Below are 144179 nucleotides of genomic sequence, written 5' to 3'. Positions count from 1 at the left end.
TTGATAGTTTTACCATGCACAGCTCAGATAAACTTGATGGTTTTACCACGCACAGCTCAGATAAACTTGATGGTTTTATCATGCACAGGTCAGATAAACTTGATAGTTTTACCATGCACAGCTCAGATAAACTTGATGGTTTTATCATGCACAGCTCAGATAAACTTGATGGTTTTACCACACACAGCTCAGATAAACTTGATGGTGTTACCATGCACAGCTCAGATAAACTTGATAGTTTTACCATGCACAGGTCAGATAAACTTGATAGTTTTACCACGCACAGGTCAGATAAACTTGATAGTTTTATCATGCACAGGTCAGATAAACTTGATAGTTTTACCATGCACAGCTCAGATAAACTTGATGGTGTTACCATGCACAGCTCAGATAAACTTGATGGTTTTACCATGCACAGCTCAGATAAACTTGATGGTGTTACCATGCACAGCTCAGATAAACTTGATGGTGTTACCATGCACAGCTCAGATAAACTTGATGGTTTTACCACACACAGCTCAGATAAACTTGATGGTGTTACCATGCACAGCTCAGATAAACTTGATAGTTTTACCATGCACAGCTCAGATAAACTTGATGGTTTTACCACACACAGCTCAGATAAACTTGATGGTGTTACCATGCACAGCTCAGATAAACTTGATAGTTTTACCATGCACAGCTCAGATAAACTTGATGGTTTTACCACGCACAGCTCAGATAAACTTGATGGTTTTATCATGCACAGGTCAGATAAACTTGATAGTTTTACCATGCACAGCTCAGATAAACTTGATGGTTTTATCATGCACAGCTCAGATAAACTTGATGGTTTTACCACACACAGCTCAGATAAACTTGATGGTGTTACCATGCACAGCTCAGATAAACTTGATAGTTTTACCATGCACAGGTCAGATAAACTTGATAGTTTTACCACGCACAGGTCAGATAAACTTGATAGTTTTATCATGCACAGGTCAGATAAACTTGATAGTTTTACCATGCACAGCTCAGATAAACTTGATGGTTTTATCATGCACAGCTCAGATAAACTTGATAGTTTTATCATGCACAGGTCAGATAAACTTGATAGTTTTACCACGCACAGGTCAGATAAACTTGATAGTTTTACCATGCACAGGTCAGATAAACTTGATAGTTTTACCATGCACAGGTCAGATAAACTTGATAGTTTTATCACACACAGGTCAGATAAACTTGATAGTTTTACCACGCACAGGTCAGATAAACTTGATAGTTTTACCACGCACAGGTCAGATAAACTTGATAGTTTTACCACGCACAGGTCAGATAAACTTGATAGTTTTACCACGCACAGGTCAGATAAACTTGATAGTTTTACCACGCACAGGTCAGATAAACTTGATAGTTTTACCACGCACAGCTCAGATAAACTTGATGGTTTTATCACACACATCTCAGATAAACTTGATGGTTTTACCATGCACAGGTCAGATAAACTTGATGGTGTTACCATGCACAGCTCAGATAAACTTGATGGTTTTACCATGCACAGCTCAGATAAACTTGATAGTTTTACCACGCACAGCTCAGATAAACTTGATGGTTTTATCACACACAGCTCAGATAAACTTGGCATCTCAGATAAACTTGATGGTTTTATCACACACAGCTCAGATAAACTTGGCATCTCAGATAAACTTGATGGTTTTATCACACACAGCTCAGATAAACTTGATGGTTTTATCACACACAGCTCAGATAAACTTGGCATCTCAGATAAACTTCGCACGACACGGCATCTTTCTGATGCTTCCGGAGGTGAACAGTGTAATCTGTAGCCATGGTTAACACCTCCGTTCTTGTGTAGCCAAACCCTACTCACCTACTGCAGCAACATCTTGAACATGTGTTACCTTCTCAGACTCTTCAAGGTGTGATAGAATATGTTCAGGACCACATCTGATACAATCAACAGAAACTCTGCAATCAACGCTAAGGGTAGTCACTGGTACTTCATCCTGTCTGGATGCTCTCCATAAACAGCTATACCATCTTTCTTCACTGCCTGGTGTGCGTGCTCTTCTAAGCGCAGAAGGTGAGTATGAGCGTCTTGGTGCCTGTTTCGAGGATGGGCTAAACTGAAAATACAAATAAAAACAAACGACGGTTACATTAAACTCAGGTTCATATACAGTATGTGGCACTTTTTGGCTTCCATAGATGTAAAACTTTGACAGAATCATGTCCCTTTGTCATCGATGGCAAGTGACCAGGAATTCTAGTGCTTTGACCCGTTTTGTTTCACAAGGAATAACAAGGAAATCCAACACAGGTGGAGGTCATTCAGCCCATCATGCCTGCGCGAACACCACACCAACCCATCCACACAAGATCCAAGGAAGAAAATGCAAAAAAAGTTTTTCATTAATGAAATAATTTTTTTGGTTTTTTTTTGTACTTTTTTCCCTCTCATGGAGGGAGCATGGCCTTGGTTGAAACACACACAACATCAACCACACAACCCCCCTTGACAAGACCCCCACCAACAGCATTCTGTCCACAATCAGCCATCAATGCTCAGATTTTACGTTTCTGAAAACCCGCAGACCCATTTCTTTGGGGTCAAAATCCACATCGAATGGAAAGTACGATCAATTTTTAAAAAACGCAACAGTTTCACTTCCATTCCACTTGTAAGGAATGATACACAGACTGATGGACCTGGGATGCGTTCAATTACCAAGTTTCTTTTTGAGCGCTCGCCAAGTGGCTTAAGCACTCAAGCAAGAATTCAATTGGATACTGTTGATACGGAACGGCTGGCTTGGCAAACGATATCAAGCTTATTGATAATTGAACACACCCCTGGAGTTACCAAGCAGCTGGAGGTTTGTTGGGGTGCTTGCTTGAGTGCTTAAGCCACTTGGCAAGCACTCGACAAACTGATTGGTCATGGAACACATACACCCCTGGAGTGACCTGCAGCCAACATGCAATGTATCCCTCTGGTGTAGTCAATTGGCTGCGTGACGTCATGAGTTTTCTCTCACCGAAGGCCACGTCACCATCCTTCAGGATTCCGCACGCAGTATTGTTGTGGGCCTGGGGTCGGTGGCGAAGAACGGTCACCCGGTGGACCAGTAGAGCCGCCTCCCACCGAACACCCGGAATTTAGGTCGTGACTCTCGGACAACTCCGAAAGTCACGGGTCCCTTAGCGGACCGTGGACGCCAATATTTAGACCGCGTGGGGTAGGGTTAATTGCCTCGATCTCCAATATACCTAAATAACAACGCAGTCTAGCGACCGGGGAAACCACACCCTCGACGGGCTCTGTCGGACCGGGTCACTCTAGCGACCTCGATCCAGTGTAACCGAGCGGAATTACCAGAGTCCATCGGACCCAATGACAACTTACCGGGCCAAACAGCCTCACTAATTCTCAATACGCACCGTGCTGGGTCAATGGGAGAAAGCACAGAAAAACGAACTGGAACATTTAACACGGGGGTTTATTTATAAACAATAATCGGGAAGGGAGACACAGAGCAGAGTTTTCACAAATAAGAAATGTAATTTACAATGTATAAGGCACTTAACAGTTCTACTTACAGATGGGGCCCACGGACACACACACACACACACACACACACACACACACACACACACACACACACACACACACACACGAAAATGGACCCCGTGGGTCTTTATTCGGTAGAGCCTAGCCGGGTGTACCTTCCCACCTCGTGCGGTCACACCGACTCCAAACCACCATGGGGGGCCTCGAACCCATGACCCGAAGGCCACGGCCCACGATCGAGACCGAGCCACCATGACCGCAGACCGCTCGAACCACAAGCACCAATGTTCGGTCACCACCACCACGGTGAGCCACCGCAAAGGACCACAGACCGCTCGAACCACGACCACCACCGTCTGCCGTCCTCTCGTTTTTACCACCACTCTCTTGAGGTCCGAGCGATTTCTTCTTTCGCCACTCTCCTCCCGATTGGACGGTGCGTCTCGGGGGGTGTGTCGAGGCGTCTCGGAGGCCCGCCCCCTGAAGAGGCTCCATAGTAGCTTTCGGCACGCTGGCCTCCCATTGGCTGGAGCACGCGTGCGATGCTCACCCTTGGCTCATTGGGCAGAGGAAACACTCCATGCCCTTTTTTGGAGCGAGGCTCCGATCTGAGGCGATGGAAGCCCCGCCCACGTCTGTGCTCGGCACGCATGCGCGTGTGGAAGGCCGATGGTGGCAGCAGCGAAGGAGGGATGTTGTTGTTGTAGTTGATGTATAGAAACCTAACTATAAAATAACTCGTGTAGCGCACACACGAAATTCCCCATTAGACAGAAGGAAGGATTCGAACTATAAACACATACCTATCGAAATAACTAAGCTTAGGGACTGCTGTCTGTTTGTGTGCAAATGGCTTCCAGATTCGTAACAGTATTACATCTAATAAATAAGTAAATAACCCGGTTTTGATTCCTCCCAACCCGTTTTTTGTCATCTCCAACTTGCCATGTATGCTTTGTTATGTTAATTTCAGTAAGGGATGCTCACTCTCGATACACAAATGGGCGTCCTTGGTAATACATGAAATGTCAGATGGAGTTTTCAAGTTTTATAGGCAAGAGTAAAAAAAGATTGCATTTATATTATTTATTTAAAAATCAACATATTATACCTTTACTTGAAGCATGGTTCTCAAAATGGCGGTGCAAAATGGAGAGCAACATGTCGGCTTGCTGCTCGCTTCCATGTTTGTAAGTGACATCACATCAAAGGAAACATCTTGCGCTGGAGCGGAAGCTATCGGAAACACGTGACTATCGGAAACACTTGATTATCGAAAACTCATGACTATCGGAAACACATGACGATCGAAAACACGTGACGATCGGAAACACTTGATTATCGGAAACACGTGACTATCGGAAACACGTGACTATCGGAAACACGTGACTATCGGAAACACGTGACTATCGGAAACACATGACTATCGGAAACACATGACTATCGGAAACACATGACTATCGGAAACACTTGATTATCGGAAACTCGTGACTATCGGAAACACGTGACGATCGGAAACACTTGATTATCGGAAACACTTGATTATCGGAAACACGTGACTATCGGAAACACGTGACTATCGGAAACACTTGATTATCGGAAACTCGTGACGATCGGAAACACGTGACTATCGGAAACATGTGACTATCGGAAACACGTGACTATCGGAAACACTTGATTATCGGAAACTCGTGACTCTCGGAAACACGTGATGATCGGAAACACTTGATTATCGGAAACACATGACTATTGGAAACACTTGACTATCGGAAACACTTGATTATCGGAAACTCATGACTATCGGAAACACTTGACTATCGGAAACACGTGACTATCGGAAACACGTGACTATCGGAAACACTTGACTATCGGAAACACTTGACTATCGGAAACACTTGACTATCGGAAACACGTGACTATCGGAAACACTTGACTATCGGAAACACTTGACTATCGGAAACACTTGACTATCGGAAACACGTGACTATCGGAAACACGTGACTATCGGAAACACTTGACTATCGGAAACACTTGACTATCGGAAACACTTGACTATCGGAAACACGTGACTATCGGAAACACTTGACTATCGGAAACACGTGACTATCGGAAACACTTGACTATCGGAAACACTTGACTATCGGAAACACTTGACTATCGGAAACACGTGACTATCGGAAACACTTGACTATCGGAAACACGTGACTATCGGAAACACTTGATTATCGGAAACACTTGATTATCGGAAACACGTGACTATCGGAAACACGTGACTATCGGAAACACTTGATTATCGGAAACTCGTGACGATCGGAAACACGTGACTATCGGAAACACGTGACTCGGAAACACGTGATGATCGGAAACACGTGACTATCGGAAACACTTGATTATCGGAAACACGTGACTATCGGAAACACTTGATTATCGGAAACACTTGATTATCGGAAACACGTGACTATCGGAAACACGTGACTATCGGAAACACTTGATTATCGGAAACACGTGACTATCGGAAACACGTGACCATCGGAAACACGTGACTATCAGAAACACTTGACTATCGGAAACACTTGATCATCAGAAACTCATGACTATCGGAAACACTTGATTATCGGAAACACTTGATTATCGGAAACTCGTGACTATCGGAAACACGTGACGATCGGAAACACTTGATTATCGGAAACACTTGATTATCGGAAACACGTGACTATCGGAAACACGTGACTATCGGAAACACTTGATTATCGGAAACTCGTGACGATCGGAAACACGTGACTATCGGAAACACGTGACTATCGGAAACACGTGACTATCGGAAACACTTGATTATCGGAAACTCGTGACTCTCGGAAACACGTGATGATCGGAAACACTTGATTATCGGAAACACGTGACTATCGGAAACACGTGACCATCGGAAACACGTGACTATCGGAAACACGTGACTATCGGAAACACGTGACTATCGGAAACACGTGACTATCGGAAACACTTGACTATCGGAAACACTTGACTATCGGAAACACTTGACTATCGGAAACACGTGACTATCGGAAACACTTGACTATCGGAAACACGTGACGATCGGAAACACTTGACTATCGGAAACACTTGACTATCGGAAACACGTGACTATCGGAAACACTTGATTATCGGAAACTCGTGACGATCGGAAACACGTGACTATCGGAAACACGTGACTATCGGAAACACGTGACTATCGGAAACACTTGATTATCGGAAACTCGTGACTCTCGGAAACACGTGATGATCGGAAACACTTGATTATCGGAAACACGTGACTATCGGAAACACGTGACCATCGGAAACACGTGACTATCGGAAACACATGACTATTGGAAACACTTGACTATCGGAAACACTTGATTATCGGAAACTCATGACTATCGGAAACACTTGACTATCGGAAACACGTGACTATCGGAAACACGTGACTATCGGAAACACGTGACGATCGGAAACACTTGATTATCGGAAACACGTGACTATCGGAAACACGTGACTATCGGAAACACGTGACTATCGGAAACACGTGACTATCGGAAACACATGACTATCGGAAACACATGACTATCGGAAACACATGACTATCGGAAACACTTGATTATCGGAAACTCGTGACTATCGGAAACACGTGACGATCGGAAACACTTGATTATCGGAAACACTTGATTATCGGAAACACGTGACTATCGGAAACACGTGACTATCGGAAACACTTGATTATCGGAAACTCGTGACGATCGGAAACACGTGACTATCGGAAACATGTGACTATCGGAAACACGTGACTATCGGAAACACTTGATTATCGGAAACTCGTGACTCTCGGAAACACGTGATGATCGGAAACACTTGATTATCGGAAACACATGACTATTGGAAACACTTGACTATCGGAAACACTTGATTATCGGAAACTCATGACTATCGGAAACACTTGACTATCGGAAACACGTGACTATCGGAAACACGTGACTATCGGAAACACTTGACTATCGGAAACACTTGACTATCGGAAACACTTGACTATCGGAAACACGTGACTATCGGAAACACTTGACTATCGGAAACACTTGACTATCGGAAACACTTGACTATCGGAAACACGTGACTATCGGAAACACGTGACTATCGGAAACACTTGACTATCGGAAACACTTGACTATCGGAAACACTTGACTATCGGAAACACGTGACTATCGGAAACACTTGACTATCGGAAACACGTGACTATCGGAAACACTTGACTATCGGAAACACTTGACTATCGGAAACACTTGACTATCGGAAACACGTGACTATCGGAAACACTTGACTATCGGAAACACGTGACTATCGGAAACACTTGATTATCGGAAACACTTGATTATCGGAAACACGTGACTATCGGAAACACGTGACTATCGGAAACACTTGATTATCGGAAACTCGTGACGATCGGAAACACGTGACTATCGGAAACACGTGACTCTCGGAAACACGTGATGATCGGAAACACGTGACTATCGGAAACACTTGATTATCGGAAACACGTGACTATCGGAAACACTTGATTATCGGAAACACTTGATTATCGGAAACACGTGACTATCGGAAACACGTGACTATCGGAAACACTTGATTATCGGAAACACGTGACTATCGGAAACACGTGACCATCGGAAACACGTGACTATCAGAAACACTTGACTATCGGAAACACTTGATCATCAGAAACTCATGACTATCGGAAACACTTGATTATCGGAAACACTTGATTATCGGAAACTCGTGACTATCGGAAACACGTGACGATCGGAAACACTTGATTATCGGAAACACTTGATTATCGGAAACACGTGACTATCGGAAACACGTGACTATCGGAAACACTTGATTATCGGAAACTCGTGGACGATCGGAAACACGTGACTATCGGAAACACGTGACTATCGGAAACACGTGACTATCGGAAACACTTGATTATCGGAAACTCGTGACTCTCGGAAACACGTGATGATCGGAAACACTTGATTATCGGAAACACGTGACTATCGGAAACACGTGACCATCGGAAACACGTGACTATCGGAAACACATGACTATTGGAAACACTTGACTATCGGAAACACTTGATTATCGGAAACTCATGACTATCGGAAACACTTGACTATCGGAAACACGTGACTATCGGAAACACGTGACTATCGGAAACACTTGACTATCGGAAACACTTGACTATCGGAAACACTTGACTATCGGAAACACGTGACTATCGGAAACACTTGACTATCGGAAACACGTGACGATCGGAAACACTTGACTATCGGAAACACTTGACTATCGGAAACACGTGACTATCGGAAACACTTGATTATCGGAAACTCGTGACGATCGGAAACACGTGACTATCGGAAACACGTGACTATCGGAAACACGTGACTATCGGAAACACTTGATTATCGGAAACTCGTGACTCTCGGAAACACGTGATGATCGGAAACACTTGATTATCGGAAACACGTGACTATCGGAAACACGTGACCATCGGAAACACGTGACTATCGGAAACACATGACTATTGGAAACACTTGACTATCGGAAACACTTGATTATCGGAAACTCATGACTATCGGAAACACTTGACTATCGGAAACACGTGACTATCGGAAACACGTGACTATCGGAAACACTTGACTATCGGAAACACTTGACTATCGGAAACACTTGACTATCGGAAACACTTGACTATCGGAAACACGTGACTATCGGAAACACGTGACTATCGGAAACACTTGACTATCGGAAACACTTGACTATCGGAAACACTTGACTATCAGAAACACTTGACTATCGGAAACACGTGACTATCGGAAACACTTGACTATCGGAAACACGTGACTATCGGAAACACTTGACTATCGGAAACACGTGACTATCGGAAACACTTGATTATCGGAAACTCGTGACTATCGGAAACACATGACTATCGGAAACATATGACTATCGGAAACACTTGACTATCGGAAACACGTGACTATCGGAAACACTTGACTATCGGAAACACGTGACTATCAGAAACACTTGATTATCGGAAACTCGTGACTATCGGAAACACGTGATGATCGGAAACACTTGATTATCGGAAATTCATGACTATCGGAAACACGTGACGATCGGAAACACGTGACTATCGGAAACACTTGATTATCGGAAACACGTGACGATCGGAAACACGTGACTATCGGAAACACTTGATTATCGGAAACACTTGACTATCAGAAACACTTGACTATCGGAAACACGTGACTATCGGAAACACTTGACTATCGGAAACACGTGACTATCGGAAACACTTGACTATCGGAAACACGTGACTATCGGAAACACTTGACTATCGGAAACACGTGACTATCGGAAACACTTGATTATCGGAAACTCGTGACTATCGGAAACACGTGATGATCGGAAACACTTGATTATCGGAAATTCATGACTATCGGAAACACGTGACGATCGGAAACACGTGACTATCGGAAACACTTGATTATCGGAAACACGTGACGATCGGAAACACGTGACTATCGGAAACACTTGATTATCGGAAACACGTGATGCCATAATTCTGGAATGGTGTGTCGCTTTGACAGACGAAAACAAGTCGGTAATCTTCCTCTTTTTCGGACCTTCCATGACACTCACTCGTTTTGTATTCAAGCAAAGTTAGTGATGTGATGATGAAATCGATACGATTGATTCCTGCAGACAGCACTGACCAAGTACGTAGGCTCTCCACACTATCGCGTGGACCACTCCACTAACACGATCGACGAGGGGTGATTATAATGGCGGTGTATCCTGTACAGTGTACCAGGATATGCGTGTCAGCGTGTGCCATTGTCAACACAACACCCTTCGCTGATCGCCTTGGTGGACTCGCCCACCCGATAGTGTGGAGAGCCAGATAGTACTTCCAGATTACTCACGACAACCTGACACACAGTGCACTGTGCACATCCCTGCATCACTGCTGACAGCAATATGGTGGGCCCCTACATCGATTGAGGTGCTGCATATGCTGGAAAAATGGAAATAACAGCTGATTTTTTTTTTTCCATAACTTGGAGATCAAAATTAGGGTGACAATATCAGTTTGTGTAAAAGTGAAACCGAAACGTGCAACATGGGGGGGGTGCTCCCCCTGCACCACCCCTCTCACCCTGAATCCGCTCTTGAGCGGAGCAGGTGAGCAATGGCGCAGGCATACAGGTGACAGAAAAACAGAAGTAGAACACAACAGAAGATAGGTATGTGAGGACAAGCCAAACAAATCCTCCCCCATCTAATATCAAAACAATCCTCATGAAGAAGTCCTTTGATTCAAGCTTCTGGGTTTTACTATTTGCCATGATCTTTCCTGGGAAAGCCACATTTCCAACCGGGCGTCAAAAGTGAGTCATCGACTGGGAATCCTCCGTCGTGCGAAATCTTTCCTCGGCCCACCTGAGCTCCTGACCCCATACAAAGCTTTCGTCTACAGCCTGATAGAGTACTGCTCTCCCCTTGGGCTGGTGCTCCTGCCTCTCACCTTTCTCAGCTTGACACTGTGGAAACCAAGGCATTTAGGATCATTGGTAAGTCCCGTGATGAGGCTGAGTCTTTGGGTCTGTCACTCTCTCACCGCAGGCAGGTTGGTGGTTTTTCTGTCTTCTACCATCTCCTCTCTGGCCTCCCCCCCCCTGCTCTGTCTGAGATATGTCCCCCCCCCATATTTCTGCATGGCACTCAAGGTCTACCAGCAACCCCCTTCAGGTAAACCTCCCAATATCAAGTAACACTGCTCACCTTCACTCTCATTCCTCTTTTGCCCACCTTTGGAACAAACTCCCACACTCTCTTCAATCCCACTCCTACCTCCAGGTCTCAAAACAGCTGTTCACCACCAACTGTCATCTTTCCCCATCCAAAACCATGATATTTTCTACCCCCGCTAAACCACCCCAAACCCACCTCCTTCAAATTCCCCTGCTTTCCTTCCGAGAAGTCCCTGTCGAGTCAGGATCTGAAAGTCCCTGTCGTGTCCATCATGTTTACCTTTTGTATCCCGCCCCATCCTTCTCTCTTCCACAAGATCTCCCAATGTCACTGTTACGCACTGGTTTTTTTTTTTCTTCCCTCTCCCACCCCTCTTGCCTCCTCCTCCCCTTGTTGTACGTTCTGTGTGTCATGTCTCATATGAGCCTCGACAGTGCACACACAAAAAAAGATGAGACAGCATGTTGGTCTTTTGTCGTATTTGGGTTCCTCTCATTTTCCTACCTTTTTTCAGATGGGGGGGGGCACCCAAAGCAAACAGGATAAATACACATGTAAACTGTTTACATGCAGCTGGACAGAAAAGATCAGGGGTTGACAATGGAGACGTAAAAATGGCAATGGGGCTTTACTAACCTAAGGGAGTGAAGACAAGAGCAATTATGTTCCAAGCCAGCTAAGGGACTTTGGAGAAGAGGTGGCATAAAGAGCTGAAAGAGAAGAGTGTAGAACAGTGAAACAGTGCAGGATCACACAACAACCAAGCTGTCAGCAGTGGGTTATATCTTCATGAGGCATTCTCATGAAACAGTGTCTGTGCTTTATCATTTGGCTGAGGGATACCAATGATTGTCTCTTAGATACCACTCCATTTAGAAGTGAAAGATGAGAAGGCAGCATCACTGATACACAGAGGTTAATTATTCTCCATGGAACTGCGGATGAAGGCTTTTAACAACGCCATGAGCTGATGGACGACAAAGAAGAACTTAGCTCTGCAAATAATTACTCAGTATGTGCAGAGCCTTGGATGACAGCTTGAAAATGTGACCGGTCCAAGACCAGTCATGGCTGATTGCAAGACCAAGAAGGGTTATACTTGGTGGTTTGCCATGGCCTTCCCAGCAGTAGTTAAGGCAGGAATTTGGAATTTGTCCATGGTGTCGGTGATAGCTCGCCTACTCTTCGCGAAGGACAATGCGGGGACTTTGATGTCCACCACCTAATTCCGGCAGATGGGGTTCCCGTTTATCGTCCATCCGAGGGAAGGTCCACGCCTTGATGAATCGCCCTGCGTGTGAAACAAAGAATGTGTTTACAATGCGGAGAAGGATGACAGTTCATAGCTGGGCCGAGATTCATTGAGCTTTTGGATTCATATCCCACAATGTAATTCACTTGCAATTTTGAGGAATAATGTTCATATTCCTTGGGAAAAACTAGAACACCACTCAGTGGAGCACATACCTCCTCCACCAGGCTGAACAGTTTTACGTTTTGTATCTCCCTGATAGACTACGTCTGGATTCGGACCTGAAGCAAAATCGAATCGGCTTGTTCTTATCACCGACCCAACTCCTCCACCAAGTGTCGTCAGAAGGCGTCCACAACTTTTTAAATATCGTGATACGAGTGAGTTACCCATGCTCGGCATGGGTGGGAGCCCAACATCTCAACAACAACAAAAAACACATGTGGTAAATGGAGAAACTGCGAATGGCGAATCACACAAGGAATACAAGGATACAAGGAACGCATGGATACAAGGATACAAGATACAAGGATGCAAGGATACAAGGAATACAAGGATACAAGGACACAAGGAATACAAGGAATACAAGGATACAAGGACACAAGGAATACAAGGATACAAGGAACGCATGGATACAAGGATACAAGATACAAGGATGCAAGGATACAAGGAATACAAGGATACAAGGACACAAGGAATACAAGGAATACAAGGATACAAGGACACAAGGAATACAAGGATACAAGGAACGCATGGATACAAGGATACAAGATACAAGGATGCAAGGATACAAGGATACAAGGATACAAGGATACAAGATACAAGGATACAAGGAATACAAGGAATACAAGGATACAAGGACACAAGGAATACAAGGAATACAAGGATACAAGGACACAAGGAATACAAGGATACAAGGAACGCATGGATACAAGGATACAAGATACAAGGATGCAAGGATACAAGGATACAAGGATACAAGATACAAGGATACAAGGAATACAAGGAATACAAGGATACAAGGACACAAGGAATACAAGGATACAAGGACACAAGGAATACAAGGAATACAAGGATACAAGGACACAAGGAATACAAGGAACACAAGGAATACAAGGATACAAGGAACACAAGGAATACAAGTATACAAGGATACAAGGATACAAGGAATACAAGGATACAAGGATACAAGGAATACAAGGATACAAGGAATACAAGGAATACAAGGATACAAGGAATACAAGGATACAAGGAATACAAGGAATACAAGGGTACAAGGAACACAAGGAATACAAGGATACAAGGAACACAAGGAATACAAGGATACAAGGAACGCATGGATACAAGGATACAAGGATACAAGATACAAGGATACAAGGATACAAGGAATACAAGGATACAAGGAACACAAGGAATACAAGGAATACAAGAATACAAAGAATACAAGGATACAAGGATACAAGGAATACAAGGAACACAAGGAATACAAGGATACAAGGAACGCATGGATACAAGGATACAACGATACAAGATACAAGGATACAAGGAAACAAGGAATACAAGGATACAAGGAAACAAGGAATACAAGGTACAAGGATACAAGGAATACAAGGAATACAAGGGTACAAGGAACACAAGGAATACAAGGATACAAGGAACACAAGGAATACAAGGATACAAGGAACGCATGGATACAAGGATACAAGGATACAAGATACAAGGATACAAGGATACAAGGATACAAGGAATACAAGGATACAAGGAAACAAGGAATACAAGGATACAAGGTACAAGGAATACAAGGGTACAAGGAACACAAGGAATACAAGGATACAAGGAACACAAGGAATACAAGGATACAAGGATACAAGGAATACAAGGATATAAGGAACACGAGGATACAAGGAACACAAGGAATACAAGGAATACAAGGAACACAAGGATACAAGGAACACGAGGATACAAGGAACACGAGGATACAAGGAATACAAGAATACAAAGAATACAAGGATACAAGGAACACACGGATACAAGGAACACAAGGATACAAGGAATACAAGAATACAAAGAATACAAGGATACAAGGAATACAAGGATACAAGGAACACAAGGATACAAGGAACACAAGGATACAAGGAATACAAGGATACAAGGAATACAAGGATACAATGATACAAGGAATACAAGGATACAAGGAACACAAGGATACAAGGAATACAAGGATACAAGGAATACAAGGAATACAAGGATACAAGGAACACAAGGATACAAGGAATACAAGGATACAAGGAATACAAGGATACAAGGAACACAAGGATACAAGGAACACAATGATACAAGGAATACAAGGATACAAGGAACACAAAGATACAAGGAATACAAGGATACAAGGAATACAAGGAATACAAGGATACAAGGAACACAAAGATACAAGGAATACAAGGATACAAGGAACACAAGGATACAAGAAATACAAGGATACAAGGAACACAAAGATACAAGGAATACAAGGATACAAGGAATACAAAGATACAAGGAATACAAGGATACAAGGAACACAAAGATACAAGGAATACAAGGATACAAGGAATACAAGGAATACAAGGATACAAGGAACACAAGGATACAAGAAATACAAGGATACAAGGAACACAAAGATACAAGGAATACAAGGAATACAAGGATACAAGGAACACACGGATACAAGGAACACAAGGATACAAGGAATACAAGAATACAAAGAATACAAGGATACAAGGAATGCAAGGATACAAGGAACACAAGGATACAAGGAACACAAGGATACAAGGAATACAAGGATACAAGGAATACAAGGATACAAGGAACACAAAGATACAAGGAATACAAGGATACAAGGAATACAAGGAATACAAGGATACAAGGAACACAAAGATACAAGGAATACAAGGATACAAGGAATACAAGGAATACAAGGATACAAGGAACACAAAGATACAAGGAATACAAGGATACAAGGAATACAAGGAATACAAGGATACAAGGAACACAAGGATACAAGGAATACAAGGATACAAGGAATACAAGGATACAAGGAATACAAGGAATACAAGGATACAAGAAATACAAGGAATACAAGGATACAAGGAACACAAAGATACAAGGAATACAAGGATACAAGGAATACAAGGAATACAAGGATACAAGGAACACAAAGATACAAGGAATACAAGGATACAAGGAATACAAGGAATACAAGGATACAAGGAACACAAAGATACAAGGAATACAAGGATACAAGGAATACAAGGAATACAAGGATACAAGGAACACAAGGATACAAGGAATACAAGGATACAAGGAATACAAGGATACAAGGAATACAAGGAATACAAGGATACAAGGAATACAAGGAATACAAGGATACAAGGAACACAAAGATACAAGGAATACAAGGATACAAGGAATACAAGGAATACAAGGATACAAGGAACACAAAGATACAAGGAATACAAGGATACAAGGAACACAAGGAATACAAGGATACAAGGATACAAGGAATACAAGGATATAAGGAACACGAGGATACAAGGAATACAAGGAATACAAGGAACACAAGGATACAAGGAACACGAGGATACAAGGAATACAAGAATACAAAGAATACAAGGATACAAGGAACACACGGATACAAGGAACACAAGGATACAAGGAATACAAGAATACAAAGAATACAAGGATACAAGGAATACAAGGATACAAGGAACACAAGGATACAAGGAACACAAGGATACAAGGAATACAAGGATACAAGGAATACAAGGATACAATGATACAGGGAATACAAGGATACAAGGAACACAAGGATACAAGGAATACAAGGATACAAGGAATACAAGGAATACAAGGATACAAGGAACACAAGGATACAAGGAATACAAGGATACAAGGAATACAAGGATACAAGGAACACAAGGATACAAGGAACACAATGATACAAGGAATACAAGGATACAAGGAACACAAAGATACAAGGAATACAAGGATACAAGGAATACAAGGAATACAAGGATACAAGGAACACAAAGATACAAGGAATACAAGGATACAAGGAACACAAGGATACAAGAAATACAAGGATACAAGGAACACAAAGATACAAGGAATACAAGGATACAAGGAATACAAGGATACAAGGAATACAAAGATACAAGGAATACAAGGATACAAGGAACACAAAGATACAAGGAATACAAGGATACAAGGAATACAAGGAATACAAGGATACAAGGAACACAAGGATACAAGGAATACAAGGATACAAGGAACACAAGGATACAAGAAATACAAGGATACAAGGAACACAAAGATACAAGGAATACAAGGAATACAAGGATACAAGGAACACACGGATACAAGGAACACAAGGATACAAGGAATACAAGAATACAAAGAATACAAGGATACAAGGAATGCAAGGATACAAGGAACACAAGGATACAAGGAACACAAGGATACAAGGAATACAAGGATACAAGGAATACAAGGATACAAGGAACACAAAGATACAAGGAATACAAGGATACAAGGAATACAAGGAATACAAGGATACAAGGAACACAAAGATACAAGGAATACAAGGATACAAGGAATACAAGGAATACAAGGATACAAGGAACACAAAGATACAAGGAATACAAGGATACAAGGAATACAAGGAATACAAGGATACAAGGAACACAAGGATACAAGGAATACAAGGATACAAGGAATACAAGGATACAAGGAATACAAGGAATACAAGGATACAAGGAATACAAGGAATACAAGGATACAAGGAACACAAAGATACAAGGAATACAAGGATACAAGGAATACAAGGAATACAAGGAACACAAAGATACAAGGAATACAAGGATACAAGGAATACTAGGATACAAGGAACACAAAGATACAAGGAATACAAGGATACAAGCAATACAAGGAATACAAGGATACAAGGAACACAAGGATACAAGGAATACAAGGATACAAGGAATACAAGGATACAAGGAATACAAGGAATACAAGGATACAAGGAATACAAGGAATACAAGGATACAAGGAACACAAAGATACAAGGAATACAAGGATACAAGGAATACAAGGAATACAAGGATACAAGGAACACAAGGATACAAGGAATACAAGGATACAATGATACAAGGAATACAAGGATACAAGGAACACAAGGATACAAGGAATACAAGGATACAAGGAATACAAGGATACAAGGAACACAAGGATACAAGGAACACAATGATACAAGGAATACAAGGATACAAGGAACACAAAGATACAAGGAATACAAGGATACAAGGAATACAAGGAATACAAGGATACAAGGAACACAAAGATACAAGGAATACAAGGATACAAGGAATACAAGGAATACAAGGATACAAGGAACACAAAGATACAAGGAATACAAGGATACAAGGAACACAAGGATACAAGGAATACAAGGATACAAGGAACACAAGGATACAAGAAATACAAGGATACAAGGAACACAAAGATACAAGGAATATAAGGATACAAGGAATACAAGGAATACAAGGAATACAAGGATACAAGGAATACAAGGATACAAGGAACACAAGGATACAAGGAATACAAGGATACAAGGAACACAAAGATACAAGGAATACAAGGATACTAGGAATACAAGGATACAAGGAATACAAGGAACACAAGGATACAAGGAATACAAGGATACGAGGAATACAAGGATACTAGGAATACAAGGATACTAGGAATACAAGGATACGAGGAATACAAGGATACTAGGAATACAAGGATACAAGGAATACAAGGAATACAAGGATACAAGGAACACAAGGATACAAGGAATACAAGGATACAAGGAATACAAGGATACAAGGAATACAAGGAATACAAGGAATACAAGGAATACAAGGATACAAGGAACACAAGGATACAAGGAATACAAGGATACAAGGAATACAAGGATACAAGGAATACAAGGAATACAAGGATACAAGGAATACAAGGAATACAAGGATACAAGGAACACAAAGATACAAGGAATACAAGGATACAAGGAATACAAGGAATACAAGGATACAAGGAACACAAAGATACAAGGAATACAAGGATACAAGGAATACAAGGATACAAGGAACACAAAGATACAAGGAATACAAGGATACAAGGAATACAAGGAATACAAGGATACAAGGAGCACAAGGATACAAGGAATACAAGGATACAAGGAATACAAGGAACACAAGGATACAAGGAATACAAGGATACGAGGAATACAAGGATACTAGGAATACAAGGATACTAGGAATACAAGGATACGAGGAATACAAGGATACTAGGAATACAAGGATACAAGGAATACAAGGAATACAAGGATACAAGGAACACAAGGATACAAGGAATACAAGGATACAAGGAATACAAGGATACAAGGAATACAAGGAATACAAGGAATACAAGGAATACAAGGATACAAGGAACACAAGGATACAAGGAATACAAGGATACAAGGAATACAAGGATACAAGGAATACAAGGAATACAAGGATACAAGGAATACAAGGAATACAAGGATACAAGGAACACAAAGATACAAGGAATACAAGGATACAAGGAATACAAGGAATACAAGGATACAAGGAACACAAAGATACAAGGAATACAAGGATACAAGGAATACAAGGATACAAGGAATACAAGGAATACAAGGATACAAGGAATACAAGGAATACAAGGATACAAGGAACACAAAGATACAAGGAATACAAGGATACAAGGAATACAAGGAATACAAGGATACAAGGAACACAAAGATACAAGGAATACAAGGATACAAGGAACACAAGGAATACAAGGATACAAGGATACAAGGAATACAAGGATATAAGGAACACGAGGATACAAGGAATACAAGGAATACAAGGAACACAAGGATACAAGGAACACGAGGATACAAGGAATACAAGAATACAAAGAATACAAGGATACAAGGAACACACGGATACAAGGAACACAAGGATACAAGGAATACAAGAATACAAAGAATACAAGGATACAAGGAATACAAGGATACAAGGAACACAAGGATACAAGGAACACAAGGATACAAGGAATACAAGGATACAAGGAATACAAGGATACAATGATACAGGGAATACAAGGATACAAGGAACACAAGGATACAAGGAATACAAGGATACAAGGAATACAAGGAATACAAGGATACAAGGAACACAAGGATACAAGGAATACAAGGATACAAGGAATACAAGGATACAAGGAACACAAGGATACAAGGAACACAATGATACAAGGAATACAAGGATACAAGGAACACAAAGATACAAGGAATACAAGGATACAAGGAATACAAGGATACAAGGAATACAAGGAATACAAGGATACAAGGAACACAAAGATACAAGGAATACAAGGATACAAGGAACACAAGGATACAAGAAATACAAGGATACAAGGAACACAAAGATACAAGGAATACAAGGATACAAGGAATACAAGGATACAAGGAATACAAAGATACAAGGAATACAAGGATACAAGGAACACAAAGATACAAGGAATACAAGGATACAAGGAATACAAGGAATACAAGGATACAAGGAACACAAGGATACAAGGAATACAAGGATACAAGGAACACAAGGATACAAGAAATACAAGGATACAAGGAACACAAAGATACAAGGAATACAAGGAATACAAGGATACAAGGAACACACGGATACAAGGAACACAAGGATACAAGGAATACAAGAATACAAAGAATACAAGGATACAAGGAATGCAAGGATACAAGGAACACAAGGATACAAGGAACACAAGGATACAAGGAATACAAGGATACAAGGAATACAAGGATACAAGGAACACAAAGATACAAGGAATACAAGGATACAAGGAATACAAGGAATACAAGGATACAAGGAACACAAAGATACAAGGAATACAAGGATACAAGGAATACAAGGAATACAAGGATACAAGGAACACAAAGATACAAGGAATACAAGGATACAAGGAATACAAGGAATACAAGGATACAAGGAACACAAGGATACAAGGAATACAAGGATACAAGGAATACAAGGATACAAGGAATACAAGGAATACAAGGATACAAGGAATACAAGGAATACAAGGATACAAGGAACACAAAGATACAAGGAATACAAGGATACAAGGAATACAAGGAATACAAGGAACACAAAGATACAAGGAATACAAGGATACAAGGAATACTAGGATACAAGGAACACAAAGATACAAGGAATACAAGGATACAAGCAATACAAGGAATACAAGGATACAAGGAACACAAGGATACAAGGAATACAAGGATACAAGGAATACAAGGATACAAGGAATACAAGGAATACAAGGATACAAGGAATACAAGGAATACAAGGATACAAGGAACACAAAGATACAAGGAATACAAGGATACAAGGAATACAAGGAATACAAGGATACAAGGAACACAAGGATACAAGGAATACAAGGATACAATGATACAAGGATACAATGATACAAGGAATACAAGGATACAAGGAACACAAGGATACAAGGAATACAAGGATACAAGGAACACAAGGATACAAGGAATACAAGGATACAAGGAATACAAGGATACAAGGAACACAAGGATACAAGGAACACAATGATACAAGGAATACAAGGATACAAGGAACACAAAGATACAAGGAATACAAGGATACAAGGAATACAAGGAATACAAGGATACAAGGAACACAAAGATACAAGGAATACAAGGATACAAGGAATACAAGGAATACAAGGATACAAGGAACACAAAGATACAAGGAATACAAGGATACAAGGAACACAAGGATACAAGGAATACAAGGATACAAGGAACACAAGGATACAAGAAATACAAGGATACAAGGAACACAAAGATACAAGGAATATAAGGATACAAGGAATACAAGGAATACAAGGAATACAAGGATACAAGGAATACAAGGATACAAGGAACACAAGGATACAAGGAATACAAGGATACAAGGAACACAAAGATACAAGGAATACAAGGATACTAGGAATACAAGGATACAAGGAATACAAGGAACACAAGGATACAAGGAATACAAGGATACGAGGAATACAAGGATACTAGGAATACAAGGATACTAGGAATACAAGGATACGAGGAATACAAGGATACTAGGAATACAAGGATACAAGGAATACAAGGAATACAAGGATACAAGGAACACAAGGATACAAGGAATACAAGGATACAAGGAATACAAGGATACAAGGAATACAAGGAATACAAGGAATACAAGGAATACAAGGATACAAGGAACACAAGGATACAAGGAATACAAGGATACAAGGAATACAAGGATACAAGGAATACAAGGAATACAAGGATACAAGGAATACAAGGAATACAAGGATACAAGGAACACAAAGATACAAGGAATACAAGGATACAAGGAATACAAGGAATACAAGGATACAAGGAACACAAAGATACAAGGAATACAAGGATACAAGGAATACAAGGATACAAGGAATACAAGGATACAAGGAACACAAAGATACAAGGAATACAAGGATACAAGGAATACAAGGAATACAAGGATACAAGGAGCACAAGGATACAAGGAATACAAGGATACAAGGAATACAAGGATACAAGGAATACAAGGAATACAAGGATACAAGGAATACAAGGAATACAAGGATACAAGGAACACAAAGATACAAGGAATACAAGGATACAAGGAATACAAGGAATACAAGGATACAAGGAACACAAGGATACAAGGAATACAAGGATACAATGATACAAGGAATACAAGGATACAAGGAACACAAGGATACAAGGAATACAAGGATACAAGGAATACAAGGATACAAGGAACACAAGGATACAAGGAACACAATGATACAAGGAATACAAGGATACAAGGAACACAAAGATACAAGGAATACAAGGATACAAGGAATACAAGGAATACAAGGATACAAGGAACACAAAGATACAAGGAATACAAGGATACAAGGAATACAAGGAATACAAGGATACAAGGAACACAAAGATACAAGGAATACAAGGATGCAAGGAACACAAGGATACAAGGAATACAAGGATACAAGGAACACAAGGATACAAGAAATACAAGGATACAAGGAACACAAAGATACAAGGAATACAAGGATACAAGGAATACAAGGAATACAAGGAATACAAGGATACAAGGAATACAAGGATACAAGGAACACAAGGATACAAGGAATACAAGGATACAAGGAACACAAAGATACAAGGAATACAAGGATACTAGGAATACAAGGATACAAGGAATACAAGGAACACAAGGATACAAGGAATACAAGGATACGAGGAATACAAGGATACTAGGAATACAAGGATACTAGGAATACAAGGATACGAGGAATACAAGGATACTAGGAATAGAAGGAACACAAGGATACCTAACACAGGTGGAGGCCATTCAGCTTTTCATCCCTGCACGAACACCATACTAATTTATCTCCACAATCATAACTGTATTGAGATATTTCCGAACCAGTTAATGTTTGCACATGTGGTAAATGAGGAAACTGCTGATGCCGAACTCGTGGATGAGTTGACACGCTGAGAGAGAGAGAGAGCAGCTTCACATGGGTGGAAACTTAAAATCATAATTGTATTGAGAAATTTATGAAAGCTCACACCCACCTGAGGACACCAGCTGGGACCCCAAAATGTTGCTCGGAAAGTTTGATGGGGCTTGCTCCACAAAACTGAGGGAGTAGTTCAGCGATAGACAGACACAGACAGACACTCTTGCTTCATGGTATGGAAGATACAGTCGGCCTATATAGTTCTTGGCCTCATCTCACAATAATGAAGAATCACTGAAGAAATTCTCCTATCCGTATCCCAATCTTCACCAAAATCTCATCAATTCGTCCTCGGCACACACCCAACCTGCCCAGCAAACTTGGTCCGAATCCGCCTCGAACCTGAGTGCCTTACTAGTTCTGTATGGGACGATGTGGAAATCCAAAACAGACGCACCAGTCAGTGTGGTCATAATGGATTAATGGTGTGCCATATCTCGAGCCACATGCAAAGCATGGAGCTTTTCTTTTCAACACCATGCTGTACCAAACATGAGAAGATGGCACGTCCCACGTCGTGACGCATTGTCTGTACGTATGTAGCCTGAGCAAACACATCAATTACTGACTTTTAACGGTGAACTCGTGTACTTTGTAACTTGGTTTTATAGAAATTTTACTGATTTTCTTTTCATACAGAGTACCTTTGTAATTTTGACATGTTAAATGAACAATCAACCTTGTTATCTCCGCCACCAAAGGTGAAGGAGGTTATGTTTTCACCCCTCTCTCTTTCTGGCTGTTTGTTTGTCTGTTTGTGTACAGGATATCTCAAAACAGTTGTAGACGGATCCGGATGAAATTTTGTGGGCAGGTTCGGTGTGTGACGAGGACAAACTGATAACTGATTAGTTTTTGGTGAAGAGAACAGGATCGGGATCCGATGACTAGTAATTTTTTAAGTGAATTTTTCACCATTGAGAGGTCGGGCCTAAAATGATATCCATGATATTTCAAAAATGTGTTGGACCAAGTATGTTCTTGTGGATCAGACATTGTCGTGGACGTGTGCGCTCTACCGAGTGCCCTTCTACTTTAATAATGTAGCGCTGGACGCAAATTATACCGACCGATTGGTGTTTCTGTTCAAAGTGGAACACATAATTATAAATGCTCATCTATCTATAATTCCAGCAATCTCTGTGTGTCTGTCTGTCTGTCTGTCTGTCTGTCTGTCTGTCTGTGTGTGACCGCTGTTTCTCGACAACCACCTATCCGATCTAATTGAAACTTGCCAGGTATATTGCTGGGGACCCGAGGATGTGCCTTTTCAAGGTTTGATATTAATCGGACAAGTGGTTCCCAAGTTATGGCCATTTATTTACCAAACCAATGACAGGACACGGTGCTATGACGTCACAATTGACGTCACAATTCCTCTTCTTTTTTTTTTCTTTTTTTGCACATACGGCCACGCACTAGTCTTTTTAAAACTTTCCAAATGTTGGTGAAGTTCAGTTATACAGGATATGAATAATTAATATATGTAAGAATATATTGTAGTTCGGTGGTACATTGACTCAATAATTTATATGATTTGATAAATCGTATTACGTCATGATTGAGAGATGAATGGGTGTTGTCGGTTCCATCCCCTTTCTCACTTTCATTGTCCAGCTTTTTATAGTTGTGGTTTGAATTAATTTTAGAGCGAACTTCTAAAATAATTTCTCCAAAAGCTCGATATATTCTTTTACGCATGTCAAGTTTACAGTCACAACCTGTCACTTGAGTATAATTACGGGGCAGATTTCTTTAAAACATCGGGATTTGTATTGACAATCGTTTTAAAACCAACAAGGGATCGTTTATTCGCATTTTTCAATTGTTCCCGAGGGTCGATACCATTCAAAACTTTCAACAGACGAGTGAAAAAGACAATCGACCGTCGTTCACGCGATGACGTCAGCACGTAGACATCCGGGAAATGCAACGCGACGTGCGTGACGTCACGCGTCGAATTTCGACGGGACAAGATGGCGGAGGTTGGCTGGTGAAGCGATGGGCTCGAAGGGGAGAACAATTAATTAATTAAGTCATTAAAATGTTTATATACCGTGCGAATTCCTTTTCTAAAAGCACGGAATTCTTTTTAAACTCGCGGCGGACCGTTTCATTTAAGATTCGGAAAAAAATATATGATCAAAGAGTTGATGAAACTAATTTTACTGATGAAGGGATAAAATGTGTATTTGAAGGGTTTATTTTTTTTGGGGGTTTTTTTTTTTTTTTTTTTTGAAATCTGTGCTTCTGTTGACGAAATGACAACTTTTATCTTCTTTTCCCACAGAGTACGAGTACGAACGGCAATTCGAGTCCCGGTAAGGCTTGGTTATCACTATTATGATTATTTTACCGAAATGTCCGGTTTCCTCAATTTAAAATTGCTCGTTACCTCATCAGAAGGAACGTTGTTGGTTCGATGAAATCCTGTGTTATTTAAAATATTTTTTGAAGCCTTCATTCCCATTGAGTACCCCTCCCCCCCTTCCACCCCCCCTCCTTCCACACCCCCCCCGCCCTTTCCCAATCGAAGCTCCTCCTCATCCTCCTCCTCCTCCTCCTCCTCCTCCTCCTCCTCCTCCTCCTCCTGACGAGCCAAGTTTACCTCCCAGTCGAATAGTTTTGATAAATACACCAAGTTGTGATGACAAACCTTGTGGTGAAGGTAAATTAAATCGTTGCTGACCTTTTGCATATTGTTCAATTCTAGATGAATTGTATGATTAATAATTATTATATAATGTATTGCAATTTTGCAATTTGTTGGAAATCTGAGAGTGGTCTTCTTAAAAAGTTGATAAATTTGTACAAAGGCTGAGTTTTTATTTTTTTTTTAAATAATTGTGATATTGAAAACAGCAATATCGTGTGATTTCTGTGTGCCACTTGTAACATGAGGATGGAGTGTGAGCATGGCTCCAAAAGAAAAGTTTTTGCAAGTTTGATATGTAATTTCATTGTCATTTGGCATTGCTTTTTCTTGATGCTGTCTGATGCCATTATAGTGATGCTGAAATGAAGCAAAAATGGTGCTGCTGACTGGAAATGATTGTGAAGTGCTGAGGGAGGAATGGGGGGGTTGTTGGGGGAGGTGTGTGTCGTTGATGTCTCCATATTTCGGGTTTCAGAAGATGGAGTAGAGTCCCTCCCAGGACTCGGAAGTATCCGCCTTCGTTTCGGTGAAAGATCGTGATTCATGGCCTGAGTTCTGAAGTTGTGTTGTCAAAGTTTTGTTTTGTTTTTTGTTCCGAGGGCTTTTTTCAGGATCGTCACTTCTCGAGGATTCTTCGTCTTTGTGGGGGTGTCGTCAGAACTGATCAATCTGATGTCTGAATGATACTCTGGTTCTGAGAGTGCTGTGGGATGTGGTGATATCATCTCAGACTTATTTCCAGTTGTTACTGGAGTTCGTTAGGGGTGTGTACTCGCCCCCCCATACTTTTCAGCGATTGTAGCAGCTGGATTCTGGGGAGGATGTCGGAGAGATATCAAGCTGCAGTCCGTGTGTTATTTGAGAATGTCAAGATCTCTGACCTTGATTTCCCAGATCTTTCCGGAGACTCTGGATCTCCTTTTGGGGGCCCTTGAGGTGCTGAATGAGGAGTTTGAGCCACTGGGATTATGGGTTTCCTGGGTCAAAACTAAGATCTAGGCTTTCAATGACATCTTGAATGCTGCTATCCTGTCTGTACCTGCTTGTGGTGAGGATGTTGAGGTCACGGAGGGATTCACTTACTTTGGCAGTAATATTCATATCTCTGCTGGCTGAGAGTCAGAGGACAATAGACGTCTGGGTCAGGCTTGGGGAGTCATTGATTCACTGGATCATGGGGTGTGGTGCTGCCGGTACATGTGCAGGAGGACAAAAGTCCGAGTCTTCAGGTCCTTGGTGCTTCCAGTTTTGCTCTACGGATGTGAGACTTGGACGCTGACCAGGGATCTGAGACAGATTTAATTCCTTTGGTACCAGGTCTCTTCGGAGAATCCTTGGCTATGGCTGGTCGGACTTTGTGTCCAACGAGTGGTTGCTGAGAGAGACTCAAGTGAGATTTGTTACTGGCATAGTCCGTGAGCATCAGCTGCAGATGTATGGACATGTGGCTCGTTTTCCTGACTTCCATCCTGCTCAACAGATTCTCTCAGCGAGGGAGCCCCGTGAGTGGAGGAGGCCATTGGGCTGACCACGTGCCTCGTGGTTGCAGCAGGTTGATCGGCACCTCAAGGAGATGGCGATGGGCCAAGCATCTACCTGGGGGATGGCCAATCGTAGCCCCTGGAATACCAGCGGAAAGTGGACGCAGAGACGCGCTGCTCCGGCGCATGCTCCCATACCTGAACTGACCAGTTAAAGGGCAGAGGTGTAGTGCCTTGGGAGCCAATGGCCATCCATATCTGCGGACGTCCTCCTGCAGTTTCGTACCTCTTTCTAGTTGGTTGGTGGCAGGATTTGCACTCCGGTCACCGTAAAATACTTCATTCCACAAAACACATAAAAACGCAAAGAAAACTGCAAACACTCCATAGGAGTACCTCCTGTGCAGCTGCCCGCCATAAGGCAGCTCACCGGATGATGATATTGGGACAAAGCGTTCGGGACCCCCATTCCTTGATGATCGGAGGAAAAGCATGGGGTAACCTTCCTGGGTTGGATTGCGGTGCTGAGGTGTCGTCCATTTGACACTGGTCTCCTCGGATTAACCTGAAGCGGTCTCTTCGGGTGGTTGTCTAGAATGTCCTCTCCCAAAGAGAGGATGATCACCTTAGCTCAAGCGTTTGGACATCAGTCTTGCAGCACTCTCTGAGGTTCGGAGACTGGATAGTGGTGAGATCATGGTGGGTGGTTACACCTACTACTGGTCTGTTCGCTCTGATTGTAGCATACCCAAGGGGTTGGTCTAGCTGTGTCCAATCAGCTGACTCCCATGATAATTGAGGAAACGCTGGGCAATGAGCTCATTATCAAGTTGAGGAATTTGTGTCACTTCCCTGGTCTCTTTATGTGCTCCAACTGAAGCGAGTGATGTCACTGTGAAGGAGGCATTCTGTGCTGCGATCAAGTCTGGTTGATCAGTGCCCCAGGCAGGATACTCTTCTAGTCTTGGATTATTTCAATACATCGACTGGAACTGATTGGGATGGTTTTGAGATGTGTGTTGGTCCCCATTGGTATGGAGCTGTGAACCAGAACAGAATTAGGGTCCTTGACTTTGCATGAAATCGTGTACTTAGGGTGGCTGGTTCATGGTTTCAGCGCCCACAGGCTCATCGCTGGACTTGGTGTTCCAACGCTGGTGGTGTGGCAAAGGAGATTGACCATGTGCTCGTTGATGGGCACTGGAGGATGATTCAGAACTGCAGTATATACCGGAGTGCTCATGTCCACAATACCGACCACAGGATTGTTGAAGCAACTCTGAAGTTTCAGCTTAAATCCAGGAGAATGGTACCCCAGCCTATGCTGGATGTTGGCAAGTTCAAGGATGAGAGGGTGGCAGAGGAATTTGTGAACAGGCTGAGTGTGGATTCAGGGTGTCTTGGTGTTTTGGGGAATCCTGAAGAGTTGTGAAGTGCCATGAAGAAGAACACTACTATTCTTGATGTTGCCAGTGGACGTCTTGAAACCCACCATCAGGTGAAGAAGAACTTTGTCTCCCAAGGGATACTCGATACCATTGACCAGAGTCGCAGAGCCAGGCTTAATGGCAGAGATGAGCTGTTCAGGGCGTTGAGGCATACAATTGTGCGTGCGCTAAGGGTGGATAAAGAAGCCTATATGCGAGGAATCTGTGAAGGGGAAGAGCATCACCTGTTGTCACCTGATTCTGATCCTGTTTGGAGAGGAATTCGTGCATTGCATTCTTCCAAGCCCGTCCCTCGGTGTACTGCACATAGAGTGGAGTGTGGTGAGCTCTTGGCAGAGGAGTCCAAAGTGAAGGCCCGCTGGGCTTTACTTTGAGGGGCTCTACCAATCTGACCAACCAACTGTTGAGTTGGACATCAGTGGTGTAAATATTCCTATGACTGACACCCCCAATCAACTGTAAAGCACCTTTTTTGTGGAAACACAGGCTGCGGTGAAACAGTTGAAAGGGGGTGAAGCTCCTGAGATCTGTGGCATCCATGCTGAACTTCTCAAGACTTGTGGAAATGCTGTACTCGTGGTGTTGTATGCAATTTTGTGCTCTGTCTGGAACACAGGTATCATCCCAACTGACAGGAAGAGGGGCCTTATTGTCCCTCTCTGGAAAGGGAAGGATGATCGCCAGGACTGCAACAGCTACCAAGGGGTGACACTGCTCTCAGTGCCGGGCAAGGTCTTTGCTCGGATAATTATTATTAGGGTTTGCCACCATCTGCTTGAGCACTAGTGCCCAGAGCAGTGACGCTTTACACCAAAGAGGTCAACGATTGACCGTATCCTTGCTCTTCCAGTCCTTACCGAATGCAAATTATTCAGCCATCTTTGTGGAGACGCTGGATATCCTGATGGGGCTCCTTGAGGCACTGAATGAGGAGTCTGAGCCGCTGGGATTATGGGTTTCTTGGGTCAAAACAAAGATGCAGGCTTTCAATGACATCTTGTCTGTACTCGTTTGTGGTGAGAATGTTGTGGTCATGGAGAGATTCACTTCCATTGGCAGTGATATTCATGTCTCAGCATGTTGTGAGCCAGAGGTCAATCGACATATGGGTCGAGCTTGGAGAGTCATGGATTCACTGGGTCATGTGGTGTGGCACTGTCGGCACCTATACAGTACAGGAGGATGAAAATCTGAGCCTGTAAGTCCTCGGTGCTTCCAGTCTTGTTCTACGGATGTGAGACTTGGACTCTGACCAGGGATCTGAGACAGAGACTTAACTCCTTTGGTGCAGGTTTCGTCTTGCTTGCTTGGCTATCGCTGATCGGACTTTCTGTCCAACAAGCGGTTGCTGAGAGGGACTCAGATGAGATTTGTTACCTGCATAGTCTGTGAGCGTCACCTGCGGCCGTATGGACATGTGGCTCAGTTTCCTGATGTTGATCCTGCTAACCAGAATCTGTAAGTCAGGGAATCTCTTGAGTGGAGGAGGCCAACGGGCTGACCACGTCCCTTGTGGTTGTAGCAGGTTGATCGGCATCTTAAGGAGATTGGGATGGGCCAAGCATCTGCCTGGGTGATGGTCAGACGGAGGCCCCTGGAGTACCTGCGGAAGGTAGACGCAGCGACGCTCTGCTCCGGTGCATGTTCACATACCGATCCTGACCTGAGATAAAAATGAATCTAAAGAAATCGAAGGAGCCTCACTCCAGACTCAATCACAGATGGAAATGGGCAAAAAATGGGTGGCTTCAGCTGCTGGTGAACGAGCAGGCATTGATGAAGCGAACTGGCAATGAGGTAATGGGCAGGACGATGGGAAAGATGATGGGGAACATGAAAACCTGTCTCCCTCCTCCAAAATCCTGGTGGTGTCTAGTTACCTCTGCCACTGAAAGTGAAGGAGGTTATGTTTTCACCCATTTCTGTCTGTTTCTCTGTTTGTTTGTGTGCAGGATATCTCAAAAAGTTATGGGCGATCCAGATGAAATCTTCTGGACAGGTTCGGTGTCTGACCATGCCAAACTGATTCAATTTTGGTGAAGATCCGGATCCGGATCTGGCTACTAGAATTTTTAAAGTGATTCTTCACTATTGAGAGATCGGGCCAAAAATGATATATATCACGATATCTTAAGAAGTAGTGGACGGATTCGGATGAAACTTCGTGAACATGTTGGGTGTGTGACGAGGAAGGATACATTCGATTTTGGTGAAGATCCGAATCAAGGTCTGGATACGAGAATTATTTAATTATCTCCGCCACCGAAGGTAAAAGGAGGTCATGTTTTCACCCTTTTCTGTATGTGTGCAGGATATCTCAAAAAGTTATGGACGGATCCGGATTAAATTTTGTGGACAGGTTGGGTGTGTGACAAGGACGAACTGATTAGATTTTGGTGAAGGTCCGGATCCGGATCCGACTCGAAGAATTTTTAAAGTGATTCTTCACCATTGAGAGACAGGGCCAAATATGATATACAGCACGATATCTCAAAGTTGTGGACCGATTTGTATGAAATTGGTGCACAGGTTGGGTGTGTGACAAGGAAGAATTGATTCAATTTTGGTGAACATCCAAATCTCGATCCGGATCCGATAATTTTTACGTGATTCTTCACCATAGAGAGATAGTGTCAAAAATGATATCCCAAAAGGTTGTGGACGGATTCTGCCAAAACTAGTTGATTACTGTTGCCGTTATGATTGAGTGATTGAAATAAGTGTTCATTTTTAATGGTTTATACTTCAAATTATACTAACTTTGGTTATGATTGAGTGATTAAAAATTTGGGATCATTTTTGATTTGTTATAATTCACAACCTCTGCTACTGAAGGTAAACAGGGGTTATGTTTTCACCTCTGTTTGTTTGTCTGTGAGCAGGATATCTCAAAAGTTTATGGACTGATTCAGAGAAAACTTGATGGACCAGTTGGGTGTGTGACTAGGATGAATTGATCCAAAATTTGGTTCAGGTCTGGATCTAGATCTGGTCATCAGTGGGATACAAAATGTAAACTGTTCAGCCTGGTGGAGATATGAACTCCACCGAGTATCGTTCTAGTTTTTAAAGTGATTCTTCACCATTAAGAGATGGGGCCAAAAACATTGTATTGTGTAGCTTGATATTTCAAAAATTCATTGGGCCTGATATGTTCTCGTGGATCAGGCATTATGTGGCGGAGGTATGTGCTCGACCGAGTGCTTTTCTCATTAAGTCTGTTTCTGATGTATGTTCCCCTTCTATCCCTCCCTTCTCTCAAATGGCCGCACAGCTGACCCTGCACATGAAAAGGCTGAATGCCTAGACTCTGTGTTTGCTTCCAAATCTTGTGGCCCAAACCCATCGCTTTCTGTTCCCACCTTACCCAGTCACACCCAGCTGTTCCTGAACTCCTTGTCCTTTTCTCCTGACAAGGTGGAAAGCTTGCTGTCAAACCTCGACTCAGATTCTGCAACCGGTCCAGACAGCATCAGCCCACATGTCCTAAAATCCTGCTCTGCTGCTCTTGCTCACTCTTTCTGTTCTGTTCACCCTTTTATTTGCTCAAGGTCATCTGCCATCTGCTTGGAAATCAGCAAACATTATCGTGCTGCATAAAAAAGGTGCAAAAACAGATCCCTGTCACTACAGACCAATCAGACTTCTCCCAATCATTACCAAGGTTATGCAATCCATCATCGCATCTTACATCATGTCCACAAAAGGACATTAAATCCTTACTCTTCTCCAATGGCGTCATTTCTGATGATCAATTTGGATTCAGACCAGGTCACTCTACACTGGGTATGCTGCTTCTGCTCTCCTAACAGTGGATGGAGTTTCTCAATGCCAAACATGAAATCAGATCCATCTCCCTCGACACATCATGTGCTTTCGATATGGTTTGGCACTCTGCCCTGCTCGCCAAACTCTCTTCCTATGGTATCGAAGGACATCACTCATGGCTCGCAGACTTCTTCTCCTGTCGCGCCCAACGTGTGGCCCTAAATGGAGTTCTCTCATCCCCTCTTCCTGTCCAAGCTGGAATTCCTCAAGGCAGTGTTCTGGACCCTGTTCTTTTTCTGGTTTTCTTCAATGATCTCTCTGACTCTGGAAAATCCTCTTTATCGCTTTGCTGATGACTTCTCCCTCTACGTACCATCTGTCATCCCACAGATCGGCAAGCAGCAACCTCTTCACTCTCTGCAGATCTGGATAACATCACAAGCTGTAGAACATGTCTTTCAATCCCGACAAATCTCTCACTCTCACGATGTCTCTCTGAAAGGACCGTCCGGACCCCCCCCCAAACCGCCATCTACTTTCTCAATAATCCTCTTAAAGAAGTCCTTTCATTCAAGCTTCTGGGTTTCACGATCTGCCATGATCTTTCCTGGGAAAGCCGCATTTCCAAGCTGGCTTCCAAAGCCAGTCGCCGACTGGGCATCCTCCGTCAGGCAAAGTTCTTCCTTGGCACACCTGTGTTCCTGACCACATACAAAGCTTTAGTTCCCAGCCCGATGGAGAACTGCTCTCCCCTCTTGGCTGGTTTTCCCGCCTCTCACCTTTCTCGGCTTCACGCTGTGGTAACCAAGGCATTTAGGATCATTGGTATCTCTCGTGATGAGGCTGAGTCTTTGGGTCTTTCACTGTCATTGAAGGCAGGTCGGTGGTCTTTGTCTTCTACCATTTCCTCTCCTCCTCGCCACCCCCCCCCCCACACTGCTTTGTCTGCGATGTGTACCCCTCCCCCCCCATATTTCCACAGGGTGCTCAAGGTTCACCAGCAACTCCCTTCTGGTAAAACTACCAAAATGAAGAATCACTGCTCACCTTCACTCTTTCATTCCTGTCTTTTCTCCTCCTTTGGAACAAACTCCCACACTCTCTTCAATCCGACTCTTCCCTCAAGGCCTTCAAAACAGTTGTTCTCCCTTCCAAAAACACGATCTCTTCTCCCACCGTTAATCCACCCAAACCCACCTCCTTCAAATTCTGTTGTGGATACATTATTTGTCCTGTTTTAGTCGGCGAGCACTCCCGGAAATAGGGGGTCCCGTTGTCTCGATATGATGTATGATCTGGTGTTTGACGGGTTGGATTGTCACCAGTGGTGTGTTATGGGTGGTGTGAAAGTACTTTCTGAAACGGGCATGTGGGTGTGGATGGAAGATGTGATATTCATTGACAAAACGGTGGATGCTTTAGCGAGAACACACAAGGCTGTGCCGAGACATCCAATCGACGTCTGTTTGCCATCTACAAGATTGAAATGACGTAAAAAAAAATCTGCACCTGTGATGGAGTATCTGGTGTGGACAATAGTAAACATCCACAGAAATGAACAAAGTAAACACAAATCAACCTAAAGGTGACATTCTCCAAAAATGCCAATGACACTGTTGTTTGTGGCATGCAATGAATATTCTTGTGGATTTTTTTTCTTCCTCGGTATGGCAGCACAATGCTTAGGGCCCTGTCACACCTTGACGTTTTAGCCAGCGTATGGCAAGGTATGTAAAACGCTGGCGTACGCTGAACTATTAATGTTTTATTTCCGTTTTGGACGTGTTCATAATGAGTTGTACGTATGCATAATGTATTAGTAACATACACAGAACGTTTCAATAACATTTAGATAACATATCAACGAATGCTGAGCGTGTTGTCAGCGTTCACAACATATGCCCAACGATAGTCTAACTTATGCATAGCGCGCGGCAGCGTATCGCCGACGATCACGTGGCGTAGGTTATTAATAGGATGTGGCTCGATGATTCAAATCATAACCGCACTAGACATCGAAGTGTGAATCCGCTGTCACACCTTGACGATTTAGCCAGCGTATGGCGACGTATGAAAAAAATTGTCTAAAACGCTGGCACACGTCAAATACGTTATGGGTAAGTTTTGTATACGTTAATAGCACGCTGGCATACGTCGTAGTATGCCGAGTGTGTCGACAAATTTTCAGCATGTTGAAAATTTTTCGATGTACTCAGCGTATGACACACATTCCGCATACGCTGGCCATAAGTTTTAGGCAAGTTACGCGATCGTTGACACACGTCGACACATGCTACTTGTAAGTTACTCATAAGTCGAAACATGTCGAGGTAATGGTTAGCGTCAGTGTTCCAGACTCCCTGTTTTTTTTTGTTTTTTTTTCTTCGGTATGACGGTGATGTTGACACTTTGATTTCTAGTGCGGTTATGATCTAAATCGTTGAACGGCAGCCTATTAATAATATTATATTATAACCGCAGTAGAAATCGAAGTGCCAACATCACTGTCATACCGAAGAAAAAAAAACAAAAAAAAAACGATGGAGTCTGGAACACTGACGCTAACCATTACCTCGACGTGTTTCGACTTATGAGTAACTTACAAGTAACGTGTTTCAACGATCGCGTAACGTGCTTACAATACGTTACTCATCGGTTAGAAATAAGTTTCGGGTATGCTAAACATTACCTCGACGTGTTTCGACTTATGAGTAACTTTCAAGTAACGTGTGTCAACGAGCGCGTAACGTGCTTACAATACGTTACTCATCGGTTAGAAATAAGTTTCGGGTATGCTAACCATTACCTCGACGTGTTTCGACTTATGAGTAACTTTCAAGTAACGTGTGTCAACGATCGTGTAACGTGCCGACAACTTATGGCCAGCATTATGCGGAACGTGTGAGTCATACGCTGGCATACGTAGAAAAATTTCAAGCATGGAAAATTTGTCTAACACCTCGGTGTACTACGACGTATGCCAGCGTACTACGACATATGCTAGCGTGCTCTTAACGTATACGAAACTTACCCATACGTATTCGACGTGTGCCAGCGTTTAGACAAATTTTTCATACGTCGCCATACGCTGGCTAAATCGTCAAGGTGTGACAGGGCCTTTACATCCTCCCCTATATCCACAAGAAAACAAATTTCGATAGTACGATCCACGAGGAAGAGGAGGAGATGGACGTATGGCCCAGGTTAACATGTCACCATTAGTTGTGGGCCTCGTCCTTTCACTGTCAGCTCGTCTGAGTATGGTGCTCTACACTTATGAAAATTAGCACTGCAGGTCATTTGGTACCAACACCAATCTCGAGATGTTCACTTAAGGTGAAGAGAAATGGTAGTGCAAGGTTCAGCGTTTCTCTGTCTGTAGTAGGGGTACACTCAAAGTTGTGCACAATGGGTGTTGCACAGTGTGGAACTCCAGGATGAGCTTCTTCAGGTCTGCCATTTCAGATTGTAGCTGTGCGACCTGTTGCGGTTAAGAAGTCACATTAGCTACAGTCAGTGTAAAGATGTCCATGAGATGATCAGTCAGATCCGCATTGGCTGGTTGTGCCAGCTCTGCCTTAGCTACAATTATCGTGTATACGTAGTGACAAACGTCGCAAGAAAAACCCACAAAGTAGCGACTGGTCGAAGGTGGCATGGTGGTCACTGAGAAGCTGCTGAATATGACGCAGTAGTTGTGTCGGTCTTCGATCTCCTAAATCTTCAGCTGTAATAAAGTTATTGAGAGCGGCGATGCTCGGAGGGAATCGTGTGCTTTGTGAGCATGGTCTTCAAAGTCATGTACTGGGCGTTCATTGGAGGTTGTAAAATAGAAATATGTCTCACCTCGGTCGCATCCTCTGGTGACAAGGAGCCAACAATATATTTGAATTTGGTCACCTCTGTAGTGGTGTTTCGGTGTCTAGTCTGGTAAACCACCGCCGCGTGTCATTTGGCCAGAATGGCGAGAGTGTAATTGAAACTGCTGTCACCGATGAAGCTGGTTGAGTGTCCGGGAAGGCACGGTTGTTGGCTGTTCATTCTAGGTGACTGGTTGCGTGCTTGCAACTCATTGTCTGTTCATTTGCTTCGCATTGGGGTCACTAATTTAGCGTGAGAGAAAAGACATCCAAGACGTTCGGATTCCGAGTCAATCCTTGATGAATTCGCAACCTCACCTATCAAAGCCACTGCTGGGAAACCCCGTACTGGAAATTCCCCCGATTAAAGCGTGTTCACATATTATGAAATAAAAGGCAAAATGATGCTGCTATGGACTTATCTGGACATATTTGTTTGGTTTGGGTAAGTCTTACTGATGAGCACACTGAGAGCCGTGTGAACAGACTCTCTCATGCACATCAAATGACAATTCATTACATTTCCACAGCTGAAACAGTGTTTGTAACTTATGTCGAAGCATAGCTGTGTTATCTTCCTGAGCCACGCCACTGAGTAACTGGAATTTTGAGTAATCATTCAGAATGCTGTGCATTTTGTCCAAGTAATTCTTGCACACCTCATTGCTCGGTCAAATTCACTTTTGAGACGGAGCATTTGAATGCGCTCCCTTTTTATAAATGTAATAATTGAGAAATCTGAGGATGGATTCTCGACTTCCGTCTATTCTAAGTCTACGTTCACTATTTGCACTGGTACAATCATCACATCTGAACTCTGACTCTGACCCTGTGTAGGAGAGCTTTTATCAAGATACCGAAGCATATACAAAAAGCATTGCCTGTAGGACAGTTCACCAACATTCTGTCCTCAGTGACAAACACCATAAGTCAAACACAACACTCAATCCTCCCCACCCCAACCACCATTTCGTCCGCCCACAAACTACTTGTGGAATTTGTGCGCCCTGCAGAAACATGGGGGGAGGACGACAACAAAGCATTGAGAGGACAGAGGGTGCAAGACCAGAGTGGAGGAGGAAGAAGACAGAGACCACCGACCTGTCTGCGATAGCCAAGTGATCGGCCCACAGAATCGGCTTAATCGCAGGAGATTCCAATGATCTTGAAGACTTTGGTTTCCATGGCATCAACCTGAGCAGGTTGTAAGATAGGGGTGTCAGCCCAGAGAGGAGAGCAGTGTTCCATCAAGCTGTGGATAAGAGTTTAGGTGTGCCAAAGAAGGACCTTGCACGGCAGAGGATGCCCAGTTGACTGGCTTTGGAGGCCAACTTTGAAATGTGGTTTGCCCAAGAAACATCATGGCTGAGAGTGAGACCCAAACGTTTGAGTTGGTGGCGATCGTGGAAAATGGCTGCTACTGCTCTTGTAGGGGAAATCAGTGATGACGCTATAGCTTAAAATTTAGGCATGCTCTCCAAGGCTGCTAAAATTCATTCATTCATGCTTGTTTCATTGATGTCACAATATCCCCTGAAATTTATCACATATCTGCTGGGCTAGAAGTTGTTCCAAAGAAAGGGCAAACTATAAACAAGAGACCATCCCTCTCTGCTTCCTCCTTGCCCTGCCCCTCTCCCGGGTGAAGTCTGGTCTCGTTTATGTCCTTCAACACCAAGAATCCACAAAGATGGCACATTAATCATTCAAGTTGATGAATGAGGTCACTCGGAATTAACTCCTCTCCCAGTGCACAAGATATTCTCTGGGACTCCTCCGAATCCCTCAGCAATCACAAAGCCTTGTTTTTGCCTTTGCTGTGAGAAGCACTGGAGGTGTCGCATCCAGTGTGTGCACATGAAGGCCAACCACGCTTTCAAAACGCCCTCTCCTAATACATGACTGAATGAGCATGTCAGCGTCAATGACACGCATGCAGCTCTTCACACCAGTGGAGAACAAGAAACTGCAGGTAAGAACATAACTGAGGGATACAGTGATTTACCGCAACATTTGGGACTGTGGATAATCACAGTGCGGAAAAGGCTGCTAGCATGCCTCCCTTGCAGTAACAGGCAAGTGTCCGCCTCTGTGATCAGATTTCAGTTCTTCAATCATTTCTATCGTTGTCGTCGAACTGTGAATATCCATTCAGTGGCAGAGTGAGGCGTGTGTGATGAACACACGAACATTATCTTGAATGACATGTTCCATGGATGTCCCCTGATGGAAAAAAAAATTCGACCAAGTCCTCTTTATTCATCCCGTTCGTGAGATGCTTTTTCCATTGAATGGGGATCTTCTGACTCTTGTTCGATCACCATTATGAGCTCTCTCGTATATATGATACTTATCTCTGGATATGTCAGAAACAAAGTCCACGTGGGAGCTGTGAAATCCATTGCCAAGCATCCATCAAACATGGCAAGCGGCATGGACACGGGAGATTGGGAATAACACAAGACTGAGCGTAGGTGGAGCCCTTTGGCCTGAGAAATAATGATCATCCTTGTGAGAAATTGAGTCATTTCATAGCACTACCTGCTTCCCAGATGTATTCATAGACTTAGATGCATGCGTGAATATCTTCAACTTGTTTGCTTTGATAGTGGAAAATAAATCGTCTGATCGACTCGTGCTCGACACAACTCGCTTGTGCATGGCACGACACTATTCGCTTGTGCACGGCACGACACAATTCGATTGTGCACGACACGACGCGGTGCACCTGTGCACGGCACGGAACGACGCGGCTCACCTGTGCATGGCACAGAACAACGCGGCTCACCTGTGCACGACACAACTCGCTTGTGCACGGCACGACACGACACGACTCGCTTGTGCACGACACGACACGCTTGTGCACGGCAAGGCATGACATAACTCGCTTGTGCACGGCACGACATGACATAACTCGCTTGTGCACGGCACGACACGACACGACTCGCTTGTGCACGACACGACACGACTCGCTTGTGCACGACACGACACGACTCGCTTGTGCACGACACGACACGACTCGCTTGTGCACGACACAACACGACTCGCTTGTGCACGACACAACACGACTCGCTTGTGCACGACACAACACGACTCGCTTGTGCACGACACAACACGACTCGCTTGTGCACGACACAACACGACTCGCTTGTGCACGACACAACACGACTCGCTTGTGCACGACACAACACGACTCGCTTGTGCACGACACAACACGACTCGCTTGTGCACGACACAACACGACTCGCTTGTGCACGACACAACACGACTCGCTTGTGCACGACACAACACGACTCGCTTGTGCACGACACAACACGACTCGCTTGTGCACGACACAACACGACTCGCTTGTGCACGACACAACACGACTCGCTTGTGCACGACACAACACGACTCGCTTGTGCACGACACAACAAGACTGGCTTGTGCACGGCACGGCACGACACGCTTTGCTTGTGCACGGCACGACACGACACGACTCGCTGGTGCACGGCACGACACGACTCGACTCGCTGGTGCGCGGCACGACACGACTCGCTGGTGCGCGGCACGACACGACTCGCTGGTGCGCGGCACGGCACGACTCGCTGGTGCGCGGCACGGCACGACTCGCTGGTGCGCGGCACGGCACGACTCGCTGGTGCGCGGCACGACACGACTCGCTGGTGCGCGGCACGACACGACTCGCTGGTGCGCGGCACGACACTACTCGCTGGTGCGCGGCACGACACGACTCGCTGGTGCGCGGCACGACACGACTCGCTGGTGCGCGGCACGACACGACTCGCTGGTGCGCGGCACGACACGACTCGCTGGTGCGCGGCACGGCACGACACGACTCGCTGGTGCGCGGCACGGCGCGGCACGGCACGGCACGACACGACTCGCTTGTGCGCGGCACGGCACGACTCGACTCGCTTGTGCACGGCACGACACGACTCGCTGGTGCACGACACGACACGACTCGCTTGTGCGCGGCACGGCACGACACGACTCGCTTGTGCGCGGCACGGCACGACACGACTCGCTTGTGCGCGGCACGGCACGACACGGCTCGCTTGTGCGCGGCACGGCACGACACGGCTCGCTTGTGCGCGGCACGGCACGACACGACTCGCTTGTGCGCGGCACGGCACGACACGACTCGCTTGTGCGCGGCACGGCACGACACGACTCGCTTGTGCGCGGCACGGCACGACACGACTCGCTTGTGCGCGGCACGGCACGACACGACTCGCTTGTGCGCGGCACGGCACGACACGACTCGCTGGTGCGCGGCACGGCACGACACGACTCGCTGGTGCGCGGCACGGCACGACACGACTCGCTTGTGCGCGGCACGGCACGACACGACTCGCTTGTGCACGGCACGACACGACTCGACTCGCTTGTGCACGACACGACACGACTCGCTTGTGCGCGGCACGGCACGACACGACTCGCTTGTGCGCGGCACGGCACGACACGGCTCGCTTGTGCGCGGCACGGCACGACACGGCTCGCTTGTGCGCGGCACGGCACGACACGACTCGCTTGTGCGCGGCACGACACGACTCGCTTGTGCGCGGCACGGCACGACACGACTCGCTTGTGCGCGGAACGGCACGACGCGACTCGCTTGTGCGCGGCGCGGCACGACGCGACTCGCCTGTGCGCGGCGCGGCACGGCGCGGCTCGCCTGTGCGCGGCACGGCGCGGCTCGCCTGTGCGCGGCGCGGCACGGCGCGGCTCGCCTGTGCGCGGCGCGGAACGGCGCGGCTCGCCTGTGCGCGGAACGGCGCGGCTCGCCTGTGCGCGGCGCGGAACGGCGCGGCTCGCCTGTGCGCGGCGCGGAACGGCGCGGCTCGCCTGTGCGCGGCGCGGAACGGCGCGGCTCGCCTGTGCGCGGCGCGGAACGGCGCGGCTCGCCTGTGCGCGGCGCGGAACGGCGCGGCTCGCCTGTGCGCGGCGCGGAACGGCGCGGCTCGCCTGTGCGCGGCGCGGAACGGCGCGGCTCGCCTGTGCGCGGCGCGGAACGGCGCGGCTCGCCTGTGCGCGGCGCGGAACGGCGCGGCTCGCCTGTGCGCGGCGCGGAACGGCGCGGCTCGCCTGTGCGCGGCGCGGAACGGCGCGGCTCGCCTGTGCGCGGCGCGGAACGGCGCGGCTCGCCTGTGCGCGGCGCGGAACGGCGCGGCTCGCCTGTGCGCGGCGCGGAACGGCGCGGCTCGCCTGTGCGCGGCGCGCGGAACGGCGCGGCTCGCCTGTGCGCGGCGCGGAACGGCGCGCGGCTCGCCTGTGCGCGGCGCGGAACGACGCGGCTCGCCTGTGCGCGGCGCGGAACGACGCGGCTCGCCTGTGCGCGGCGCGGAACGACGCGGCTCGCCTGTGCGCGGCGCGGAACGACGCGGCTCGCCTGTGCGCGGCGCGGAACGACGCGGCTCGCCTGTGCGCGGCGCGGAACGACGCGGCTCGCCTGTGCACGGCACGACGTGGTTGTACACAGAATATCTGGACCCTACTCTTTTTTTTTAGACCGTGAAAGAATGTACGTTGTCAGTTCTTGATGAAATTGTGGTGCATTAAGCACCTTAAATCGGAATTTTCTCCCGACTTTTTGACACCTCTCACTGAAATCATGGATCCATGAGTGCTGCCATTTTGACCAGTCACATAATGAAATGAAGCAATTTTATTCGTCCATCGCCTGAATCACGACTCGAGTGTCACGGTCCGTCAAAGCACAGCCCAGAAATAGTGCAAAGTAATTTGATGTCAAAGTTTTAAATTGGCATGTTTCAGATGTCAAACTTTTGAATCAAGCGTGAGTTATCAACTCGTCAAATGATAGCGGAGTCATTTTCTTGTCTCGCGAATGGTGGAGCGGGATGAAATGACTGATCCTTCAGCTGACTGCCTTGATGTTTATTTTGATTTAAATGTCTGGCAATTGTTTTATTTATTTATTTATATGTGTACTTGAATATAACTGTCATTAATTCAAAAAAAAGGTAATATAGGAAAAAAGCAAAATATAATACCTGAAGTGGTGATGTTGGGAATGCACCCCCCACTTATTCCATCTATCTATAATTCCAGCAGTGTGTGTGTGTGTGTGTGTGTGTGTGTGTGTGTGTGTGTGTGTGTGTGTGTGTGTGTGTGACCGGTTTCTCGACAACCACTGGTCCGATCTAATTGAAACTTGCCAGATATATTGCTGGGGACCTGAGGATGTTCCTTTTCAAGGTTTGATATTAATCGGACAAGTGCTTCCCAAATTATGGTCATTTATTTACCAAACCAATGACAAGACACGTTCTTGCGTGGCCGATGGGGAAGGGAATCTCAGCCGCGTTCCCCATTACGGGTTACAACGTACGGGCTTCCGGATAATGATGACTTTGTGTATTCTAATAATTTCTCGATTTCTTAGGCGCATTTATAAATAAACACAATGCCCCAAGTTATGATCGTTTTCATATTAGACGGTGTATAAATTTCGGTAACATCAGAGTGCTGGTATGCCCCGAACCAAGAAGTAAATTTTTTTTCTCTCTCTCATCTCTTCTCTTTTTGTTTTTCCTTGCCACGACATTACGAAAATGTAAAATACGTTGGCGCTAATTGAATAATTGGGTATTAAATTGCTAATAATTGTAACTGCGAATAATATGCGCATTTCCGGGTCACGCACGTACGGGCACGCGAGAGCGAAGAAACGGCCTGTGTGGTTGTTGTTTGTTGCTCGCGGTTTGAATATTTATTTATAATTTTTTTTTTTTTTTACGGGCACGTACAAGTTAATTCGAATGAGAAAAACTGCTTTGATTTACGTCATTTCGATATTCGTTGCACTTTTCGGGAATGCATCCCCGATGTAAACCGGGGTATGGCTACCAGTTTTCTGAGACAAAATTCCTCGAAATAAACAAAAATGTTTTTCTTTTCAAAAAAAATTAAAAACCAACCCACTTTAAACAAGTTTCTATTCTAAGACTCTGTCACTTTTTTGCAATTTCCAAACAATTAATTGAAAAGTATCAATTTTGTCCATTTTCACAATTTGTTTATTATCCCCCATAAACTAATAAATTTCCATAGTTATCAAATTGAACAATATGTAATTAACAATTACCCTTTTGGGCAAAATTGATCAAGAAATCTCTCTCCTTCATTTTCCTTTCATTTATTCAGTTCACCTCGTTCCCTTCCTCTTTTTGATTGTGTTGGCTGGTTTCCCAGAATGTTGTGGGGTTGTTTTTTATTGTTGTTGCTCAACTTCTTTGCCTCAATCTTACATTCAACTGTCATGACTCAATCACATGACAGTTGGAGAATTACGATGACATGAAAGAGGAAACAGAGGGAGAATTTTTCCTTTTAAAACAAAATACAGCAACAAAAACTCAATTTTTAAGCGGTGAAGCCACTTCAATATTTGGCTATATCCATCCATCCGTCTGTCAAAAATGAAGAAGAACCTAACACACATTATGATAAAGGTAATCCTATATATTATTTCTGTTAATGTCTGCGTGAAATTTGACGTTTCTCCTCCGAAACTGCCGGACGGATTGTCACCACTTTTGGCATGCGGGTGCTCTGTGGTCTAATGTACAGCATTGGCTATGTGAGATCGCGCCACACGGACAGCTTTGGGAATTTTTGGAGATTTTCTAATTTTTACATTAGTTTGCATGGCGACGTGCGACGTCACCATCTGATAGGCGTAATGCCGTCATGACATGATCAGTCAGTCACTGACGTCATTACGTCCGTCATCGACAGACGGTCACCGCTGAGAGGCGTAATGCCACTCCAAGAAAACAGCGTCTGCAATGTAAAACCCTCTTCTGCACATGCTGACTACCTCAGAAGGTGAATTTGACACAAAAACATGTAACAAGAAACATTGTATATAAAGTAAAGATTACTTTTTAAAAATATTATTTCTGTTAACGTCTGCGCATAATTTGACGTTTCTCCTCCGAAGCCGCTGGCGGGAATGTGCTCATTTCCCATATACTGGGGTTTCTTAATGTGACGAAGATGATGCGCTAAATTTATAAGCTGGAATTGGATGACAACGTGGCTTCAACAAGATTTTCAACCCATCGACGGCTGCATTTATTCCCGTTCGGTCGCCATCGCTGAACTGCTGTCCGGTAAGTGCTGCCGTCTATCCAAAAAATATGTACTAGAGTAACGGAGTACTCATTGCATCTAACACTGAACATAAACACAACTGATATTAAATAGTATGGCTCAGAACATCAGCAATGGTTGTCATGTTTTAAAAATGAGCGTGGAAGGAGGAAGGATGAGTGCCTGCTCTGCCAACATGATATACCCCGATTGGCTCTCTCCCGGACTAAACGTATGCCCCCGATTGGCACCTTCCCGTACTGAACACGCCATCTTAGACTGTCATTTTTTTGTCTGAAATCCAACGTACATATTAAAAACACCCGAAAATAAGTTGCAATAGGCCTACGTCCAGATAACATCAAAGGCTATAATCTGAAGATAGGGGGAACCAGGGAATGGGTATGAGGTCATCCCTTCATTTCCCGGATTCTCTTCTTTTCTTTGTTCTTCGAAAGCGCGATGTCCGACAATAGATTCTGTACCTTGAATGCGTGCGTGTTAACTGTTCAAATTAAAGAGGTGTTCGATTGTCGGATGCACCCAAACAACTGCCGTTCATTACATTAATTGTCAATACCAACTACCATCGTTATCTGTGTTGTGCCATGGGTGTGTGATCTTCAAATTAAAGCGTCCAAGTGGTGTTCGGTCGTCGGATGTGCGCCAAAAGGTGCCGTTCATTGAAATTTGCATTCTGATTCTCGGTCACCCTCCACTGCCCCTGTTAAGTCTAGGGCTAGGCCTATATCATATGTATTATGTCATGTCAACACCAAACAACCGTGAGGATCGAAGCATTATGGTGCCATGTGTATTTTGCATGGATCGAGCCACGCATCTTCATCTTCAAAGTAGGCCTACTTTCCTTGCTTTGAAAAATACAGTACCGTTCCATTCGATTCGACTGGAGTGGACCAGCATTTTCGGTTCATTGACTAGAACTACGTGTAGGCATTATTGACCAATATTGCCAAACCCATGCCATGTAACAGTATACATTGACATTTAATAATTTCCCTTATTTTTCAGCTCCATATCATAAACAGTACCCTCTTCTGCACTTCATTGATTCACACCTAAGTTCAAGGTAAGGTTTCATCCACTCCAGCCAAACTATACACAGAGCAAGAGTTCACTTTCACCTGCTTATTCTATTCCAAGAATCTCTAAAGCATGATGAAGCACTGGAATAAACACTACATCGTACATTATACTGCCAGCCTGAACACAGTGACAAAACCACACATTTGGGAAGTTTTACCCCTTATCCCAGACACCACAAACTGCAACTCAATGAAACACTTGTTTTGCCGATAATAACAAACATTTCTACCAAAGACAGTTAATTGGAGAGTTTAATACCTTCGCTACTACAATTTCTACCCCATTTCTAACGAAATGTAATGTGCATATAATTCACTTTTCAGATGCCATCTCAGAATAATATACCTCCTTATTGCCAAGCCAATCGGCAACTACAATTTCTACCCCTTTCTTTTTATACAAATTGATGATGTGTGCCACATGACTGAATTTGCTGTGGTGGGTCACATATTCTTACCAGCAGACTTCTTTCCCCATCATAAATCAAATTACCTGACTATGAATTCTGCTGGTAGGAAATGGTCCACCAACACAATACCCACCCATCTCTTGACACTGTCCATTCCTCCCCCTACAGCATTGATGCGCCATGCCTAGACGTCGAAGGACCATCACAGGGGCAAGGACCCCTTCACAACGAAGAGCCAATCTACAAAGGATACATGATCAGCAACACCAAGAAACGGAGGAAGAGCGGGAAAGCAGGTTGGCAGTCCGTGCAACATACATGACCCAATATCGTCTGTCGCAGAATGCTGATAATGATACATCAGGGCAAGTCCCCCAGCAAAATGTTCAACCAAATTCCAGCGCAGGACATGCTGCAGCACACATGGTGCAGTTCCTTTCCTGACGATTCTCACTGCAGGTCGATCCGTTCTCCATTGGAACATTGACAACGAAATGTTCATTCTGGAATGCACTTCTGTTTCAAAAGGAAATCCACAATTGTTGCCACAAAGGCAAAGTTAAATTGCCAGCATTGGCAATTTAACTTTGAACTCAAAGACCGTTTCACAACAGATACACCACAAGCTCAAAACTTTAAAGCCAACATCCGCAGCTATAATAGTTCCATGGCATTCGCATCATTTGGCACCAACATTGTGTCCCCACCAGGCCATGGCCCATATGCATTCAGACTTCTTGGCCAAGTGTACCACAAGTCTGGCTCACTTCACCCTCCTCAAGGCACCACACCATGCTATAGCCAACTGTACATTTTAGAAGCAAGCCAAGCTCTACAGGCCAGGATGCAACAACCTGCCAATCAACAATGTCTTCCAGATGTCATGTTACTCTTTCAAAATGTCCTACAACAAACCAACCCGTATGCAGCAGCCTACAAACAAATGCAACAAGTCGAAGCTGAACAATGCCGCATAGCTGATCAGAATGGAACACCACAACCTGTTGTAACAATGCACATCTTGAGAGGTGGTGACCAGCGGCGATATAATGTATGCGATATATCACCATGTATGCGAGATGACAAATGCACAAAGGACTATCCTAAGGAGTTCCGGGAACCAACTGCACAGGCAACTGATGGCTACCAACTGTATAAGAGGTCAGATAACGGTCGCCAAATCACCATCGGCAGGCACCAAGTAGACCGATGGATTGTACCATATAACCCCTACTTATCCCAGAAATACCAAGCCCATATCAACCTCGAGGCCTGCACTACAATCAGGAGTGTAAAATACTTATGTAAGTATGTTTACAAATCCCACAACTGCGCCAACATCCAGGTCACAGAAACGAATCGGCTCCATCACGACGAAGTTGCCACCTTCATTCATTGATGCCAGATACATCAGCGCACCAGAGGCTTATAGGTCATGTGGAGGTGGGTCGGTTCGTTCAGTTTCGTTGTGCAGATCACCAATTTAAACGAAATTCACCCTGTACATTCATGAGAACACACCATTGAAATTCCTACTTGTTTCCATATGCACAAGTTGACACACCGACAGTTATTACCATTTGAAATTACCGCCGTGAAGTGGGCGTGGCGTGCTTATCACGAAGGAAACAACAAATCAAGATGGCGGCGCCCATGGTTGTCGTGTGATTTCGAGTGATTTTTGGTCTTTCAACAACCAAATATGCGTTGTTTCATACATTTGGGCGCGAAGGATGATGAGAAAGTGACGCAATTCACGGATAAGAGCTGGCTTAAGGTATGTGAATGTGCGAAGGCTTGGTGCGACGCCACAGATAGTGAAACTATCAACAAATGCCGTTTGCTGGCTGATCAAATTATGAAACTGCTGCCAATGACTGATCCTCCTGCGGATGCTGGCTGTCACCAGTTCTGCTATGCGTCATTTTGTAACAAGGATCATATAAAACGCGCTGAAGCCAGGAAAAGGAAATCAGAAGCCAGCACTACTGCAGTTTCTGCTGGAGCCAGTGAAGTGGTGGGCGGACGAGAAGAAGAGGGGCACACGTACCACAAAATATGCATAAAATCCCTCAGAACCTCTGTAGAAAAGGTGGCTGGCAAATCAGCTGGTGTACTGCCAAAAATTTGTATCATATGCCAGAAAAAAGACATTCATCCGTGTCAAAGGAAAATCTCAATGTGATCAGTTGTCCCTGGCAGAAACACAGGATGGAGGAAAGCTGAGGGAAACTGCTGAGCAGAGGAGAGATGAACGTGATGTGAGAATAATGACAACTATAAAGGATAAAGACTGTGTGGCGCTGGCAGTTTGTTATCACCATAAATGTTATTATGCGTACGTGAATGACACTTACCTCAGACAGTGAAAGTAAACTCCAAACTCAGAAAGTGAACTATGACTCAACATTTGACATTTTCTGTGATAAAGTAATCCAGGTAAGACTCATTGATGGAAAGCAATCTATACATATGAAGAAGTTGTGTGAGATGTTCAATGACTTACTCAGAGTATGCGAAGGTCAGGATAAAGCCAACTACCAGGCAACAAGACTGAAGAAAAGACTGCAGGAACGGTACCCAGACATAATTTTCTATCGTCCACCAAAAATGTCTGAGAGCGAAGTGGTGTACATGAAGGACATTGATATTGCTTCCATTGCTCAGGCTGCTGTTGTAGACAGTAGCTCTACAACAGAAACAGAGTCAACTGCAGAGCATGAAGCCAGCCAGGGTCCACAGCAGGGTGACTCAGGCCTCAATTTACATGTTCTATACTCGGGAGCACTCATGGTGAGGGATGACCTGAACAAACACCAAAGTGTGGACATTACAATGCCCTACTTGGAAATGGTGGAGCGAGCACTCGAGCTTATACGGGCAACTCTTACTTCGAACTGGCTGAAACACCTTGCGATCACGAGAGCGTCAATGCCCTGGTACTTTGCATACGATCATCTAAACTATGCAATGTACTTACCCGTTTACTGGCTGGAAATGGCTGGGCTAGAGCACTCCCACCCAGACACCTATCAAGCGTTCATGGACGGCAAATGGACTGCCCAACGGCATACTCGTTATGGCTTTAGTAGTGTTGCGTGTGATCAGATCATAGAGCAGACTTTAAATAGGGACAGCAAGACCAGTGGAGGCATCATTGGTTACACTCAGAAAAGCACAGCTGTGAAGAAGTGGATCCTGTCCCAACCAGCACGTGCGGAAATCGCAAGGAAATGTGAGTCCATGGCAGGTATCCACGACGAGCCCCGAACGAGAAAGGATTTGGATGTGTCGAGCTCGAAGAAGAACGAAGCAGTGGTGGTACAAGTGATGGACACAGTACTTCAAATGATTAACCCTTTCTCCAGCGCTCACCTTGAACTCATCAATATTAGTTCAGGTGTCATCGCACCGCCAGCCACTTCTGCGGACTTGATGAACGCGTATGTCAAGGGAGAGAATGCTGTCGTGCAATTCTTGCGTGATCGGCTTCTCTCGGGTGAGGTCCCATTCTTCAGTCCGATTTCGAAGGCCAAATTGGCAACTTTCTCGAAGGCCCGAGGCAAGTTGGCGACTCCCCACCAGCAGACGCCAAAGGTTGAAATTGCTTTTCTCTCCAATCAACAGCAGTCGTGTGAAAAGACGACGTTCATTCGCAATGTAACACTCCACGATCTGCTCACGTACCCACTGGCGAACATATCTTTCCCGCTGGCATCCGGTGATGGTTCGATTGCGAAGACGGACAAAGCCAAACTCCGCAACCATATACTGACACTGTGGCCCGATTGCCGTGTGGACGCTCGGCCTATCCCAGGTGCAACAATTGTGGATGGAATGGCCGTTATTCAGGCGATAAAGGCTGGTTTACTGCCTAACACTTTCGGCAAACTGGAAGAGATGGTGCTGAACAGCGTAGTGGCCAAAGCACGACATAACCAATCTTCGAGACTGGACGTGGTGTTTGATACTTACCCAAGTATCAGCATCAAGTGCCTGGAGCACGAGCGGGCATGGCAGGCGATCTTCAGGTACGAACCATCTACGGACGCGATCAAGCCCTTCCAAAACAGTGGGCCAATTATCTCCTGAGCGGAGCCAAAAGGAGACGTTGATAGAGTTCAACGTCGAATCGTGGACAAGAAACATCTCTCCATCAAAACTGGGTGACATGCTGTTGTACGTCAGTCATGCCAGGAAATGTGAGAAAATCGAGGAGTCGAATGGTGTCATGACTGTGTCGTGTCGTCAGTGCCTGAACTTGAATGTGACCATGACGAAGCTGACATGAAGCTCCTGCTACATGTCACTCACACGGGACAGAATGCAGAGTCGGTGTGCATAGAGAGTTTCGACACCGATGTGTTTGTGTTGGCGTTGGCTCACTTGAAGTCGATTCGAGCACGAAATTTCCATTTGGTCACAGGAAGTCCCAAGGACATTATCGTCGTTGACATTAGGAAGTTGAGTAATGCCTTGGAAAGTTCTGTCTGCGATGCGTTGATGGGTTTGCACAATTTCACGGGAAGTGATACCACCAGTGCATTCCACGGAAAGGGCAAAACAAGGCCATTTGACTTGATGATGAAGAGTCCCCATCTCATCACCTGTTTCGGGAGCATTGGTCGATAATTCACGCTAGATCAGAATATCATTCACGACCTGGAAAAATTTGTCTGCGCCATGTACAATCAGCCGACCATGAAGAGTGTGGATGAGGCTCGCTACAAGCTATTCTGCAGCCAGTCGCTGGGAGAACAGAAGTTGCCGCCTTCAAGCGACGCTCTGATGCTGCATTGCAAAAGAGTGAACTCTCAGTCTGCGATCCACCACCGCACGGCAGAGGTTTATAGAAGCCCCTTCTCCTACATTTCACGGATGGGTGGAACGCAACGGAGCACTGACTGTTCACTGGCTGAGCAAACCACCAGCGCCGAAGGAACTGTTGGAGACTACGAAATGAAATGCGAGACCAACCAGTGTTCTTGCCGGTCAAAAGGACTGCCCTGAACAGAGTACTGTGGGTGTCAAAACTGCGCCAACGATGAACAGACCCGATGCAGAAACTGCACCAACAATGAACAGACCCGTGCAGAAATGGAACTTATGGATGATGAAAGCGGAACTGACGATGATTCAGACGACGAACTGTGAATGCAGGTGTCGCACTGCTTTTGCTGTGGTGATCTACTACAAAGTAGTATTCAGGTTGGTTAGCATGTAATAGTGGACTTGAGTTTTGTAATAACAGCAGTCAAGAGCTGAGTTCAGCAACCGCTTCAGAGCAAGAAATACTGGAGTTCTCTGGAGTGCACAACGAAAATCATTTTCTGAAGGTAATAGCGAGTACATCCACATGGTCTATTGTTGGAGAATGGCTGAATACAAAATGCACCACCAATCTCATGCCATCATCAGGCTCGCCTTCCATCTACCCAGCCAGCAACCAGTTTACTTCACCCCGGGAAACCACATTGCTGCAGCAGAAGCCTCCACCAACAAGGCCACAATGCTAACAGCATTCTTCAAACTCAACATACAGCAACCCAGTGACCTCTGCTATCATCAATTGCCAAACCACTACGTCTTCAACAAATCCACACAAGAATGGCGACCAAGACAACGAGGCGCTGAAACCACTATTTGCCACATGTATTCCGTCAGCCCCAAAGACATGGAACGATACTGTCTCCGTCTCCTCCTGCTCCACGTGCCTGGCCATACCTCATTTGAAGACCTGCGAACAGTTGACGGCCAAGTCTCTGACACATTCAAAGAAGCATGTATACGTAGACACCTCCTGATTGATGACACCGAATGGGATAAAGCTCTCTCTGAAGCAACTCTCCTCCATATGCCGCAACAGCTGCGATCGCTTTTCACCACCATTTGTATATATTGTGACCCAACCAACCCCCAGCAACTTTGGGAAAAACACTGAATGCCATGATTGAAGATCGCCAATATTCCACCCACATAGCGACACAATTAGCCCTTCAAGACATCAACAGGTCTCTGCAACAAAATGGTACAAGTTTATCAGCATTAGGACTACCAGATTTAACCCACTCAATATTGAACATCTCACTCAGAAGACATTGATATTGCAGCAGAAACTGAAAAAGCCCAAACCCAGTTAATGCGCCTCAACGAAGACCAATGCACCTTAGTTGACCAAGTGCTACAAGATCTGGATTCACTTTCTCGACACCACACACCATCCAGTCGATGTTACTTCTTCGATGGTACAGGCGGGAGTGGCAAGACAACAGTCTATAACACACGCATCACCTGTTGCCGGAGTAAATCCATCCAAGTTGCATCATCTGCATGGACAGGAATTGCTGCCACACTTCTCTCTGGAGGAAGAACTGTCCACAATCTCTTCAAACTTCCTGTGCCAGTCCAACACACCAGCACTTGCAACATTTCTCCAGTATTAAAGCATGCCCATTACCTCCAATCAGTCTCTCTCTTCATTGTTGATGAAGCCTCCTTGGTCCCAGCAAATGCTCTCCAAGCAATCGACAATGTTACAAGACATCACTGGCATAAATGCCCCATTCGGAGGAAAAGTATTCCTCATGGGAGGAGACTTTTGCCAAGTGTTACCTGTTGTCCCAAAACAATCACAAACTGTCATTGTTGAAAACTGCCTCAAACGTTCCGCACTATGGCCACATTTCAAGATTGTGAAGCTGACAAAAAATATGAGGACACATGAAAATCAACAACACTACGCACAATGGCTCCTACAATTGGGCAACGGCGAACTCCACAGTCAGCTGACCAATGCACCACCATCATCCATCGAAATCCCACCCCAGTGCAACATCGTCACCGAACAAGACAACATAGTGGATGCTGTGTTCACAAATGTTACCGATCCTCAGGCACTGTCCAACACTGTGATTCTAACACCGCTCAATGAGACAACATTGACGCTGAATGACAGTCATAAAAAACTCCCAGGTCTGCCAAAAACCTACACCAGTGCAGACAAGGCCATCTCACATGATGAAAATGAAGCCAACAACTACCCCATGGAATTCCTTCACTCTATCACCCCAACTGGCATGCCACCACATCGCCTCATTTTAAAACCAGGTGCAATAATCATGCTATTACGCAGCCTAGACATTACCAAAGGACTGTGCAATGGCACAAGACTATACATTAGACACCTCCACGAGCATGTACTAGATGCCGAAACCCTCACAGGAAGCCACGTCACACAAACAGTCCTCATCCCTCGAGTTAAACTTGCCCCATCAGACGCCAACCTTCCATTCACACTGCAGAGGATACAATTTCCAGTCAGACTCGCATACTCGATGACCATCAACAAATCCCAGGGCCAAACATTTGACGAACTCGGAATATACCTCCCAGCCCCCGTTGTTCTCCCATGGCCAACTATATGTTGCATTTTCACGTGCAAGAGGTTACTCCTCTATATCTATCAAAGTGGACAATAATTCCTCACAAGGACTATTCAGCAACAAGACACTCACCCAAAATGTCATCTACAGGGAGGTCCTTTAGAAAACTAAGGACAGATAACCATAGTGCATCACATCCCTAATGCCAACCTTCCCAGCTTCCGATAACATCAACTATTATGCCTGATCCACCTTTTGCCACCCATTCAACTCCGTGCGGAGCACGGGTATATGCTAGTTCAAATGAATTCTAAAGGGTAATAAAGTGTGATTCTAATGGGTTCTAAAGGTTTCTAAAAGGTAATTATAATGGGTTCTAAACGGTAAATATAAAGGATCCCAAGGGGTTCTAGAGGGTAATTAATATAGGCTTCCAAAAGGGGAATTCTAATGGGTGTAATTAGGTTCTACAATTTGCCTATTTCATATTAAAAATGTGAAACTGAATGGCTTCCTTCGGACATGGGTGCGTTTTATTTTTTTTTTTGATGTTTTAAATTTTTATTTATTTGTTCTTTGTTTGTCTGATGCACCAAATTTCAATTGGTCTTCACAACCTTGTTGCATACCTGCCTGCTTGTACTGCTTGCGCATTAGCTTGTCTTTCACTAATCCCAGATGTGTTTGGGGCCAGCACGGGGATTATCTGTTCGTTATTATTATTGCTATATGACATTACTATTTTTCTTATTGTATGTTGTAAATATTATTAGTGTTCATTAATATGTGCTTTGTTGCAATGTTATCATTGTTTTTATTGTATATTTTGTAATTAGAATGCCATGCCATGATAGAAGGACGTATTAAGCTGCTTTATATACTTTAACATGGCGTGTGTTTAAAACATGGGAATCTAACGTATTTTTTTTCGTATAGTCTAGTCTTAAAGGGTCTACAGGATCTAATCTTTGGAGTCTTTGGGTTTTTTGGGTCCTTGGGAACTTTTGGTTCCTGGGGAACTTCTTGGAACTTTTGGGTCCTCGGGAACTTTTTGGGACATTGGAGTCTTCAGGGTCTTTATGGATCTTCAAAGTTCGAAGGGGTCTCAGCAGTCCAAAGGGTCAAAAGGTACATTCCAATAGTGCATAATTCTTGAACAGACGTAATAATTAATTGACAAAAAGTATGACACACATACCTCATCCATTGATAGTAGATTTAAGATATATTAAAACTAAAATTCCAAATAAGATGCTTTTAAGGGGAACCCAAATGCAAATTTATTTTTTCTGAAACCCATTGAAAAACATTAATCATGGTCCATTATGAAGGGGAAAAATTATTATTCTTTTTTTGCTAATCACAAAGTGCCAAACAAACAAACAAAAAAAAAGCCTGAGTGTCAATTTTCGATTTCACCAGTGATGTCACACTGAACCAACCTTAATCCAAATGGCGGCGTACATCGAGAGACTGTATTTTGAGCTTGGATTCCGATGTTGCTTCCACTGTCATTAGCAACTCTGAAGTTTCTCAGTATGTTGAAACTGATCAGTGGGATTTTGAAGAAACTATTGGAGACAAGATTAGTGATGGAAACGCTTTCGGGGGAATTATGGAACCATCTCGTTTCGAGTCTTATAGACAAAGATGGTGATTTCGATTCAGACAAAGATATTGACAATAGAAGTGTTGGTGAAGATGAAAACGCTGGTCACATGTTCACTACAGATTGGTAGGTTTTGGTTTTCCGTTCTATTGGTGGTTTTTTTAAGGGATTAATTAATAAGTCAGTCTCCTCCTGCTCCACGTGCCTGGCCCAACCTCATTTGAAGACCTGCAAACAGGTGACGGCCAAGTCTCTGACACATTCAAAGAAGCATGTATACGTGGACACCTCCTGATTGACGACACCGAATGGGATAAAGCTCTCTCTGAAGCAACTCTCCTAATGCCCCAACAGCTGCGATCCCTTTTCACCACCATTTGTATATATTGTGACCCAACCAACCCCCAGCATCTTTGGGGAAAACACCAGAATGCCATGATTGAAGATTACACCCATCACCAATATTCCACCCACATAGTGACACAATTAACCCTTCAAGACATAAACAGGTCTCTGCAACAAAATGGTACAAGTTTATCAGCATTAGGACAATCAGATGCTAACCCACTCAATATTAAACATCTCCCCTCAGAAGACATCGATATTGCAGCTGAAACTGAAAAAGCCCAAACCCAGTTAATGCACCTCAACGAAGACCAACGCACCTTAGTTGACCAAGTGCTGCAAGATCTGGATTCACTTTCTCGACACCATACACCATCCAGTCAATGTTACTTCTAAGATGGTACAGGCGGGAGTGGCAAAACAACTGTGTATAACACACTCATCACCTGTTGCCAGAGTAAATCCATCCAAGTTGCATCATCTGCATGGACAGGAATTGCCGCCACACTTCTCTCTGGAGGAAGAACTGTCCACAATCTCTTCAAACTTCCTGTGCCAGTCCTACACACCAGCACCTGCAACATTTCTCCAGTATCAAAGCATGCCCATTACCTCTGATCAGTCTCTCTCTTCATTGTTGATGAAGCCTCCTTGGTCCCAGCAAATGCTCTCCAAGCAATCGACAGAATGTTACAAGACATCACTGGCATAAATGCCCCATTCGGAGGAAAAGTATTCCTCATGGGAGGAGACTTTTGCCAAGTGTTACCTGTTGTCCCAAAACAATCACAAACTGTCATTATTGAAAACTGCCTCGGACGTTCCACACTCTGGCCACATTTCAAGATTGTGAAGCTCACAAAAAATATGAGGACACATGAAAATCAACAACACTACGCACAATGGCTCCTACAATTATGCAACGGCGAACTCCAGTCAGATGACCAAGACACCACCATCATCCATCGAAATCCCACCCCAGTGCAACATCGTCACCGAACAAGACAACATAGTGGATGCTGTGTTCACAAATGTAACCGATCCTCAGGCACTGTCCAACACGGTGATTCTGACACCGCTCAATGAGACAACATTGACGCTGAATGAGTCATAAAAAACTCCCAGGTCTGCCAAAAACCTACACCAGTGCAGACAAGGCCATCTCACATAATGACAATGAAGCCAACAACTACCCCATGGAATTCCTTCACTCTATCACCCTAACCAGCGTGCCACCGCATCGCCTCATTTTAAAACCAGGTGCAATAATCATGCTATTACGCAACGTAGACATTACCAAAAGACTGTGCAATGGCACAAGACTATACATTGGACACCTCCATGAGCACGTTCTAGATGCCGAAATCCTCACAGGAAGCCACGTCACACAAACAGTCCTCATCCCACGAGTTAAACTTGCCCCATCAGACGCCAACCTTCCATTCACACTGCAGAGGATATAATTTCCAGACACTCGCATACTCGATGACCATCAACAAATCCCAGGGCCAAACATTTGACGAACTCGGAATATACCTCCCAGCCCCCGTTGCTCTCCCATGGCCAACTATATGTTGCATTTTCACGTGCAAGAGGTTACTCCTCTATATCTATCAAAGTGGACAATAATTCCTCACAAGTACTATTCAGCAACAAGACACTCACCCAAAATGTCATCTACAGGGAGGTCCTTTAGAAAACTAAGGACAGATAACCATAGTGCATCACATCCCTAATTCCACCCTTCCCAGCTTCCCATAACATCAACTATTATGCCTGATCTACCTTTTGCCACCCATTCAAGTCCGTGCGGAGCACGGGTATATGCTAGTTCAAATGAATTCTAAAGGGTAATAAAGCGTGATTCTAATGGGTTCTAAAGGTTTCTAAAAAGTAATTATAATGTGTTCTAAATGGTAAATATAAAGGATCCCAAGGGGTTCTAAAGGATAATTAATATAGGCTTCCAAAAGTGGAATTCTAATGGGTGTAATTAGGTTCTATAATTTTTTTTTTTTGTATACCTTGTCGAGGCTCGTATGAGAGCTAACACACAACTCACAGCAAGGGGGCATGAGACAAGAGGGGTGGGAGTGGAAGGGACAAAACAGTGGGGAACAGACACATTAGGTGAACTGTGGAAGGGAGAGGGATGGGGATGGGATGGGGAACATGGCGAAGAGAAGATGGACATTACAGGGACTTTCAGGAAGGAAAGCAGGGGAATTGAAGGAAGTGGGCTTGGGTGGATTATCGGGGGTAGAAAAGATCGAGGATTTGGATGGGGAGAAGAGAAGAGGTGGTGGTGAACAGCTGTTTTGAAAGCCTGGAGGGAAGAATGGGAAAGAATAGAGTGAGGAAGTTTATTCCAAAGGCGGGAAAAAAAGAGGAATGAAAGAGTGAAGATGAGCAGTGATTCGTGATTTTGGTAGTTTTACCGGAAGGGGGTTGTTGGCGGACCTTGAGCGCCCTGTGGAAATGTGGTGGGGACAAATCGCAGAGAGAGCAGGGGGGGCAAGGCTGGAGAGGAGTCGGTAGAAGACAGAAAGACCACCGACCAACCTGAGGTGATTGAGTGAGAGGCCCAAAGACTCAGCTTCATTGCCGGAGATGCCGATGATCTTAAATGCTCTGGTTTCGACAGCGTGAAGCCGAGAAAGGTGGGAGGCAGGAGCACCAGCCCAGAGGGGAGAGCAGTACTCCATCAGGCTACGGACAAAAGCTTTGTAAGTGGTCAGGAGCTCAAGAGAGCCGAGGAAGGACTTTGCACGACGGAGGATTCCCAGTCGGCGACTGGCTTTTGAGGCGAGGTTGGAAATGTGACTTTCCCAGGAAAGATCATGGCAGATAGTGAGACCCAGAAGCTTGAAAGAAAAGACTTCTTCCAGAGGATTGTTGAGAAATTGGATGGGGGGGTTTTCTAAACGGTCCTTTCGAAGAGACATTGTGAGAGTGTGAGATTTGTCTGGACTGAAAGACATGTTCCACGTGTGGGACCAGTTTGTGATTTTATCCAGATCTGCAGTGAGCGAAGAAGCTGCTGCTTGCCGGTCTGAGGGATGACAGATTGTACGGCAGAGGGTGGAAGTCATCGGCAGAGAAATAGAGGATTTTCCAGAGTCGGAAATTTGCCTATTTCATATTAAAAATGTGAAACCCAACGGCTTCCTTCGGACATGGGTGCGTTTTTTTTTTTTTGTTTTTTTTTTTTTTTTTTGACGTTTTAAATTTTTGTTTGTTTATTCCTTGTTGGTCTGATGCACCAAATTTGAATTGGTCTTCACAGCCTTGTTGCATACCTGCCTGCTTGTACTGGTTGAGAGCTTGCCTTTCACTAATCCCAGGTGCGTTTGGGGCCAGCACGGGGATTATCTGTTTTTTATTATTATTGCTATGTGACACTACTATTCTTCTTATTGTTGTAAATATTATTAGTGTTAATTAATATGTGCTTTGTTTTTAATTCGATAGGGATCATGGCCTTGTCCTCCAGTATGTAATTGCTCCCTCCCCCCCCCCCACCCCCGTGACTTTTCCCAATGTTTTTTGGGATTACAAACTGGAAAAATTGTTTTTTAACATGGCCATGTAGGCAACAAGCCCTGCTTACAAGGGTGAATGCGGGCGAAGTCACCCCCGAGGCTGGTGATTGATGAGCGTGACGTTAGTGGCAGGAAGAAGAGGAGGGCGTAGGTGGCAGGCAATCAGAGAGGATGGGGAAGCAGCTCGTAGCAAGGAGGAATGCACGAGTGCGGAGTGAGGGACGCACGTGGTCGATAAAGAATGTAGCTAGGAGTGGCCTGTAAGAACAGGGCTTCACTACTGGCTTTCCTTCGATACATGAAGAAGACTGCATGATTATCTTATTCGTGCTGAGGCAATTTGGCTCGCGTACTGAGCAGGATGTTGGTCATCGACTCTTGGCTGGTCATGTGGGACGGACCCTGAGCCTCGTGTATGTCACCGAAAGGGACGACGCCATTCTGAGAGTGGTGGATCTGTGAGGACGATCGATGCATGAAGAGGCCTTTGAGCATTGGGGTTTAATACTGTTCACAAATTGCCTGACGAATGTTCCTGCTGCGAGAAAGCGGCTTGGTGCCATTTGTGCGCGTCTACACATGCAAATCGAAGCACCTTAATTCCACGTTCCATGAAGACCATCTCTGCACCAAGCTAAGTACCAGAATATAGGAGGGATTTTCTTTGATTTCTTTTCCCCTTGTCTGTGTGTAGAGGCACCTTAATTTAGACTTTAGGATTAATTTATCTCACGTATTATTATATTCTGATTATTGCTTCTTGTAAATATTTCTATTGTCATTAAATTCCCGTGTTTATTTTAAGTTGCTGTGTCTGTGTATTTGTCGTGAGGTTTGAGTGTACCCCCCCCCCATGCATCCACCTGTGCCTCCGTCGCGCCGCCATTGTGCCCCACCCTCCCACATGCGTTATGATCTCCGAGGATCAACGTGTCCGTCTCCCAAGAAGAACCGCTTGGCTATCCCAGCTGGTGGTGTTAACCACCCGTCACCATAATTTGGGTTGGGGGGGGGGGGGATTAACCTGGACTGCTAGCTCCACGACAATACTTTCTCTCCACCATAAATAGACGGTGGTTCATTTCATTTGTCGAAATTTGTGTTGATGATAGATAATTATTTTCAGGTGCTCTTGTCGTAACTGCCAGGCAATGGCAACAGGTGTGTACAAGAAAAATAATTATATTAATGGATTATCAATTGTATTCACTTGTTGCTGGTACTTTATAAATTCAATTTTTGTACAAGAGTCAAATTGGCTGTCAGTAATATTTGCCTTCTCCCGACAGTCTTTTGACCTACATATTGATAAATGAATATCTTACTATGAAAACGGTCTTGCTCGTTGCATAGAAACAGGCTGTCTTTGTTGATAACACTGCAAACTTTAGCCTTGTGCTTATCAGCTCATCCCATAGTGGAATTGCCAAATGTCTCACTCTCCCATTTTTTGGATGTCAAATGAGTATACGAGGGATTTCTTCGGGATTCCAGTTGGTGAAGTTCATTTGAATGCTTCATTGAATGAATGTTCTTCCTGTGTACATACGAAATTAAAGATTCTCGTTTTTATGCTGATCCATTGTGTGGAAATCTAGTTCTTTTCCACCACAGGTGTTTGATTCACCACTTTAATCACCCATGTACATGTGCTGGTAGCTGGGTAGAGATGGTGTTACAGTTTCAAGCGACGGCTGTTTCTTCCGCTTAATCATGGGTATGGCATCCTCTCTCAATCGTGGCAGATAACCCCACGATCTAGCCATCTCTGTTCTTTTATAACAGTGCTCTGCAAAATGTTCGAAGCAGAAAAGCAAACGTTTTCTAGGCCCTATCCACATTGGGTATTTTGGACAAACATATCCAATTTCAGGCAAACTTTGAGTCTTTAGGCCATTGGTGTAGCATGAAACCACATTGGTTTATATTACTATGCAAGCACAAAGGACGCATTGACTTGGCATATTTTTGGAACATCGAAAATTATTTGCCATTTGAGTTGAATCGAACCGCGATGTTCCTGTTGCGACGTCACGGCTCAGTGTGAAGAAGAAAAAGAAGTTTTTTTTTTTTTTTTTTTTTTTTTTTTTTTTTTTAAATTGCAAAATTAGCGACTCTATAAATCAGAAAAAGAAATGCACATCATATCTATTTTGTAGGGTATCAAGGGATAAGTTAGTGTTGAGGTGGTGTGAACATTTGGGTTCCCCTTTAACAAAACTAAACCAAAGTTTGTGGTTGAAGATGCTGTTGGAGCATTTAAAGGTCGTGTAAAAATAATGAACCATTCCAAAAAAAAAATTTTTTTTGGTGCAATGAACCACACCAAAATAAATGGCTGAAGCAATTATTAAGACAATTCCGATGTTGAAATTATAATTCGCAACAGTTTCTGAGGACTAAATACTTTAGTTTTCTGGGAGTAAAATTTAATATGATAAAATAACGAAGAAAATGAAAATAAAAAAGAAGAAATAATGAAGAAAATAACAATCACCAACGTCATTCTCATTGTAACTGAAAGAGTATCATATTGTATAAATATGAGAATATTTTAAGTGCTAAAGGATTGGTATTTCCAATCAGGTTAGAGCATGTCCCCAAATTTGAGAAAATGAACAATATCTAATAATTATCTTTAAAAGTACGTGGACTAATGGATATAAACAAATTTTAAAGGATTAAAAATTCCAAACGATGAAAAGCAGCAGAAATTCGAGGAAATAACTGTCTTTTCAAAGTGGCATTTGGAAGTCAAATGGTTGGACATACCAGAAATTTTGCCATTGTTTTAGGCAGCAGATGTGATGTCCATAAATGAAATGAGAAATTGTATTAAGAAATTAACATAAATTCATACACGAATAATTTAACATTTTCCTGACTATTTATATGCTAGGGGGCTCAGCGAGTTCTGAAGATCAAGATTTTGAACCATCCGCAGATATGATGGTCCATGACTTTGATGACGAGCAGACATTAGAGGAGGAAGAGAGGATTGAGTACATGGAGAGGGAGAAAGACCCTACGACTGAGATTAATAATTTGGAAAAGGTGAGTAAAGAGCAAAGCTTTATTGATTATATTTTTACGGAGATAATAAAAACAACTGAATTGCTTTGTCGTGCTTTCTGTAAGAAGCTTGTTTTGCCAATTTGTGTTTGAGTCTCCATGTGATGGCTGTTCCAGGAAGGAGATATGCCACTGGAAGCCCTATTAAACCTTTATGGCTATGGAAGTAACGTGCCACTTCCCAATTCGGCAAGTGAAGAAAGCTCCGACACTGAGGAATTAAGTCAAAGACTGGAAGCTTCCAATGCAGAGAAGGTAAGTGCATTGTCGCATTGTTTTACTGTCGATCCCAAATAAAAAAAACACACACACACACACACACACAATTATACTATATTATAAAAAATATTCGTGCTATAATTTAAATTGTTGATGAACCTAACAGAAACATTTAAAAGTACGACCAGAATTGAAATGTCTATGTGAGACACTGACACTATCCGCTTTGATCAATGCAACTCATGTTTGGTGGACAATGTCAGTTTGCCCAATGATTGGTCTCAGCTGAACTTTTCTTTGCATCCTTGACAAGATCCCATTCACTTTTAATTTTTCTTTTTTCGTGAACGATTATTATTAAATAATATTCTGCATTGAATTAAATTCTCCATTGTTCAGTAGGATAACATCGATGGGTTTTATTTGGTTTGGAACAACGGTGTTAATTTCTCTCCATATTCACAGTGTTGTTTCATCGGAGACGATAAGCTTGCTGTCTGTCCGTCTATCCGTCCCACCTGTGGTTTTTTTTCCCCCCTTTCCCCCCATACCCTTTAACATATTCAACTGAAACTTGGTACATGGCTTTATTATGATAAGTTACAGGAGAAGTTTGAGGTTCAGGGCGCTTTGTCAATTTTTCACGTTATGCCCTTTTTACACTTAGAAAATATCACAAATTATACATCGGTCATTGTTCAGTTGCCCTGACTCCACCCCACTGCTTTGCACCCATTGTCTGGACAGATGGCCTTACTCCACCCCAATAAAATCATGCGCCACCATTGCATGAAGCAGCACAAATCGGCAGGCCTTAGGCCTGGGTGCTAGTCCATGGCCCAATGAAATTGGAATGATCCCAGGTCTATAACCACGATGTATTTAATATGCACATGAGCCAAACACATGTTTTTGGTTCATTTATAATAACCCGATGTACACACATGTATGTACATTGGGTTATTATGCTTCCGCTGACGAAGTCGCCGGGGACATGTTTTCGGGTTGTCCGTCCATCCGTACATACGTCCACCTGTGCTAATCCTCACTTTTTTCTCTGCAACTGCTCATCCAATTGACGTGAAATTTTCACCATTGGTGTGACTAATCATGTAGAATGCTTTGATGATAATTATGATGTCATAGGTCACATGGTGTGGCAGCCATGTTGGAAAAACGGGAAAAATTTGACCTCTGTATCTCTGAAACCGCTTTATGGAAAAAATTGAAACTTGGCATATGTCAAGTACTACCCATAGGAAACGAGTGTGGTTTTTCTTTTCTTTCTCATGATGTCATAGGTGGCTTCGTTATGACATCATTGCATACGTCAAACTCTTTATCCAATCAGAGTGAAAAATTTTGAGGGTCATCTTAGGTTAAATTTTAGGGCGGGGGGGGGGGGAATGACATCATCGGTCATGTGGTTCGGCAGCCTTTTTTATATATTTTTTTAACAAAAACCTTCAAAAATGTTCTTCTCCGAAATGGCTAAACAGATCAAGGCAAAACTTTACAGGTATGATCGCCTATCCATGAGGAACAAAAAATTATCCACCTGTGATGTCATAGGTCACATTGTTTGGTAGCTGTGATGGTTTTTTTTGAAGAATAAAGCTTTAATATAATCATCTTGTCCAGAATGGCTTGACAGATCGAGGGGAAACTACACTCACATGCTCCCCAAGCATTGGGGATACCATTGTGTTCACAAAAAATAATAGATCACTTGGTCTGACAGCCATATCGGATGGAACGAAAAACTTAAAAAAAAAATTATTTCTCTTGAACCGCTTCATCACTCAACGTGAAACGTCACAATTATGTTTTCGTTCTCATGGGGAATATATGTTTTAAATTTCAACCTGATCAGATGCATGGTCTGGCAGCCAGAATTATTTAATATTTAGAATCTGGGTTCAGGGATTTAAATCAAACTTGGTACAAGTATTATAATGGTGTAATAATGTGGCTGGAGGCATATCTGGCAACCTAGTGTCGTCCTAGTTTTTAACATTAAATTGGAATGGGTGAAAGTCCTTCCGTATTTTTATAATGACTCATACGGAGGTTTCTGTATGTTCACCATCAGAAAAGCATGCTGTGATTATCGGTGATTGATGTGCTATTCCAATTAACTGATTCATTTCCTAACCCATTTCATCTGGATGGAGTACAATGCTAATGCATCATGACCACGATTATGTGAATTACTCCCAAGGTAGTTTTTTTTATTTTGAGGTATTTTTGAGAAGTTAGCTGAGTAGAAAAGCTTGCAAGCTTGTTCCGTGATCAGATGACCGTCAGGCAGGAGATTGTCTGTCGATGTTAGTGAATACGGAAATAGCGTCCGATGTTGGATTTTCCCATCGTCGTTTCCTCGTCCATTGTGAACTTCACGGAAAATGCCACCTTTACGTTGCACGAAGTGAAGACGCAATTTTGCTGCATACAGATACAAAATCTGATAATGTGTGTTGATCGCAGTGCCGTTTGTGACCACATCAATATGAGACCAATAAATATAACAAGGAGCTTTGGCCCATCATGCCTGTGCTGCATCACCACCACATTAAATAAATCCATCAGGCTCTTGACTCGGTTTTATCGGTGGGGTTGAGAAATGTGTGGCAGGCACAGGGACTGGAGCAGTGATCTTCACTTTTTTCCCCCTTTTTTTTTAGAGGGGGGCCACTTTTGCCGATAAGACATCAGTGCAAGAGCTGTCATCACCTGCAGGTCTCCGTAATGACTGCTATTAGACCCCACCATACGTACTCTTCTTTGTTGTGGTTAACTGGGCTGCATGCATAATTGTTTGTATACTGTCATCTACTGATGTCGTTATGTTACTTTTATTTTATGTGAAACCATTGGGTCAGTTTGATAGCATTACTGCCGGATTATGATGGGGTGTTTTCACATTTGTGTATTATGGGCCACACATCAGAAGCTGCACTTTAGGCCACCAGGGGGCGCTGGTGGTTCGTGGACTGCAATTAAGAACAGAGGATTGGTGTTATAAATGCAAATATATTCAATATTTTAAAACTCATTTTTTCATGATGACTTGCAACTTTCCCTTGTACATGTGGCATGGTGTGTTTGCTGACCCCTGCTGGAGGGTGGTGGTTAGAATTGTTAATTCCATTGATATTTTTGAAGAGAACATTTCCAATTTTAACCTCCCCTGTGGATTTTCCATTGAAGCTGCGCCCAAATGGTTTCTCACGTGCTAAATATGCAATGTTTATTATACGATAACAATGTTGCTTTTTTTGTTGTTTATTATACTGTTACGGATCTGGAAACCATATGCATTCAACATACAGATGTCCCAAAAGTCAGTTATGTCGTTAAGTATGTGTGTAGTCAGATCCACTTCCTTTTGTCAAGTGGGAGAATCAAATGCATGCGTTGCGATTTCTTTGAGTTAGGTTATTACATAGAACAAGCCATCCAATAACCATCCCATTCCCCATCACGATCCACCGCCAACCGGCTGCCTTCTCGCACCCTGCCGTGCTGAGGCGGGATCTCGCGGTTCCAGTTTCTCGGCTTCCATAAACGTTGTAACTCTTTCACAACGACCTTTGCAACATTGATACTGTTACTCGACAAGTATGAATCCGTGTGGAAGAGTGGGTGGGGTTTCCCGGCAGGGGCCGAAACCCTGTCCAGAAAGGGCGAACCCATAGGAGGCTGTCCAATCAGGGCGGGGAGTGATGTCTGTTCAAGCGAGCCCCACCCCGTTGAGGGAGGCCCATAAATTCCCGAGGACTCTCTGAGGCAGGGGTTGTTACGAAGGTTGTTCTGAGGTTTTTGACAGGGTTGTGGTGGTTGAGAGTCGAGTGAGGAAGAAGGGTCTTGGAGGAAGTTCTCCATGGGTTTCTGACAAGGTTTTGGATAGGGCTCTGAGGGTTGTTGTTGAGTGTGCAGTTCTTTTGAAGCAGGGGATTGAGCAGAAGGTCGTGAAGGCGGCGAACGTGTCCCTGCTAGCCCTCTACAAGGAAAGGAAAGAGCGACCCTGACCCCCCTCCGTGGACCCTGCTATTCACCACCCGAGCCCTGCTATTCACCACCCGAGCTCCGCCACGAACCAGGAGTCCCACACGTGCAACTGGGGACCAAACCAATGACCATTGTCAGGTGCCACACCACGGAGCACCCCCTTCCTCGACGGTCAGGTACCCAGCTGGACTCTGACCCCCAGCTCGTCTCTCTCCTCGGCTGCGAGGAACCAATAAAGAACTCTGGGTTTATTTTCATTTGTGTGTGTGTCTGCGTGTGGGCCCGTCTTATAAGTAGAAACTGTTTAAGTGTTTGTTTTTGTTCATTGTAGATATTGCTTCCATTTTTTTTTTGTATACCTTGTCAAGCTCGTGTGAGAGCTAACACACAACGCACATCAAGGGGGCATGAGACGAGCGGTGGGAGTGGGAGGGACAAAACAGTGGGGATCAGACACATTAGGAGATCTGTGGAAGGGAGAGGAATGGGACGGGGAACATGGGGAATAGAAGATGGATATTACAGGGACTTTCAGGAAGGAAAGCAGGGAATTTGAAGGAGTTGGGTTTGGGGTGGATTAACGGGGGTGGAAAAGATCATGGTTTTGGATGGGGGAAGATGAGAGATGGTGGTGAACAGCTGTTATGAAGATCTGGAGGGAAGAGTGGGATTGAAGAGAGTGTGGGAGTTTGTTCCAAAAGTGGGAAAAATGTCTGGAGAAAGAAAAAAGAATGAAAGAATGAAGGTGAGCAGTGATTCTTGATTTTGGAATTTTACCAGAAAGGGGATGCTGGCGGACTTTGAGCGCCCTGCCAATATATGGTGGGGAGGGGGGTACATATCACAGACAGAGCAGAGGGGGCGAGGCCGGAGAGGAGACTGTAGAAGACAAAGACCACCGACCTGCCTGCAGTGAGAAAGTGAGACTGAAAGACTCAGCCTCATCTTGGGAGATACTAATGATCCTAAATGCCTTGGTTTCCACAGCATGAAGCCGAGAGAGGTGAGAGGTGGGAGGTGGGAGCACCAGCTCAGAGGGGAGAGCAGTACTCCATCAGGTTGCGGGCGAAAGCTTTGTATGTGTTCAGGAGCTCAGGTGTGCCAAGGAAGGACTTTGCACTGCAGAGGATGGATGCCCAGTGGGCGACTGGCTTTGGAGGCACGGTTTATTATAAGAAGGCTCTGGGATAACGAAAACGGAAAATCCTTGGACAAAAGATAGATGGACATGAAAACGGACAGAGAAATAAATAAATAGTGACCTCGCCATTCCATATAAGAAAAACCCACAACAAGGAAATGTAATGCAATCAAAATGGCCACCAGCGCACACAGAGGTCCCAGGCGAGGTCTTTTGGGCAGACATTATGGTGTTAACGAGTCCAGTATCCGCCAAGTCAAGAAATGTCCAGAAAACGTAAGGGGTAGTGAATGTCCTGATTTACACTGGACGAGGGTGATTCCAGTAAACCGCTCAATTGCATGGCACCTGAGTTTAAAGGGGAAGTGAATGCTCAGGTTTGCACTGGAGCCAAGGTGAACCGCTCCATTATATGACGGTATGTTTATAGGGGTCGTGAATCTTCTGGTTTACACTGGAACGAGGGTACTCCTTCCCCAAATATCACTTTCATTTGCATTGTTGTTTTTTGTTACAATTTGGACAGGATCACTCTCAAAATGCATATTGGTTCACGAGTCAGTAAGTGACCACTATAGTATTCGTTATTGGTGTGTGTCTGTCCTGAGCATAGCTCCGTGGGTTTTGATCCGATCCTGATAAAATTTTGGTGGGAGGTTTATATCATGATCTAGTTGTGTTTTCCTGAGAATGGGCGTGGTGCGCCCATTATGGGCGGAGCCACGCCCCAAAAACGTGTTTTTAGGGGGTAGCCAATTTCAATTTGCATCTTCTCCAAGGTGGTTTGTCAAATCTGGCAGGGGTTCGGTATTTGGTTATCTCAATGGCACCTGCATAGCCCCACGGAGCTCGATTTTTCATTTTCGTCACAAGGTCACGAACTTAGAAAATTGCGAATTTTGACATAAAAATCATACCACCGCCCAAACTTTGAGAGCGAGGATGACAATATTTTTTATGCATAATCTTGAGGTCATTCCCCACCTAAAGTCTTGAAACCATTTTGCTCTATCTCGAACACCTTGCCCGTGGCGCCCCCTTCAAGTTTGTTTTTACGCTGATTTCATCAAAGTATGGATAATCCGAGGAGTGCGGAGTGCCATATAGCCTATATGACGTTACAGTCATCCCCCGTTTATCGCGGGGGTTACGTTCCAAACCCCCCCGGGAGAAGTGAAAATCTGCGATGAATGGACGCCTCCCCCAAAAATGCCTATTTTTTTTATAAACGCGGTGTATAAACACAATTGGGTTTGATTTATATCGAGTGCATAATAAACGCTGGGTGGTGTATTAACACAATTGGGTTTTATTTATATCGAGTGATTATTAAACGCTGGGTGGTGTATAAACACAATTGGGTTTGCTTTATATCGAGTGCATAATAAATGCTGGGTGGTGTATTAACACAATTGGGTTTTATTTATATCGAGTGATTATTAAACGCTGGGCGGTGAATAAACACGATTGGGTTTGATTTATATAGAGTGAATATAAACCTTCCTCTGGCGCTTCGGTTCCTTGCCAGAAGCCTTAGAAGGTGCAGGGCGTATGGGCGGCATCGTTGGGCTTGGAGAAAAAACGTAGAAAATATTCGAAGTTCACAAGCGAAACTTTGTCTCGTGCGGTGTGTGACTGGTCGAGCGCCACGCGTTATAATTTATTGCTTAAATAATTTTTATTTTATATATTATTACCACGATATACCGGGGAATCCGCAGAAAAAAATTAGTTAGGTTCCAAAGGAAAACCGCGATGAAGCGGGGCGCGATAGGTGAACCGCGATATAGCGGGGGATTACTGTATATTGTTCCTGGAATGTTCGAGAGGAAGTTTTGCACCAAATGTCATAATCCTTGACCTTTGACCTTTAAAGTTCACAAAGGTCAAATTTTCAAAGTTGTGGGAATCGAACCGGGTTTTCGATCTTCTCCGACAAACTAACTCCAATATGCTATAGCACGTATCCTGTTTCCTTATTTTAATGTCCACAACATTTTTTGTGACCTTTAAAGGTTATGCAAAGATCAAATTTTGAAAGTTGTTGAACGAAACCGGGTTTTCGACATTTTGCAGCTAATTAATGTCCACGACATTGTTTTGTGACCTTTAAAGGTTATGCAAAGGTCAAATTTTGAAAGTTGTTGAACGAAACCGGGTTTTCGACATTTTGCAGCTAATAACCCGTCACTCGTACCACATCATGTTGATAATATTTATTACTTGGTCAAAAATTATCACATTGTCTCATCCTTGACTTCTGAAACAATCTACATCGTCAAATACCGCTCGTGAACCATTGTCGTCTTCAGACTTGTTAAAAAAATTAAATTTTCTAATTTTTCTGGGGGGGGGGGGGGGGACGAGGCCATGTAGATCCTCAGTCAGGAGTTGTTTTGCTTGTTACTTTCCTCTTTTAAATAATTCTGCAGTTTCACCCATGAATCGGCAAAGCCTAGAAACTAATGAAACACGGTGGGTTAGAGTTTCTTCTTCTTCACTTTCGTTCCAATATCGGCTTGAGTGTGCGTTAAAGGAAACTTTTTTTTTTAATCTCCGGTTTGTTATCCTGGTTGTCTTTATTGGCTTCTCGTCTTCAAAAGATATCAGTAAATTAAAATTGCTCTTCCTTTTATTTTGTTGAATCGATCCAAACACGGTGCTTTTAAAGAGTTTCTTCTTCCTTATTTTGGCTCCGGTATCGGCTCGTGCGTGCGTTAAATGCAAATTAATTTCTACCTCCTGAACATTCATCGGGACCGGAAAGGGACATGCATTGCAAAGCAATTCTTGCTCTTCTTTCATTTGTTAGTCATTAGAACTGCTCCACAACAATCCAAGGTGATCATAAAGAGTAATGATTATTATTAAAAGTAATGACTCTTTGCATACATTGCCACAACATGCAACTTTGGTTCACTCTTTGTAATAAGAATTAGATTGCATAGTGGCATTGAACTAATCAATGATGAACCTTACTACTTTTAATGGATTTTGCTTTTCATTTTGAGAGCTTTGATTTTTCTTCAAGGCTTTCTTTTATATGGCATTTAAAATGCATGAAAAGAATGAGAGTTCAGACTTTTGCACTTCTTGGTTTATAAGCACGTTTCACCATGTTTATAAACATGTACTAATTTCCAGGTTCTTGTTTTTATAATGAGATGTATTTTGCATTATGTTGTGTGGTTTTCATTTGTTAGTTTGTGCACCATCAAACCAAACCAAATTATGCACTGTTTTGATTTCAACACAGCTTTTTCACTGGTATTATATGAGCACAACGATCCATAGATTTCAAACGAACATTTGGCTGAAATGGCCAATTCCTAAACATTTTGAGGGCAAAGACAATTGGTGGCCTATTGTTTTGCAGCCACAGATATTTGTGAACATGCACCTGACCTTATGTACAGACTTTGCCAAACTGGAATTTTTCCTTGGGAGTCAGCCTGAAGACTTTTGAAGTGATTATCTTGAATAAAGCTTTGAATAATAGCTGTCATCATTGTGAAGTGGATAAAATGAGTGATAATTATGTCAATTGGAAAAAGTAAAGTAGGTTCCAGATGTTGTTGCTATGGTTCTTGAAAATTTTTTATTCAACACAATAAAACCATCGTAGGCCTCATAACCAATGCAACACCAAACATATTGTCATGCATTCAGCAGTTGCAACCCCTTGCAGTGCACAATCGTATGACCATGCCCAAAAAGGTGGCAACTCGCGTCTCAAAATGCAATTCATACCCCCCCCCCCCATGGTTACCAAACTGGTTGTGGCCCGATTGTGTGTGGTTAGACCATTCAACCAAATAGTAATGAAACTGGTATAACTGATACAAAATAAAATAAAATAATTAAAAAGCATCAGTAAAGTAGCAAGCATGAAAGTTGCTAAACCACTCGATTGTTTTTCTTCTTCATCCTCTCCTTTTTCTCATTTTCCAAGCTAGCTCAACATGACCTTGATGTTGGTGTTTCTATTCCTCTTTAAATGCATTTTAATGCAGTCATATCGATTAAAAACATTGCATTTTGAGACTTTGAAATCTTTCGCAAACCGATTTCTCTGCACTGCAGGACTATTTGTGATTGGGCGGAATTTTGCTTGAACTGAGCATGCTCATTAACTTTCCATATGCCCCATTATCGGACCCTTTGAAGCCTGCCCCCTTAAGAACCCACTTTGACATATTGTCAGTTGATAATTTGTGTAAATCCACAGTATGAATTGCATATTTGAGATGTGAGAACTCTCCCCCTGCACGGTAAAATTATCAAGGTTTTTGGCATGTCAAACTCTTGTTTTTGTAATTGATGCAGACAAAATTTGGCACAACCATACATACAGGTAGTGGACAAAAAATGGAAACACCAATGTAAAGTCACTTAATAGGGTGTTGGGCCACCATGTGCGGTTTTTGAACTAGCATTAATGGAGATTTAAACCAAAGATTGGGTTGGTTTCTTCTTGATTCTTGCAGTGGTCAAAAAACAAAATAAAGGGGGTGGTGGAGGAGGGAGGATGTGACATTTGCTCACGAATGTCTGATTTTCGTGTTGCTTTTGATCGTTGAAAAGCCCATTTCTTGTTGTATCTTATACTTGGCTTAGCGATGGATGGGGGTTTGTAGGATTAAAGATTAAAAAAACACCAATAGCCCTTTAACTTTTTGATGAGACCTTCTCACAGACATTACAGTAACTATACAGGTATCCAATCACTGATCCATACCTTAGTGACTTACCAGTCCTGCCAATGGCCATGTACCCCTCTATCTCCAAAACTCTTTCGTTGCATAATTCTAGTTTAAACCTTATCTACTACGTGTATTGCTCCAACATTTCCAGGGAGACCATTCCTGCCATTAACTACTTTCTGAAAGGATGAGGAAGAATACTTTTCCCCAAAAAGTTTTTTTTCTTCTGAATTTTGATGATTAAAAAAATATGGAATTCATCAGGCATGTCATGGGATTCCCATTCCTCTCTGTCCAAGTGGCATCAGGTCCAAAGCAGTAGGGCTGAATTGAGCCAACCTCCACACCACTGTAGTGGTTGAACTGCCCTTGATCTCATGAGGTGGACTGATCCCTTGCTCCTCTTCATGAGCAATTGCTCTTTCAAACATTGATCAGAACGATGAAATTTGTTATTTTCATGTTGCAGAAATTCAGGAGAGCTAATGATCTGCAAATTGCTGTTGCACTTGGGACCTACGAGTGATGCCATAAATTTTGGGGCGGAGTTTTCCCATGTTTCAGTTTCATCTCTGGAGAGAATGTCTGCTTCTGGTCTGAAGATACATTAAAATGCTAATTTCTCAAAGTTATTGATCGCAAGTGAGGTTTTTTTTCACATTGGGGATAGACTTTGGACAAAATATTGTGTTACGATAATTTGTGACAAATTGTGTCAGACGCTTACTGAGTCTTTAAATGGCACTCGTCATCGGTTTATTTTTGGACTGAGTTTTATTGTTGAAGCTTTTGTTGAATAGATGCTTATTTAATAAATGTCATCAGCTTATATTTGGACTTTTATTGCTTGTACAATATATACTTGATGTATCCATGCTTACCCATTAGTAAACATTTCTTCTGGAAGTAATTTATGGAGCGACTTTCAATAAATACAATTAGTTCTCCAGAAATGAAAGTTTATAAAATTTGTGAGTTGATTTCCATCACAAAACCCGTGAAGGAGCGAATGCTGGTATGAAAGCTGATTGTGTTCACCAAATTCCATGAATAGGGATTGAGAATATTTAAATTCTTTATTACCTCCACCACCGAAGGTGAAGGAGGTTATGTTTTCACCCCTTTCTTTCTGTTTGTTTGTTTGCAGGATATCTCAAAAAGTTGTGGACTGATCCGGATGAAATTTTGTGGACAGGTTGGGTGTGTGACAAGGATGAACTGATTAGATTTTGGTGAAGATCTGAATCCGGATCCGGATCTGACAATTTTAAAAGTGATTCTTCACCATTGAGAGATAGGGCTAAACTAATATATATGGTACTATGTCTCAAAAAGTTGTGGACGGATTCGGATGAAATTTGGTGGACAGGTTGTGTGTGTGGGACAAGGAAGAATTGTTTCGATTTTGGTGAAGATCCGAATCTGGATCTGGATATGAGAGTTATTTAATTTTAAAAGTGATTCTTCACCATTGAGAGGGCCAAAAACGATATAGTACTATAAAGCATATTTCAAAAATGTATTCGGCCTGATATGTTCTCGTAGATCAAGCATTGCGTGGCGGAGGTATGCACTCTACCGAGTGCCCTTCGAGTTTTATTTATTTTTAACCTCCGCCATCTTCGAAGATGGATGGATGTTACTGTTTTCACCCCTTTCTGTTTGTTTGTTTGTTTGTAAACAGTATTACGGAAAAACTCCGACGGATTTCGACGAAACTTGGTGGGGGGGGGGGGGTTAGGTATGGTGCAAGGATCATGCCATTAAATTTTGGACTTGGATTTCCAAATCCCCCACCCCCCCCCAAAAAAATTGTTAGAGAATTTTTTTTTTTGCATTTCTACATCTTTTAAGTGATTTCCAACCCCCCCTAAATTTTTTTTTACCCCCCTCCCAAAATAGAGAATTTTTTTTTTTGAATTCCTACATGTTTGAAGCGATTTCCAACCCCCCCAAAAAAAATTGCTGGAGAATTTTTTTGCATTTCTACATGTTTTAAGTGATTTCCAACCCCCCCCAAATTTTTTTATCCCCCCCAAAAATAGAGAATTTTTTTTTTTTGCATTCATACATGTTTGAAGTGATTTCCAACCCCCCCAAAAAAATTGTTTGAGAAAAATTTTTTTTTTGCATTTTTACATGTTTTAAGTGATTTCCAACCCCCCACGCCCCCCCAAAAAAAAATGTTGGAGAAAAGAACTATAAGTGTCAGCACTGTTGACATCATGTTTAATGAATAAGATATAAGGTTCACTTGAGTGACCCAGCAGTATTGGCAGCGGAGGTTTTGCACTCTCCCGATTGCTCCCCCTCTAGTTTTGTTTTATAAAGATTGTTAGAATTAAACAGCTACATATTTTGTTGTAAAATTCTGCCATCCCGTACTTTGTTCCCATTTTTGGCTCAGTGGGTATATCATGGAAAGGTGGTAACCAAAGAAGATGAAGATGAGGAAATTGAGTCTTTCTCTGTGGAAGTGCCACGGTCTCAGCACTTGCTAACACGAACTCTGCGCTGTAAGCAACTTTGCACACACAACCCCATTTAAACGGGATACATGGTTCACTCTTTGCAAGCATGTTCTTTCTGGAGGTATGGAGATATTAAGCTTGTTTGTTCTGTGAATTTGCTGTGATGAATGCTTGCACTTCTTGCAGCCCGCACTGCACTTGAAGGAGATAAGGGCAGCCTGGAGTCAGAGTCTGATGAGGACTACATGCCGACTGATGATTGGAAAAAAGTAATGAAATGAAATGAAATGCCAAATTGCAATTATATACTTGTATTAGGATTATTGTCAAGTGCCAGGTGGCTCAGATAGTTGACGTGTAATATTTGATTTGAGGCTCAAATATATTGTTACAAAAATGACTTGGGGGAGGGGGGGGTTAATTAGTTAATTTAAAATGGATGTTGGCATAAGGTGTTTTGTAGTACCAAGTTTAGCAGCTGCCAGGAACGAGTGTACTGTATATATAGCTCACTGTCACCCTAGCCTCCATTTCTGTCTCTTTTCTCACTTCTTCCCCTCTGTGTTTGGTGTTCTTAATCCTTCCCCATTGTATTTTCTCACCTCCTCATGAGGCTGCGAAACCAACATAGCTGGTCCATGTGTGTGACCTCCAGCACACTGCCAACATGGCAGGTCTACGTGTGCGACCTCTAGCAAGGTGTGGTCTCTGCATCAGATGACGTCAAGGCTGTGGCTATTAAAAAAAAAAAAAAAAAAAAAATCCAAACTCCCCACCCCCCCCCAGGAAGTGCCGTGGTGGGCGCTGTAGTTGGAGTCAAGACTGTGGGAGTGATGAAATTGGACTCAAGACTGTGGGAGTGATGAAATTGGACTCGAGACTGTGGGAATGATGAAATTGGAGTCAAGGCTGTGGGAGTGATACAATTGGAGTCAAGGCTGTGGGAGTGATGTGGTTGGAGTCGAGGCAGAGCAGGTGCTGCAAAAATTAGAGCCCAGCATTTCAAGGTTCAAACCATTACAGCAGTTGCAGTGTGGCTTTGTCTGGCTGTGTCGCAGTTCCGGTTCAGTCCCAGCAAAGAGCAAGCCACAAGCGCTCATCCAGTCACGATATGATTCCAGTGCAGTACGAATGGAGGGCCACTTGCCTGCAAGCTTGTTGTGCCTCTCAGGCACCTTAAGGGAAGCTCCCTCCTTCATGTACCTCCCCATATTTCTCCTCTTGTGTTTGTCTTGTGTTCCTCTTATGAGTCTGCGGATAAGATCCAAGTCTAAGAGAGGCTTCGAATCTGCCCGTGTTTTGTTTAGTTTTGTCAGCTCATCATCGGTTCTTCTTTCTTTTGTATATCAAGTCAATGCTCGTGGAAGAGCCAGAACACTGAACAGATCAGGATGCAACAGAACAAAAGGAGGAGAGAACAAAAGCAGAAAAAGAGGGGAGAACACCAACAGCAAGGTTGAAGGACAAAAATAGAAGGAGACTTGGACAAATAAGGAATGTGGGGAAGACCAAATGAGGTGCACAAGATTGATACAGAAGCAAACTCGTGGGAAAGAAAAACTTTCAATTTTGGAGAGTGGAGTGGTGGTGGGGGGGGACAAGACAAAGCATGGAGAGAGCAGAGCTTGCAGGACCAGAAAGGATACGGTGGAAGACAGAAAGACCACCAATCGGTCTGTAATGGGAAACTGATAGGCCCATGGAGTCCTTGTCGATGTTCAGTTGTGTCAAGGAAGGACTTTTTACGACAGATACTTCCAAGATGACTACTAGCTTTGGCAGCCAACTTTGAAATGTGGTTTGCCCAAGAAAGAGTGTGGCTGATAGTGAGATCTATGAGTTTGAGTGACTGAATTTCCTCGAGAGGATTGTTAAGAAAGTAGGTTGGAGGATTTGGGAGACGGTACTTTGAGAGAGATAAGAAATAGAGATAGAGATAGATATCAGGATTAAAAGACATATTCCAAGTGGTTAACTAGCTTGTGATTTTGTCAAGGTATGAAGAGACGGGAGTGGCTGCTGTCTGTCTTTCTGATGGATGAAGGATATCACAGCAATTAGTGGAGTCATCAACAAATAGCTAAAGGGGATTTCTAGAGAGTCGGCGAGATCGTCGATGAAGATTAGGAAGAGGACTGGGTCCAGATCACTGCCTTGGGGTGCAAGAGCCTCATCAGGAAGAGGAGATGAAAGGATTCTATTGAGAGCTGCATGTTGGCAATGAGAGTAGAGGAAGTGAGTCAGTCAGTCATGTGTGGAGTTGGCCTTGGATGTCATAAGCAGAGCATTTGTAGATCAAGGTGGGGGTGCCAGACTGTATTGAAAGCTCGAGATATGTCTAGAGAAATGGTCCTCATCTCATGTCTGATATTGAGGTCCTCCATCCATTGTTGAGAGAGTAGAAGCAGCATACCTAAGGTCGAGTGACCTGGTCTGAATCTGAATTGATGATCTGAGATGTGAAAAAGATGTCGTTGGAGAAATGGAATTATTTTATGTCAACTGTGATGATGGATTCCATGACCTTGCTGATTGGAAGTAAGCTAATTTGACGTCCGGTCCAGTTTGCAGAATCAGAGTCCGGGGTTGCCAGAAACTTCTCCACCTTCTCTGGTGCAAAAGACACAGAGTCTGGGATGAGTTGGGTATGACTGGGTAGGGTGGGTCCAATGAACAAGGGGTTGGGGACACAGTATTTGGAAGCAAACACACAATTAAGGCATTTGGCCTTAATTTGGCACAATTAAGGCAAGTTGGCTGTGGTGCATTTGAAGTGAGGGAAGGGATGGAGAAGCATACTCCAGAGACAGATTTATCAAAGCACCACAAGGTTTTAGTTGAGGGACACAAGTTTCAAAGTTCAATCTTGAGGTTTAACTGATGTTGTTTTCTGGCTCTCCTGGGAGTGGGCACACATTTGTTGTGGACTTTGTCAAAGGATCTGAGATTGCCTACGGTTGGGTTTGCTTTTGAGGAAGAGAAGGCCAGTTGTTTCAGAGCAACAAGCCGAGCCACAGGATTCGGTGTACCATGGGTGGGAATAAGTGTAGGATAACTGAAGAAGCGATGGGATGGATCTGTGCATAAAAGAGCAGGTTTTTGTTGAAGAATTCCCAGGCCGAGTTCATATCATGGATGGTAGATATAAGCGACCCTTCCTGAACTGAGATGGCTGCCTGACTGAACTGCTAGACTTGTCGGTGTTGAGGCAGCTCTCTGAGGATAGCCAGACAGATGTTGATTCTCACAAGCATATGATCAGATTATCCAATTTGAGCAAACTAAGAGCAGAAGACATTTGTGTGGAAGTTTGTCGTCACATAGTCGAGAAGGGAGGATTTGCCATTGGGAGAAATCCCGGTGGGAAATTCACAGATTGAGTCAGTCCCATGGAGTCACAGACGTCCTTTGCTGAATTGCCATAGCTGGTAGGAGAGGTACCAACACCCAGCCATTTTGAATGCTGACAATTCAAATCTCCACATGCGAGGATGAGAGAGTTTGGGATGAGTGGTGAAAAGTTGGTCCACGGAGACAGAGCGAGAGAGAGTGGGGGGGGGGGGAGATGGAGGTGGAGTCAGAGATGGAGTCGTCACTGTTTGGAGGATGGTGCAACATACGAACAAGCGAGAATGGCACTCGGTAGAGCGCATACCTCCATCAAGCTGAACAGTTTACATTTTGTATCCCACTGATAGGCATGATCTGCAACATCTTGTTCTTGTCACCTACCCAACTCATCCACCAAGTTTTGTCATAAATCTGTCCACAACCTTTTGGAATATCATGCTACATATCATTTTGACCCGAGCTCTCAATTATGAAGAATCTCTTAAAAATTAACAAAAATCTCACATCCAGATCTTCACCAAAATCGAATCAATTCGTTCTTATCACGTACCCAACCTATCCACTAAGTTTCATCTGAATTTGTCCATAACTTTTTGAGATATCCTGCTCACAGACAAAGACGGGGTGACAACATAACCACTGTCCACCTTTTGTGGTGGCGCGGGAGTGTTAGGGAAGTCAAAGCCAAAGGTACTCCTGAAGGTTTGGGAGGTGTATGGTCGGTACCTGGACAGTGAGAAATTGAGTTATTGATGTGAAGTGCAATTCTGCCTCCAGGGTGGGGTTCAGGCCTATCAAAGACAATAGCTGGGGAGAGCAACTCAGGAGTTAGGCCTGTGTGAGCAAGGATTCTGTTAAATAGATGATTTACGGTTTATCAGCAGCGGCCTGGATTGAGAGATGTCAGGTTTGAGTGGAAGCCTCGGATGTTTGATATCCACACATTGAGGTACAGGGGAAGAGGAGTTGGGAAGGTGTGAAGATGAGGGCTAAGCTGAGATTGGGTGGGACTCTAGTTTGTGATGAAATAGTAGAAATAAGGAAAGTGAAGCATTTCAAAATATGAACAAAATGCTTCTTATTTAAAGGATGAAGCATTTCATTCATTGAATATTCAGTTAGGAGATATTGAGGAAATGGAGAGATGAAGTATGGAGACTCCAGAGACATATAGACTCCAGAAGTATATAGACATATAGACTCCGGGCAATATATAGACAGAAGGAAATTGTCGGATTCAAATCGTGTTTTTGAGTGAAAAATAGTTTGTTTATTTTTGAAGTGAGGAGCGATGTAGGATGACATTGAGATGATAGAAAGGATAATACTTGGGAGAAAAGAAGTGGAATGAGGAATGCCACGTTAAAACCGAGACAGAATGTGCACGCCGGCTATCCAAGGAGTAGGCCTTGATGACAAATTTGACAATACAGCACAACAAGGTACAATTTAATATGAAAAATTGGACGAAAACACAAACCGCAATACAGGGACGAAAACACAGCCGAAAGACACGACAGATGTGATCTGGGAAACTTGGCTTTGATGAAGTGGAAAGAGTAGATGCAGATCCAACCAATATTTGGAACAAATCTCGAACCTTTATGACCCGGAACAGCACTGTATTGTTTCCCTTTGACTGAGATTGCTGTCCCATTGTTTCAAACTACTATTATTAAATTACGGTGTTTTTAATGCGTGTTGTGGTTTTGATCTACGGATTCGCTCTGCAATGTAATTAAATCATCATTAAACCAAACGTGCGCCAAACTTTGGTGTACGAGTCCAATTATTTAATTATCAACCGCATCGCACCATGTAGCCTATGGCATGTGCGAGTGAAACGCCTCTGCTCGGCACATTGGGAGTTTCTCTCTGGCAGTCTTGCGTCGCCCGTTTGGGAGACTCGGCACTGTTACAATATTGTTTTGTCCGCCTTGGAGTCTCATTAAACAGCTGTCACAATTTCAATTTGATGATGTGTTTGGAGATTTTCATTGTTATGAGGATGTTTACTTTCATAATACAGGAGATGACAATTGTATTCGCAAATTATTTTTCTCCTTTCAGGAGATCATGGTGGGTTCCATGTACCAAGCAGAGGTACCACAAAGTTTGTCAAAGTACGGTCCCAATGGAAAGGGTGAGTGTCTTCTGAACCTTGTTACTAGCTTTCTTGGAACTCACTTATTGTTCTGTGTCAACATCTAATTGATTTTCTTTTCTTTGTTTTGAATAGCATATGAAGGTGATGACCAGTTGTTGTGGCAGCCTTCTGGCCTGTCGCCCACCAAAGTAGAAGCATTCCTACACGATGCTGCACGTCCCAACGGCACTGAAACGGGTCTTGCTGCTATCCCCCTGGGATGTCACCTTCAGGATAGTGAGCAGGTGACCCATGATTTTTTTTGGTGTATAGGCCCTTGGTAGGATGAGAGTTGCTCAATCTTTATCATGATAGCTGGATATTTATTTTCATTTTTTGGGGACTATTGTACTGTTGAGGGCTGGTAGTTGCTTCAATTGTTTGGAGTACAGTGTTGGTGTCCAAGCTGACCCAGCCAGAATGGCCAATGAGCCTATCCAAAATAGCAGCAGAGCACGTGCACATTAAGCATCAAGGCGAGTGTGTTTATTGCATTGTGTCACACCTAAATTACTCGCTTTTCTTCACATCTTAAACCATCACAAGTATTGATTAATTATTGGTGTAATCTCATGATGTTTGAGTGAGCATTTTCAATTGTGCATGGGGTTTTGAGTAGAAAATGCTAAAATGATGGGAGGTGGCATTATTTTTGTGTTTCTGGAATTGGAATTCTAGATAAGGTATTGTCATCATGCACCATCTGTCCGTCTGTCCATCCGTCTCCTATTTTGACTTCTCCGGCTAAACCACTGGGCCAATCCGGCTGAAATTTGGCAGAAAAGTTCCGATCCTGGCTGGTAACAGGGATTGCAAAGCTCGTTCCGGTCACCTGACTTGAAGTCGGTCAAAATGGTGGACTTAGTAAATTCCTTCCAGAATCTTCTTCTCCAGACCCACCAGTCAGAATGCTCCCAAATTTAGGTTAGAACATTAGGCCAGGGTCCTGATGTTAAAGAGCAGGTTGCGGGTCACCAAACATGTTCTGAAAATTTATCAATATGATTATATGTGCATTAAATAGTTTGATGCAAACTATTGTGGTTGCCTAACTATTGGGAAAATTAATGAAATTTAACTCTGAAGTTGTTATTTCTCGAGGCTGTTGAAAAAAAGAGCCGCATGCCATATATGGATGGTGACGTCACGTTCTCCAAAACAAAGCGGAAGCTCACTCTTTCATTGAATAAGTGTCCAGTTGAGCGGGCATTTCTTTCGCTTTTTTTGAGCTTGCAACTGTCTATATTTTCCTTTCTTATTTTTAATTATTGGAGAACAAAGTTATTTGGATATTTGTACATCATGCCTCATACGTGTGTCGTCATGTTTTGTGAAAATGGCTGGAAAACGGGTAATCGCTCCCACCGATTCCCAAAGGAATCAAACATTCGCTGGCAGTGGATAAGATTAGTACGAACAAAACGGGTGAATTTTCGCTGCCTTTTAAACTTTTAAACAATATCTTTGTGGAAAAAGCGCTGCGGCCTAACATCTAGTCAAGGCGCCCTAGGCCCTGCGCGCCATCGAACATAAACCTTATAAAATATCGGAATTTTACAAACTTCACAACAACCGAGTGTTCAGCATCCTAAGCGACTACAAAAACCGAAAACAGAATTTGAATTTACTTTAAAACGAACCCGCAACGTCGATCGAAGCAAAAATCTCAATTCACCACAGGAATTCACGGCACTATTTAAAATTATTTTGTCAAAGTCATAAAACTGTAATATTCAGCCATCCACGAACAATCTTTACATAATCCGACAGCTTAACAAGTCAGGCATATGATGATGACCTTTATTGGGATGAAAAATGATTTTTAAACCTCGTCTTTGTGGAAAAAGCGCAGCGGCCTAGATCTAGCCAAGGCGCCCGCGGCCATACGCACCAGGCACCCTCAACTTGAAACATTCATAACTCGTCGAATAAAAGCTCAAATTGCACCAAACTTACCTTATTCTTGCGAGCTCACGTTCCCTGTTAGTGGGTAAACAATCCAACACTTGGCGAATTCTGCTTCGCAATGATAGGAAGAGCCGGTATTGAAGGATCAAAAAGCGACGTCGCTATTAACGCTTGGCCGCCACAAGCCGGTTATCCCTGTGGTAACTTTTCTGACACCTCTTGCTTAAAACCCAAAAAGTCAAAAGGATCGTGAGGCCACGCTTTCACCATCTGTATTCGTACTGAAAATCGAGATCGATCGAGCTTTCACCCTTCTGCTCCACGGGAGGTTTCCGTCCTCCCTGAGCTGGCAGTCAGGCCTGCCACTTGTACACGAAATAGGCCATTTTCTTGCACTTGCAATGGCTCAAATTTATATGGCTCAGGTCCAGCAACTCCATAGTATAAATTCCCATCATCCTCCGACTCGTCCTCGGCAATATCGGAATGAAAACGCTCAATTTCATCGCCGCTGAAATCACTCTCTGATTCGCATCTCGCCATTGTTCACACGCTGTTTCCGAATGTTCACGAAGTTTTCGGAGAACGTGACGTCATAGCATCTTCGGTAACTTCCGGACTGTTTTTCGATCACTAACAAATGTTTTGAGTTAAAAGTTAATTTTAGCATATTTTGAGTTTCAAATGGAAGAAAATAATTGCCCAACAATTATCAATGTGTTTCCAACCTTCGAATCACGCGAAGTCATCAGCGACCCAAAACCTGCTCTTTAAATTGCGTAGGTCATGTCTATCACATGACCAGAAGTGTGTCAAAATGGCGGACTGAGTAAATTATTGCTAAAATTGCATAAATCATTCAAAAATATTCTTCTCCAGACCCACCATTCAGAATGCCACCAAATTTGGGTTACATTAGGCTAGGGTAGGGATGTTTCTTACGGTGGTCATGCCGATCACGTGACCGAAAGTGTGCCAAAATGGTGGACGTCATAAATTATTGGGAAAATCCGTAAATTCCTTCAAAAATCTTCTTTACCAAACCCACCAGTCAGAATGCTACTGAATTTGGGTTACACCATTATCTCAGGGCCCAGATAAACTGCAGGCGCAGTAGTCCTATTTTTATTGATGTTTTGTTGACACATTTTAAGGCGGAATGAAGGTACGACTGCCATTTCACTGCTTCACAACCTCAAACATGGGAATGTGTTGATGACATGCTCTTTTGCAACCCTGGGTGAGAAGTGGATTCTCTGGGTGGGTTGAATCAGAAACATGATCAACCATGTAGTTAAGGTATAGACACACCATCCTGGGAAGCCTCTTTGGCCTCTGGCTTCTTTGAATCCTAGCATGTTGTATAAAGTGGTCATGGATAGCTCCTTGGTAACACACTCACCTTTGAGCTGCCAAATATGGGTTTGATTCCTGATGACTACAAACTTTCACCCTGGTGCTTTTGCAGGCATGGTGGTGTGTCATTGAGTACGCTGTACTTCGGAGGGATAATAAGCCAGGTGTTCCATCTGCTAGCATTTGCTGATGGACATTAAAGATCCCATGGTGTCTTTCTCGGGAATAGACCATTGTGTGGTGGCACTCTGGGGGAAATTGCAGGTTGCTACCCTGACTACTGCTGAGAAAGCAATGGTAAAATCCACCCAGGGAATTATGTGCCAAAAGACTTTTAGCAGTGCTGATTCTCTGGAAAGAGTATGGACAATGGATTGGATTTGCAACCCTGGACTCCCTGTACAGAAATTGAATATTTTGCTCACAAATTGCTAACGTATGATCATATGCCAATCTGTGGAGATTGTATGCCCAAAAATTGCAGCAAAATACATGGTTCGTTTTGTGTATTCTTTGGCCTTTATTCATCTCCATATCTGGAATTGATACAAACCCAACGCTTTGTGCTGTTTGCCTCTGTTTTGTTGCGCCCTTGCTGAAAAGGTGCATACAGATAATAGCATTATCAGCGACATGAATGGCCTGTTTATTTGCACTCCTTAGAGCAGTAGCTCACAATCCAGGAGTACTGAACACATCTTGCCATGTACAGTCTGCTGAACAATAGCTATATGCCACACTTCGGTAATTATCCCCATGCTTCTTGATAATAAAGGTGGTGCTATTGTAATCTGCTCGGTCAGTCTGTCTAGCCATCACGCTATCTCTTAAACGATTAGTCGGAAATTCACCAAACTTTGTAATTATGATCGTCACATGGCACGAAGGTGCGAGCGCAGTATCATTTTTGGTCCTGCACCGGGACTGCGTAAAAAGGTGAAATGCCCCAAAAAATGCAATTTCGAGCACATTTTGAAACCTTTTTAAAAATGAAACTTTGTATATGCAATCAACATTGTGGGTCACATTAAATTTGTAACGACTTATTTATTTTGACCCTGGGGTGCGGACGTCTGGTCACATGGGTCAAAACAGGAAAAATTATTTTTTAACTCGAAATGTGATGTTGGGTTATTCCTGGTGGAACTTTTTGCCATCTTTCAACTTTGCTTTCAGTGGGAAGCTTGGGGATTTTGTGATGGCGCATCATCAACTTCACTCCAGTTTATTTTTGGGCCGACCAATTTTTTTCATTTTTTTTTTTTTTTTTCCAAATGCTTCCCATACCCATTTGCCATCTCCATCTCATCTGTCCCATTATTCACCACCCTCACTTTAATTCCTTTGTTATACCTCCTGCTTAAGCCTAGTGTTGGCTTGGTGGTTCGGGTAGTGGCTTGGTATCCTAGGGTCCTGAGTTCAAGCCCCGTCGGCCGCTGAATTAAAATACATCAGGAGGTTGACTCAGCCTGTCATCCTTCCGAGGTCGGCAAAATGAGTACGTGTACTGGTAAGGGGGACACTGCATCAGCGGCATAGCTACGTCACAACGAATGATGCAACCAGCAGCCACAGGCTGCACTCGATAGAGAGAGACCTCCTGCTTAATAAATAAATAAATAATTAAAAAAAACTTTCTTTACCTCACATTTTGTTTGTGTCTCGCTTTCTGTTCAGGACATGTTTGACAGGCCCTGCCTTCTCACTGACGTCTTGCTACCCCAACCCCCCCCACCCCGAATAATAGCTGTCCCTTTCTACCCTGCCTAAAAACCTTCTTTACGTTTTTCTTCTTGAGAATGACATCAAATTCTAATAATTGGATGTCATTCATCCTTAACTTGATTCTTTCATTCCTCTTCTCTATTCTTCTTCTTTCTCCCCTCTCAATCCATCCTTTTCAACCTTTTAAAATGGGAATTAAAAATGTTCAATCTTCCCACATACTTGCTTCCAAACACCTTTTTCCTATTCTGCTTTCTCTTCTTTCCATCACCCTCCCTGGATGACTCGTAATCTCGTACCTTATCCACCATCATGTTCATTTAGCGGTCTTTATTCGTGCCTTTAATCATCATTGCCATCGCAATCCTGATGTCTGTCTGTTTATCTGCCCTTGGGATCCTTACATCCAACCCTTTTTGTACCGTGTGTGGAATTTCTGTGACAAACTCACTCACGTCAGTACCCTCCCCCATGTCATCCTCATACCCAGGTTCCAATGCATTTTAGCCCCAGACTCCCATTGACTCCGTATATACTGTATTAGGAGTAGCGACATGAAGCGTCCCAAAAATCTCTTCTCACGTGGGTCATGGGTACCATTTTGTATCTATCGATAGCTCATCATTCATTTCAAAATGGCAGGATGCTGCGCCATTGGATGCACCAATCGATCAGAGAAGGGTTTAAAAATGTACAGGTTCCCTGCAGATGAGGAAAGGAAAAATTTGGGAAAAGAACGTAATTTGTCTGAGATGGAAACCAACTTTGGGGTCGTTTCTGTGCCTGGTAAGTTGTAGTCTCATTTGCGTACAGTTTTGCGTGGTGCTGTAATCTTATTGTAATTGGTAGTTGGGCATAATTCGTAAACAAATACAAGTCATCATGGAAACATTGATCGATAACACTGAACAACAAAATTTTTTTACTGGAGATGTGTAAAGTGATTTAGACTAATTTGGGTACGCTGATTTCAAAAATCATAACCGTTTTGCTGTATCACGTCAGGATTTTCAGTAACAGAAATATTCCCATTGCCTAGAAGTCAGGATTTCAATGAAATTTACAAAAATTCATTTATTTCATCATGAATGCTTCAAAATTATAGAAATTACAGAAAAACTCCACTAGAATGTAATTAAAAATGCTTTAGGCATTTGGCTTTGCGTTTGTGCTGCTCTGTGTCAGTTTCACGATGCAGGAACCAGCAGAAATCGCCCATCATGTTCGGGTTGTGCCGCCCTTGGTAACGCGTCTCCATGAGTGAAATCTCTTGGTGGAATCGCTCGCCGTGCTCGTCCGAGACTGCTCCCAAGTTGTCAGGGAAGAAGTTCAGGTGCTGGTGTAGGAAATGGATTTTCAGGGACATCCTGAAGCCAAGTTTCCTGAAGGACTCCAGCAGCTGCTGCACTATTTCTTCATAGTTGTCCGCGCGCTCGTTCCCCAAGAAGTTGTCCGTCACAGTTTTGAAGCTCCTCCACGCTGCCAGCTCTTTGGGGTTTAGAGTTGTCGGAAAAGTTTCGTCCTTCATAATCTGTCGGATCTGCAGTCCAACAAAGACACCAGCCTTGATCTTGGCCTCCGACAAGGTGTTGCCAAACTTTTCCTTGAGGTATATCTACAGCAGATAGGTATATCTATCTATAAAAACCCACGCCCATTCAGATCCATTGCCCGTACAAAACTTTTCATCAAGCCGAGCCTTATGTGGAGTGGTGGAAGGAAAACCTTGGCTGGGTCGACAAGGGCGACATGCTTCACGTTGTGTCGACCAGGTACATGCTCTTTTCGCTCTTCCCAATCTTTCTTCGTCCAGTGATTCTTGGCGTCTCTGCTATCCCAGAGACAAAGGAAGCACATGTATTTCGTGTAGCCTGACTGCAGCCCTAACAACAGCGCCACCACTTTCAAGTCTCCGCAGATGTGCCAGTTGAAGTCATTGTACTTGATGGAATCAAGCAGCTGCCGCATAGTCTCATAGGTCTCTGTCATGCCGAACGCGTGAGCCAGTGGGACTGATGGTTTCTCGTTGCCATTGTGGAGCAAAACAGCCTTCAAGCTGTTCTTCCCCGAGTCGATGAAGAGGCGCCAGTCTGCAGGATCGTGATCACACCCAAGTTCTTTCAACAGACCGTTGATGTCACTGCAGAATGTCATCGTGTCTTCCATCTCAAAGAACTCAGCCATGTCTCTGTGACGTGCTCTGAACAAGGATATCTTGGTGTTAGGTTCAAGTAGATTCCACTGCTGCAGCCTTGATCCAAGCAGCTCTGCCTTCGTCTTTGACAGTGAGAGATCTCTTACAAGATCATTTAAGTCACCCTGGTTCAGAAGGTGTGATTCTTGAGTGTCGGGTTCAAAAGGTTCATCATCACCATCCTCTTCACCACTGCTTACAGCTATGTTCTGATCAGCTGGAGGTGTTGGAATGGGGTTCTTGTCATCATGAGGCACAGGTTTACGAGCAGAGACGCAGTCAGCTTACTTGATGTGACCTTTATTCTTCTTGTTGAAGCCGGCGATGCTTGTGCAGCAGAAATAACAATCATCATGATGATTCTGCGGCTCACGCCATATCATGGGCACCGCAGATGGCATGCTCGCGCGCTTGCCCACCAACCACTGAGTCAAGGTTGTGTGACAGCTTGTGCAGCAGATGTGTGGTGCCCAGCTCTGTTCTTGGTCCCCCACCTTACACCCGAAGTAGTGAAAGTAGGCGGCCTTCATTTTCACTGCTGTAGATATACTTCGCTGTTGATCTTTTTTGGTATACCGACCACAGACATAACAGAAGTTGTCAGGATGATTGGTACAGGAACGCCTACTCATCTTTATCTGAAAGAAAGAAATATAACACAAGTTAACAACAATTGTACGAAATAGACATGTTAAAGACATATGTAAATTTCATTGAAATCCTGACTTCTAGGCAATGGGAATATTTCTGTTCCTGAAAATCCTGATGTGATACAGCAAAACGGTTATGATTTTTGAAATCAGCGTACCCAAATTAGTCTTAATCACTTTACACATCTCCAGTAAAAAAATTTTTTTTGAAATTTGTTGTTCAGTGTAATTTTTGACATATTAAGAACATCCTAGCAAAGTTACTTATAAGTAAACACGTCACCTGTGTGTCTTTAACGCAAGTTTGTTCATTTATTTGTTTGTTTGTTTATTTATTTCATTGGTCTAAGTGTTGCGGTTAACATTGGTTTAGCCTGAGTTTGAATGTCGGCCCATTTACAAACTGTCCCGGTGTTTCGCAGGTAGGGTGATCCATCAATGTTTGTGCCTTCCCGTGGATGGACGTTAAGCTGGGAGTCCCATCTGCTTTCATTAGTTGGTGGACGTTAAAGATCCCACGGTGTCCTTCGCGTACAGTAGGCGAGCTATCGCTGACACCTTGGCCAAATTCCTGCCCTGACTAACTGCTGGGAAGGCAATGGCAAACCACCCTGTTTCACCCTTGCCAAGAAACTGCTTTGGCAGCCAAGGACCTGCCTTCAGGCAGGGCATGCAATCAATCAATCGATCTTCTCAAGCTTTGGCTCTTGTTTTTTTTTTCACTCACTTCTTTTCTTTTCTAATTATACTCTACCTCCATTTCTTTTTCACTTTCCTCCTTCCACTTCTTTCTAATTTCTGCATTCTGTCATCACATGTGTTTCTACAACTCACTCACTTTTACGCCTCCAACTCGGCACTCATCAACGTGAACCTTTACTTGTGCATTTCACTTAATTTTGCCGGAGTTTATGCAACATATTTTGAGGTCAAATCAATCCTGTCTGATTGTATGCTTCCAATGATGCGTTGCAATAACGAAATAAAGCATTAAATAATACTCCAATGGGCACTCGGTGGAGCGCATCCATCTGGTAGGCTGAACAGTTTATGTTTTGTATCCCACTGATATGCCAGATCTGGCTCCAGACCTGAACCAAAATCGAATCGGCTTGTTCTTGTCACCCACCCAACTCGTCAACCTAGTTTTCCCATCACTCTTCCACAATTGTTTGAAATATGCTGCCTATAGTTTTTGGCTCCATCTCTGAATGGTGAAGAATCACTTTAAAAAAAATTGTATCTGGACCCAAATAGTCACCAAAATATAATAATTTCATTCTTGTCACACTTCCAATCTGTCCACCAAATTTCATCCGAATCCATCCACAACTTTTTGAGATATCCTGCTCACAGCCAAACAGACAGGGGTGAAAACATAACCTCCGTCCACCCTTGGTGGCGGAGGTAACGAGGAAGAACGACCCTCAATAATAGATTCTGTTTCTCAAGAAGATTTGGCACTCACTTTTCAGATGGAACGGTGTTGTTTATGCAATTGAGGTCCCTGCCTCTTGGTACTTCCTTCAGCAATGTGCTTTCCCTGCAGGAGTTGAAACGGTGAACATTCACTATCTGTCTCGCAGGCTTTGTACAAGCTCATGAGGTGTGACTTTGACACTGCAAAAGCCCGAGAACAACTGAACTCGGACATGCAGGCTCAGAGAGGTGAGAGAAGTCGAGTGAAGTCCATTTGTATTGTCCTTGCAATTCCCCATTTTTATTCGTTTCTTACTGAAAACTCTAAAGTTTTGGGAAAAAATTTTTACACCTTTTTAATTTGGGTGAGTGAGAACAAGAGAGCGTTACTTGGGAGTGATTACTTCTAGATAGTTTTGATGTTCCATATGCATAATTGTTGTTTCTGTCACTCAGATGATGAGTCAGCATGGACCGAGGATGAGTGTCGAGACTTTGAGAATGGCCTGCGGCAGTTTGGGAAGGATTTCTTCCAGATACAGTTGAACAAGGTTGGATAGAATGTAGCTTGTTTAAGAGTTATATTTGTTTGATTTCTGGGGCCAAGCTACTGACACCAGTCAATCTATACTTGCCACTGTTTGGTGCAGGTCAGGTCTCGCTCAGTCGGTGAATGCGTCGCATTCTACTACATGTGGAAAAAGTCTGAGAGGCATGACTTTTTTGCACAGCAGCACCGTCTTGGCAAGAAGAAGTATAATTTGCACCCAGGAGTGACGTAAGCAACGATTCTCCTTGGTTTGATGGTGTGGGGGAGGGGGTTGGGTTGGGAGTTATGGATGTTGAAATATTGGTCAAACTGATTGAATAATTTTGCTAACATTGTTTTGAAATAATTGTAGATTATTCCCCACTCTTCTTCCTTTACTTATCCAACACATTTTTCTCTTCTTGCTCTCCCTGTCCTTAAGTTGTTGTTTGTTTGTTTGTTTGTTTGTTTTTGTATACAAAATCTCGACTCATGGAAGAGTGAGGTGACCTGAGGCAAAAAGGCAATGCATTGATAGTGGGTTGACAAGTGGAAGCAACATCAAAGGAACTAATTAAACAGGAAGAGACTTAGAGGCAATGCACAAAATTTAATCACCCAACTTAAGCGTAACCCTCTTACTTTTAGGTTAACGGGAGAAGAAAGGATCATAGGTATAGAGATGGGACATGACATGAGATGGTGAGGTGGACCACCAACCTGAATCCCTGTTGGAAGAGTGGGATTGAATTGCCTCTGAAAGGCAGTTCCTCAAATATGAAAAAAGAGTGGAGGTGGGTAGTTTGCCCTCATTTCTGGGATTTAACCAAGAGGGTGTTACTGGAAGAACTTTTGCAACTGGGATGAGTTTGAGAGAGTCAACAGGCTGACAGAGAAAAGAGGGCGCAACGCCGGAAGAGAGGTGGTAAAAAGAAAACGGGCCACAAACCTGTCTGTGATGTGAGAGAAACATGCCTCGTGCAACGGCATCATCTTGAGGTGCTAATAATATTGAGAGATTTAGATTACACAGACTCTCGGAAACGCACGTGATGCTTGATTACCAGCCCATGGGGAAGAGTAGTATTTTATTGAACTATGGACGAATGCCTTTGTAGGCTGAGAATAGTTTTTATTTTTCAAGGAGTAACTTGAGAGTGAGGTATGATGCCCAGGATGTGGCTGATCTTGGGCCATTCCCAGAGCCTCACATAATCCAGCAATGCCGTGTCACATGATCCTGCATGGGCACGATTGATCCCGTAGGGAGATGGGTGCAATTTGACTGTGCCTGTGGCGTGTCACCCCCTCGGCCGGAAGAGGGGTGGAGCTTGGACTGCACATAAATAAAGAGCTCGGACAGCTCACTCTTTTGTCATTTAATTGATTTATTTATCTGATTGCAGAATGCAAGCACAATCCACTAATCTGTGGACGTACCCAGGGATGGTCTGGAAAAGGAGCTCATCCAGGTAACAGGGGACTGGATGGGGACTCCTCCCAGTGAGGGGTATTTGTGCTGGGATGCGTGCAGTGTGAAGCGGAGCCCACATGCGAACATCTTGTGCCTGAGACCGATGTTGTGCCTCAGGTGTGTGTGGCCGACACTGAACCGCCGGTGTGCGAAGCATGCATTTCGGTGCATGCTGAACTGCCGGCAAGGAAAGTCGAGGTCTCGCCGCTTTTGGGTGAGGACAGGGGAAAGTGTGAGAGTGGGGCACAAGTGAGGGCAAGTGTGAGGACACGTGTGAATGCGAGTATGGTGCATGGTGGTGGCGATTTATGTGCAGTGTAAACAAAGAAAAGGGGGACGGGCAAATACCATTGTGGGAGCGGTTAGTGATGGACGGGTTAGGATTAGAACCAGTGTGGCTCCCCACTGCGTTTATGCAAAGGAAACCGGCTCCAGTTGAGCCGATGGACAAAGAGGAGATGCCGCTTGTTGGAGCATTCATATGCGCAGCCCTCTCCAGTACAGTTGGTGATCGAAGGTCATGCTCCCTCTGGATATTAATGAGGACCTGGATAAGTAAAAGATGGTGCAGGGTGTGTGTATGCCCCCCAGAAGCCTTGCAGAAATGGAGGTTGGGAAAGACATGTCAGGCAAGTTGGGAAAGACATGTCCTCTATGAGCCCTTTAGAAAAGGTAGACAATGCAAGGTAAATTGGACAGGTCCTGCCAACGAATATTGCCGCAAGGATGGGGACTCCAGGATGATTAATGAGGGGCCCCTTGTGGGCTCTGCAGAGTGCCAACCTGACCGCTGGGATTGGTGACCAAAGTTGTGGGGTCCTGCAGGTGGCCCCGGGGGTAAGGGAGAGCATAGAGGCTGAATAGTGTCGGGCAGTAGACGGGTGAGACCATCAAAATAAAGGGAAATTATGACTTGTAAATTGACATTTAAAAGTGGGTGGCAGAATTTTTTTTTTTTTTTGTAGACATAGTTGAGGCTCGTTGAAGAAGTAGAACACGTAATGGATCAAAGGGAGAGGGGAGGAGAGGAGAGGAGAGAAGAGAAGAGGAAAAAAACAAAACAAAAAACACACACCAACATCAGGGTTGAGGGACAAAATAGAGTGAGACCTGGACCATAAAAATGAGGGCAAGGGGAGGACACACTGGTTGAACAAGTTGTATACAGAAGCAAACTCTGAGGAAGGAAAGAGGTGGCTTGGGTGGGAGGGAGGAGGGGGATTAATGTGGGAATAAAAGATCATGGTTTTCGATGGGTGATTATCTGAAATGGTGTTGAATCGCTTATTTTATTTTATTTTTTTGTTTTCATTGTTGAGGCTTGTATGAGAGCAAACACACAATGCACAACAAGAGGGGTGGGAGAGGGAAGGACAAAACAGTGGGGAGCAGGGACATTTGGAGATCTGTGGAAGGGAGAGGGATGGGGCGGGGAACACGGGGTATACAAGATGGACACCACAGGGACTTTGAGGAAGGAAGGCAGGGAATTTGAAGGAGGTAGTTTTGGGGTGGATTAATGTGAGTAGAAAAGATCGTGGTTTTGGATGGGGGAGATAGGTGGTGGTGAACAGTTGTTTTGAAGCCCTGGAAGGAAGACTGGGATTGAAGAGAGTGTGGGAGTTTGTTCGAAAAGCGGGAAAAAAAGAGGAATGAAAGGGTGAAGGTGAGCATTGATTCGTGATTTTGGTAGTTTTACCAAAAATAGATGGTAGAAGATAGAAAGACCACCAACCTGCCTATCTTGACTACCTGGAGGGAAGAGTGAGATTGAAGAGAATATGGAAGTTGATTACACAGGCAGGAAAAAAGGGGAACAAATGAGGGGAGGTGAGCAGTGATCCTGTATTTAGGTCGTTTCACCAGAATGGGGTTGATGTTGGACCGTGTGAGCCCTGCAGAGATCTAGGGGACTGGAGGGGGGGGGGGGGTCAAAGCACGGAGAGAGCAGGGGATACAAGAAGAGATGGAGGCGGTCGAAGTCAGAGACCACCCACCTTTCTGCGGTGGCAGAGTTATAGGCCCACGGACTCGGCTTCATCACGGGAGATTCCAATGATCTTGAAGGCCTTGTTTTGCACAGCATCAAGCTGAGCAAGATGTGAGGCAGGGGTGCCAGCCCAGAGGGGAGAGCACTATTCCATCCAGCTGCTGCTAAAGGCGTTGTCGGTGGATAAGAGTTGAGGTGTGCCAAGGAAGGACTTTGCATGACATGGGATGCCCAGTCAGTGATTGTCTTTGGAGGCCAACTTAGAAATGTGGTTTGCTGAAGAAAGATCATGGCTGATAATGAGACCCAAAAGTTTGAGTGACTGAAATTCTTCAAGAGGTTGTTAAGAAAGTAGATGGGAGGGTTTGTTTTCCAGTCGGTCCTTTCGGAGAGAATATGTATTTTATTCCTCCTCCGGTTTATAGTGAATTTAGGAAGGCTTGCAAAATTTAGAAGCTGGAAAATTAAAAATAGGATTGCACGTCCTGAAGCTCACCTGGATCTGGAGCAGCAGTCACTCTAACCCCCCGCAGACCCTATTGGACCCTGATTTTTTTTTTTTTGATGCCGTGAACAAACTTTGGAACATCACGGGTGATGAAGGTTGTGGTGAAGTTTCATCAAAATTCTGTGTGCAGTTTTGGAAAAGAGAGAAAACACATATTTTGGGGGGTCAAATTCCCACTCTCCCCTGGAAGTCCCTTTTATGAGCACAGATTTTGATGTGGTCAATATATTGTTATGGTTCTAGGAACTGTATGCATACAAACGTACAGTTGTCCTGAAGTCAGTTATTCCGTTAAGTATATGTGCAGATAGATACCTACCTTGTGTGTAGTGGGAAGACACTGGTGTGCGTTGCGATGTTTTTTTAGTAAGATTAATAAATCATTATATCCCATCGACGACGACCCACGGTACCCTCTGCCTGCTCGCACCTTCATCTCGCTCGCTAGTGTCGCATGGGCTAAACAAGTGCGTGTTCGCCTACTCTCCTAACCGGGGACTCGCTTTCCGAGGCAGAATCTTTGTGTAGTACCTTTTTGGCGAGTCTGGACACGCGGAGTGCGCGGGCTTCCTGGTATGGCCGAAATCCTGCCCAGAAAGGGCGGCCCCATGGAAACCCTGTCCAATCAGGGCGAACAGTGATGTCGGCTTCACCAAGGCCCTCCCCGCTGAGGGAGATCTATAAATTATGACATCATTCGTTCAGAGTGGTCTTGGTGAGCTGGAAGGTGAGCCGTCTTGAGAGTGAGCTGGAAAGTGAGTCGTCTTGAGCGGAGCGTTGGAGTGAGACAGTTCGTCGGCTGATAGCGAAAGAAAGGAGGAAGGTCACGGAGTGGCTGCGCTCTTTTGGGGTCGTTCGTTTTGAGTGTGAGAGAGCTGGGAAGACCTCGACCCGACCTTGACCGGGTCTCTCGTGGGGTCCTGTCTGCAGCTCTGATCCCTGCCTTGGACTCTGCTCTACTCGACCCAGGTTCCTTCGCAGACACGGTCTCCACGCGGGCGGCCGTGGACCGAACCGCACGACCATTGACAGGTGCCGCACCATGGAGCATCCCTTCCCTCCAACGTTCAGGTACCTGAAAGAACCGCGATCTCAGCTTACCTCCCTCTCTGGCTGCAAAAGGTCCTTTGCCATACATCTGGGTTTATTTTCGTCTGAGTGTGTGGTGCCGTCTCTAAGTAGAATTGCATGTGTTTTTATTTGATCATTGTAAATCTTGCCTGTTTTCTTCCCGCGTAAGTCTGCTCTGTGTCCTTCTTTTGTAAGTTGATTGTAAATAAATTATTGTTGAAATCTTCCCAGTTCGTTTTTGTCTTTTCCCTCATTGATCCAGCATGGTTCGAATCTGAGTTTTAGCCAGGTCTTTATCCCCGATAATTAAATCTGTTCATTCTAGCCGGTACGTCCTTGGTAGTTCCGCTCGGCTGCATCCGATCCGGAGTTGGTAGTTGGTACTCTACCGTAGTCAGTAGAGTGATCCGGCTCGGGCAAGGCGTACCGAGGGCGTGGTTCCCTGATAGTCTAAATTGCGTAGTTAGGTAACTTGGTTCTAGACAAGAGGACCCTACGCTACGCGGTTGAGGTATTGGCGTCCACGGTCGGTGAAGCGACCCGCCACGTCACGGAATTATCCGGAGCAACGGCCTACAATTCCTGGAGTCCGGTGGGAGACGACGTAATTCCCCCACCTAGTGGTCATTTCTCCCCACCGGTCCCCGGCCCACAGCAATACCTTCGTTAGGCATCAGATATGAAGCTTGTGGCCAAGTTTCTTCTAAATCGTGTGTTTGGTTTAAGTGATAATGACCGAAGTGTTTACGGACTGATTGACCTGGCTAACTAACTCACTCACGACGGACACTACTCAATCGCATAAGCTCACCAAACTAAAGTCCAGGTGAGCTAAAAATGATGTTTAGGGTTTTCCAAAAGACCCAGACAACTTTGGTTGTTAATATATTTTGGACCACAAATGATACAACGATACCCTTTGGTTTACATGATACAGAGGCTCATAAAGTTTTGTGCACACCATCAATACACTTCGATGTGAGCTCCATTTGTCGTGCGCAGAACATCAAGGCAGTACTCGAGTTCTTGCATTTTCGGCTCAGCATGTTTGCGGCCACCAGTGTGCATGCAGCTGTGTTCAGATAACAAAGATCCAGCAGGTTTGCCACCTTGGTGTTGTCGCCAACATATTTGACAACCCCCCACAGAAAATAAATAAAAGGGTTTATGTCTGGTGATCGTGGAGGCTAGTTGGGTGGTCCATATCGGCAAATCCAGCGACCTGGAAATTTTTCATTCGGGACAGCTCGACCGACTAAGGCCCAATGAGAGGGAGCGCCGTTTTGTTGAAAAATGATATCGGGTTGCAGTTCTTCAATTTGTGGGAAGGAAAATCCTTCCAACAAGTTCATGTAAATTGTTGAAGTCACTGCATCCTCCGCAACTAAAAACGCACCCACCAAGCAGTCATGGAGAAGGCCACACCACACATTGACCTTTGGACTGTCACTTATGTGTTCAATGACCACAAGGGGGTTTCAGAGCCCCAGAGCATCACATTGTGCCAATTGACTTTCTCCGATGCATGAAAGCAAGCTTCATCTGTGTGAACATGAACTTTTTCAGGTAATCTTCATCATCCTCTATGCGACTGAGCATTTCCAAGGCAAATGCCTTGTGTTTGAGTCTGTCATTTGGTTTCAGTTCCTGCAGAATCTGCACCTTATCGGCATAAAGCTTCAGCCTTTTATGCAAAATCCTGTGTGCAGTGGTGGTTGGTAGTCACAGCTCTCTGGATTCACGTCAAATTGATTTTCTGGGACTTTGTTGAAATGATTCACACACTCGTTCAATGTCTGCTACACTTGTGATTGGTTGACCTGTACTTTTCTGTTTCTGACAACTTCCAGTCTCCTTAAACCTCCTGTACCACTCTCTGATACTAGTCCGCGATGGTGGATTTCTTCCATATCTTGTACGGAAATTACGCTGAACTTGCGTGTCGGATCTCGTCTCTGAACCATTCGACGCACTGAGCTTTCTCTAGTGGAGTCGCCATTTTCTTTTATATTAAACCACCAAAACTGAAAATAAAAAAAAACTTTATGAGTTTCTGTATCATATAAAACAAAGGGTAATGTGTTATTTGTGGAACTCAATATGTTAACAACCGAAGTTGTGCAGATCTTTTTGGAACACCCTGAAGATTGGCTTAAATTTTAGAGATGTTAGCTTCGGGTGTCCTCCCCCTCCCCTCCTCCTCCTCCTCCTCCCCTACTCCCCTCCCCTACCTCCTCCATCCCCTCCCATTCTTCATCCTGCTCCCCCTCCTCCTCTCTTCTCTTGTCCCGACAAGATTGGGGATGAATGGAGGAATGGATGAGATAGTGTGTGCTGGTGTATGAAACATGGAGCATGTAGATCCAAATTGATAGGAGTGTGAAGTGGTTGTGTGATATGTGAAGAGGAAACATGTCCCCCGACTGGGATGGATCCCCATCGTAGAGATGAGTAGATGGAGGGGATTCAGCAGTTTTGGAAAATAAGTACTACAACGGTGTTCGTGCTGATGGTAAGAAGCGAAATTAAAATGATGTGAAAATGTGTAGTGAACGGATACGAGTATGGCATAAGTCGTTAGAGTGGTGACGAAAAGGCTCGCCAGGCCTGCGGCCTCCTGTGTGGCTGAAAAAGCCACTGGGAAATGTCAGGTGGGCGATCCAGTTTGGGAGTCTTGGTGCACAGGGAGGACCCGAGGTGAGAATGTCAAGAGGGCATAGTGGGTTTTGGCAGCACCAGCCCTACAGTGGGAGCCAGTGAAGGCCCCACAATAATGAGGAGTGCTTGAAGATGCTCCAGCAGGGCCCCAAGGCTCGGGTGCTACAAATGAGTTGGCTGGTAAGCCAAATATAAAAACGTAGGGAAAATCACAGAGGGCAATCACTTACTGGGGAACTTGTTCTTACTCCCTAAGCAAATTAACACCGCACCACCCCTCGCCTGGTAACACGTAACACTTAAGCTCAAAGGTTCCAAAACTTAGTTACATAGAGTTGTTTTCTACTCGTCCACGGATCAAACAACTCTACACAATGCTAAACTCCCGATTTAGATTCTTCCATCTCCACCCACAACCGTAACAATATGTATATCACTGAGGACACAGAGCCACGTCCCTGAGGTGCCCGAACCCAGTAGGCGAGTCCTCTCTGGCATCCCAGATATGCGAGCTAGATGTACGACTCACCCTCATCTGCCTCAGATCCTTCCTCAGCCCCCTGTCAATGAGGTGCCACCATTCACTCTCCTCATCCTTCGTGCTTGACAGGATCCAGAGGGCAGGATGACGTTCGTGGAAGGAGTTCTTTTTTTCCTACAGAAGCTCGACAGCAACTGCTTGTGAAATTTTCCTTTCTTTTCCCTCGCACGTTTTTGTTCCATCCCTCACGAGCCTTCTCAGTCTGTCAGTCTTCTGCTCAGGTGAGCTTTTCCAATTCGTTTCTCCTTTCTACTTCCCTCAGCCTTCTGTGTCTGCCTTCTGCCCTCTCTTCTGCTTTCTGCCTTTTGCTTCTGGCCTTTCTGCTTTCTGAGCTGTCTGCTCAGGAGTGCGCTTCGTCCCTGCTCGCACGAGCTTGTCATGAGTCCTCTTCGCCTTTCTGCTTCTTCTTCACATCAGCTTTCTTTTCCTCCTCCTCCCACAAGCCTTCCCTCCTCTCCCATTGGTCCACAGCCAATGGGGGTGAGAGCATGACATTACTTGTGGAAATTTCCACACCATTCTAAGGAAAGTTTTGACGAAGCCCCCGCCCTGCCCTTTATGCGCTCAAAGTCGCACTGAGAGCCCCCAGCCCTCTCCTTCACGTGGAAAACGCCCAATCACACTGTTTTGCACTGTACCATGCCTGCGAGAAGCGCCGAGCACGAAGCACTACGAACATGCATGTGAAACGTGGCATGAGCATACATGCGAGACCACCTGATGGGTTATTAAGCAATGCGCGGATGGAGGGAGCACGGAAAGGAACCCCGCACAACCGAGGGATGACAAAACGGCTGCGGGGTTGAAGGTAAGACCAATTGGGTGAAGGAGGGACTGTTGAAAGGATGTTTGATGGAGGGAGATTATTGGTGGACCGTTGGAATGGGCGACGGGGTATTGGAGGGATGATTGAAAGTAACAGAGGGATTGAACAGAATGATGGTGTGAAGGAATAAGGATTGAAAGTAACAGAAGGGGAGGGGGTGAAGACATTACACAGGACAAAGCCTAGCCAATACGTGCCCCCCAAATAGCCCTTTGACAAGGGACTAAGGACTATCCATGCAAAAACGAATGAAATAACATCTTCCAGTCACCCACGTGTCCATGTATGCTCTCCCCCGGGGTAAGTTTTCCAAAACCATAACAATGTATACTGTCGGACCTCGCTATTCGCAGATTCGCTATTTAAAATTGTGTTCTAGATGTAACTATCGACTCCACCGTCCACCACTGGGATGGTGTCAGGCCTATCGAAATAAGTGTTCGGGAAGAATCACATCGAGGAATCGGGAAAATCCTGTGGGAGGAATGATCTGATTCGGTGGATAATTTTAGTTTTACCAGCAACAGCCTGGATTGACAGATGTCAGATTAGAACACAGGCCCTTCAGATATTGGAAGTCAATTTAGTTTATCATATTTGAGCATGAGGTTAAGTTGGCAGGCTAAGGGGAAGAGGGGTGTCGTGTGAAGAGGGGGCGGGAACAATGGAGAGTGCACAAGGAAACATGGAGAGGTGTGTGTTGAATGGACATAGGGAGGGGGTGGGGGAAAGGAGATGTGGGAATTATATGATTTGGCAGGAAAGAAAGATTGAGTGATATCGAAGCAGTTCAATTCCATGAGCTCTTACTGGAAGAAATATAATGAAATATAATGAAAGAAGAAATAGAAAGAAGAAATATAATGGATAACAGTAGGTACTGGTGTCCCAGCTGGCATAAAGCAACTAAAAAGTAGCTTACTTAAAATGTGCGACTACTATTGGCGAGCTGCTCCCCCCAACACTGTCAACTTGCCTTCCCTTAGGCCTAAGTCACATTTGCTCTACGGTGAGGATACGGCGGCCGTACGCCCTCTGAATTGACAGAAACGTGCGGCGGCCACAGAGTTTCTGAGGTGGCCTCAGGGTGGCCCTACGCCATATGGCTATATTTTACAGGCCTGGGGTCGCCGTGGAATTATAGCGCGGAGTTATAACTCTTTTCATTTCTACGTTCGCCGTCACAATTCGACAAGCCGAAACAAAAGAACTGATAAAAAAAAATAAAGAACCCGCACGTTCGGCTTAGGGCCCCCCTGCGATCGCCTTGCGGGCACCTTGCGCCTGCCTTGAAAATTCTATGGCCGCCGCAGAGCCCCCTTAAGGTCACCGTGCGACATCAAATCAAAGACCGTACGGCAACCCCATGTTTTCGGTCTCCACAATTTCTAAATATGCCGTGCGGCTCCCCGAAAAATAAAAACATGTGACTGCTACGTTGTGTGACCGTGGAAATACTGCGGCCGCCGTATAATTGCTCGTAGCCGTAGATTTTGGAGACCCCACGGCCGCCGTGGCAAATGTGACTTCGGCCTTACTAACAGCTTTAATTACTTTGATGCGCTGCTTTGTACACAGACTGTTACACTGACAGTAATTGTGAGATTATGAGGCCTTCCAGACAGTTTCGTTGTATCTTGGTTGTTTTGTTTTCACTTACTACGGTGACACAGAGGGTTGTTGGTCAGAAAAGCCTGCATTTTAAAAAGTAAGATAAAAATGCCATCTCTTATCTGAATATTGCAGTTACGTGAAGCCTCCACCTTGTTAGGTTATTTAACACCTGGCACGTGGTGTCCCACATGAAGACCATTTGGTGGTTGAAATGTCAAACCTGAGCCTGTCAGGCTGGTTGGCTTAACTAATTGGTGGTGCCTTCATATTTGAGCATCGTGATTTGGCTTCACAACCATGTCACATTACACGTACCTGGCTGTGAGAAATAACTTCATTTAGGCAGTGTGATGAAGCTCTGCAAAATTTCATCTTTTCTCTTTCTTTGCATGCCTGAACAACTGAAGATGCAGAACATGAAACTGGGATAGGGCTGGCAGGATTGCCGAGAGGTACACACACTCGCCTCTAAGCTGTCGAGCCTGGGTTTGAATCTCGAGCAAGCTATAAATTATTATCCTGGTGTTTCACAGGCAGGGTGATCCATCAATGCATGTGCCACCCCTCGGATGGACGTTAAATTTAGTGCCCCGTCTGCTGGCATTAGTTGGTGGATGTTAAATATCTCACGGTGTCCTTCACGAAGAGTAGGCGAGCTATTGCGGACACCATGAACAAATTCCAAATTCCTGCCCGAACTACTGCTGGGAAGGCAATGGCAAACCATCCAGTATAATCCTTGCCAAGAAAGTGCGTCGGCAGCACCGACCGACGCTCTGTAACAGAGTATGGTACATCCGAATCGGAGACTGGTATAATCACTTTGACATCGTTTGCGATATTACATGCGAGTAATTTTAGACTTGCACTTTTTGTAGCTGGGTTGAATTTCAATTTAATTGGATGTATCATGATTGAGCTACTGGGAGAGCTGAAATGTATTTATTTATTTATTTTTTAAAACTTTGTAATTCATTGTACAATTGATGAATGATGCTGGTATTCTCCAGTATTGCAGGAATTGTCTTCGTAAACACTCGTGCAGAATTTCGCCTTTTCGCAACTGCATTCCTGAGATATACTGTAGCTGCACAAGGCAATTCAGGATTGTGCTTTTCTGATTACAAAATCAAACTAGAATATCCAAATGTATTGTTACGGTTGTCTGGTAGCCCGGAATGAATCCGACGAGTCTTGTTAAAATGACCATAGAGGTCAAGTAAGTCAATGGCTCCGGGTTGGATCACGGCCTGTTATATCCACTACCACACCCGTTGGAACCGTTGAGCCAGCCAAGCTCGATGCCAAAAGGCGACCACGTGACTGATCAAATCAGGCCGAGAAAACCTTGGTCATGTGATGCAATCTTCTCCAGCTAACCAATCAACCTTAACGAGATTCACTCAAGCCACAAGAGGAAGCCACCAGGACAAACATAATTCACCTGAGACCAAGTCAGGTTTAATGACAATGATGGGGAGGAAATAAAAGGAAGCAAAGCACCTTAAATGATTCAACCAACCAATGTAATCCCCTTAACCCAACCGATACACATTAGGGTGTTTCATATTGCAACTTTTTTGCAGTAGTCAAGTTGGCTACCTGTCGTCGCTTTCCAATATGGATAAAAACCCCTCTCGCTGATTTTTAAAATTTTCCTCCAAAAAATGGCCGCCGGCGGCCATTTTTCCAAAATGGCGGTCTTTTTCGCGTTTTGACACAGAAATCGACTCCTACACCTGCTAAAATACGTTAATGTTACTTGATATGTGTATGTTTGCAGATGATTATGATTGCTATGTCTGCTAGCAGTCGGGAACAAGACATTAGGCATCCAATATGGTGGAAAAATCCAAAATGGCGTCCAAGATGGCCGATTTTTGGCCACTGGAAAGTTGTTCCCTCCGATGTGGGTTCTAATATGTCTAGTTATAGGTTTTTGGGTGTGCTGAATTTGTTTTTATGCTCTAGAATGCAGTATATCTGTCACAGAGACGTCTGCGGAGGTCATGCTCTCGCTTTAAGAAGTAGTTCTTGCAAGTCCGAAGAAGAATTTTGAATATTCTCACCCTCATTGATATCAGAAAATAACAATTAAATATTCGAAGGTTAAACATGTATTTATTTAACATGTACAGTTTATACACGAATTACTAGTATACTAATGCCATTGGTAATTGACACCGCAATTGGTAATTTTCGCTCTTGCCGATTCCAACGTGCCCACAGATGAGCGAGAAACGATGGCAAAACTGTTGCATCAGACACCTAGACTACCTCATGATCAACTCAGCTCAGGAAAGCCAAAATTTCCAGCCGTGGATGAGAATGAGAGTAGTGACCTGTGTCTCAGCAGTTTCATAGATGACGACTCGTGGCAGTTATTCAATCTTCTTGAACTATATGATGTACTAGATGTAGAATGGATGTGTGAGCCTGCAAGCACATGGCCAGAAAGTGATGGTTACCAAAAATTAGCAAACTATGTGCACAATGTTCACGTAGTTAACAACCTTGCAGAGTGTGGAATTAAGTTGATTTTGGATTTTATAGACAAAATGAGGGATGATATGAACAGCAAAGGCAAGCTTTGCTTCAAATGGTTGAGTGGCACAGGCAGAATTATTCTGGATACACGAAATCCACTCTTCAGAAAATGTAGATAACTATATGAAGCGAAGTTGTTAACATTGATGTTTTTGAACTATGGAAATTTTAATTTGAAATGTCGCTACAGCCATGTATGCCATGCCATGGCCAATATTATTGATTATCGAGGCTGATAGGCACGCATACATGAATTCATATTAGAACATTCATTATGGCATTAGTATACTAGTAATTCGTGTATATACTGTACATGCTAAATTAATACATGTTTGACCTTCGAATATTTAATTGTTATTTTCTGATATCAATGAGGGCGAGAATATTCAAAATTCTTCTTCGGACTTGCAAGAACGACTTCTTAATGCGAGAGCATGACCTCCGCAGACGTCTCTGTGACAGATAAACTGCATTCTAGAGCATAAAAACGAATTCAGCACACCCAAAAACCTATAACTCGACATATTAGAACCCACATCGGAGGGAACAACTTTCCAGTGGCCAAAAATCGGCCATCTTGGACGCCATTTTGGATTTTTCCGCCATATTGGATGCCTTATGTCTAGTCCCTGACTGCTAGCAGACATAGCAATCATAATCATCTACAAACATACACATATCAAGCAACATTAACGTATTTTAGCAGGTGAAGGAGTCAATTTCTGTGTCAAAACGCGAAAAAGGCCGCCATTTTGGAAAAAATAGCCACCAGCGGCCATTTTTGGGAGGAAAATTCTAAAAATCGGCGAGTGGGGTTTTTATCCATATGGGAAAGCAACGACGGGTAGCCAACTTGACTAGCGCAAAAAAGTTGCAATATGAAACACCCTAATACACATGCCCATGAATTAATGGTGAATGGCAGATCCTTAATTATCATAACTTATCTGGGCCCACGTTGAGAGAGAGAGAGACAGACAGACAGACAGACAGACAGACAGACAGACAGACAGACAGACAGACAGACAGACAGACAGACACAGTCCGGTGGGACACAGCAGAAAACCAATGCAAGGTAGCAGAAACATCAGTCCGCAGAGGAGCCCAAAGTGAGGTCTGAGACTGGATGCCTGGCTGGATGGATGGAGGCATGGTGTCATTCTGCAGATTGTTTGCAGCCTCTCTGCTGTTGGACCGAGGGATATGCTTCTGTCATTCCAATGCCACACCCCTTTAGGCTCATACGACCTCGGTGACGTGCCACGCCCCTCCCATCTTGCTTGCCATTGGTCTGGTGTCCCAGCTGGTGGGTGGGGTGAACGATCTGGCAAGTGGTCATGGTCCCATGGCAAGGACGATGTTTCTTGCCTGCACTTTGGCAATGTGGCCTGTAGGATGCCAAAAATGACTTTTATGACTGAAAACTGAGGATAGAAACATCGAATAAAGAAAGGGTTAAATGGGTTGATAATTTTAGATGTACACCATGTGGTGGGTGGACATCATCTATCTAAACAAAATTGACATGTTTGATATCTCGCTTAACTCCTCCGATGCTTATTCTAAACACTTAATAATGAAATAACCACTGGATGAGGCATTTATTAACCCTGAGGAGTCCTTTCCATAACAGTAGGCATGTATCTTTGTATGTATTGTCATGTCAATAGGTATTCTAACCAACCTTCCCCCCCCCCCCCAAAAAAAACAACAACAAAAAAAAACAGGGAATAAAATGAAACAAGGAAAATTGTAGTAATTTCTCTCTTCCATGTAATATCTGTTCCAGGGATTATATGGACCGGCTGTTGGATGAATGTGATGGCATCGTACCCTCTTTACCGAACATGGAATGCAGTCCGCAAGCCCATCTCAAACCTGAGCCCTCACCTGAATCATGCGAGCCTCCAGCCCCCTCACCCCAACTTCCCGATGCCCAGCTCTGTGGGCAGACGATTGCAGTGACTGAAGCAGTGCAAGCGAGGAGCAAACCAGATCAAACTCCAGGCAAGGCTGCTGGTTACTTTCAGGCCATTCAAGACAAAAGGCAATTGCACAATGCTCCTGATTTTGAAAATATTCCAACTCTGCTCGTTTTGAATAGCAATCTGTTGTTTTGCCTTTCAAAAGTAGTGCTTCTACAAGATGAGGCTTGGTTTGTTTCAAGTCAGAATGAGAGGTTGCTTGAAGTGTTTGAATAAAAAAATGAAAAAAAGAAGAAGCAGCAGCTCGACAGCCAATTACAATTGTGTCATGACATTTTATGCACTCAGGATGTCTTTTAGAAATCCCTTTCACCAAATATCTAGATGACCGAAAAGGCCAAATCACTATAATCGCCAGATTTTTTTTTTTAATACTTTCAGTCTGGTGAAATCATTCTTTAAACATTTTCCATTTTTTTTTTCATTATGTTTATAAGCTTCAAATCAAGTGAACGATTATTTAGTTTGATAAATTATCCTCTCTGGCAAAATAATAATGATGTTAATTTTTAAAAAGGCTACAGTAATCCCCCGTTTCTCGCGGGGGTTACGTTCCAAACCTCCCCGTGCTAAGTGAAAATCCGCGATGAATGGACGCCTCCCCAAAAAATTGACTGATTGGGTTTGAGGTGCTGGAGATCGACTCGTCTGGTCTGGTCGGTTTTGAGGTGCTGGGTACGAGCAGTGCTCGTCCAATGGCGGCAAACCTTTTTCCTTCCCGAAGCATATCGAGCACCTTAACCTTCTCCTGGAGCGTCAGGACTTTCCTCTGGCGCTTCGGTTCCTTGCCAGAAGCCTTAGAAGGTGCAGGACGTTTGGGCGCCATCGTAGGGCTTGGAGAAAAAAACGTAGAAAATATTCGAAGTTCACAAGCGAAACTTTGTCTCGTGCGTTGTGTGACTGGTCGAGCACCACGCGTTATAATTTATTGCTTAAATAATTTATATTTTATATATTATTACCGCGATGTACCGGGGGAATCCGCAGAAAAAAATTAGTTATGTTCCATGGAAAACCCGCGATGAACCCGGGGAGCGATAGATGAACCGCGATAAAGCGGGGGTTGACTGTAGATCCGATTTTAAAAGTAGTGCTTCTACAATGGGAGAAGGAATCAAACACTTCAAACAACCCCCCCCCCCAATTAATTCTCCTAGTTGACAGTCGTTCTTCCATCAAATAATTGTTTGGGGGGGGGGGGCATAGTAATGACAAAAACACTTACAAGATGAGATTCTTGAAGGGCAGGCTTTGCTCCACCTTGCTTTTTCTTCACTCTGCTTTCCACAAAGCCACCCCACAACAAAATGCTTACTGGTGATGTGCACCAGGACAAGTCAGCTAAGTTGCATGAAATCCTAATAGCAGTCGACTCGTTATAATGGATACTCGATAATACAAATTCTGATCAGCCAAGTGGTATTTTTATACAGCACCCTTGCCAATTCCAATTTTGTTTTAATTAAATGGAAAACATACAAAAATGAAAGGGAGTTGCCCCATGTGAGATGGTTAATATGGCACAGCAATCACCACTTAGCCAAACAGAATGTATCTCACATGTGTCCAGTTAGCTCCACTCTGCAGAATTTGGCTAAACTCATTCATCTCTATCCATTCGGCTTTCCAGTTGGCTTTGCTTCAAATGTAGCATTTGGTTCCACCCTCTCAACTCTTCCACTTCAGATGAATACTCACAAAAATGTAATGGTTTGCAGAATAAATCCATTCACCCTAATGAGAGTACAGCACTCCCAGCACAATGCAATTTTGCCATTGGTTAAGTGTCGTACCACCACATGTGCTCAATGCAAATTCATTGCCGTTGAACCTGTGCCATTTCTTGTCAGGACTCTCAGTTCTTGGTCAATAACGTCCAAACGGCAGTGCTCAGCTCCTGCTGGATACATCATTGGAGCAATGTTTATGGCACGTGTTGTCGTGATTGTGATTTTGACCATCAACTCATTTGGCATCATGCTGTTTATCTTCGGTTTTGTTCCAGGAGTGTACACGCGTGAGAGTTCGGGGAACAGCAGCGCTACATTTGACTTGTCTCCAGCAAAGCGAAGATGCCATAGTGGTTCTACAGGTGGTGAAATTCAAGGAGCCAATGGTATCATTGAGCACTCGCTTTCATTTGATGGTACTCCAAATGGCCGCATCACCCCACCAACTGTGGAAACGCTGCCAGAAAACGAAGGGTGGCGGTGGCACGAAACTGTCATGATCACAGCAGCTGGGCGACCCTCAGGTTGTGGGCACCATGTGGGCACCATATCGACAGTTGGCTCTATTGCCTCGTCCAATGGGACGGTGAGCCCCGTGGCTAGAGCCTTGCTTCCTCCTGCTGACATCCAGACTGAGTCATAATGACTTGTTCCTGTTATGAGCTGTACCCAGACTTAAGGCTTTCCTTTTTCTGTGCAACAATTCCAATACATTAACGACCGAAGCAAACATGAGGCATTGCTATCGAACACCTTTTCTACGGCTTGCACCTGTGGTAGTAATCTCACTTTCAAAATTCAATCTCTCCAGAACATGCACCATTCCCTTCCCCCACCCAACTACCCCAACCTCCACCCTTTATATCTTCCCCATGTTCTTCACCTATTGTTAAAGGCTGATGCTAACAGGTGCAATTTAGTTGGTGGCTTAGACAAATGGCAATGGAGGAGCAACCTTGCTGGGTTAAACATGGTAATAGAAGTGGAAGACCACATAATTAAGTATTTTTACTCTTATTTTACCTTTTCCCCCCATTTAGGCAGTGGTTTAACCAACATGTTCAGAGTGCTGAAATTCTCAACTTCCAGGTTCTGCTTTTATGTCTGTTCTTTCCGCAAGCTGCAGATCCTGTTTGTGCTGTGAAAATTTCTTATATCCTTGTCCTTAAATCTGTGTGCCAGGCTGATGAAGGGAATGTATTTGTGTCGGTTTGATAAAACTCGTGTCGTCGTTTTTTCACTCTGAGGAGTAAGGCTTCTAAAGCTTGCAGAAGAAAGAGAAAGAAAAAAAACAAACAAAACAAAGGGTCAATTGAAGCCAAGGAAGGGATATTACAAGTGGCTTTTCAAGGTTTGAGTGACCATCGAGTCAATGGACCTTCTTGACCTTATTACGAGATGGTGCTGCCTGAAAAAGTCGGAAATGGCACTTTAAAAGAAAATTATATTATTAACTTGCTATTCCATATATTTCTATATATTACAAATCACGTATTTAGTAAAGAGTACTGATCCGATTGCTGAAATTTTGCTTTGAGTTAAAGCTGACCTTTCTACTCTTAATTTGCGTTTCCTTTTGGCCGAACCCCTCTCAACAGGAAAATCCCTGCGTACGTTACTTTGCTTTAATTCCCAATTGCAGCGCGTCATTTAGCTTAGGCTTTTTTTCATATTCATGGATTGACAACCATGAACACATTTTTAAACAGGCTGTCTAGAACAACCACCAATTGTATATTTTGTATGTAATATACTATTTTGAAAATGCTTTTGAAATTCAACATTAACTTTAAGAACCAAAGGAAATTGACATCCAAGATATAGTCACGTTTGACCAGAATATTAGCTTTTTAATATCGGATAAATTATATTTTCCTAATAAGGGTATTTATTTTCTTTAGTTACTTGATTACTGTGCTGTGTATAGTAGTAACATAGTATAATGTATTCTGTTTAATGTTCTTTGCCAGCTGGACTTTTACAAAATAATGTGCATCTTTGCATGCAGCGTTATATCATCGGAGTCTTCGTTAATCATCACACATAATGAAGTGTTTGGGTGTGATGAGGAACAGTTGAGTGTTTGTAATAATGGATTTGAGCTACAAGCTCGTTCATTGTCTTCACCGATACCAGCAGATGTGGATTTATATGGTGCAGGTGCTGCTTTTTTGTTCTTTTATTTCCCTGTTGAAGCATTTAATTAATGAAATATTAATAAATCTGGAACTGCCAGTTGCTGTGTGTACAAATAAGTTTGCCTTAAGTGTAACTTAAAGGTTTATATTTTGTACATATTTAGGTTCTCGTATCTATGTATTAAACATGACAATGTGACGTAATGAAAAACCATTGTGCATGTTTAACAAAATTAATGAAGAAACCCCTGGGTTTGTCGTTAATCATGTCTTTAGGATTCTTGGTGATATGGTGATCGCGTCCTGTGGGTTTTTATACGAACCTTGTTTACAAAAGTTTGTAGAAATGATGCATAACTTGATTCACTTGTCCTTTTTAACATCCATCCACGTACCCACATGATGACTCAACATTAAGTAGTTTGTATCTGAAGGTAAATCGAAAGTGCACACAGTGAGCAGTATACAGGATATGAATTGTATATTACTTCTTTCTGTTTCCTAACTCTGCCCCCATCATGATTCCTTTGCTGAATTTATGCGCTTTTTTCATGATCACTGCTCGCATAATTTTCCAGTACAGACACTTGTGAAATAAAATGTTGAAAATATCTGAATTTTGTAACTGCAATGTACTTACCATTGTGCTATTGCCTGGATGATTTTTTTTAATTTTTTTGAGGACACGCTACTGGTTGACTGTGTTAAAGACCGAATCCAAACCTGGTGGCACGTTTGTTGGCCGAATTTGAAGCACCAAGTTTTAACCTCTGTGGTTTTATTGCCCAACATTAGGTTGAAGTGCAAAGAGGTTTACGAAACGTTCACATCAAATGCAAATACTATGAGTTTTTGATCTGGGTTGAACATCAATACATCCGAACGTGGTCATCTTCTGTGGTATAAACCCCTCGGAGCTATTTTTCTGACAATTCATCAAAATATATTGGCATTAATCATTTCTTTTCTTTTTTAACCTCAAGTGAAAGTGTAATATATTCCATCGTATTTTGATAAATGACTGACTCTACTACAACTACTACTACTACTGCCTTTTTGGGATTGCATACATTGACATTGCAAGGCCTAAGCACATACATGAAAAAACAACAAAGGGGAAAATATTTTGGCAATAAAGTATCCGATCAAAGCAGCGATTTTTTTATTTTTATTTTTTGATTTTATTTTATTTTATTTTTTTTGATGAGAACAAATTTCAAGCTGAACATATTGATTTGCATTGTGACACGTCAGATTAGATACAGAAAGTTTAACCACCAACTGTTTGCAAGGAATAAACGCTTTTGTCCTCCAAAGATTAACTTTAAATTATGACTACCATAGAATGAGTTCATAGAGGGATTGAAAAGAACAAGCTGTTGCAGCTCAAACAAAAGGCAATTCAAGCTTCTAAAATTTGATGTGTCCATCAAGACAGAGAAAAATTAGCTATTTACAAACTGCATCACATTGAATTGTGACATAATTGTCACATATCTTTGATTGTGATACTGCATCTTGTCATGAGCCAGCTATCCACATGGTGTCAGAAGTCCAATTAACATTCTTGACTGACATGCTGCAGTCCTGGTTGTCTGAATGAACTTGCTGCGATTCATTCTCAAGTATTGCTAAGTGAAGAACACTTGCAGATGTCATCGAAAATCCACTTTGAGTACAGTACAACCGTTTCGTTTACCATGACGGTGATTGAAAATACCAAAATTAAAAATGACCGTGTTTACAGATACCAACGACCAGTTAACATTAACAGATTTTCAAATACTTCATTTTTTTTTTGTGTGTACAAACTAGGCAATGAAGAGCAATAAGGTAACATGATGGAGGCAAGAAAGACTATGTACTAATAGCTTGGTGGATGCAATAAGTAAGGAAAAGACTGAACCATGGTAGGAACATAGTTCCTGTGAATAATAAAGCTTGGATTGGCGAGCTAAAATCAATGCAAGTCGAAATGGTCACAGGTCAAGATGGAGGACGACAATATGTTGGTGCACTGGCTTGGAGGAGTTAACCCTGACCTCATGTTTAAGATTCAGGGCTTCTATCCATTGTTGAGGGATAAGTATTAGCATGTCTAAAGTTGAGTTACGGGACCTGAAATAATACTTCTTATCAGAGATTAGGCTTTCATATAAAAGAAAAGACTACATCAGATGCCACGGTTGATTCCATTGCTTTGCTAAAATTGGGAGTTGGTTTGCTGGAGTACGATGGATGGAATCCACAAATGTTGATCAGTGTATGCTAATTGCTCTGGGAAGCAAAGAGAAGCTGACGTTTCTGGTGTTAAACCTTCACAGGAGCAAAATAGTGTTTTGGATGTTAACCGTTCTATTGATTCCATCTATTGTTCTACCTGTCTCTAACTCAAACCTCCATGCCTTCCTGAAGAATAAGTTTCTATTTTACTTGTCCATCGTTAATGGGATCCGTTTTTGCACCCTGCTTATGTATAGGATTGATGTTGGCTGTCTTCAAAGCAGAGGGTAGGTGATGTAAGATGAAGAACAGGCAGAAGAGAGAACAGATTGGGGAGAAGCAAGAGTAGCACAACAGGATTTTAGAACGTGGGCACTGATGGTATGTGAGCCCACTGGCAAGGCTGAGTCAAGCCTGTTAACTTTCTCTGCCTTCTGAGGTGCAAGCGTAAGTGTAAAGTTTGTATTTGGTATGAGGGGTGGTTTGGGCATGTGAGATTTGGTGGTAACTGCAGAGTTCAACACGATCTGCTTCGTCTCGAACAGTGTCAACAGAACGATCTTAGGTGAGATAGAGAATTGAAAGCGGTGTATATACGAGAGACAAATTTAACAAGGTTCCACCACGACTGCTGATTGGCACTCTGACCCTGCTTCTCTGACGAATCCGGGCAGCAGGGAAGAATGGGGAAGATTTTGCCCCCGACACGTTGGAGAGGGGGTACAACCACCGCAAAAAGGTGTCCCCGATAGTTGCTAATCATTCTGTTAAGCAAAGGAGTATCTTACTCAGAGTAGATTAGCTTCCTCATCTTTACATGAAGGGTAGCATAAGTTGGGGCGATAAAAATCAGTTGAAAATGGAATTTGATGCATGTCTAAATGAAGAACAAAACAAGTCGTGGAACATTCAAAGTACACCGTCGCCATGTTAAATTCTCCAGCATGTGACATCACCGGGCGACTTTGACACTCAGCGATGCCTCCTTGCAGCACATGGAGTCGGAATTTGTATGCCTGCTGTTGGCTTTATGGTTAGGGTGGTAGGCTTGGGATCCGAGGATGCTGAGGTCAAATCACAATTGGCTGTTAAATTAATACCATGTGGGGTTGTCTCTGCCTGTCATCCTTTCGAGGTCGGCAAAATGAGTACCAGCTTGTTGGTATCCTGTGTTGAAGTGGTGACCCATCCAGGATTGTTCCCAATAGCCAAGGAGACTGCTTAAGGCCCTGTCACACGTTGACGATTCAGCCAGCGTATGCCGACGTATGAAAAATTTGTCAAACGCTGGCACACGTCGCATACGTATGGGTAAGTTTTGTATACGTTAAGAGCACGCTGGCATACGTCGTAGTACGCTGGCATACGTCGTAGTACGCCGAGCTTTTAGACAAATTTTCCATGCTTGAAATTTTTCGACGTATCCAGCGTATGACTCACACGTTCTGCATACGCTGGCCATACGTTGTAGGCATGTCACGCGATCGTTGACACACGTTACTTGAAAGTTACTCATAAGTCGAAACACGTCGAGGTAATGTTGAGCATACCCGAAACTTATTTCTAACCTATGAGTAATGTGTTGTAGGCACGTTACGCGATCGTTGACACACGGAGACACACGTTACTTGTAAGGTACTCGTAAGTCTAAACACGTCAACGTAATGGTTAGCGTCAGTGTTCCAGACTCCCTAGTTTTTTTTTTTTGTTCTTGTTTTTTCTTCGCAATTACGGTGATGTTGACACTTCGATTTCTAGTGCGGTTATAATATAATTAATAGGCTGCCGCTCAACTATTTAAATCATAACCGCACTAGAAATTGAAGTGTCAATATCACCGTCATACCAAAGAAAAAAAAAACAAAAAACGAAGTCTGGAACACTGACGCTAACCATTACCTCGACGTGTTTCGACTTATGAGTAACTTGCAAATAACGTCTGTCGACGTGTGTCAACGATCACGTAACGTGCTTACAACTTATGGCCAGCGTATGCGGAACGTGTGCCATACGCTGGCATACGTCGAAAAATTTTCAACATGCTGAAAATTTGTCGACATACTCGGCATACTACGTCGTATGCCAGCGTGCTTCAGCGTGCTCTTAACGTATACAAAACTTACCCATAACGTATTCAACGTGTGCCAGCGTATTCGGCAAATTTTTCATACGTTGGCATGCGCTGGCTAAATCGTCAAGGTGTGACAGCGGCTTTACACTTCGATGTCTCGTGCGGTTATGATTTGAATCGTCGAGCCGCAGCCTATTAATAGCCTACGCCACGTGATCATCAGTGATACGCTGCCGCGCTATGCATAAGTTAGACTATCGTTGGGCATAGGTTGTGAACGCCGACAACATGCTCAGCATTCGTTGATATAAGTTAACTATATCATATGTTATCGAAACGTTCTGTGTACGTTACTAATACGTTATGCATACGTCCAACTCGTTATGAATACGTACAAAACTGGAAAAAAAACATCAATATTTCAGCGTACGCCAGCGTTTTACATACATTTTGATACCTTGCCATACGCTGGCTAAAACGTCAAGGTGTGACAGGGCCTTTAGGCAGCACCAACACTTTGCATAGAAAATGGTCCCAATGGATGGATGGAGTGGGAATTTGGAGGGAGTGGTGGACAATAATTGCTTGATTAATTACATAATTAAAATAAATAATAATCGTAAAATAATTTATTAATCAATTGGCTAATGGTATACCTTAACCACTACTGTTTAATCCGAATCTGTAACTTTTTGAAAATTATGTAATTCCTCGAAAAATTAAATAATTAACTGATTAATCAAAAATACCATTTATAGCCAAATAACTTGTTCACTGTCATGTTCAAATATCAGCTTCCAAGCTGAAAAGGTGCCTGTGATATAGCCAGGATGAGAAATAAAATAAATAAGTAATTAATTAATTGATGCATCAAAAAATAAAAATACCGTTTTTGCAAAGCAACAGACAGGTAGATTGCAATACAAGGATAGACAGACAGGTAGATTGCTGGAATAACTATCTGCAGGTAGGATCCTATGTGAGGTGGTATGCCATGGTATTTCCTCAAAATCAGGTGTATACAGATTGTATTTTAATGCACTGGAAACATTTGCTCCCAATGCCAGGAGTGAGTAAAACACTTGCATGATGTCACGTGTACAGTGCAGAATTGCAAGTCATCTCTGCAGCTGACTTGTAATACCCTGTGCCACCACCAGTGGGTGGTGGCGCTATATGGCACACATTTCCATCGAGGTTTTTCGTCCTCATCCCCACTCCTGAATCCCCACAACAATGAATTTTTTGTGTATATATTTACAGCTGTGGAGGAACTCTCGGAGGCGGTGGTGAAGGAAGTGACAGTCTCCCGAAGAACAAAGATCAATTGGTGGTCACAATTAAGGATGCCGGCAGCAAAAAGAAGCTGCTACCATATCCAGCGGGTTCAAAGTTGTCTGCTCAGTGACCAGATTGGGAAAGTGTTTCATGGATGCACAGGTATGACACAAGTCTGTACCACTTTCAATGGAACCATCCACATCCAGAGCAAAGAAATATCGTTGGAACATTTGCATAAGCTGGTGTTTGCTGGGGTGTCCAAAGTGAATATGAAGTGGCTCATCGTGCCGTACAAACAAGAGTCCATTGTACACAATTATTGCGACGGTCAGATACCTTTTACATCCCTGATGTTGGTGAGTTTTGTTTTTTTGATTGCCGATTACCCTGTCATAGATGAGCATGAACTCGGCAAATGTCACTGCATTCCATCTGCGTTGTGATCCATGCGGATTGGTTCGTTAAGGGGCAAGCGGGCACTGCCAGTCAGAACATCATGGACGCTGACTGCATGCACAGTCACATCCTCAAGTCGGGAAATGAAGGAGCAAACCTGATAATGGGATGCATTGCATGGGGGTGCATTTTGACTCGCAAAATCTGATGGGACATTGGTGGAGCCAGACAAGTGGTGCACTGAAGTGCGGTATAAGTTGACGGGAGAGGAATGTTGTCACTCTTGGACAAGACGAGAATTCGCCGTGGCATAATTTTTCAAAGGCTTGCACTCAAGGTTTACTATCTGTAAGAACTCAGGCTCGAAGAGTCGATTGAATAATCAAGTCGTGTCGCTAAAATGTTTGACAGAGGCTGCTATACCCAGAGCTTCTATTTCACTTGGGAGCCGTGCAATCTGATGCTTTCTGAGCTCGCGCTGTACAAACCAGACAATTCAGGGTTGCCATCATCATGTGAGAAGTACAGCGTCGTTCCTATGCCAGCACACTTTCTGGATCCATCAGTCACAATCCATAATTGGTCAGAAGACCATGAAAGGGTGACAGTTCGTGTGGACTTACTGTGAGTGATGTCTGTGCTTTGAGGAAGGTAGCTTCAGTCTCTTCGGTCCACATAATTACATCCCATGATTCTCGGCCAGCACACACGTCATCTAATAGTGGCAGCAAAGGCTCAATTGTAGGGATTGTGGGTGAATGCGGTATCCCATCAGAAATGTTGACAATGGAGCGCACGCTGCACACGTGGGTGTGTTTACCGAGCTTTATGGAGAGGTCAGTGGTGTTGCAAATTCTGACACAATCAGACATAGAGTGGACAAGGCAAGGCTCAGGCAAAAATCGCATTGGCGGCAGCGAGTGAATACAAGGGGAGTTGGGATAGGGCACGATGGCAACATAAGAGTTGTGGTCGATGCCCTCTGGAATCACAATTTCAATGTCGACTACAGGCAAAATTGTGGGGCCACCAGCAGGAATGCCTCAAGTCCCTAATTGTGTATGTCAAATGGAATTGTGTAATTGTATTGTATTGTATATTCAATCATTGTATTGCGTCCAGGGCTCGTAGGTGCTTATCCCTAGTAAATTTGTTCATTGTCAGAGATTATCACGAGTTACTGAGTGGGATAAATGCTAATATAATTGGTAATCGAGAAGGTATTTCTGGATAATACATCCACATCCAGTTCATGGACCACAAGCATGTTCAAAGTTATAATAAAATTGCTCCTCGAGAACAACATTCGCGTTTCGCCCATGATGTGTAAAGGTGTGGCACTGTCAGCCTGAAGTGTCTACGTTGAATACTTTCTACAACCTTCGCGTCCAGGTGGGTGGCTGCTGACAAGCGTATTATGTTAGTTTCTGAACTGTGGAAGTAAAATAATTAATTCCATCTTGTGAAATGTGAGCATGGACATATATGGTGATAGAAAGCTCCACGGATCACATGACTATCACAAAGCACTGGAGTTTCTGTTATTGCTCATGCTGAAACAAATATTTTTTCATTTTGAGATTAGTGTTCTTTGTCCACAAATTATGTACTCATTTCTCTATATTTGCTTTCAAATGCTTTTAAACAATATGGAAGTATGAAATGTGTTGCTTAGCGTTGGCTAAAGTCACTTTATAAGGAATGGTTTGCGTGCTCTGAGATAGAGTTGAGATAAAGATATAAATTGTCTGCAGGATAAAATATGCTTATCAGGTCTCCCACAATGACAGTCAGAACTCATTGCATTTGCAAATAAGCGCTGCTCATGGCATGAGTTTCTTTGTTTGCTCAGAACTCATTATGACAGGCCACGAGTGAGTAGAATCTCTGTTCAAATATACTATGGTCTTGCTAATTCCATATAACTGTAACATCTATATATTACTAAAACTCATCTTGTATGTATGTATGTGTGTATATATATATATATATATATATATATATATATATATATATATATATATATATATATATGTGTGTGTATGTATGTTTCTGAAATACAGCCAAAACAGTACACTATATCACAAAAAATTTAGGGCCCCCTTACTCACCATTCTCCTGCGGTGTGCAGTATCAAGTTTCGTTCAAATCCGGCAACGAAAAAAAAAATTAAAATCCAATTCAGTCAAGTAATCTCCGGGAGTATTTGATCAATGCAAACAACCTCAGCGGTATAGTTCGCTTGGAGCTATCCTTTTTTTTTCTTTTTTTCTTGAAATGATTTTTTTATCAACCGCTGTCACATTGGGAACCCAACAGGTTTCACGAGTCATCTCGTATGTTTTAAAAGTAATATTAATATATTGTTTGCCTTTCTTGATGTTGAGAAAGTGTTCTCCTGAAACCACTAGTAAATGCACAAAGCGAACATTTCAAACCACATGACTTTCAAACCGTATGGCAATAATGATAACGAATATATCATCCCCATACTGGCCCAAGCACTTCTGGGCCTGGTGAAAGATGTTGTTGTTAGTCGATGCTTTGTTAAAATGAAATATGTGCCCCTCTGTTATGTTTGTTGCTCTGATACTTTAAAATATACTTAATAATGGATCATTACATACTGATGGTTGCAATATAGTGTGTTAGTTAATTGTGCAACAATATAATCTTTTCCTTATTTCACCCGGTTGGCAAGTGAAATTAAAGCTGCTTTGGTTGGCGCCAATGTGTCGGGCACCAGTGACATTTGCAAAATCTCATTAACTCTGCTTTCCCATTCAATTGCAAAGTTGTATAAACACAAATCTCATTAACTCTGCCCTCATTGGACTGCAAAGTTTGTATAAACCTGAGTCTCATTGACTCGTTGTTCTCATTGTATTTCAAACTTGTATCGTATTTAGATTGTAAAAGAGGAGTCTCATCGGATTGCTGATGCTATGAACTTCTTATTGTGTTGCAAAACTCTACCTTAGCTCTGAAAACAGATGCTACACCGGTCTGCGATGCTGAACCATTGCCCATATAACTCTGTGCACGCATGCCCTGAAGCAAGGCACACATTACTTTCTTGTGTTATCTTGTTCTCTTTTGCTTTGAAGGACCTTTTGTTTAACACAGTTTTCTTGTAGTCTGATGTTGATTAACTAGTACCCTTTGCTGCTTCGACCCCTCCCTATTTTCCAATTATATAAAAAAACATGTATTCTGGCTCAGAGCCCGAGTTTATCTCATCATCGCCCAGTTCAATAGTTCATCTTATCATCACCCAGTTCAATAGTTTATCTCATCCTCGCCCAGTTCTATAGTTCATCTTATCATCACCCAGTTCAATAGTTTATCTCATCCTCGCCCAGTTCTATAGTTCATCTTATCATCACCCAGTTCAATAGTTTATCTCATCCTCGCCCAGTTCTATAGTTTATCTCATCATCACCCAGTTCAATAGTTTATCTCATCATCGCCCAGTTCAATAGTATATTTCATCACTGCCCAGTTCAATAGTTTAACTCATCATCGCCCAGTTCAATAGTTTTTCTCATCATCGCCCAGTTCAATAGTTCATCTTATCATCACCCAGTTCAATAGTTTATCTCATCATCGCCCAGTTCAATAGTTTTTCTCATCATCGCCCAGTTCAATAGTTTATCTCATCATCGTCCAGTTCAATAGTTTATCTCATCATCGCCCAGTTCAATAGTTTATCTCATCATCGCCCAGTTCAATAGTTTATCTCATCATCGCCCAGTTCAATAGTTTAACTCATCATCGCACAGTTCAATAGTTTATCTCATCATCGCTCAGTTCAATAGTTTATCTCTTCATCGCCCAGTTCAATAGTTTATCTCATCCTCGCCCAGTTCAATTGTTTATCTCATCATCACCCAGTTCAATAGTTTATCTCATCATCGCCCAGTTCAATAGTTTCTCATCATCATCCAGTTCAATATTTTATCTCATGTCACCCAGTTCAATAGTTTTTCTCATCATCGCCCAGTTCAATAGTTCATCTTATCATCACCCAGTTCAATAGTTTATCTCATCATCGCCCAGTTCAATAGTTTTTCTCATCATCGCCCAGTTCAATAGTTTATCTCATCATCGTCCAGTTCAATAGTTTATCTCATCATCGCCCAGTTCAATAGTTTATCTCATCATCGCCCAGTTCAATAGTTTAACTCATCATCGCACAGTTCAATAGTTTATCTCATCATCGCTCAGTTCAATAGTTTATCTCTTCATCGCCCAGTTCAATAGTTTATCTCATCCTCGCCCAGTTCAATTGTTTATCTCATCATCACCCAGTTCAATAGTTTATCTCATCATCGCCCAGTTCAATAGTTTCTCATCATCATCCAGTTCAATATTTTATCTCATGTCACCCAGTTCAATAGTTTATCTCATCATCGCCCAGTTCAATAATTTATCTCTTCATCGCCCAGTTCAATAGTTTATCTCATCCTCGCCCAGTTCAACAGTTTATCTCATAATCGCCCAGTTCACGAGCTTATCTCATCATCGCCCAGTTCAATAGTTTGTCTCATCATCACCCAATCCAAGTTTGGATTGGAAAGTTTCAGGGGTCATTCGCGCATGCGCAGAACGAAAGAGTTTCGGGGGTCGTTCGCGCATGCGCAGAACGAACGCGTTTCGGGGGTCGTTTGCGCATGCGCAGAACGAACGCGTTTCGGGGGTCGTTTGCGCATGCGCAGAACGAACGCGTTTCGGGGGTCGTTTGCGCATGCGCAGAACGAAAGAGTTTCGGGGGTCGTTTGCGCATGCGCAGAACGAACGCGTTTCGGGGGTCGTTTGCGCATGCGCAGAACGAACGCGTTTCGGGGGTCATTTGCGCATGCGCAGAACGAAAGAGTTTCGGGGGTCGTTCGCGCATGCGCAGAATGAAGGAGTTTTGGGGGTCGTTCGCGCATGCGCAGAACGAAGGAGTTTTGGGGTCGTTCACGCATGCGCAGAACGATCGAGTTTCGGGGGTCATTCGCGCATGCGCAGAACGAATGCATAGACCGAACATGCGCAAACGTCACGCATGCGCAAACGACCCCCGAAACGCGTTCGTTCTGCGCATGCGCAAACGACCACCGAAACTCGTTCGTTCTGCCGTTCGATGTCTTTCGATGTCTTTCATCGTTCGATGTCTTTCAATCCAAACAAATCTTACACTCTCACTATGTCTCTCCGAAAAGACCATTTGGAAAACCCTCCCTTCCACTTTCTCAACAATCCTCTTGAAGAAGTCCTTTTCATCAAGCTTCTGAGTCTCATTATCTGCCATGATCTTTCCTGGGAAAGCCAAATTTCCAAGCTGGCTTCCGAAGCCAGTCACCGACTGGACATCCTCTGTCGCGCGGTCCTTCTTGAGCACAGCTGAGCTCCTGACCACTTACAAAGCTTTCATCTGCAGCCTGATGTCGTCCTGCTCTCCCCTCTGAACTGGTGCTCCTGCCTCTCACCTTTCTCGGCTTCACGCTGTGGAAACCAAGGTATTTAGAATCAATGGTATCTCCCACAATGAAGCCAAGTCTTTGGGTCTCTCACTCTCTCACCACAGGCAGGTTGGTAGTCTATCTGTCGACTACTGTCTCCTCTCTGGCGTGGCCCACCCTGCTCTGCCTGAGATATGTCCCCCCCCCCCACATATTTCCACAGGGTGCTCAAGGTCCCCCAGGAACCCCTTCTGGTAAAACTACCAAAATCAAGAATCACTATTCACCTTCACTCTTTCATTCCTCTTTTTCCCCGCCTTTGGAGCAAACTACCAAACTCTCTTCAATCCCACTCTTCCCTCCAGGTCTTCAAAACAGCTGTTCACCACCGCCTCTTATCTTTCCCCATCCAAAACCACGATCTTCTGCTTTTCTTCCTGAAAGTGCCTGTAGGGTCCATCTTGTTTTCCCTGTGTACCCCACCCCATCCCTCTCCCTTCCACAGATCTCCTCATTTCTCTTTTCCTCACTGTGGTTTTTTTCCTTCCCTCTCTCCCCTCTTGTCTCCAGCTCCCCTTGGTGTACGTTCTGTGTGTTCGCTCTCATCCAAGCCTCGACAGTTTATCCCCAAAAAATAAAAAAATATCACCGTGTTGCTTCATGTGTGTGTGTGTCAGTGTGTCTCCTCCATAACTCCAAAACCATAAAACCTAGCATCCTGAAACTTTGCATGCATTATAAGAAAACTCCAAGGAAGTGCGAGAGTGAAAATTGGGTGTTTGGGTTAATTAAACCACTTTTGAAGATAATTAATTAATGGCCTTATTTAATTATATTCTTGATCAGGCGATTCTCGGCCACCTCGCTCTCTGGGGTCTTAAGACGTTTCCTGGGAAACCGCGCTGGGGTCTTAAGCCGCCATGTTTTTTGGCTTGCTCAACCATGCCTTGACTTGGAACAGGCCACAACGATTTCCTAATGATAAAGTTGTTGTTTTCACTTTCCTCACTCATATTATCGAATGGCTGTTCATAGATACGGATCACTGGGTACATTGCAATGATTATAAACATCCAGAGATGTCAGCGTCCGTGGCTTGACATTTCGGGCATCTCTGGGAGGTGTATGTTTAATGTGTTGCCAATCGTGTGCTAAATTAGCTGTTTCTTAACAACCGTTTTGTTGAAATGCTTGGTTTGAGTGCTGAAGCCACACTTGTCCTTCCCTTTCCCACTCCTCTTGTCTCCTGCCCCCCCCCCCTTGTTGTTCGTTGTGTGTTAGCTCTCATGTGAGCCTTGACAATGTATGCAACAAGTTCAAATGAGCTAAGATCCTCGTCCTCTTAATATTGACGTCATATAAACGAATATGACGTCATTGTGATGTATCAGGTTTGCGATAAATTATCTGTGCAAATGCCCGGCTTGATTCCCGCAAACAAAATTCAAACAGCTTGCCTAGTTTCGGAGATAATGGTATAGGCGATTGCCATTAGCAGTGATATTATGACGTCAACTTTCTTTTCCAGAAAGAATTTCCAAAATCGGAGATGGTTACTGCCTGCGCGTGGGCTTTCTGCATATACATGGTAAGTTTCACGAAGATCCGATGAAAACTCTGGGTTGTGAAACAAAAAAATGTCAAAAAATAGGAATGACGTCATAAAAATTAATATGACGTCAAAGTGATGTATCATATGTGCGGTAGTTCATCTCTGCTCATGCCCTGTTCGATTCCCGCAAACAGAATTCAAAAAGCTTGCCTAGTTTTCGGCGATTTCCATTAGCGGAGATATTTTGACGTCATAACTTTTTTTTCTAGGAGGAATTTTCAAAATCGGAGATGGCTACTGTCTGCGCAGGGTATTTTTACATATATATGCCAAGTTTCAGGAAGTTTCGATGAAAACTGTAGGCTGTGAAACAAACCAACAAAAAATGACAAAAAATAGGAATGACGTCATAAAATTTGATATGACGTCATAGTGATGTATCATATGTGCGCTAAATTCATCTCTGCTAATGCCCTGTTCGATTCCCACAAACAGAATTCAAAAAGCTTGCCTAGTTTCGGAGATAATTTTTTAGGCGATTTCCATTAGCAGAGATATTTTGACGTCATAACTTTTTTTTCTCGGAGGAATTTTCAAAATCGGAGATGGTTACTGTCTGTGCAGGGTATTTTTACATATATACGCCAAGTTTCAGGAAGTTTCGATGAAAACTGTCGGCTGTGAAACAAACAAACAAAAAATGACAAAAAATAGGAATGACGTCATAAAATTTGATATGACGTCATAGTGATGTATCATATGTGCGGTAGTTCATCTCTGCTAATGCCCTGTTCGATTCCCGCAAACAGAATTCAAAAAGCTTGCCGAGTTTCGGAGATAATTTTTTAGGCGATTTCCATTAGCGGAGATATTTTGACGTCATAACTTTTTTTCTAGGAGGAATTTTCAAAATCGGAGATGGTTACTGTCTGCGCAGGGTATTTTTACATATATACGCCAAGTTTCAGGAAGTTTCGATGAAAACTGTCGGCTGTGAAACAAACAAACAAAAAATGACAAAAAATAGGAATGACGTCATAAAATTTGATATGACGTCATAGTGATGTATCATATGTGCGGTAGTTCATCTCTGCTAATGCCCTGTTCGATTCCCGCAAACAGAATTCAAAAAGCTTGCCGAGTTTCGGAGATAATTTTTTAGGCGATTTCCATTAGCGGAGATATTTTGACGTCATAACTTTTTTTCTAGGAGGAATTTTCAAAATCGGAGATGGTTACTGTCTGCGCAGGGAATTTTTAGCGTCTCGTGCAGCGAGAGAGAGAGAACTCTGCTCTGAAAGCATTTCGGTCTTCTTCTTCTTCTTTTCTTCTTCTTCTTCTTCTTCAAAAACCTTTATATTTGGACTCGGCTCTTTTATATACAAGATCCGGATCTCCTTAAATACTAAACACCTGTACACATCCTCACATTGACGGTGCCTTTTCAGAGCGTCTATCATGAACTTTTCAATATATTCGGACATTTGCTTTAAAGTTTCGAAAAGTTCACGTTACTATTTAAAGATTATGCCATTTAATATATTGTAAATTCGTAAATACACTATTTCGTAAATACGTAAATACACTATGACGGGTCTCGCTATTGGCTTAATCAAGGCGCGTGACAAAATATCGGAAGTTGTTGTTGTTGTTTTTTTGTTTGTTTGTTTTTTTTAGCCGACAAAACCTTAAGGACGCTGCTCTTGGACACATTTGTCCTTGTTACATATATATGCCAAGTTTCAGGAAGTTTCGATGAAAACTGGCGGCTGTGAAACAAATCAGTCCACAAGAAGAAGAAGAAGATGAAGAACAACAACGTGAGTAAGACTTAGAGATCCTCCACGAAGATCTAAAAAAACCCTTTAGTCAACCCTTCCCTTGACCCTTTGTTACTCAAGTCCTCTTGTGCTTCCTGTGTGTAAATATTGATGCTCTCATCTGCCTTTTCCCATTCCCATTCCCATTTCCCCTCGGTTTCCTCCCCTCTGTCCCGTTCTACTACTCCCTTTGTGGTCCTAGTCAGTCATACCCCTTTTTTCCTTTTGCCCTTCTTTTCCAGCATAAAACCCGAAATCTTTGTGCATCATTTAAATAATGAAGTGTTGATTTTTGCTGGCATTCAACAGTCCATTTTCCACCCCGATCACGATGTTTGTGATCACGTGCTAGAACTTCAGCAAAAGAAGCTAAGGACCAGCTTGGTATAAATGCTGGCAACCAGCTACAAGGCCCAGGAAAGCTGCTTCTGTGTTGATTTTCGTATCCGTGCATGCGTGTCTCAACCAGGGTGCACAACCATATCTCGGAAATGTATGGACCGATTTTATCCCCATTTGGCACAAACACAACGCATGGTATACATATGCACATCATTTTGTTTTTCGATGTGATCAAAGATGGCCGACTGGCGGCCATTTTAGTTGTCAAAAAAAACCTGGTGTTGAACACGTCCTCAACCATTCCTCAGACATGCATTTACCGATCTTGTTCAAACTCGACACACTGATAAACAATGATGCCTTACATATGCATGTTATTTTGTTTCAAGATTATATCCAAGATGGCGGACTGGCAGCCATTTTAGTTGTAAAACACCCCATGTTGAACACGTTCTCAACCATTTCTCTGACATGTATTTACCGGTATTGTTTAAACTTCGCACGTAGATAACGAAGGATGTCTTACAAATGCATGCCATTTTCTTTTCAAGATCAGATCCAAGATGGCCGACTGGCGGCCATTTTGTTACTTAAATGTGTCCCCAAACTTTTCTCGGACACGCATTGTCCAATTTTGCTCAAACTTGGCACAAGAACAGTAGATGATGGCATACACGAGCACCTCACTTTATTTTGTGATCTGATCAAAGATGGCCGACTGGTAGAAAGGTGACCATTTTAGTTGTACATAAATATGGGCTCGCCCTTTAACTCCGCACAAAAATGACCGTTTTTACAGCCATTTTTCCCTGCTGTGCAGGGGTTTGGCTTTTTGTGAGGCAATGTTTTATGGCCGGATGCCCTTCCTGACACCAACCCTGGTCGCCTCTTACGACACGCAGGGATATGGTACACCTATTCTAACCGGGGCATACACCGGGACCAGTACACTGGTACTCATTTCGCTGACCTCGGAAGGATGACAGGCTGAGTCAACCCCCTGGTGTTAATTCAGCAGCCAACGGGGCTTGAACTCAGGACCCTGGGATCCCAAGCCGCCACCCTAACCACTAAGCCAACACCAGGCTCTAACTCCGCACAGCCAAATTACTAAAACAATGGGGGTGTCGACATTTTCAAATTTTTTTTTTTTACTTTTTATATTTTGTTTGCTTGTGCTACTCTCAAACAATCGGCCATTATGGTAAAAATATCGATTGGCAAAATATGGCCATTTGAGAACATCCTTTACACTTTACAGCATCCTTATCTTCAAAATATTTCCTGAATCCTTCAAAGAAACATCCGAAGGAAGCATCTAATTGTTCCAGGTCTATGCTCCAGAATATACATAAATCACGGTTCACCCAAATTTTGTGATGGCCTCTGATAGTCTTTGGCTCATTTGGCACGCATTGTCTTGTTTCTTGTTCAGGGTGCACTTCTGTCATGTTCGTGTTGGGTTGGGATTTTGACATAGTTCTCTTAAATTTATGTTTTGGCTGGAATTTCTTTCCAAAAATTTTGTTCAGAAGACTTTAGTCAAGTAGATTTGTGTTTGAGGAGTCATAATGGTAATATTATGACTTAAACATAATTCTGATAGGCTATTTTCTGAATAGATTTATATGGTTTTGTTTGGTTGATCAAAGTGTTGTCATTTAAAATCTTGACATTATATTTAAGTTTTCAAAGTCTAAGCTGTGCTGGGAAGGTTCTTCATTGTCATCATTCAGTATAGCCTGAAGTGACACATAATGACTCAAGAAATGTGAAATTTGTTTTTATAAATTGCTTCAAAACCTTGGTTTGAGATAATTTCTGAAAACACAAACGAGGTTCTAACAGCTGGGTTGTTTTACATATCTATGGCATCAATCCATAATTTTGAAACGTTATGTAAATAATTCCTTTGTTTTATCAAGTATAGAAAACTCCTTTTGGTCAAGAAAGTTGATTGTTTGTGATTGTGATGTACCCTACTCTGTTACAGAGCACTGGTGCTGCTGAAGCATTTCCTTGGCAAGAGTTATACTTGGTAGTTTTCCATTGCCTTCCCAAAAACAAGGTTAATACCTGGTTAAAATATGAAATTATTGCATTCTTAACCTTACCTGGTGGAAGAGAAAAATGTGGAGCATTTACGCCCTCTATCGGCGAGGTTCTCATGTGTATTGATATTGTGATGCCATCTTACCCATTAATTCTGTTCAGTGTTAATAATAATGATGATAATAATAATAATAATAATAATAATAATAACAAGAGTAATAATAATTTGTGACTGCTCAATGTTAAATACAATTATTTTGACAATTTTCATTTCAAAACTGTTTCTTTCTCAATTATAGATTCAGATTCGGGATTGGCAGTGAAAACTCAATGAAATGCATTTCTTGTTGACAGCAGCCTCTTCCCTCTTCCCGCTCTTCAGACCTTGATTGAATCATAAGCTGGTCAAACACTTGGAATATTGCTTTCAATCCTGACAAATCTCACACTCTCACTATCTCTCTCCAAAAGGACCTTCAGGCAAACCCTCCTATCTACTTTCTGAACAATCCTTCTGACAAAGTTCAGGCATTCGAACTCCTGGGTCTCACGATCAGCCATGATCTTTCTGTGGCAAACCACATTTCAAAGTTGGCCTCAAAAGCTATCCGCCGACTGGGCATCCCCCGTCGTACAAACTTCTTCCTTGGCCTTCACTCCTGCCCAACTACAAGGCCTTCATCCACAGCTTGATGGAGTACTCTCCCCTGGGAGTTGGACGTTTGGACATCATGCTGTGTAGCTCATCTGCTAACATTAACTGTCGGACATTAAAAATCTCATGATGTCTTCTGTGAAGAGTAGAATAATTATCATCCACACCAAATTCATACCCAAAAACAAATCACCTTTACTTGAACGTTAGACATGCCCTGCTAGTTCATAAAAGACTGGCAAAAAAAAAGACCATAAAAGACTCACTTGACCGATCCAACATCATCAGAAAAATGAGTGAGAAGATTAATAATGATCACCCACCAGAATGACGAAGAAACACATAGACAGCTACTCACTTCTGTCATCTGTCTGCAGAGAACAACTCATCATCATCATAAACAACAATTAAAATAGTACGAGCTAAACAATGTGAGGTGAGATTTAATGTAATGTAAGTGGCTTAAACGGATAAAAAAAAAATTCGTTGTGTTTTTGCTGAACTATTTTGATTTGTGTCCAGCTATGTCAAACCTGATGGCTTTTGTATTGCCCTGTAGCTGATGGCCTTCAATTGTGTTGGTATGTGTGGAGGATTGCAGGCCTCAACTGGCAGTTCATTATCCGGGTAATGCAGCATCTTTCTATCCCCAGTCGTGCACCAGATCTGTAGAACATTAAATGGAGGCGGCTGCATTGCTCGACCGAAGGTGTGGTCAAAGAAGGAATTTGGATTTTTTGGTCAGGCTGTCTCTGATAACTCACCTGCTTTAAATCAAAAGTGCAACATGGAATGTTTAATGTTCATCAGCTAAAGCTCTCAGACCCGTCGCCAAGTAAACATGCAACTCAGTGATGGCACACTCATTGATGCAACACCCTCTCTGTGAAATACTAGTCTGACATATAATTGGGTTGAGAATCGATCTCAGAGTGGACAGAAAGGCAGGTACATTGCTTCTTGGAACATTGGATGCAAAGATTTATTTTATTTCTCAAGAAGCCTGAGGCTCGTGGAAGAGTAACGTGATCGAGGGTGCAAACTGAGAGTAGGGAACTCTTGGACATAATGAGCAAGGGAATGAACAAGCAGTGAAAAAGGAAGTGAGGAAACACTGTAACATGCATGTAAGGGGGTTAGGTGAGGAAGGTTTAATTGGGGTTAAAAATATTCTGGGTAAGGATGGGGGATGACATGAGATGGCAGTGCAATGCCTGTTTGAGGCTCAGGAGGGAAGAGTGGGATCACACAACCTCTGGATTTTGGGAGTTTAATCAGGAGCGGGTGACTGCAAGAATGCATACATGCTGAAGTTGTTGGCGAGGGCTGGAGAGCTGAGAGAGAGAGAGAGCACAGGGGGCTAAGCAAGAGGATTTGAGGTGGTTAAAAAGCAGAGAGGCTACCGATCACCTGCGCTGTGAGAAACACAGGCCTTGTGTTTCATCCTCATTGTAGAAGAGGCCAACAATCTTGAGAGGTTTAGAATGCAAGGATTGCAGGAGAAACAGATGTGATGCTGGAGTCCCAGCCCAAAGAAAAGAGCAGTATACCATTGAGCTGCAAGTGCCTTTTTTTGCATAAATGATCAAGGCTCATGGAAGAGCTAAAGCTGAATGGAAGGGAGCAAAATGGAGAGGGGGGAAATAACAACAACAGAGTTGAAGTGAGAGTGAGATCAAGGGGAGGAAGAGAAGGACACACGGGGGTGAACAAGATGCACACAAGCTGAATGAAACACAGCAAGAAGAGGTAGGGGAAAGCAGGGATGAAACATAAAAGGAACAAACCAAACGATAACTAACAAACAAAAAGAGGTGAAGGAGAGGGGGAAAAATCACAATAACCTGAAAAAAAGAATGCTTGGAAATGGGACCATTTGGAGTGGAAGATTATCTTTTTGATCACAAGTATGGGTGGGGGATGACCTAAGGGAGTGGTGAACACCTGTCTTGAAGCCTTGGAGGAAAGAATGGGATTGAACAAACTGTGGAAGTTGGTTCCACAGACGGGAGAAAAGACGAACAAATAATTGGAGGTGAGCAGTGAGCCTGGATTTGGGTAGTTTAACAAGAAGAGGGTTATTGGCAGACCATGTGTGCCCTGCATAAATATGGGAGGGACAAAACAAAGAGAGGACAGAGGGTGCAAGACCAACAACGTATGGGGTAGAATACCAAGGCCACTGACCTGCCTGCCTTGTGAAAGTAACAGGCTGAGACACTCCGCTTTATTGTGGGAAATCCCAATTATTTTTGAACTCCTTGCTTTCCATAGCAACAAGGACAAGGTGTGAGGCCAGGGTGCCAGCCCGAAGGGTAAAGCACTACTCTACCATGCTCCAGATTAAGGCCTTGAAAGTTGTCAAAAATTCAGATTGGCCAAGGAAAGACCTTGCCCGACGACATAGGATGCCCAGTCGGCGGCTGTCTTTGGAACCCATCTCGGAAATCTGGCCTGTCCAAGAAAGATCATGGATGATTGAGAGACTCAAATGTTTGAGTGACTTCACCTCTTCAAGTAGTTTGTTTCAGAAGTTGATAGGAGTGTTTGCCAGATGGTCATTTCAGAGAGACAGGGTGAATGTGTGGGATTAGGCGGGGTTTAAAGAGCTTGTGATTCTATCAATGTCTGCAGTGAAGGAAGAAGTTGCTGTCTGTCTGTCTGAAGGATGATAAATTATTTAGCAGAGGGTGGAATAATCAGCAAAGAGATAAGCATGATTTTCCCAGGGATCAGAAAGATCATTGATGAGCATGAGGAACAAGACTTGGCCCAAGGCAGTGCCTTGGGAGCACTCTATCCTTGACAGGGAGAAGAGATGAGAAGATTCTGTTAAGAGCTACATCCTGACTATGGGAATGGAGGAAGTCAATGATCCATGTGAAGAAGTAGACTTGGATGCCACAAGCAGAGAATTTGGAGATCAACGTGGGGTGCCAAACTGCACCAAATACTCGAGATACTTTATGTCCAGAGAGACGGCCATGATCTCATGTCTGAGATTTCCATCCATTGGTGTGAGAGTAGAAGCAGCATGTCCAAGATACAATGTTTCTGTCTGAAACCGAAATGATGATACGAGATCAGGTCATTGGAGAAAATGAAGGATTTGATGTGCACCACAATTATGGATTCCATGACCTTGCACATAATTCAAAGAAAGCTCATTGGCTTACAGTTAAGAGCTTCCGTTTTTACACCATGTTTGTGTATTGCAATGACGTTGGCTAACTTCCAGGCAAACGGAAACTGACCTAGAGAGAATGATCAAGTGAACATAGCAGAAAGTGGATGAGCAAGAGCAGCAGAACAGGTTTTTGGACACATGCATTGATACCATCTGAGTCTGTCGAAGAATTGGAGTCAAGATTTGCCAGAAACCGCTCCACCATTTTCAGGTGACAAAGACAGTATCCAGGAACAGTTAAGTTTGAGAAGGTGGGGTATGTGGAGGGAGGGAGGGTTTGGGCACCCGATATTTGGAAGCAAACACAGAAATGAAGCATTTCACCTTCTCACGAGCAGTCATCTGGGATGCCATTTGTGGTGAAGGAAAGGGTGGCAGAAGAGCATACAACAGAGACCGACTTGACAAGGCACCACCAGTGTGATGTGGAACTGAGTAAAGACCCAACTATTGTTCAGATCACATGTTACTCTGTGACGTAATAGGTCAAGCTGTGATATTTCTTCTCTTTTTTTTCAGTATGCATCCGTATGTACCGTGCTATGGAGTGGAAATAAATGACTACCAGTTTATGTGTCTTGCCACAAGTCATGAACATAACATGGTGTAGTCGGCTTTGTTCTTTCGTGAACAATCGTGGCACAGTATAGACCAGGATGCCAAAGTAAACTGGTGAGCAACCTACAATGTCAAACCCCGAGCAGGCTGGTGGCCCCTCGGATGTTGCGTTAATAATGATGGCATTCAGTGACATGGTAGCAGCACAACAGCACCGCCATGATGAAGAGATATGTCTGTTGCATGAGGCATTGCTTTCACGTCCTCAACCGCCTCGACCATCGTCTAAGAGCTCAATACCTCATCCACCCATGCTCAACGAAAACATTTCATTGTGACAGTTAAACAGTTCAACTTTTGTAGGGAGAAATGGAATGAGAACGCACTCCTCATTCACCTGACGGACATGGAAGTGGTCGAGTAACTCGCCACCCTCAGAAACTGTTTGAGCATCCAAATGAGATCTGTGTTGAAGAACACAGTGGAATTGACTGGTGACATGACTGTTGATGAAGTGATCATCGCCATTCAGGCAAACTTGCGGGCACAGCATCATCAGATTCATGAGCTGGTGGAGTTTTATGAGTGCAAACAGGAGGAAGGTGAGACTTTTGACTCATTCCTATGTGCACTACTGGAAATTGCAATGAACTGTGACGTTGACAAGATGACGTTCGATCACCATTTCATCATCCCCATTCTCATCGAGATTCCCGATCCAAACTGCTTGCAAAGCCATATTCGACCTTTAACAACAGTTGTTACACGCCGACAAGAGGAAGCAGGTAAAATAGCTGATGTGATGGTTTCTGGGACTCAAGGTCCTAACCTGAAATCCGTCACCGAGACAGCAGAACCCCGATTCAGCAAGACCGGTATATCGACCCACACATGACAGCCATCATTGCAACAGGTGTGTTGGCAATCCACACTCTGACATGACCAAGTGCCCTACAAAAGGCAAAAAGTATCAGAAATGTGGTATTTTTGGACATTTTGGAAACGTGTGCTGTAAATCCAGGAACAACAGGACAACAACGTCCAAATTTGCCATTTGTCACATGGTGTTGAGAGCAGCTACCACTGAGGTTAACGCTGCACAGCACACCACATATTCAGATCGACGTCTCAGATTCTGATAACGACCCCCCTCGGACAAGTGACTTTTCTGCCCGATACTGGAGCGGAAGTCACGGTTATTGGTCCGATGCATCTGAAGCTGCTGGATATCAACATGGATAATCTGGACGATGTACCTGGTGATGTGAGTTACTGGTGCAGATGGTACCTCGATGCAGTGCCTGCAAATAATCCACACCATCCTTCACAGATGTGATGAGTCAATGTCAGAGACAATATAACTGTGCAACAGTGTGCAAACGGCATGTTGAGCTCATCAGCGCCTACAAGACCAACATTGGTGTTTGTGTGAGAAGCAGACAACCGGTACAACCATGCAATTGGTACAGGTCCTGAACATCAGCCCAGATACTGACCCATCACTGGAGCTATGGAACCAGGTCTTGTAACTGAATTCAGCGATGTGTTGGATTCCACGGTCCTACCACCAATGAACAGCACACCAATGATCATTAATCTCCGCAGCGACTCGGTGCCGTTCCAGCTACGAAGGACATGGCCAATCCCACTCACCTGGAGAGACCAGGTAAAACCGAGTTGGATAGCATGTGCAAAAAAGGCATGATTGCACCGATGGGCAGTGAACCATCGGAGTGGTGCCATCCCTTCATCGTCACACCCAAGGCTAACAGGAACATTCAGATGTGTGTCGATTTCCATAATCTTAACCATCATGTCGAGTGACCCATACACCCTATGACAATTCCAGCAGAAGCAATATCGTGCGTCTCCACTTCCAGATTCTTCAGAATGGCTGATGCGATGCAACGCTTCCTGGCAAACCCCCCTCAAGGAAACCAGCCAGCTCACCACAGTCTTCATCACACCATGGGGTAGATATAAATTCCTACGGGCCCCCATAGGATTAAATGCTCGTGGCGCCGAATATTGCTACCATGGTGACATCGCCCTGGATGGTCTGCACAACACTGTCAAAATGGTCAACGGCATCCTGATGTTTCCCCGAACACGTACAGCAGGTACGACAGTTCTTGATGCGCTGTCGCATGCACGTGATCACATTGAATCCTGAGATTCCAGATTGCTCAAGCCCAGGTGAAGTTCTGCGGCTATGTTGTTGGACGGAATGGCATTGCGTCAGATCCTAATAATCTGAATGCAATCACAGATTTCCCTATTCCTACCATCATCACAGATCTTCGCTCATTTCTCGGCACGGTTCACCAGCTGGACAATTTTTCAGCAGACTTTGCCAGTGCATCGGAACCACTATGTGGACTGCTCAAGAAAGGATCTGTCGTTTTCTATGCATATGTTACCCTCCTGTTATGTCGACCAAGACAATGGTCCACTTACGAATGCAAATGGAGATGTTGCCCCACCACCGAGAAGTAGTGGAAGGGCAACAAAATTGCCATGTACATTAGATCTGTGAAGTTGTACTCCACATTCCAATTACCGATGATGTAATGTGTAATCTGGTGAAACGGAGGTGTGATGCGCAACTGAGTAGAGACCCAACTATTGCTCGAATCATACGGACGAATACGCGAGACGCAATACAGGATGATTAAATGAGACAAACACAGCCACTGAGCTTGGGGAAGTGACGTCACTTCCCTGAGCACTCTGGGTTCCAGTTACGTCACAGCAATGGCACCGCCTTTTCTCACTGCACTCAGCGGGGCATTTCCAAAGGAAGAATTTCCTCCTCCCCATGGATGCCAACCTTTGGTTATTTGTCCTTGTATTGCTCAATCCTGTATAAATGCTTTATCAGAAAACAAGGAAGCAGTACGTATTATTTTAAAAAGCTTTGCTATGCTCAGCCGGGGTTGAAACTTCTGCACTCCCAGACCGACTCAGAGCAGATATTATAACCGTTACGTCACCGAGTCTGATGTTGACCAAAATCACTTCCATCTCATTTTGTTGCCCCATTTGGATTTATCCAAATCCTTTTCTTTGTTCTTTTCGTTTGAAAGAAGATGTTCATCATGGAGAAATTATTTTTCACAGCAACTTCTACCAATATGCTTCCTCTTTCGTTTCTGTTGCCTTTTGTGAAATTGATGACAGATTTGTCATTGTACTCTTGTTACACCTTCGATAATGAAGGTGGATGGAGGTTATGTTTTCATCCCTGTCTGTCTGTTTGCAAACAAAATATTTCAAAAAGTTGTGGATGGATTCGGACGAAACTTTGGTGGGCAGGTTGGTTAGGTGACGAGAACAAGCGGATTCGATTTTAGTTTAGGTCTGGATTCAGATCCGACCTATCAGTGAGGTCCAAAATGTAAACAGTTCAGCTTGGTGGAGGTATGTTCTCTAACGAGTGCCGTTCTAGGTTGTTTTTGCATCAAAATCACTTATAATGACTGCATATTGTTGCATTATTACTTTGAAATTCCTTCATTGTTGTTTGGGCTTAGACTTGAATGATTTTCAGATGACATTTCTTCGCCAATCGTGCATTGCTGTCAGACATACTATTGTAATCACATGACTTATAGACGACTCAAATTTTATTAAGAATCTAATTCCACAAACACTTTCTTCTTCTTTGCTCCTTGCGTGGGGGCATTCAACCCAATTTTTTCTTACTGGAACAACTTTTTCACTTTTTGTGAAGTCCATTGATATATTTTATTTAATGTTGTTGAGGTTTCTTTGAGTGTTGGCAGGGTTTCATCACCTTAAAAGCAGTGTCCACCGCACATACACAGGTCTCGTGTCGAATGGGGGTCAAGTGAAACGCAGATATTATTAGCATCTAGCTGCTCTCTCCTTATCTTGACTATTCCCCTGATCAGTAATTTAAGAGCTTCTGGGGACTGAAGGCCATTTATCAGAAAGTGACACATCAGGTTGAGGGGTTTCGGCACGCTCGCCACGCTTGCAAATGCGGGTTGGCGAGGGAGCTCTCTCGATCCGGTTCGTAGGTTCTTTGTTCTCAGCATAGGTTACCTAGCTGGTATTGATGTGAAGTGACAACATCACTGGTTAGAGCACTTAGAATGATTAAAACGTACAAAGTGCAGCATCATCAAAAAGGGAGTTCCATTTTAGGATTGATTAGTGATTTTATATTGATTTGAGGAATGGATTATATCGGAATTTTGTGATTGTTTCTCAGCAGTAAAGATCTTCTTGGATATTACAACCATCTGGTTGTTTTTTTTTTTTTGCCTGTTACAGGATTAAAATTTTGGGAATTATTTTTTCAAGAGAACTGACCTGCTTGCTTTCCTTTGTAATTGCAGACTTTTTTCGCCTTCCGTTCAAAACTTTCCTCTATTCCTTCTGTACCCATCCGATGGCGCTGCGTCACCGCGTTGTTACCTTCAACTCAGCACGTGTGATGAGTATTTTATTCATTCCTTGGCCTTGCGGTGTGTTCGATTATCGCATGTCTGTGCAATAAAACCATGAATGATTAATACGTTTGAAGCAATGAGGTGTACTGTCTCACTCCATGCCGATGGGAAGCTAAGAAATTACAGGGAAGTCGGGAAAACCTTTCTCTGTTGTAAAAGGGGTTTATATATTTGCTTATTCTTCATTCATTTTGGATGATGGAAGAATGGGATTTTTTTGTTTTCTTCATGAAGAGGGGTTTGGGGAAATTTTTGCAATAATAGTTGAAGCAGAGGACTCGTCACCAGATAGAACAGCTTTGATTGTTTTCGGAAATCCAACTCCTCATGTTACCAAAGCTGGAGCTCGTGTTTTGCCAAGATAATCCAGCTTCTTGGGTTACCAAACGGGGGTCTCTGCTTGCTGAGCTAACTCGGGCTGCGAATACTCAAGTTGGAGGCCCTCTTGCGGGGGTTAAATCCAAGCACTCGAGACACTAGTTTGACTCGCGAAAATAGTCCAAAACAATGTTCCAGATTATAATCTTGAGCAAACTGAAAATCTTACCAAGTCCGTATGATTTTGCATCTTAAAACGGTTTAAAACTCTCCAGGGTTGTAGCCATCATACGCATCTCTTCAGTTACATACTGAACGTATGGTAACATATGTCACTGATCTTATATCTTCATAGTATGAACCATAATCTTGGAAATGTTTGACTGATGAATGCTTGTTTCGGGGCGATTGGGAACGGGACAAGAATGGAACCTGTAGCTCCATGGCCGAACAGCTGAAACCTCTTGAATATCGACCGGAAACCCCTGATTGTCGACCGAACCAGGGCTCCCAGCTGTGCATCAAGGCAATTCACACATCCCCTTTTCGGGCATTGCGCCTCTGTTGGGTTCGCTGAACGGTCCATCTGTTGTGGATTATCGCAAGTAGAGTGCGTCCTCAGCTGACCCCTATCGCCTTCCCACTGAGATTTGCAGTCAGTATCCAGCCACATCAACCACAATATCAATTTATATAATAATATACACACCGCGTGAAGATTTTTTTTTTATTCATGCGTCGTATAAGCAAATCTGATTACGCAGACGTACCCCTCTCAACATTCCTCCATCATTTTTCCTGTGGCTATCCTTCCTCTGGAGTCTGGGTAAATAGTTTTTGATATAATCAGTTGGAACCTTGATGCTCTTGCCTGTAGATACATGCTAAAGAGCCAAGTGTAAAGATACAGTTGGAAAGTGTTATTTGAGTCGAATTTATGGCACTGCAGAACCATTTGTTTACCTTCCCTTTTATAATATGCAAATCTGGACTCAAATGTAGATACTATGTCAATGGCCATATATCTGCATGTTACTCTTTGCCTTCCACTTACCACAATGTACAAGCTGTATTGGCTTTGCGAGAAAGTTCTGCTGGCTCAGAATCGTCATTGTTTTGAGGAGTGAACCCCAGTGGTTGTGTTTTCATTATTGGGCCGGTGACGATGAACCGCAGACCAATATTCATGCTGCCGTGGTCTTTAAGAGCGCACCGTTGCCCTGGATAAAGCTACACTTGCGTGTCGAGAAGGTCATAGTTGAGGCTTGGTAAAATTGAAACGACACTCGTGCGAAAATAGGTTCTGCACCCTCTGCACTCTCACCTGTTGCACCTGATATTGTCCATGTTGTTTCCACCCAGGTATCTCTGGAGTATTGTTGAGAAGCCAACTTTCATTGCACAAGAAATAATTTTTAGTGTCGCATTTGCATCAAGGTCAGACTCCTCCTGCCAACTTATTCATGCATGCTTCCAGCAAGGTTAGAAATCGTGGCAAATGAGCTGTATTATTGTTTTTTTGTTTTTTTTTAAAGAAATTCTGTTGTTCACATCACGTCCACGCTTGTCGAGCGAACCGCACCATCCACACCAAGTTTTACTGCTGTAAAAGATTATTTCATTGGTTATATTTTTTGCTTTTTAATGTTTTGCTCTGTTCAGTATATTGTGATGGTGGTAGTTCTGAAAGCTGTTTGACGATGTCATTCAGTGCTTTATATGTCTTGTCTTAACTTGCTCGTTTATTATCATACTTAGAAATATGCCTATGGAAGCTTATGTCATGGTAAGTTCTCCACCCAGGGATTGATGGGATAGTTCAAAGGTCGCATACTCACTTTTGAACGATCTCACCTGGTTTTGATCCCCCACCTGACTATAAATTGTCGCTCTGGTACTACCCAGGCAAGGAGTTGCATAAATGAGTGCGCTGTCCATCAGATGGGATGCCAAGCTTGGGACCTGGCTGCGAGCCTTCCCTGTTGTGTGCTAAAGGTCCCACGGTCTTTTGCAAGAGTAGACCATTGTGCACCGACACCATGGCCAAATTCCAAATTCTAGCTGTAACCAGCTGTGGGGAACATGGCAGTCATCTTCCACGCAGCAGCCGCCGAAACAAGCGCTGTGCGCCAACAGACCAGTGACCTCCTGGGATATGGTATTATATCATGTATGACAGTTCTGCCATTGTCCTTCAATGGACTTAACCAGTCCAGGTCCAGAATTGACACGCACAGACACACTCACTTACTCATTCCCACTTGCGCGCGCGCACACACACACACACACACACACACCACACACACACACACACGAATATTTTAAACCCTTTTCCAAAACTGATAGTAGCCTTTTCACAAAAATTATTTGTGAACTTTGTTCTACACCCTACAAATTTACCCTCCTTTTTATAATATGCAAATCCAGATAAACAGCTTTGGGGCTGGATAAACATTGGTCCATCAACATTTCTAAAACCAATGGAGGAATTCCATTGAAAATTGTGAGTAACCTTTCTGATGGCGGTAATTTTTAATTTTATTTAGCCCTCACCCAAGTCATATTTTACATGGGTCATTGTGCGGTCAAAATATTATATAATTATTATTATTATTTTTTTAGTCATTCCTCGAATAACATGGCATTTCAATCAAAACTGATGGTTGCCTTCTTGTGCAGATCAAGTTGAAGATTTGCTGCTATTCTTCAGGCCCAAGTGAGCTCCAGGGTTGTTGGGCAATTTTTTTTAATGTTTGTGTGTGTGTATATACAGCGGCGTAGTGGCAAATTTTGAGGTACATGGGCTCTGCAGAAATATCAGCCATGACGTCATCATCAGATCTACCGTCATATCAAGTTTTAACATGACGACACTGGGTACTAAGGGGGGTGCAGTCCGCCCCGGGTGACAGCTGGGGAAGGGAGGGGGTGCCATTGGAAGAGTTTGAAAAACTAGTACAATGATATTGTTACGGATTTGGAAGCCATTTGCACACAAACAGACAGCAGACCCTAAGCTTAGTTATTTTGATAAGTATGTGTTTATAGCTAGGGTCCCATCCCTTATGTCTAATGGGAATTTCCTATGTGCGCTGCGAGTTATTTTTTAGTTGGAATTAACTACAACAACATCCTCCCTCGCTCCTGCCACCATCGGCCTTCCTCACGTGCATGCGTGCCGAGCACAGACATGGGCGGGGTTTCCATCACCTCAGATCGGAGCCCCATTCCAAAAAAGGGCATGGAGTGTTTCCTCTACCCAATGAGCCATGGGCGAGCATCGCACGCGTGCCCCAGCCAATGAGAAGCCAGAACGCCCAGGAATAATTTGGGTGGCGAGCAGTCGGTCTGGTGGCCTGGTCTTGGTCGTGGTTCAAGCGGTCTTGGTTGTGGTTCAAGCAGTCTTGGTCTTGGTGGTTGCGCGGTCGGTCGAGTGAGAAGGGTTCATGTCTGGGCTCGTCGCCATTGCTCGTTTCGGCCCACGTTGGGTGCCGTATCCTCGTCGCCGAGTCTGGAGTCTCGGCTGCTCGCCATCCAAGCTCCCACGGACCACGGGTCCCACACGTACAGTTGCGGGCTGAACCGCACGAGGCGGACAGTTACCGACAGGACCCTGGTCCCCAGCTCACCTTTCCCTCCTGGGCTGAGGGGCTGAATAAGGACCCACGGGGTCCATTTATTTTTGGGTGTGTGTGTCTGTGTGTGGCCCGTCTTTAACTAGAATTGTTAAGTGTTGATTGCTCATTGTACATTGCATTCTATTTGTGGTTAAGTCTGCTCTGTGTCTTCCTCCTTTTAAATAAACCCTCTTGTTAAATGTTCCAGTTTGTTGCCCCTGTTTTTTTCCATTTACCCAGCACGGTGCAGGCTTGAGAAATAGAGGCCGTCGGTGCCATAAGTTGTCATTGGGTCCGACGGACTTTGGTAATTCCGCTCGGTTACACCGGACCGAGGTCGCTAGAGCGACCCGGTTCGACGAGGTCCGTCGAGAGTGTGGTTTTCCCCGGTAGTTAGACTACATGGGTACTTAGGTATATTGAAATTAGGCAATTAACCCGACCCCACGCCTTTGAAATATTGGCGACCACGGTCCTTAAATGACCCGTGTCTTTTTGGAGTTGTCCGAGAGTCACGACCTAAATTCCGGGGTGTTCGGTGGAGACGACCCTACTGCTCCCCTAGTGGTCGTTTATCACTACTGACTCCCGGCCCACAACAATATCATGATGGTTTTAGTTGCAAGTGATATTATAATATTGTTGTGGTTTTGAGAAACCGCTGTTGTAAATGTGCACTCACGACATGTAAGGTCCTTCAGCATAGTTATTTCCATAATAAATGTTTACAACAGTCCCTATCCTTGAGAAAGCTCAAACATGTACCCAGCGCAACAGAGGCTTTTGATGGAAGGTTTTCTCATGGAGTGTAGGTAAGATTCTTCCATGATAATTCTGATATCCTGTGATTTAAAATCTAAGTATAAAAAATTAAGTTAAAGAATTATCAGATTGTAAGTTATGTTATAATTTGCAGCTTATAAGAAAAAAAAAAAAGATCGATCTGAGGAGAACAGATTCCGGGCCTAGCTAGTTTACTAGATTTACTCGATTGATTTCGGGCCTAGTTATACTCAGCTATGAGGAGCGGCTGAAAGAGACGGGGCTTTACGAGGAGATATGATAGAGATGTTTAAGATAATGAAAGGTATCGATAAAACAAGTGCAGATGAATTATTCAACAGAGTAGACAGTTATAGGACCAGAGGCTATAGACTGAGAGTAAAGAAGAGGAGAGCTAAGATGGTAGCAAGGAAGGGGTCTTTCACTCAGAGAGTAGTTAATGTATGGAAATGGCCTCCCTGGAAAGGCAGTGGCAGCAGAAAAAGTGGATAAGTTTAAATTAGAATTAGATGGGTACCCGGAAGTTATGGAGATAGAGGGGTATGGGGATGTTGATTAGACGTTTTAGGTAGTTTGAGCATTGATGGGTGATTGTGTGCATGTGTACGGAGTGCTGTTGGTGGGGGTCTTGTCAAGGAGAACATCCTAGGAAGAAGAGGAGGCCCAGGAGTGTCCAGAACTAAAAAAAAAACGAGCGGTTTGTGAGTGTCGTTTCGAGTGAACGTTCTGAGGGAGCGCTTACAGAGGAGTAAGATGCACACACAGCTGAGTGGTGCATTAAAAATCGGAGCGGCGATTGGGAAAGCAGACGAGCACGCTCGAAACCGACAAATATTTTTTTGTGTGAGTACCAAACCATTTCTGCTGGTACTCATTAAAGAATCATTAAAAAAAATTGTGACAACCCCTGGATATATAAAGCACGATCCCAGAAATGCTTTTTTTGTCATCAGCTTTCTCCACCATTTAGAAGCAACCTTTTATCAGTTACCAGGGCATTGTGCATTGCAGGAAAGATCGTGATTCGTTCTTTGGGTTTGACGTCATATTAAACTCATTTGCATACAGGTCTCGGCCACGATGGTAGTTTATGGGTTCACACTTTCATTCTGAAAAGTTAATTACATGACTGCTGCACTCGCAGGCCGTCTGTAAAGTTAACCTCCTCCATTAAATAGTTAATGGGCAGGAAAAACATAGCCACGGAAATGACGTCATACAATCCCCAGGCATTCTTTGACACTGGATTTTCAGTTACCTTTAAAAAACTCTTCCTGGTGATGTTTTCTCTGTGGTTGAGGATGTGTTTTTGTTATAACAATGACAATCGGTATTACCTGTACACTGAATTTTTAATGTCCTGCATTTTAAAAAAAATTTAAATAAAAAAAGTAAAGTTTTATGTTTTTATAAATTTCTTACCATGTGGCAAGGGCTGGCAGGATGGCTTAAGCTCGAGAGGTACACACACTCACCTCTAACCTGTCTATCTTGGGTTTGAATCCCGACTCAGCTATAAACTGTCATCCTGGTGATTCATCAATGTGTGTGTCATCTCAAGGATGGACGTTACCCTGGGAGTCCTGTCTGCTGGCATCAGTTGATTAGTTGTTGTCTTTCACATTAGTTAATGTCTTCCTTGGAGTTTGCAAAATAAGATAAAGCTTTGTGGCAATCCAGATAACCATCCAAGAGCATTGAAGAAGATGGCAGAGCAGATTACCATAATGTTGGCAGAGTGGACAAGCATGATGTTAATACTCTATATACAGTATAACATCATGCTTCTTGCTCTGCTAACATTAGTCCATGTCATTGATAAGCCATTCTTCACAAAAGCAGCCACATCACCTATCCGACCAGATGCCAACTAGTTGTAGGCATCTAAACTTTTCCACGTCTTCATGCCTTCCACGGTGTAAATACTTTCAGTAAATGTAGGATCATTCACTAAATCTGGGATTTAAAATGGTTCGGAAGTTTGTCTCGCTTCTGCACCTTGCTGTATTTGGTAATTCATACAGGTCTGTCTTGCCGAAAACCTGTTGTTATTATAAAATCTCTCCCTAGACAAAGTGTCCAACGTATTGACATATCCAAGTTTCAGAACAAGCTTTAACCCAGATTGTTTGGCCATGAAAGCACGATAACTCAACTGATCATGAACAGACGTTCCTCTCTTCTTCTGTTTTTGAGCACTCCAATATGGCGACGGCTCGGACATCACTAAATAACCTTCACTAGTGAATTTGGCATTCGCGAACTATTTCTGAAATGAAAAATAAAGTGTTTCGTTCAGACTACCCATTGCCCACATATGTACAGAGAGACACCACATATTTGATAGGTTAGGTTTCAGAAGAGCTCGCTAAGATAAAAACGCGCAAATATGATACCTGTTTGTCGATTATACGATGATAGAAAGGTTTAAGTACCAAGCTACTTGACAAATTCTCAACTTTGTTAATTAAAAACAGGGTACGAATGCCTCTGGAGATGTAGCCAGTAATACTTCCGATCACGCTGATCACGGAAAACAAAATGGAAACCAAGAGTTGGAAGGGTGGTATGTGCGCTTAGTCAATGTGTGTGCCTTGACACACGCACATGGGCCATGGCGGTAAAATGTTCACACACTGTCAGCGTACATTGCCTGGGAGGGAGCGAAAGAAGGATGAATGAATGATCCATCCATCCACTGGGACCATACTCTGTGCAGAGTGTTGATGCTGCCGAAGCAGTCTCCTTGGCTATTGGGCACAATCCTGGATGGGTCGCCACTCCGACACAGGATACCAGCAAGCTGGTACTCATTTTGCTGTCATCAGAAGGATGACAGGCAGAGTCAACCCCACCTGGTATTAATTCAATAGATAAATGGGATTTGAACTCAGGATCCCAGGATCCCAAGCTCACCACCCTAACCGTTAAGCCAACACCAGGCATAATGAATGCTGGAGGGAGGAAATGAGGAAGAATGAATGAGGAAATGAGGGTGCGGTAAATACATAGGAATTGTGGGGGATTTAGAGCTATCAAAGCAAAATTGTAGATGCTCATGCAGAAAATGCTCAAAGTGGTAAATGCTCAAATGCTAAATAGTGGAAAGTCATAAATTGTTCACATGCAGAACCATCCTCAGCATAAGCATAGATTTGATGTTAAAAAGTAAACAGTTCACGAGCGAATTCAATCTTAAAGAAGCCGGCCATTGCGAGGGACAATTGAATAAGTAAAAAAAAAAAAATCCAACCTAGAATGTAAGACCCATCGTTTTGCTGATGGGAATACCCATCTTTGCGTAATTGCTAAAAAAAAACAATGGTTGTTGTTAATGGCAAAAATTAGATTGGTTGGTCTATTGATACTGGCCGAGCTACACACTCCAGGGAGCAAGGAGGGGGAAAGTGTTAATGGGATGTTCATCGCAGCCTCTTTTGATGCTGAATACCGAATAATGTACACCAACACACTAAGAGGAAGATCAAAACAAATAAAATCTCGCCCTCCCCCTCTCTAAATTCTTGATATCAAACTGTCAGGGGTACATATTGGGAATGGGCCGAGCCAGGAAATAAACTCTTTGTGCATGTCCGTGCAGCACATTGTATGCTGCGTGTACGCATATGTGTGTTTGCCTGTATTGCTATGTTGTGCATGTACATGCATGCCACACTGTGGATTGTGTAGGCGGTACCGTTATTGCTTGATTAGTGGTATCCTCCGCAGGACAGCTGTTGCCGCACAGCCACACTCAGGGATGCAGGCGTGCTGTGACCGAGCTCCTTTTACTCCTTTATTATAGACGGAGAAAAATGCATGATAGCATCCAATAAGTGGGTAAATAAATAATGTTGACAAATTTTAGGTTAAAAATGAGTAATTGATTTTCATATAGTTTTATTTATTTATTTTTATTTACTGTTGTGGAGCTGAGCACTGCCTCAGATGGATTGAGGTGGCGGAGCAATGCTCCGGTGTGCTCTAGCAACACAAACATTCCATTGTATATAGGCCAGATGCCAGACCCAATTTCTGGTGGTCTTGGGTACTTTGCTGGAAAATTTTCATTGCTGTCAAGTATTAGGCCCATGGGGGTACATTACTGCACGGGTGGATGTAGATTCGGAAAGTGTGGCAATTGCTTCACAAACAATCTGCTCCATTCACCCTATCATTTGCCGGAGGCCATCTTTCATCTGCTTGGAAGTCAGCTCACATCACCTTTGTCAGCCAACATCTTCTTCTTCATTTTTAATGGCCACAAGAATCCCTACATTCTTGTGGGATTGGCAGGCGAAAGCTAGGCTCAAGTCTTTCACGAACTCGCTGGCCAGGTC

At 43.5% G+C, this 144179-nt stretch overlaps 1 protein-coding gene and 1 long non-coding RNA gene across 14 annotated transcripts; both read left to right on the top strand.

The window, feature by feature from the left end:
• The first annotated feature begins 25293 nt into the window (after nucleotides 1-25293).
• Nucleotides 25294-109676, top strand: LOC147032947 (mesoderm induction early response protein 1-like). 13 transcript variants are annotated; one of them, XM_085870994.1, is made up of 15 exons: nucleotides 25324-25339; nucleotides 25645-25675; nucleotides 45721-45778; nucleotides 46373-46500; nucleotides 61982-62136; nucleotides 62272-62409; nucleotides 74636-74744; nucleotides 74886-74968; nucleotides 80121-80193; nucleotides 80290-80441; nucleotides 89616-89697; nucleotides 89905-89999; nucleotides 90099-90226; nucleotides 104996-105213; nucleotides 107197-109676. In XM_085870994.1, the coding sequence occupies exons 1-15, from the start codon at nucleotides 25331-25333 to the stop codon at nucleotides 107562-107564; spliced, it is 1827 nt and encodes a 608-aa protein (XP_085727120.1). In that variant the 5' UTR covers nucleotides 25324-25330; the 3' UTR covers nucleotides 107565-109676. The 13 variants fall into 13 exon arrangements, with proteins under 13 accessions (XP_085727123.1, XP_085727125.1, XP_085727120.1 ...); XM_085870992.1 differs by lacking the exon at nucleotides 25324-25339 and having other exon boundaries at nucleotides 62027-62136; XM_085870997.1 differs by lacking the exons at nucleotides 45721-45778; nucleotides 46373-46500 and having other exon boundaries at nucleotides 25294-25339.
• A 16508-nt stretch (nucleotides 109677-126184) lies between these two features.
• On the top strand, nucleotides 126185-139234 carry LOC147032946 (uncharacterized). Its single transcript, XR_015052197.1, has 3 exons — nucleotides 126185-126259; nucleotides 135008-138155; nucleotides 138550-139234. It is a non-coding gene; the product is annotated as an uncharacterized LOC147032946 (long non-coding RNA).
• Nucleotides 139235-144179: the final 4945 nt, after the last annotated feature.

This window comes from Eptatretus burgeri, chromosome 2 (assembly GCF_056783735.1).
Source record: "Eptatretus burgeri isolate ZD-2024b chromosome 2, Ebu_testis_v1, whole genome shotgun sequence".
NCBI classification, from domain to species: domain Eukaryota; kingdom Metazoa; phylum Chordata; class Myxini; order Myxiniformes; family Myxinidae; genus Eptatretus; species Eptatretus burgeri.
Note: the sequence above shows the minus strand (reverse complement) of the source record. Positions and strands in the feature narration are given on the sequence as shown.

Bases quoted from the DNA above. Each gene is read 5' to 3' on its own strand.
- LOC147032947 (XM_085870990.1), top strand. From the start codon at position 52,651: ATGCCCATTACCTCCAATCAGTCTCTCTCTTCATTGTTGATGAAGCCT. The intron at 80,442-89,615 runs GTGACCCATGAT...TCTGTCTCGCAG, and splicing joins ACCTTCAGGATAGTGAGCAG to GCTTTGTACAAGCTCATGAG. The intron at 105,214-107,196 runs GCAAGGCTGCTG...GTTTTGTTCCAG, and splicing joins CAAACCAGATCAAACTCCAG to GAGTGTACACGCGTGAGAGT.